This window comes from Meles meles, chromosome 9 (genome assembly GCF_922984935.1).
Source record: "Meles meles chromosome 9, mMelMel3.1 paternal haplotype, whole genome shotgun sequence".
In the NCBI taxonomy this organism is placed as follows: domain Eukaryota; kingdom Metazoa; phylum Chordata; class Mammalia; order Carnivora; family Mustelidae; genus Meles; species Meles meles.
Genome location: NC_060074.1, coordinates 81,905,638 through 82,027,533, shown reverse-complemented (window position 1 = coordinate 82,027,533; position 121,896 = coordinate 81,905,638). Strand labels below are relative to the sequence as shown.

General features: G+C 36.7%; 1 protein-coding gene and 1 pseudogene across 1 annotated transcript; both read right to left on the bottom strand.

Moving 5' to 3' along the window:
* Positions 1-8,402: 8,402 nt before the first annotated feature.
* ZC3H15 (zinc finger CCCH-type containing 15) lies at positions 8,403-29,739 on the bottom strand. The gene is made up of 10 exons (XM_046019546.1): positions 29,524-29,739; positions 21,965-22,066; positions 17,182-17,293; positions 15,995-16,147; positions 15,477-15,568; positions 14,158-14,340; positions 12,716-12,862; positions 12,449-12,550; positions 11,573-11,696; positions 8,403-9,213 (listed from the first exon to the last, which is right to left on the bottom strand). Exons 1-10 carry the CDS (start codon positions 29,596-29,598, stop codon positions 9,023-9,025), a joined length of 1,281 nt encoding a protein of 426 aa, XP_045875502.1. The 5' UTR covers positions 29,599-29,739; the 3' UTR covers positions 8,403-9,022.
* Positions 29,740-29,920: 181 nt separating this feature from the next.
* On the bottom strand, positions 29,921-69,501 carry LOC123950438 (annotated as a pseudogene).
* Between the last annotated feature and the right edge of the window lie 52,395 nt (positions 69,502-121,896).

Genomic DNA, 121,896 nt, shown 5'->3' with positions numbered 1-121,896 from the left:
CAAAGAATAGTTCAAGGGCGCCTGGGTGGCTCAGTGGGTTAAAGCTTCTGCCTTAGGCTCAGGTCATGATCCCAGGGTCCTGGGATCGAGCCTTGCATCAGGGTCTCTGCTCATCGGGGAGCCTGCTCCCCCCGACCCGCCTGCCTCTCTGCCTACTTGTGATCTCTGTCAAATAAAGAAATAAATAAATCTTAAAAAAAAAAATTCAAAATATTTAATCATCCAATTGAAAATTATCAGGTGAAAGAAGCACAAAAATATAACCCATAATGAGAAGAAAACTAACCAATCAAAATTAACACAGATTAGAGCTAATAAGTGAAAAGAAATAAAATGAAATCATACAGTCAATCTAAAAATAAGGTAGTTAAAGGAAAAAGAACAAACAGAAATAAGAGCAAGATGGTAGACTTCAACCCAATCAGATGTGTAATCATATTACATGTAAATGGTCTAAGGACCCCAATTAAAAGGCACAGGTTATTAGATTAGATTAAAAAAACCCAAGACCTAACTACATATTGTCTAAAAGAAACCCACTTAAATATAAAGACATAAATAGGATAAATGTAAAAGGATGGAAAAGATAAGCCATGCTAGCACTTATCAGTAATGATACAAAAGGACTAAAAAACACTACTGACCAACTTGACCTAATAAACATTTATAGAACATAACAACCAACAACAGCAGAAATACACATGGGACATTCACCAAGATTAACCATACACTGGATCATAAGATAAATTTCAATGATTTTAAAAGGATCCAAATTAAAAAAATATGTTCTCCATTCAAAATAGAATTAGGAATCAGTAACAGATGATTCTTGGAAAATTTCCAAATATTTGTGAAATAACACATTTCTAAATATCTCACTGGTCAAGTGAAATTAGGAAGCATTTTGATCTGAATTAAAATGCAAATTTATGGGATATAACATATCAAAACTTACGAGATGCAGCCAAAGCAGTAGAGGATATAAGTAAATGTATGCTAATACATTGAAAACATACGAAATAGCCAAATTCCTTGAGAGACACAAACTAACAAAGCCTAAACAAGAAGACATAATCTAATCACCCCTTTATCTATTAAAAGATATTGAATTTATATTTGAAAACCTTTCTACAAAGGTGGTTTCACTGGTAAATTCTACCATATATTTAGGGAAGATCTAATACATAGCACCTTCCAGAAAATCAAGGAGATGAAATATTTCCCAATTCATTCTATAAGAATAGTACTACCCTGATCCCAAAATGAAAGACATTTCAAGAAAACTACAAACTAACTCATCAATTATACACATAACCATAAATACTCTAAATATAATTTTATCAAATCAAATTTAACAATGTATTAAAAAATACATTACGATCAAGTAGAATTTATCTCAGAAATTCAAAGTTGGCTTCACCATATTAACATGTTACAAATTAAAAAAATCATATGATCACTTCAGATGATTCAAAAGCCAACACCTATTCTTGACTAAAACAAAACCAAACCCCTCCAACTCTCAGTAAGTTTGGAAAAGAAGGGAACTTGCTCAATCTTATATAAGGAATCTATAAAAAATCTATAGCTAACATTATTTACTGGTGAAAAGACTGAATGCTTTTCACCTAAGATCACGAACAAAGTAAAAATGTTTCGTTTTACCACTTCTATTCAATACCTTACTAAAGGTTCTAGCCTTTCAAAAAAATATTTAAAAAAATTTTTTTTAATAAAGGTTCAAGTAGTAAATAAGTCAGGCTTTGTGGGGCCATTTCATCTTTGTAGTCACCACTAAACTATCATTGTAGCATGAAAGAAGGGAAGATAATATACATAAACAAATGTATTTGAATAAAACTTCATTTACAAAAACAGGCTTGCTGACTCATGTACAATAATGCAATTATGCAAGAAAAAGAAACAAAACATATCCAGATTGGAAAGAAAGAAAACTCTCTTTATTCACATGTGACTCTCAGATGATCATCTATGTGGAAGACTGTGAAATCTACCAAAGGAGCTAGTAGAATTAAGTGAGTTTAGCAACGTTGCAGAATACAATCAAAGTGCAAAATCGTGTTTCTGTATATTAACCACCAATAACTGTAAACTGAAATTTTAGAAAATACCATTTACAATAACATCAAAAAATATGAAATACTTAAGGATAAATATGACAAAAGATGTGTAAGAACAGCATACTGAAAACTACAAAACACTGAAATTCAAAGACCTAAATAAAATGGAGACATGTATCATGTTCATGGATCAGAAGTTTCAATACTGAAATGTCAATTCCTTGTAAACCTGATCTACAAATTTAATGCAAGTCTGATCAAAATTCTAGCAGTATTTTTTTTTTTTTTGTTTTGTTTTTGGTAAAAATTGGCAAGCTCATTATTCTAAAATGCACATGGAAATGCATAGAATCTAGAATGGCCAAAGCAACTTTGTAAAAGATTAACAAAGTTGGAGGAATTATTCTGATTTCAAGACTTATTAGTATAAAGCTACAGTCATGAAGAAAGCATGATATCGATATGCTAGCCAAAGAGATAAATGAATCAAAATAGTTAAAAAACAACAACAACAGTTGAATTGTCAATTGATGGTCAGTTGATTTTCAACAAAGATACAAAGGCAATTCAGTGTAGAACAGTCTTCCAATAAATGGTGCTGGAATTATCAGGTTGTTCACTATGCACAAATATATTAACTTATATCCATACTTTGGACCAGATTAAAAATTAACCCTAAATGGTTAACAGACCTAAATTAAAACTAATTACATCAAGTGTTAGTGAGTATGTAGAGCAAATAGAACTCTTATAAACTGCTGGTGGAAACACAGAATAGTACAACCACTTTGAAAACATTGTAGAAATTTTTTAAAAGCTAAAAATATGAACTAGATGGGACACCTGGGTGAGTTGGTCGGTTAAGTGGCTGCCTTCAGCTTGGGTCTTGATCCCAGAGTGCAGGGATTGAGTCGCACATCAGAATCCCTGCTCAGCGGGAAGCCTGCTTCTCCCTCTCCCATTCCCCCTACTTGTGGTTCCCTCTCTGTCTCTGTCAAATAAATCTTTTAAAAAAATAAATATGAACTAGACATTCCATTTTTATGTTATTTATCCAAATGAAATGAAACTGTATGTTCATACAAAGACTTGTATATGAATATTCACGGTAATTTTACAGTAACCCCAAACTGGAAATAACCCTAAAATGTACCAACAGATAAACAAGTTATTTTATCCATACAAGAAAATACTACTTAGCAACAAAAGAGAATGCACTATTGATATCTCCAACATCATGAATATATCTCCAATAATTATGCCGAGTTAAAAAAAATACATGATTCTATTTACATAAAGTTAAAGAAAACACAAATGAAACTATGGTGATAAGTGCTTGCTTGAAGACGGAAGGACTACCAAAGGCATGAGGAATAATCTGGTGTGGTTGAATATGTACAACGTATCATAACTGTGATTATGATTTTACAGGTATATACATTTGTCAAACAAAATTGTTTACTTCAAATATGCATAGCTTGTGTCAATATACCTCAATAAATCTGTTTAATGAAAAGCTATTTGGTTTTTTAAAAAAGATATTTGAGAGAGAGAGAGAGAATGAGTGGAGGGAGAGGCAGAGGGAGAAGCAGACTCCCCAAGGAACAGGGATCCTGATGTGTAACCCGATCCCAGGATCCTGGGATCCTGACCTGAGCTGAAGACAGATGTTTAACCAACTGAGCCTCCCAGGTACTCTGAAAAGCCATTTGGTTTTATCAGAGGAATTAATTCAGACATTTCTATCAATTTACCTCTGATTTTACACCTTCAAATGTTAGTAACTCACTATATAAGGTCACATTTTGAAAAATAAATTTCATTTAAAACTGTGGCAAAAAACTCCATGTGAAGGCCATTGCACAGCAAATTCCAATGTGTTATATACTTCTCACAGAAAAGCTTATTCTCAGTTCTACAGACAAGTATGATGATTCTTACTTATGTATGAAATTAGATCAGATACAAAAACATAAGTACAAGAATAAACCTGTTAGCAGCTTAAGGTTGTTGTCAAAGCCTCTGAAATATTATTGGCTCACTTTTAATTTTTTCCTATGCTTTTATTGTTTGCCTCTGGACAAGTTCTGACAGTCAGTTTTGCACTTGGTCTTCTGATCTTCAACTATCAAAGAGAAGAGAAAATGAAAAAGATGGACAGGCTTTTGAAAACTGTTAGCACCATTCAACTCTGTTTAGGAAGAATGCAGTGAGTGATATGCATGATCATTTTAGAAACTTACTGCAACTTAAAAAAGAATCTGTACTTCTTTTTTTTTTTTTTTAAAGATTTTATTTATTTACTTGACAGAAAGAGATCACAAGTAGGCAGAGAGGCAGGCAGAGAGAGAGAGAGGGAAGCAGGCCCCCTGTTGAGCAGAGAGCCCGATGCGGGACTCAATCCCAGGACCCTGAGATCATGACCTGAGCCGAAGGCAGCGGCTTAACCCACTGAGCCACCCAGGCGCCCCTGTACTTATTTTCATTTGACTTCAAATAAACTGGCAGAGTTCTAGGCAGCATATAAAGCTTGTATTAAATTATAAGGACACCTGGGTAGCTCAGTAGGTTAAGCTTCTGGCTCTTGATTTAGGTTCAGGTCATGATCTCAGGGTCCTGAGATCCTGTCCTGTGGTCAGGCTCCGTGCTGAGTAGGGAGTCTGTTTGGGGTTCTGTCTCCCTCTGCAACACTCCCCCCCGCCCGCCAAATAAAGAATTTAAGAAATTAAGAAATTTTTTTTCCTTTCTTCCTTTTATATATACATGACACATGTAAAGGATGAAGAGATTTATGTTCCTGCCCAGATGAAACTTTTTGATTTTATGCAAATGAATTATCAGGAAAATTGATCCTAAACCATTTCACTTGTTCTTGCAGTCCTATATTTTTAAGGAGTATTACATGTTTGTACAGTAGCATGCTGTGTATGGACACAGGGTTCTATGATTAGCATGGAACTACCATCCCAGTGAATGCCTTCCCAGCCTTCTGAACACTGTTTTCTTACAGACAACTCACCTGTGTTGATAATTTTGTCACTTCTAATAGTGGTTCTTACTGTTTTAAATAAAGAGTATATATAATTTTTTTTATCTCGAATATTGGATGATCAAGTTCTTTGCTGTCAAAAATCTTGGGAGAGGGGAGATGTGGCATGGGTGTCAAGGATGAATGGGGTCTCCTATATATAAGCCATTTCACACATCTAAGTGTCCTTGAAGGCTGCATATTAGCAAGCTGAGTCTTTACCCCTCCCATTAAAAGATACAGGGGGGAAAAGTTAAGACCAAACAAATAATTAAAAAATGGCAATGATTAGCTCAAACTAGATGGTATCGTAATTCTTTTTAGTCCTGCCTGAAGATAAATAGGCTAAAACTATTAGCAATTAATCCCCACCCCCCTACAGGAGTGGAAGATAGTTCTGGAGTATAAAAGATATTAATTATTTACTTTTCCTCCGTGGTGGGTAATCAGTGCAAGCGGTATTGGACTACCTAATAATTCTTAGCATATCAGAAGGAAATAATCCATGGAGTGAACTACCAATGTAGTTAGTTAATTAGCTTGACTATAACTGAATGGATAACAGCTGGTATAGTTATGCATTATCTCCACAAATTAACTGGCTTCCAATCACATGTTAATTCACAAAATCATCAAAAGGATTTAGTTACTAAATTCAAGGATGAACATTACTATTACTGCAGTGGATTCTACTACCCTACGTTGAACTTTTCTAAGTGCAATACATACACTATATACAATAATGCACAATTATGAACTGATCCACACAATTAGTGTATTATTCACTGTACTTTTAAACTGAGGGGTTTCTATTAACTCAAGTACTTTCAATTATACATTCTTACTTTATATGCCATAAACAGGATTACTCAAAATAAATATTAAATATGGAAACACCATCACAAAAATTCTTAAAATATGTAGTGTAGTCAAAGTGGTTCTGATGACCTTTGTCCCTGAAATACACAGAACCTTAAGACTTAGATAAAAATAGTTTCAAGGATTCACAGGTAGAAACAGCTGTACATGTAGAATAAAACTGATGTATGTTCCTTTGAGAACACTGGTACAACCTGGAGATTAACTACCCAAAAAAGTGGTTAATAGGCTAAAAAGAACATGGGCTGATGAAATCTCCTGGATATTGAGGAGAAAACTAAAAGTTCTTACATTTGGAAAATAATTTCATTTTACAGACTATAAGGAAATAAGTGCAAAACTATGGAAGGCTTACACTGTAAGTTTCTGTATGTCTAAATCACAGGCCTTTTAAAATGAAGCTAAGTCACATAACTGAAATTAGATTACAGAGATATACTATGTTAACAATGGGAATGAGAGAAAAGAACAATTTGTAAGAAAAAACTATGTGGTTATGTGTAAATGGGTTTGAAAAGAGGAGCTAACTTCAGATTTACTGTACTAATATACGGTAACTGTACTGTGAACAATACAAAACTATCGATTGGCCTCTGAAATATACTGTTATGGGCGCCTGGGTGACTCAGTGGGTTAAGCCGCTGCCTTCGGCTCAGGTCATGATCTCAGGGTCCTGGGATCGAGTCCCGCATCGGGCTCTCTGCTCAGCAGGGAGCCTGCTTCCCTCTCTCTCTCTCTCTCTGCCTGCCTCTCCATCTACTTGTGATCTCTCTCTGTCAAATAAATAAATAAAATCTTAAAAAAAACAAAACAAAACTGCTTTTGAAATATACTGTTATTTTAGAAGATTTAATTTTACATTTTGATTTTCTCATATTAAAATATTTTGCATTCTCTGAGCATATATTGATTGTATTTATGATGGAAGAAACCTAAGGGCAAGATAGGTGAAAGGCCACCTTAAAGAATTGTAGGTATCGGGACGCATGGATGGCTCAGTCAGTTAAGCCGCTGCCTTAGGCTCAGGTCATGATCCCAGGGTCTTGGGATCAAGTCCTGCATTGGGCTCCTTGCTTGGCAGGGAGCCTGCTTCTCTCTCTGCCTCTGCCTGCCACTCTGCCTGCTTGTGCTCTCGAACTCTCTCTCTCTGACAAATAAATAAAATCTTAAAAAAAAAAAAGAATCGTTGGTATCAAAAGTTACCTCCATGACAGCATTTCCCTTCGACTGACTTACTAAAGAAAATTTGGGTTTTCAAAATCACGTATTTGCTGTAAGGTAGTAATACTTTAAATTCAAGAACTGAAAGTCTTCAGCATACTTTTGTTTAAAAAGGCCTTTCACATATATTTAAAAATACACACACACACACAATTTAGGGCCTAAAGTAAAAGGACTAAAGGTAAGGTCTAAAGTAATACAATCATTTGGAAAAGTTTTAGATGGTTTCAAAAGTGAAAAAGAAAAGAATTGCTTGGGCTATAGCTTTAGAAAGATTTAAACTCTACATTATTTTGAAAATATTTCATTATTAAATATTATAATTGGTAACATTTAAAACTTTTCATAAAGAAATAAACAATCTTTCATAGATCAAAATTTTAAAACTCAAGCAGTCTTTTTATATACAAAGTATACTTTCATTGCATATGGGAAATAAACTTGGTTCAAGTTCTACATTTTAAAAGTGTCAATTACAGTACAAGTCATTATCAACTTTGATATTATCATTTGACAAGATTTACAATCATGTTTTCTTAGGTTTTATAACTGAGAAGCACTGCTTTACGCAGATGAAGAAACTAAATTTCAGATTTAAAAATCAAAAAATTTATGAGGCAGAAATGAAACTGCGCCATCACCAGACATGCTCATACTATTATCTTAGTCTAATGCTTTACAATCCATTTTTATTTGCAGATAAAAGAAACAGCACAAATATTTGAAAATGACAAAAAGCTGCTGGCACAAATTTGCCATTTGTAAATTATGTCCATTTAACTGTATCATCCTAATTTTTAGGGAACTCAATGACAAAGACCCTCAGCTGTTTTCTGGTGAATTTGTTTACACTCTTTCATAGTAATCAAATTTCAGCATGTAATATTGTTAATACCATGGATCTCCACAAAAATGGCTAAGTAGTAATTAGTTCTGTAGGTGATCTTTAATTAGGCTGGTATCTATCAATTAGGGAATTACTCTTTCCTATAGCATTATGTATAGTCTCTTTTTAAAGCCAAATTCATAGTTTACTGAATTCATAGTAGTACTGTCAGTATTCTACACAGTCCCATAACCAGTTAAGAGAATCCATTAACTGTCTATACCTCCTGTGCTAACTATAAGAGATCCTCAAACTATAAATTCTAAGAAAATATTCATATAAAAACTTAAAGAAAAAAAGGACTATATTTGGATTTTAATGTATGATGGTCTTTATTTACAACTTTATTGGCAAAAAAGAAGAGGGAAACATTTAAAACAGTTTAACACAGGGCATTGCAGCTGATTCTGTCAGGTTAAAGTAGTTTCTTTTTAAATGTCCATCTAATTGTCCAAAGATATACAATACTGAATCTGCATATGCAGTTTCCTTTATGAAATACAGTGCTCATATTTTAGGCAGTCTTTGAAACACATAAATACAAAGAAAAACACTCATTAAAAACTGTGTTAAATGAAGGGTATTTTAAATTTAAATTTATGTTGTTCTTATAATACATGCCCAATGAAAACCAAAAGCTGGAAAAGCAGTCACACTTCCTACTTGAATGGACAGTTACAACAATCATTTTCTGCAATGACCATTATATTTTCAATTTATCATGAACTACTCTGAACTTACTATGAGATGTAGCCAAAGTCAGAAGACAAGACGTAGGGAGAATATTCCTTTTTTGGAGGAGAGTAAGCCCTCCAGAATCAGCATGGGAAATAAACATCCTGTTGAAGAATTCTAGGTGGAAAAAAATTACTGTAGTCAATTTCAACTCATGCTGAGCTGGCTTAATTTTTTCAGACTTGTCTGGTGTCATTCTTCTAAATCAAGTGTGTTTAATTCTTCTTCTAGTTCATCCAAATCTTCCCCAGTAAAAAGATTTTCATCAACAGGAACAGCATCGATGGCTCCATTTTCCTGTCCCTCCCCTTCGTTGTCCTCTTCCAAATCGCTTCTTTCACCATTTTCAGCCCTACCTCCAGAAGCTTCACTTAATTTGTTTTCTAAAAGTAAACATTGAAATCAGTAAGGCCAAGAAACAAACACTATTCCATTAGCAACTGAGAGTCACAGACTGATACTACATTTTTTTTTCCTTTTTCAATGAAAGCCTTTCCTAAGATTGATTACTCCAACAAGAAATGATCTTTTTCTAAGCCTAATAAAGCTTAAGCTATATACCTAGTGCAAGTATGTTATGCACTATAGACATCTGATTGCTTAATGGTACACATTTGAAAGCAAGATTTATCTCATGTAATTTAGTGTTTCCTATATGACCTAGCAATTAGGTTTTTAAAAAGTCAGCTTCCGGGGCGCCTGGGTGGCTCAGTGGATTAAGCCGCTGCCTTCGGCTCAGGTCATGATCTCAGGGTTCTGGGATCGAGCCCCGCATCCGGCTCTCTGCTCTGCAGGGAGCCTGCTTCCTCCTCTCTCTCTGCCTGCCTCTCTGCCTACTTGTGATCTCTCTCTCTGTCAAATAAATAAATAAAATCTTTAAAAAAAAAAAAATAAAAAAAAAATAAAAAGTCAGCTTCCACATAGTATTTTGAATAAATGACTATGGAATCAAAAAATGTTTATTAGCAGCTACTTAGCTTTTGATTTGGGGTACAGCAGTTAAATCACACTAGTTGTAATGCTGCAAAGAGATGTGAATCCCAAAACATTTCAACTTATCAAATTGTGAAAAAAGAACCTAGGGTTATGCAGCTACTAATATAGGCTAGGAAAGACTGAGAAAACAAAAATGCTGTCTTTTCATGTTCAAAGACACCAATATTTACACAAAGACAATTTTTAATAGCCTTACTTAGATTTTAGCTGTTTTAAACATCTTTGATGTCAAGTCTTGGGGGATTACAGACTCTGAAGTACTTGCAATTTTGCCTACTGTTACCAGCCCTACTTCTAAAAGGAGCAAATTCAGTCTTCAGATTGGCATTAAGACAATAGCCTGACAGCACTCAGATCTCAGGAGGGCAAGCCAGTTTTTCAAGTTACAACTTGCATTCCTTTATTGTAAAAATAAAGGATACACAACCTTTGTCTTGATTAGTATTCTACGTTTTCCTCTCATATTAACCATGCCAGATGTTCACTTTTCTTTCAACTCCTCAGACAAGGCACCATTAGACATAAATTTTATCAACAAGCCTTACTACCCAGCGTTTCCCCCATTCTCACTCTTTTTTTTTTTTTTTTTTTAAAGATTCTATTTATTTATTTGACAGAGAGAGAGAGATCACAAGTAGGCAGAGAGAGGCAGGTAGAGAGACAGGAGGAAGTAGGCTCCCCGCTGAGCAGAGAGCCCCATGCAGGGCTCGATCCCAGGACCCTGAGATCATGACCCGAGCTGAAGGCAGAGGCTTAACCCACTGAGCCACCCAGGCGTGCCCCCAATTCTCACTCTTAACTGAACTTATTACTTATATTTCCAGATCTTGTTTCTGTAACTAATATCCTTTCATCTTCCATTTTTCTTCTCCCAATCTTTTCCCCCTGGTATATAAGCCCTTCCCATGACCATGTCTCCCCCTCAAACAAAATTTGTAAGAGTGATCTGCACTTATTTTTCTCTTCATTCCTCTTATCATTGTAGTCCTGATGAAAACTGGCACCCTAATTCCTACAACTCCTTTCTTACTGCCACTAAAGATTTCCAGTTTAAATCCTACTTAATTTTTCTGAAACTCTTCTTTCTTTTCCTTTGTACTTCTCAAGCTTTCCCTCTTTTGAGTACTCTAACTGATGTTTGCAGTATATTCTACAATGTTCTCCTGTTAAGTATTGTGCCTGGGTGAGTTCACTCACTCTGAGCTACCAACAAAAATTATTTTCAAAGTTTTCCTCCTGTTGACAGTGCCACTTTTGATAATTAAAATATCTCGAAGTCATGAGGTTCCAAACTGATTAGTTACATCTCCAAATTCATTTTTGTCCCCTTCTACTTCCAGTTAATGGCTTCAGTATCCACCTAGCCACCAATTCTACAGCTTCCACGACTCACTATTTCTGTATATAGCCAAACCACACATATTTATGTTACCAGTCTGGTACCTGAGACATCAAAGTTTGCCAGTCTGGTCTAACTGTCCACCCCTGCTATGTTTAATTTTATCTTTTTTTTTTTAAATTTATTTATTTTTTTCAGCGTAACAGTATTCATTGTTTTTGCACAATACCCAGTGCTCCATGCAACACATGCCCTCCCTATTACCCACCACCTGGTTCCCCCAACCTCCCACCCCCGTCCCTTCAAAACCCTCAGGTTGTTTTTCAGAGTCCATAGTCTCACCCCTGCTATGTTTAGACAGCGTTCTAGTTCTTGGAATCTTGGAATACAAAAGTTAGCATACTTACCATCCTTTTCTGAAGTATATGTGCTGAATCTTTCAAGACTGGCTACAGTAATACCTGTCTCATCTACATCTCTTGGGATATACAGGCTTAAATCTATGTCATTTACACTCACAGAATCATCAACCTTTAAAAACATAAAAAAATAAAGTTGTTACTTATGAGAACAGCTTTCATAAATTACTTACCTTTTACCTCTGACATTTATCTTAGTGAAACAAAATTATTACTAATGCCAAGTGAAAACAATAACTGACAACTGCCAAAATTCACTCCTTTTCCTAAACTTCTTGGGGAAAAAAAAGAGCAATGTAATATTTCAACTTTCTTCCTCTCACATACAGAATATGACACTTATTTTCAACTCAAAGACAGAAGTTAAAATTTTATACTATACAAAAAATGAATAATCAGCTATGTTTGCCTGTAACTGAGTGATTTTGTTGTTTCCTGCTCCCTACTCAATTTTCCCCCACTCTGTACTTTTTAGTCTCTGTCCCGTTTTTTTTCCAGTACAAAATATTAAACAAACAAAAAAAAAAAATCATTTTCCTTTTAGGAGAATAAAACACATACTTTTTAGCTAATACATACAAGCATTTAACTCTACCGCAGTCACTGTTCTACTTTCTGTATAAAGAACTGTAATATAATTTTATTAACTCATTTAACTCCCACAAGTAGCCTGCATGCAGGGATTATCATTATCTCTTTATTACAGATCAAGGTAGAGACCTACAGTGTAAATGATTTCCCAGGTTAGGGTCAGGATTTGAACTGAGGCCCGAGTTGATTCTCTTAACCATGCTATTCTATTGTTATTCTCCACTGTTTCTCTCCATCAACATGAGGAGATGAGGTGCCAAAGCTTCTTCTTACCTCATCACCACCTGTTCCTTGGGTGTAACGGGTATCATCTGCCTCCTCATCATCATCATCAACCAGTTCAGGACGAAATTCAAACACCTCACGACCACTAATCTATTCAGATACACAAATATATCAACTCATGGTAAAATTTGAACATTTCTTGGTCATGGATTTCAGACATAAACATGATTAAATTATAATAAATTCTTGCATGACACAGAAATTATAAAATGAAAGAAAAAATAAACAATCTCTTCAGGTGAGTTTGGGACGTACCACTAACGCCTTCCCTGCCTTGAAGTCTGCTTTCCTTCTTTCCATATCTTGCTCAAGTTTATCAATCTTTTCTTGTCTTTTTCTTTTCTTCCATGCAAGAAAAGATTCTAGAGTGATTTTGGTAACATTTGGACCTAGGGCAGAACGCTGCAAAGACAAAAGAGTTGTTTATTTTCCCCCAAATCACCTATAACAATATTTAATAATTTTCTCTTAATGCAATTAAGTTCTTGCCCATGACTGTTAAGACATCAAATTTAGAATAAACAGATTTATTTTCATTTTATATGGCAATGAGTAAAATGAGTGTCCAGAGATACAAACATTTATAAACACAGTAAAATATATTATTCTGAGGTGCATTTCTTTTCGGTACTGAAAGTGAGTAAAACCTGTCATATGAGAAAAGGTTTTAAAATAAGTCAACTGCTGAAAACAAAAAATATCAAAAGTACCATGAAAATATCCAAGTTTCATTTGTCTTCCTCAGGAAAAGAGGGAAAAAACTAGGCAAAAACACCATCTGCTCCTCAGAGCCAATATTCAAGTAATAAATGTATTGAAAAATAATACTTCCTGAACATCTGCCAGCTATTCAGTATTAAATGTTTTCTACACATGCTAACACGCTGATCTCCACAAATAAGCAAACAGAAAGATATGGGAAATTTACCGAGGTTAACAGCTAGTACCTGGTAGAAGTAGGATGCAAACAATCCCAAATATACCAGATTCCAAAGTCTGTATTTTCTATTATAGCATAGTGCCTCATATGAGACACTAAACAATATGTCCATTTAAGAACAAATGTACATAACTTGAAATATACAATCCTAAATCTAGAATTTCCAATAATCTCAACATTTTCTTGTCACTCCCAGGAGCCATATCTACTAACTCAATGGCCCCATCTGCAATCTCATGGAGTAAACCTCTTTTGTGCTGAACCAGAAATGAGGAGCAGAAGATTTTCTTCAATGAGACATATTCCCCTCTACCAACACAGTGAGAGTTTTGACCCAAGGGATGATAAAATATACAACTGGAAAACTGTAGGAACTGTTTTCTTCAATACATATTACTGATTAGTAAAATGGCTAAAAATAAGACATCAGGGGAAACATCTAAAACTTCAAGTTCAATCAGTCTGAATATCATTTTAATGAATATACTAGTACAACAATCTTATAGAATTTATCTGATAAACCAGTGGCATAAAAAATTGTTTCATAATCCTAAAATTAATGTCATGATGGACTAGTGATTATGGTTAGGTTTATATTCTAGACATAAAATAACTAAAGAAAAAAATTAGGCAACTTTGGGAAAAGGTCGTATTTTTTCCCCTTTCATAATAACATGCTATTGCCCCCAAGTGGTAAATATTATAATTTCACGATAAATACTACTTTAGTTTTATAGGAGGAAAAAATTCTAGTTACCTCTCTTTCAATTAGATCTTCTAATGAAATTTCATCTTCTTTCTCTTCTTTTTTTTTATCTTTTTTCAATACAAATCCAGGAGGAAGTGCATGACGATACATGCAAATATCACCACCTCCAGGGCATACCCAAAACCAGCCATATTTATTGTTTTCAATAGCTTCAAGGAAATGCTTGCACACCTATGAGACAATATTATTCACAGTAGCAGCTCAGTGTCGTCCATTTGCAAGGTAAATGCTTAAATATATGGAACAAGTACATTCTTATTCACACCCGTAGGCTATTCACTTTTCAGAACACCCTTGGTACAGAAACGTACACGTAAATCAATCTTAAAATACTTAATACGATGGTAAATTCCCTTTAGAGAAGATCTATATAAAATTTCTATTTTCAACACTGCTCCAAATTCTGAATTACACAAAAGGACATGCCTCAGTTTTAGACTTTGTAAATGTAATCCAACCCTGATTTTTACATAAATGAAAAAAAAAAAAAAAGAATTTGGTTATAAAAAACTAAACCCAATGATTTTGTTTTGATCTTTCCTAAAAACTCATTACATGCAATAGTGATACAAATACTATTTGTATTACCTGAAATTATAGGTAATTTCTCACATCTAAGAAGGGAGAAAGCAAGCAAGGTACAAAAGGAACACAAAGGACAGTGACCTTTGGTGCAGAATACAATTGTATTGAAGCCTCAGGTAATAAACTTTAAAAGAAAGAAGTGAAAATTAACAATATTCTTTTCCTGAAAAAAATACAGCAGATATAAATAAAACTGGTGCTTAGAAATTTTCTAGCATATCAAGGTTTTTCACTTATAACTGCACTATAGGTAAATATGTGGACACAAATGCTGGGTCCGAGAAAAAAGGTACAAATTTTTAAAAGTGCATTTCCTGGAATACTAGAGCCATTACCTATCCAAAACTCATTTTCACCTTCTTGATTTAAGAATCTCATCATTAGAGTAGGTGTTTATCAATTGTCCCTCCATTCACTTTGCACAAGGAAAGAATTCTTGTCTGAATATGTGATCGTGTTCATCCATATCTGAGAGAAAGTAAAATCACCTCAGAAAATGACACTTGAGGACTTTAGTCACATGCTTTCCAAAGGCTACTTTTGAAAAAGAATCTAATTTTGTATGACTTAACACTTGCAAATTCCAACAAAGCTTGATGCACTTTATAAAAAGCTCCAATAATTTAAAAAATAATCCAGTAAAAAATAGCAGCATATACCTTGCCACATAATTCTCCCTAATGATAAATATCACAGCAACTCAATTCAAGAAAAGGACATACTATTTGAGTTTTTGGTTTTTTCTTTTCCGCCTCACCGTGCTTCTTGTTCACTACTTCTTCCAGTTTTTTCTCATCCCAATTATCCATAGTATCTAAATAAAAAGAGATACGAAAACTAAATACTGTAATTTTATCTACTGTTCCCAAAACATACTGCATATCTCCTTAGACAGGAAAGCTGGATGTAAGACTTATAACCTAACACATTTTCTTTAAATGACACCAAAGATAGGAATAAACAGTGCTATGAAATTATTCACCAAAATCCCAAGCAGTTTAGACAAATGAGAAGGTAGTACTGGAAGAAAGGGTGGGACTAATTCAAAAGAAGCAACTGCTTTTTATACATCCTCATTTATTTAACCAAAGGACATAATGCTGTCAACTCAGATTTTGTGAAAAAGAATTTTTTTTTTTTTTTACAAACACAGCCTTCCTAAGAGCAAAATAATCTTCAAGTTCTAAATATCTTAGTAACAACCAAAAGATATTTTTAAGAAAATGTCTTTAAAAAATACCTTTTTCAAGTTCTTCATCTCTTGCATCAATGTAAACACTTCGCTTTTCACACTTTCTCTCCAGAGTCAAGTCATGAGAGAACTTACACTTATCTCCTTTAGTACACTGTCCTTGCTTAAAGAATGCACACACCACGGATTTGGGATCTGCACCTATGTCAAATGGCACAAGGTATTTGTATTACAATCTGCCAGATCACAAATTATAGCTTCTATCTGAGATATAATTACCACTGGTGAACTTGTTATTTTCCATTCACTGATGTGAGAGGAAAATACCACTTATAAGTGATTACTAAGACATTTCTTTAAAGCTCACTCTACACCATTTTTTACCCATTTTTGTTTCTTTTATTCTTACCATTATTCCTTCCATTCTTACTCTTATTTCCAGGGGTGGGAAACCAAACAAACTCATAGGTTATTCCATAGTCACTTGTCTAGTTTCAGTCAATGAGGCAGAGGCAAAGGAGAAATATAAACATACATGGAGATATACTACCAAGAGTTTGGAACTTATAATTTATAGAACCACAGGTTGTCTACCAAAGAACAGATATTATAAATCAACTAGCAGACTGTCTAAATCCTTAATTTTACCTTAAGTGGGGGGCTAGTGGCTGGATTTATAGTTACACAATCACATAGCTGAGCACATATATAGATGAACTATAAGAAAGTCATTGATATAGTTTAATTTTGACAAAGGGAATATCATTTCCATAGCTGACACACTGGCTTATATGAAGAAAATATACATCAAAACAAATGAAAGGTTTTTTAAATTGTAGTTGACTCACAATGTTACATTAGTTTCAGGAGTACAACATAGAGATTTGACCACATAGAGATTTGAAAACATAGAGATATGCCACCCTCACTACAAATGTAGCTGCCATCTGTCACCATGCAATGCTATTATAATTCCACTGACTATACTCCCTCTGCTATACCTTTAATACTCATGACTTCTTCACTCTGTAACTGGAAGCCTATACATCCCACTCCCCTTCATCCTTTTGCCCATCCCAGGCCCCCAACCTCCTCACCTCTGGCAAAGCATCAGTTTATTCTCTGTATTTATGGGTTTGTGCTTTTTGTGTGTGTGTATTCATAAAACAAATCAAGAGGCTTTTAAATATGAATTATATTTGATAAAAATAATACTTCTGACATTTAAAGTTTACCTTTACTTATTTTTTGAGCAGCAACTACGGGTTTGAACAGCTCATTTAGTTCCTGCAATTCTTTCTTCTTGTCATCTTTCTTCAATTTCTTTTCGGCCTCACTTTGTGCTACCTAAAATATTCCCAGGAATAATATGAAAATTTGGTTTCATATAATAAAACTGTTCTCATTATACAATAGTACATAGAGCATCACTAACAAACATTTGCACCTTTATGTATATATAGTCCATACCTCTTAGTATCAGTGTTACAACGGCCTTTAAGTATATATTAAATCGTGTGGTTAAACTATTAAATGAAACTGCGAAATCTTGTATCAGTTGACTTAAAAAAATTTATAAATGGTACCATGCCAAGTAAAAAGCATATTCAAAAGCTTACAGCAATAAGCATTTATTAAGCATTTGCTACATGCCCAGCACTTTTAGTAAATGGTTCTCACCTGGGATTTTCTTCTTATGACAACCACCCACTTCCCAGAAACATGAGGGTGCCTTTTGAAGATCAGAAATGCAAACATCCGGAAATGCGCAGTCCCAGACAATAAAGAACTGTACCACCCAAAATACCTATTCCCCTTGTGGAAAATCACTGAGCTAGGTCAATGTGGGAGATAAAACAAAACAAATATGACATATGACATAGTTCCAGGCACACGATTTACATACCTAATATGATTAGAGGATTCATCCAAACATTTATATGTCAGGTCCTATGTTAGATGACAGGGAATACAAAGATGAAAAGATAAAGATGCTTATTTAAAGAAGCTCAGACTCTAGTGGGAAGACAGACATGTCAACAACTGTAATATAATACATGGTTCTCTGAGAACAAGGAACGCCTATATGCCTATGAAAATTAGACTGAGCTAATACTTTACGGATGAATTTTTCTGATGGGTAAGAAAAGGAATGCAGAGAGCCAGCCAATGCAAAGATAGAGGCACAAGAAGGAACACAGTATGAGAAACATCAATGAAAAGTTTGGACTGCATCAGTAGGTGACAGGTAAAACTCCATGGCTTAAAGGAAGTCAATGACACAATCAGACTGTATTTTATAAAGACCACAATGGCAACTGTGTGAAAAGTGGACTAGAAGGAGCCCAAGAACAGCAAGGAAAATGAAGAGGCTAATGCAACTGCTGTAGGCAAGAAAACACAAGAGCTTAAAGTAGGCATTAGTAGCAAGGTTGGAGAAAAGAGGTGAGAACTCTTAAGGAGGTAGAACTGACAGTACGAAGTGACTGACTAGAAATGAAGTAGAAAAGAGAGGGTGGGGTCTAGGACTATCACATGTATGGTTAGTGCTGTTAAACAAGACAGGGTATACAGGAGTAACAGGTTTCAGGGCAGAAGGTGGAGATGAACTCAGTTTTAGACATACTGAGTATGAGATGCTTACAGAGCAACTGAATAGAGCTACTGAGAAGGCAAGTGGACAAGGATCTTGATACCTGGGGAGAGAGCCTGATTTGAAATAAAGATTTTAGAAACAGCTTATAGATAATAATTGATTAAAACTTTGAGTATGTATGAGATTACTCAAGAATAGCATAAAGAAGTGATTAAAAAAAAAAGTGACAAGAGCAGAGGACAGTTCCCTGAAGAATACCAATATTAAATGAGCCAACACAACTTTAAAAAGCCCATAAAAGGGTCCAAGAAACATCAAAGATACAGGTGGAAATCCAGCACAAAAAAAGTACTTAAGGAAGGAGAAATTTTAGGAAGGCAATGGTCAAATGCTATAAGGTTAAAGACATCCCAAATCCTAACTTTGATCATATGGTAGATGTGTTCAAATGGAAAAATTGGAAAACATTTAAAAAAAAATTTTAAGTCATTTTATCTATAATAAAACTATCGTTTGCTCATGAGGTTCATCTCAAACATTTATGGACCCAGAGCAAGGATACATTGGAAGCCCATAAACCATTTCTGTGAATATTTATAAGTTAGAAATCAAACTAATGCTAAATAAAATGGTTTGTACCCCTACTTGACAAATATACCTTACAACCTGGAAGGACGGGTTCAAATTTAAAATGTCCAGGTTCCATGGAGTTCTACACTGGAGCACGGCAGTAAAACAAGAGTCAACTTCTGGCTCTTCGTCTTCCCACACAGAGTTTCATCCCACCATGTGTGTGCATGAAGGTGGAAGGTGTGGGGAAGGACATGGTATGGATTCAGATCTGTCCATACTCCCAGCACATACCCTTCTTTTTTTGTGTATGCGCTGCTGGAGTGAACACACAACTTTCCTTCTGAGTACTTCAGGCATATTGGCAGTATAGTATGCTCTAAGTATAGGCAACATGACCTTTGTAGGCCCTCAAGTATTGTGGAGAGGGATGGTATAAACTCCCTTAACCTCACTGACTCCTTGCCTGTGGGAGAGCTATGTCTAGAGGAGACATAGAGTAGGGTCATCCTCTACACTACAGGGCCTACAGTGGGGTACCTACTGCCTGGCTCTAACAGCAAGACTGCTGCTTATTTTGCAGATAAAAGTCCAAGTACCTAAGAAATTATCAAAAATTATAATACTGAAAGTACCATCAATCCTAACCATCACCAGCACCACTGAAAATTTCAGGCTTTCTCAGGTCTATAAAATATAAAATTACCTGTCAATATACTTCCTACTAGAAGAAAAAATAGGGAGAGGAGAACAGGACTGAAAAAAGGAATAAGGGAAGAAAAGTAAATTCTTTCCACACACCTATATTCACCAGAAGATTCATATTATCTTCTCATTTAACCACCGCAAGTACCTTACAAGGGTAACTATCCTTCCACTGTACGGATAAGTGTCACTAAAATTTAAGTTAATGAAACAAATAAGATGACTCCAAGATCTAAGCATACACTTTTCTTAAATTAGCAGCATGAAAGATCAATAGTTTTTGGCTCTAGAATCAAGCTGGGTATAAGAAAAGAAAAATGCTCAATGCACTAATCTGCAGACAATATATGTGAGAGAAATTTGTTTCAGACTGCAGTCACAAACATATATTCTGATATTCTCAGATGAAAAAAAGTATTTCCAAAAGTTAAGGATAGAGCGGCAAAAAGAGTACTTTTTAAAATAAAGATCATGTCTGTAAAATTTTAAACTCAAGAAAGTGAAAGATTTAAAGAACATGAAGAAAAGGAGCTAACTTTTTTGAACATGTTGTCAATAGATAAAATGATTTCAAAATTCATATGGAAGAATAAATGCCTAAGAATAGCCAAGAAAAATACAAAAGAAGTAACATTTGGGGGAAATCAGCTCCTTTAAGAGCTAACAGAACAGGGGCACCTGGGTGGCTCAGTGGGTAAAGCCTCTGCCTTCAGCTCAGGTCATGATCTCAGGGTCCTGGGATCAAGCCCTGCATTGGGTTCTCTGCTTGGCACGGAGCCTGCTTCCCCCTCTCTCTCTGCCTGTCTCTCTGCCTACTTGTGATCTCTGTCTGTCAAATAAATAAATAAAATCTTAAAAAAAAAAAGGTAACAGAACATGTTACTAAGCCACTATAATAAAAATCAATGGGATACTGGTTTAGGGACAGACAATAAACAGAAGAGAAAAGAGAATCCAGGAATAGATACTAATAAACTTGAGACTTTACTATATGTCAACAATAGTATTTCAATTTGGTGGCATAAATGACGCTTGTGTAAGTGGCTATTTATTTGAAAGAAAATTAACTTACTGACATATAAAATAAATTTATCACAAATTATAGACTGTAAAAATAAAATAGAAATCTAGGAAAAACACACATAATCCAGTGGTACAAGAGACTTTTAACTGTATTTTTAAAAAGCTAGACATACCTGACAATACAAAAAATAAAAATTATTGTACAGCAAATGAAACAGAAACATCATAAATTATCTGTAATGCAGACAAAGGTGTCTCTCATAAATTTGACAAGGAAAAGACAACCAGAAAAGCAAAGGATATGAATACACAAGTCAGAGAAGTATAAACCCAGACAGTCAACAACCATTTGAAAAGGTACTCAAAACAGAACAACAATAAAATAAACCAAATGATACTCAAACTCACTAGTAGTGAGGGAAACAAAGCAAAGAATGAGGTCTCAATTTATACTTACCAGATTGGAAAACATTAAAAAGAACGTTAGTACCTACAACTCATGCACTGCAAATGAAAATGTGAAGGATTACATTCGCCACAGAAACTAATCTCATCTATTAAAATTAGATATCTGGGGCACCTGGGTGGCTCAGTTGGTTAACCATCAGATTCTTGATTTCCACTCATATAATGATCTCAGAGTCATGAGATCGAGGCCTGCATTAGTTCTGAGCTAATTGGGATTCTCCCCTCCCCACCCAGCTGGCACTCTCACACTCTCTTCAAAAAACAAACAAACAAAAAAAGAAGTCCATTTCCCTTGATCTAGAAATGTGTCACAAAAAAGCACAAATGCCTGTAAGAACACACGTACACAGACATTTCTCATAGAATTATTCTAATGTCAAAAAGCTAGAAACAAAGTGATCACTTATAGTGAAATGGATGTATACAGTACACCCATATTGTAGAACAGTATGAAGCCATCAGAAGAAATTAGAGCTATATCAAAATGGCTTAGAGAAATATCTAAGACATACTGCTGAGTAACAAAAGGCAAGATGCAGAAAAGTTTTAGAGTAGGATTCCATTTTAAAATAAATTACCATTCCAAATACGTCTATCTGTAACAGATGCCTTATTACATCCATATGAAGAAAATGCAGAAATTTTAAGTTATTTACCTGACGTGGATTTTGTTGACCAAACTTAACCTGATGAGTGACAGCCTTAATAAACTTCTGTTGCTTTGCTCCTTTCTTATTCTTTAGACCAAAAGTTTTGTCCTGAATGAAAAAGAGTACAGAAATATCTTAGCAATTTATATTAATTTCTCATCTATTTTTTTTTCCAGTCAGATCTAAAAATCACTCTTTCATTTATGCACTGGTAAGAAAACTTTACTTTAGTATGCTATATAAACATGCAAAACACTAAAACATCAAGTCGACCCAGGATTCTTCACAATTCAATATATACTTAAAACTATCGTTATTAAACCTGTTACTCTAGGATGCTTTTTCCAAAGTGTGTTTCAGCATATAAATTCTACAGGATGTGCAGTGTTGGAATATAGGACAAGATGACCTACAGTCAAGAAAGTTTAGGAAAATGCTTGCCTAACAATGTTTTTAATTCTTAAACGTAAGCTATCTTAGAGCCTTTACCAGAAGGGATGTAGTATGTAGCGATTCTGAATCTTTTTTTAACTTCAGAATGCAGTCTTTTCAGAGTACCCTAAGGGATTATGTACAACCGAACACATTTTAGGAATACTGCATAAGTATTATGTACTCCACTTTTTTTTTGTTTGCTTTTTTGTAAGAGAATTATCTTCTCAAAACAATTTAAAAATTTAAGATTTATTTATAAGGGTGCCTGAGTGGCTTATTCGGTTGAGCTCTGTTCTTCTACTGAGCCAGTTACCAACGTTATCCATACACTATCAATCTTTGTAGACTGAGGTTTAAACAGATATTTAACTTCATCCTTTTTAAAAATTTATTTACTTTTTAAAGTAAGCTTCATGCCCAATATGCAGGTTGAACTCATGACCTCATGATCAAGAGTTCCATGCTCAGGGAACCTGGGAGGCTCAGCTGGTTAAGCATTGGCCTTTGGCTCTGGTCATGATACTAGGGTTCTGGGATCAAGTCCCATTTGGGGGGGGGGGGGGTCCTTGCTCAGTGGGGAGCCTACTGCTTCCCCTGCTTGTCTGCTTGTTCTCTCTGACAAATAAAATCTGGAAAAAAAAAAAAGTTGCATGCTCTACCAACTGAATTGACTAGCTGACCCTAGATGTTTAATTTTAAAATGGGAGTTTGCATCTTTTTCATTCTCTTGTTTGTGGGTAGGTCTGAGAAAGGATGAGCAGGTAAAAAGGTCTATACTATTGAAAGGAACGTGAGACCCTCTGAAAATAATCAGTCTGAAATAAACTGACAATTTTAAAGCCTTCATTTTGGTATTATTCTGAGGGAAGGGACAAAGTAATAGGAAGTATTACAGCTGCAGAATACCTATGTGGACATGTTGGAAATGAAAAACAGTACTGATATGATTAGTATTGGAAAATATTCAGCACGACGTAACTTTACAGAATCTCAAAATCAGTAAAACAGATCTTTCAGTTTTCTTAACATTTGCCAAGCTGAAGATAGTTCAGCTCTAGAAGGTGCTCATTAAGAAGTATCTTTTTATTCATTCACATCTACATCCATCCATATACCAAAATTTCACTTTCCCCTACTTAAATTTCTCTCGTTTTAATATCCCATCGTATTTCAAAATTCTACATCAATTTTCTATAATTTACGCATGTAAAAAAAGTAGGACATACAAACATGCTGAACTTTTTTTTAGGGCTGGTATCCCCCCCTTTTAAAAAAATATATATTTATTATTTGACAGAGAGAGGGATCACAATTAGGCACAGGGGCAGGCAGAGAGAGGGGGAAAGCAGGCTCCCCGCTGGGCAGGGAGCCCAATGTGGGGCTCGATCCCAGGACTCTGAGATCATGACCTGAGCTGAAGGCAGAGGCTTAACCCACTGAGCCACCCAGGTGCCCTTGGTGTCCCTTGTTTTTATAGGTAAGAGAGTTCAACATTCAATTCAGTAAGAAGAAAAGATAGTCAAGTATAACGTGATATATGAAAAGAAATGAGCACATGCAGCAACCGGGTATGAAATGACAATTTCCTTTTACAAAAAGTGAGTTCTCTTGGGAGGTAGGGGAGATGGAAAATCCTAGATAAAAATATCAAGATCAAAGTGCAACTGCATCTACATAAGGCCTGCCAGAGAAGAGCGTAACTAGGGTTCAAACCATGCCCCATATGTTAACCACAAAACTACTGAATAAACAAGGCCAAACAGCAAGACAGATACTAACATATGAAGATTTAGGAAAGAAAAAAGTGCTCTAAGCGGACTTGCCTAGTTAGAAAAAAATATTCATGACAACAGTTTCTGATAGAAGTATACAAGCTCCAGATCCCAGAAGAAAAACAATTTTTCAGGTTTAATTACACCGCTTTAGCACATAATTAACCAGCCTAAAAGAGATAATGAATGAGTTGTGTTTTTAAAGTCTTTAATTAGGTTAGAGCTCAGAAATCATTTTTTCACAGAGACAGGGGACACATCTAATCAGCATTCATGAAACCTAAAGTCAACATATATTTTATTGAATCCTGTTAACAATCTTATGTTATATTGAAGCTGAGAACTGTTCAACAATTCTTCTGAAGTCAGACTGTATAGTGTAACGATTTAAGAGTATAAGCTCGAACCAGGCTGCAAAAGTTCTAAGCTCAAACAAAACTGAGCAAATTACCTTCTTTGCCACAGTTTTCTTATTTATAAAGTGGGTCTCACTCTAACCTTTTAGGGCTGTTGTGGAAGTTAAAAGATTTACTACAGGGGCGCCTGGGTAGCTCAGTGGGTTGAGGCCTCTGCCTTTGGCCCAGGTCATGATCCCAGGTCCTGAGATCGAGCCCTGCATCGGGCTCTCTGCTTGGCAGGGAGCCTGCTTCCTCCTCCTCCTCCTCCTCTCTCTCTCTCTCTGCCTACTTGCGATCTCTCTCTGTCAAATAAATAAATAAAATTAAAAAAAAAAAAAAGATTTACTACAAAGTAGTGGAGCACACTGGTTAACAGTAGGGGGTCTGCAGCCACACTTTCTGGGTTTGAATCATAGTTCTGCCAATGGCCAATTTAGTAACCTTGGGCAAGTTATTTAATCCCTGTACCTGTTTCCTCAATTATAAAAAGGGTGATAAAACTTATCTCACTGAGAGAATTAAAAAAGCTGTATAAATTTATCACTTGTACGTGGCTTGTCTTCTCTCCTTTCCCCAACACACTGATAATTGTGTCTGGCTCACTAAGTGTTAACTATTAAGTGACACAGATGACATTTGAACCAAGGCATATTTGACTCCAAGCAAAGTCTTTGTTCTTTCCACCATGAAAAACTATTTTCCAGAGAAACCTAGTTAGGTTACTGTGCAGGTTGGTACACAAAATGCTTTCTGAATACCACATTGTTGATGTGGGATACTACCACCACCTATTGAAAACAGGATGATTTATAATCTGGAATACTTCAAAAGGGCTTTCTCCCTTTTTCTTGAATTTAGGACACTTATGTGAAGATTAAACTGGACTTTTTGCAGGTGGGGAGTATGAGACAGGAAGACTGGAAGTTACAATTGAACCCAAATCGTGCTTAAAATAAAACTGGGAGGGGTGTCTGGGTGCCTCAGTTGGTTAAGCAACTGCCTTGTGCTCAGGTCAGGATCCTGGAGTCTGGCATTGGGCTCCCCACTGAGTAGGGGGCCTGCTTTTCCCTTTGACCCTCCACTTCCCATGCTTTCTCTCTCTAATCTTAAAAAAAAAAAAATCTCTTATTTAAAAGAAATAAAAAATAAAAAATAAACTTGGAAATAGTAGTCCTCATTGGATCAATATGGTCCCAAAGTTTAGGTTATAAGGAAGGAACAGTGTATGTGTATGTTTTGGATGTGCAAAACTGAATACAAAGCAGTTTAGAAAACACGTTTTTTTGGGGTTTTTTTTTTTTAGGATGGCTCCCTGAAGCTCCAGGAGCCTTAACATTCAATGAACTCCAGAATTCACTTAAAACTGACCCTTTCTTCCCCCTGCCATTCCATTAAGTAATCATGCTTTTTTTACAGCCAGCCTCCACTCCTTAAATAAGATGTGTGAAAACAAGGGGGAAGGGTTGGTAAAGCAGGACAACACTGAATAGTACTCCAAGACAACTAGAGACAACCTTTTGGGACACTAGGGTAAGCAGAAGCAAGCACTGTTTTATTTCGATAGTCATTGTCTGCCTCCCCCACCCGCCACATGCACGGTCTAATGTATTTTTGTTCTCCATTCATGAAATGGATATTCTACAGATGGTTAATCTAACTTCAAATAATCAACAACTGACCTCGACTAAAGTTTTTCCATTGGCAACCAATCATTTCTTTCTCCATCCTTTACACATCTGGATATTATCTCTTTAGGTGTCTTACTACCACTTTCTTGCTGCTACAAGTCCTTAGCTGGACACTTTATTTGCATGCCCTACAACCCAAGGATCCTTTCTCTTTCCATTATCAAATCTACATCTCAAAGTTGACTTCAGTTTATTAAATGTTAGCTCTAAGAAAGCAAATAGTATATGCCATTTGCGATAACTGCATAAATGTCTAACAGAACCATAACATATTTTAATATACTCATTTCAGAAAGAAAATACCTATTAATGCAAATCAATTAATACATTCTGGAAGCTTCTTTTTTTTAATATTTTTATTTATTTGACAGAGAGAAATCACAACTAGGCAGAGAGGCAGGCAGAGAGAGAGGAGGAAGCAGGCTCCCCGCAGAGCAGAGAGCTAGATGCGGGGCTCGATCCCAGGACCCTGAGATCATGACCCGAGCCGAAGGCAGAGGCTTTAACCCACTGAGCCACCCAGGCGCCCCTACATTTTGGAAGGTTCTAAAGAGAAAAAGAAAAAAATGTAGGCAACAGAAGGAAATTATTTCAGGTGATAGAAAGTAAACCCTATACAGACGGCACAGGCCAGACTGATTATTTTCACCTACTAGTTCTTTTTTAAATAGTAAATAATAGCAGCTGCCATTTATTATCTATATGTCAAGTATTTTACAAATGTCATTTCATTTAAACCACAGCTCTATAATACAGGAATTAGTTCCATTTTGCTGATAAGTACAACAGTCTTTGCTCCCAGCTCCTCAATCAATTTTCATCCTTAACCCATACACTAGCCATCAGGATATGCTAGGGTTTGGGGGAAGTTAAAAAAAAAAAAAAAAAAAAAAAGGTCATCTATAATATTTAACAAAGAGGACTATACTGTTTCCTAACCAGGCTGAGTAACGGAATTTTCTACGTATATCTCATTTCACAACAAATGATAACCTTAACACTAAATTCACAATATTGTTGTACCTCTCCACTGGTAGCAAATATCCATGCAGTACACTTGAGTCTACAAAACCTTACTACCATTAAGGAAAAAAAAAAAAATGCCCACCATATATGATAAATGGGGGGGGAGGGGAGGGCCAACATCATCACTGTTAGGGTATTTTTGGTTAAAAAATGCAGCTGTCTTATTTTGTATTTTTCTTTGGCTAAGTTTTCATTAATGAAACTAAGGTTGCTTTCTCCTTACCTAAAGAATAACTGTGTAAAAGATGAATGTACCCATTATATACCTACACTTTTGGTTGATAAACAGTACATAACTTTCATGTAAAACTCCTTAAAACAAAACTACTACTCCTGCCAATTTAAAATAAAATCACTGCATACAGTTAAAAGTTCAATAATGCAGGAGGTATACTTAGTCAGGTAATATTCAATTTCATGTCTATAAGGAAAATTTGCTTTGTATCATGTTAATTCAATCTTAGTAAAGGAAACTGACAAGTATAATGTGATCCCTAAAATGTCAAAACAGGGGTACATGTCCCTGGTTTATATAGTACTGAGTGCTATGAGATCACCATTTCCAGAGATCTAAAGTGCCAGTGTCCAGATTGTTCAAAAAGGTGACAGGAGACATATGTGTGAAGAAGATAGTCATTGCTTTTAAAGTTCTGGCTGTCTGCTTCATCACAGTTCTAAACAGAACAAATTAGCAATAAGAATACAGGTTGGGAGGGTGCACCTGAGTGGCTCAGTCAATTCAGCTTCTCACTCTTGACCTCAGCTCAGGCCATGATTTCAGGGTCATGAATTCAAGCCCTAAGGTGGGCTCCATAAAAAAGAAAAAAAAATAGAGAAAAAAAGAATACAGGTTCTGCTTCAGAGCTGGAACTCAGCAAAGATTACTAGAATTCTTTTCTTTTTTTTTTTTAATTTTAAGATTACTAGAATTCTTTACAAGCATGTTAAACCAGCACAATTTAAAAATTATGTAAAAATTGACAAAGACAAGTTCCAATAAGGTTTATATTTTGAAGCCCTGAGGGTTTTCACTGCTGTTTTTCAAGGCTATAAGTAGCAAATATTAAAAACAGTAATCATTTAGGTATGCCTGGGTGGCTCAGTTGGTTAAGCGTCTGCCTTCTGCTCAGGTCATGATCCCAGAGTCCTGGGATTGAGTCCCGCATGGGCTACTTGCTCAGTGGGGAACCTGCTTCTCCCTCTGTCTGCCGCTCCTCCTGCTTGAGTGTTCTCTCTCTTGACAAATAAATAAAACCTTTGAAAAACAAATAAAACCAGTAATCATTTATAAATAAACTCATTTCAAAACAACCAACGTGCGTTTTGGTCTAGTTCTGATAAAAAGTAACAATTCCACAAAGGGTGTCCATTACTCAGGCATACCATAAGCAGGAAAATGGTCATGGGTTTTTCCAATTATATCCAAAGAACACGAAGAACTGTTTAAAAGTTCTCAGGAAACTCAGTGGTAGTCATTAGAAGGCAAATATAAAACATTCAAGAACGTCAATAATGTTCCTCGGCCATAAAGAGCTGTGACTCAGGGCACTAATTGAATAAATGCGTGTGTATACACACATATGTATGTGCATCTACATATCTGTGAATGCATAACAAATTCAGGTACGGCACTTAATACAGCTAGTGACACTAAACAATCTCTTTTAAAGCAGAGCCGATATAATTCACAATGTATATGTATAGAGCCATGTACAAAACGGTGAGCTGCGACCTTAATTAAAGAAACCACCACTCCATGAAACTTGTAATAGATCTAAAAAGCCACGAAGTGGTAATTTGTTAGCTCGAAACTACTACCACTCCTAAGTGATAGGTAAAATTGGAACACAAAGGCTCCTCACGAGCCGACCCCCTCAGAAAAAGTCTGATCCGAGCCCATTCAGTGTACTTTCCAAAACACCAGGCTAGAAACGTCTTCAATTTTAAGTACTAGCGAAGGTCAAAACCCTGAAACGGGTAGGGGAGAGGGGTGCCCTTTCGGACCTGGGTCGGTGAAGGCGGGCGCGTGGGCAGAGAAGCAAAGGCTGGGTGCGGGGGCGCCAACAGCGTCACTATAGCGATGAGAGGTAGGGAGCGTCATCATGGGGCTGGGGAAGGGGCAGTGGGCCACAGAGCCAGAGGGGTACACGTCGTCCCGGAAGACGCGAGAAGCTGTGGAGCGGGGAACCTGGAGGCTGCTTCCCTGAGGGCTCACAGCATGAGTGGGGGAGGGGGTAGGTACTCACTTCAATAATCTTCTCCTTCTTTTTCTGCTCCGCCTTTTTGCTGCCCCCGGCCTGAGCCTGTTTCTTGGGGGGCATTGCGGAGACAGGTGGCACCGGCCAGACTTAAGCGCAGCTGGACACCGTCAGGGGATCTGGCCCCGCGGCAGGAGGAAGAGGACACGGGCCTCCTTCGCCGCCGCACCGCACGGAAAGCAAGACGCTCACTCGCCGCCGAAATGCGGCCTTTGCGACAGGTCGGTGCCGCAGAGCATTGTGGGTCGCGAGGAGGGCGCCCGGAAACGGAGCTGCGCGTGCGCTGGTGCCGCGGCCGGCCAGGAGGGGGCAGGGAAGGGACGTGGGGAAATGACTTGGCATCACTTGTGATGTCGTTCATCCACCCGGTCATTTCTAGGTTGTGTCAGGCCTTAGGATCAATGCGGCGAGTTGGTTGGCTCCCGCTGCGCTTTGGTCCTCCCTTCAGGTTCGTCGTTGTTGAGGATGGGCGATTCTTTTGTCCTGCCTGCTCGGTTAATAATTGCCCTTACCGTTCCCATCCTGAATGATCACCGAGCGGCCGGCTCAACTCAGGGCTGCTTGGAGGGCCACCATACTCAGGTTACTTTCTTAGGCACAGATGGAACAGGGCCGGCGAATACAGCATGCTTCGGGTTCCTGCAAAGTCTTATTAAGACATGGAAAAATTTTCATTTGAAGGGAGCCAGGGGTGGCAGCCCAGAGAAGGGGGAACTTGAACTTATTCATTCATTCATTTATGTTTGTTTGTTTGACAGAGAAAAATCACAACTAGGCAGAGACGCAGGCAGAGAGAGAGGAGGAAGCAGATCCTCCACGGAGCAGAGAGCCCGATGTGGGGCTCGATCCCAGGATCCTGGGATCATGACCCGAGCTGAAAGCAGAGACTTTAACCCACTGAGCCACCCAGGCGCCCCTTGAACTCTTTTTTATTTTATTTTATTTTATTTATTTGACAGAGAGAGATCACAAGTAGATAGAGAGGCAGGCAGAGAGAGAGAGAGAGGGAAGCAGGCTCCCTGCTGAGCAGAGAGCCTGATGTGGGACTCGATCCCAGGATCCCGAGATCATGACCTGAGCCGAAGGCAGCGGCTTAACCCACTGAGCCACCCAGGCGCCCCTTGAACTCTTTTGATGTACTGTACTTATCAAGTCATTTTCAGATTTCAGTAAAGTGTCTAGATGGTTCCTTAAAAACCTATTTGTAATGTGAAAACCAAACCTAGTTTGGGGGTGGAGCACACATCTCAACAACTTTCATTAAGTTCTTGAAAGGCTGGAAACTACTTGGCACATTACACACATTATTTCATTTAGTTATCACAAGGACTTTGAGGTAGGAATTGTTACTATTTGCTTTTTATAGATGAAGCACAGAAAGAAAGAAACATGCCCAAGGTTATGTTAAAGGCTGAGCCACGGATTACAACTTTGACAGTTTCATTCCTATCTAAATTCCTATCACTAATATTACAAAAGTCTAGATTTCTATCACTAATATTACAAAAATGGTCCTGTTTGAAAAAGTACGTGAATGAATGGTTGGTGCCTGTTAATATTTCTACAAACCAAAATACTGGTTTCTTTTTTTTTTTTTAATGTAATGCTTGGCTGTTATTTTTGTTCCATAATTATCATTTAATCTGTTTCTGTTAGAAAAGTACTATAGGGCCTAGAATCATCTTTATAGATAAAGGTTTTAAATATTTTTCATTAATTTCCATAAGGAGAGAACTAAGAGTTCCTTTAATTAGTGCAATTGATTATTTGAGTAGTAGCTTTCTACATAAGCTAGATAATGCCAAATAATCCCAAGTATAGGTGTGTGTGCTTGTGTATATGTGTTTGTGTATATACAGATCTTTCTGGACTTACGATGGGGTTATGTCCTGATAAAACCATGGTGAGTTGAAAATATTAAGTCAAAGTGCAATTGATATATTTAATCCACTGACCATCATAGCTTAGCCTAGCCTACCTTAAACATGCTCAGAACACTCACATTAGCTTACAGTTAGGCAAAATCATCTAAGGCAAAGCCTATTTTATAATGAAGTATTTAATAGCTCATGCAATTTATTGAATGTTGTACTGAAAGCAAAAAAAAAAAAAAAAAAAAAAAAAAAGAATGGCAGGGGTGCCTGGGTGGCTCAGTCATTAAGTGTCTCCCTTCAGCTCAGGTCATGATCCCAGGATCCTGGGATCAAGTCCTCAATAAGCCCCGCATCAGGCTCCCTGCTCAACAGGAGGCCTGCTTCTTCCTCTCTCACTCTCCCTGGTTTATTCCCTCTCTCACTATCTCTCTGTCAAAGTAAATAAATACAGAAACAAAGTCTTAAAACAAAATGAAAGAAAACAAAACAAAAAAACAATGGCACTATGGGTAAAGAATGGTTATGGGTCTGTTGGTTGTTTACCCTTGTGATCACGTGGCTGACTAGGAGCTGTCGCTGCTGCTTCTGCCCAGCATTGGGAGAGTATCTTATGACATATGAGTAGCCTGGGAAAAGATAAAAATTCAAAATTTGAAATATGGTTTCTACTGAATGCATATCATGTTTGTATCACTAAAAGTAAAAAAAAATTAAGTCACCTTCATAAGTTGGGTACTGGCTGTATATACAATCATGAAATTTACTTCCTCTGGGCTCCTGTCCCAGGTTGATGGACTACTCTATCTTTTACTTCTTTATTTACTCCCTTATTTATTTCCTTGTTTATCTTTTGTTATTTTTGTGGTTGTTCTTGTTAGAGCACAGAGGGACCCAGCCTTCTTTCCTCTTTACTCAGTTTTGTAATTGATTTGATTCTTTGGGGATTCTTTCCTTTAAGAGGGGTGGAATGTAGTTGTCTTAATTGTTACTTTTTAGTGCTTTCAAAAATACACTTTGGGCCCTTTGTTTTTTGAAGAATTTTACTGCCAAGTGTTCTCATGAATCTAATCAATAATAAGTAGCAAATATGGGGGAAATACAAAGAATCTAGAATCTCATAAATTATAATAGGAGTGTCAGGTCCATAATTTTTAACTACCTTCTGCCTTTCACATTTGATTTTGTTTCTGCCCTGAAGTTGTGATTTATATAGAGGAAAAAGATCCTTCCTGGTCTCAACTGAAAAATAAACATTTCTAAATATGGTGTCTTCTCTGATAGCTCTCTCTCACAGTCATTTCTTCATCAGTCAGAAATCTGGCTAATTGAACTCACTGTTTTCTGAAATAAGGTAATTGCTGGTTTGCAATCTCTGATAGAAAACTGCCACAAGAGGAGGAATTCTATCCTGCTACTCTACTTCTTCATAATTCAAGCTAAACTCCCACAAAACAGAGTTTGAAGTTGTAGTCAGTGGTTACCAAATTCAAATGCCCAAATGGCAGGGATATACATTTGGGTGTCAAGATGAGTGAAATACATTAGGGAATGGAGGGACCACGGCCAACCCTGAGGTAAATGCACACCATTACAGAGAGAGAGAGAGAGAGAAAAAAAAAGAGCCATACCTGCTTGGCTGATTTGATGGACAGGCTGTGAATTTACTGCCTTGGATACCATTTCTAAAGCTTTACATCTTTAGAAGACATCAGAATATATTTTTTGAACCTGAGTCACTAGGGTGTAGATTTGATATGAAAGTAGATTTTTATTATTGTTGTTACCCCACATCCAAAGGTCCTTCCTGACCATGGTTAATAATACTGTATTGTATTCTTGAAAATTGCTAAGAGAATAGATTTTAAAAGTTCTTTCACACATAACGAAAGTAACTATGTGACACGATGGATGTGTTAACTAACTTTATCACAGTATCATTTTGTAATATATATATATATATCAAATCATGTTGTATACCTTAAACTTAACACAGTGTTATATGTTACTGATATATGTTATATCATATATACTGATATATGTTATATCAGTAAAAATGGAGGGAAGAAAGAGAACGGGGTAGATATCCAAGATGTAAGACAAAGCAAACAAAGGTCCTCCCTGTGTGTGTGAAAGAGAATTACCCATTATTATTCCCACTTTACAAGCTAAATGGGGGCAAGTTTCTTCTTTTCCCTTACCCCACACAACCAGATCCTCAATTCATAATCTAGGGCAGGAAGATTCTTCTTTCTCTCCCACCTACACCGAAGGCTTTGTCATCAAAGGAATGAGACAAGACTCAGGAAGAGTTCTGGAGGTCTTAAGAGCATTTTAGGGATTACAGATCCAGTGGTGGTAGGCCAGTGGCAACATCTGCACTAGACTTTAATTATATTCTTTGGTATTCTCTCTTGCTGCTTTGTTTTCCTAGCCTGATTTTCTAGGCTCCCTAAGATTCTGATTTACTAAGATTTCCAGGATTCCTTAAATTCTGTGAGAAATATTTCCAATAAATTTGCTTTTACTTAAGTTAGTCTTGATTTTAGTTGTTTGCAACCAAGGATTCTGTAGTGGAGTAAATTGTGTTCCCCCTTTATTCATATGTTAAAGCACCAATCTTAGTACCTCCAAATGTGAAATTGTGACTGTGTTTGGAGATAGGGCTTTTCTGGAGTTGATTAAGTTGAAATGAGGTGATTAGGGTTGGCTCTATAGGAACCTAACCGGTCTTCTAATAAGATGAGGAAATTTGGACATACAAAGAGACATTAGAAATGGTTGCACTGAGAGGAAATACCACATGAGGACAGAGCAGGAAAGCCACCATCTGTAAGTCAAGGAGAGAGGCCTCAGAAGAAACTATGACCTTGATCTTGGATTGCTAGCCTCCAGTATCATACGGATATAAATTTCTGTTGGGTAAGCCACCCATCTGTGGTATTTTGTCATGGCTGCTCTAGCAAAATACTATGGCCCTGACTGGTAAGGACCAGTCTCTTCTGTAGATGTTGCTATTACAGTGAGCAGAGGCAAGACTGCTAGCTTATCTAAATCAATTCTTGTCATAGAAATAAGACCAATCTGGTCCTATAAGTCACTGATGCATTTTATGAGGTAAGGCAGTACATAGTAGAAAGTATTTTGATTTATATATAATATTGGGTTCTTCAAATGCTTCTGACATGTAGGCAGTCTCCTTTAAGACATTTTTTTCTCTCCAAAATAACAAACTATTACAAAAGATTTGCCAATGTTTCAATAGAGCATGTAAAATCTCTTTTCACTTGTCAGTATGAGTTTAAATTCTGTAAACCTTCACTTCAACCTACACTGACATAAAATTTTCTTAAGTGGGTGACTTATGTGGGTGACTTATCTGTTGCTATTTGAAATATTTCTTGGTGCTATTCAGATAATAGTTATTATGGCATTTGTCAAGATATCAAGATGTACAATTTCCAAATATTTTTTGTTTCATTGAAGTTAAAACCAGTTCCCATCAATCATGTCATTGCCCTAGTAATAGTTTTCTGATGGCTTACCATGCCCCTTCGAATTCAATACTAAGGATTCTATACTTTCCTCAGCCCAATAATGATTACTTTTTATCTGATTATTTCAATTTATACTCTCCATTTTAGGAAACTTTCCTATTCCCTCTGTACCCCACATACTAGACTCCACACTCTTCAGTTTTTCATAAATAGCCCCATGTATGTAACAGAAACTACCTACCTTTTATCTAGGTACCATAAATAGAAACTGATGAGTCATCTTTGATTCCTCCTTCAGCTTCCAAATCCAGTCAAGTTCTAGTTATTCTTTATTTTATTTTTTAAAGAGAATTATTTATTTTAGAGAGAGAGAAAGAGAGCAAGAGAGTGAGCGGGGAAGGGGACAGGAGGGGCAGAGGAAGAGGGAGAGGAAGGCTGAAGCAGACTCCACAATGAGTGGAGGAGCCTGATGTGGGGCTTGATCCCATGACCCTCAGATCATGACCCGAGCCAAAACCAAGAGTGGGATGCTCTACCTACTGTGCTACCAGGTGCCCCCTAATGACTCTACCTTTTAAATATTTTTCAGATTATGCCCTTCCTACCTCACTACTTTATTCCCAGGACACATCTCTTGCTTGAACTATTGCAAAAAACTCATATTCTCATTTTCAATATTTCTCCTTCACATATGTTCTTTAAAAGTTAGTAGATTGCTAGCATTTTTAGTTAGCATATCATCAAACAAATGAACAAAGAAGAAACAAGCAGTCATGGGTAAAATACTTCATGTGGCTTCATGTTTTATATACATTTCAAATAATCTGAGGATATTACATAAAATGAGTCTTATTTTCTGTTTGAAACATAACTAGGTTTTTGTGAAATTAAGTATATATATATATATATATATATATATATATATATATATATAGTTATTGCCCAAATAACACCACAACTTCCAGATGTCTGCTATCTGAATACATTTTAGAATAACTGATTTAATTAATCAAACACCATGTCACCTATGTATCTGGATTTAGCAGTTATCCCAGAATGCTAAAATCTTGGAAGTGGTTTTTAAGTTTGTTCCTGGAAAGAACTATCAAGTTAAATGCTTCATTTTTCTGTTAAGAAAACTAACTTCTACTTCTTTTCTATGATACAATGTTTAGAAGATCAAATTTTAGAGTCAGAACTATATGGGGTAAATCTCATCCTTTCCACTTCTGTAAGTGATTTTAGGCAAATTCCTGAACACCTCTAAGCTTTGGTTTCCTCATATATAAAAGAGAAATAATTATACTCTTCATACCTTACAAAGCTATTGGAAGGATGAAATGACATAATGCATCAGAGTGCATGACACATGGTAAGCACAAAATTGGTTTATATTACTATATAATCCAGGTCATAGTATAAAGAAGTAAATAGTTTAGTGCTGACTCATTAATTTCTAAAGGAACTTACTCGAAGAAATATTAGGAATGTATAAACAGGAGATTGGGTGACTAGGTGTGGGAGCTGAGGCAGAAGAAGCCAGAAAGTAAGGAGAGGATTTCCATGTGTCAAGCATGGCCAAATGGTCAGTGATGATGTTAGGTAGGTTATACCAGTAATGTACAGAGTGTAGGGGGTAGGGGGTAATGCATCCAGTTTTGGCTCAGTTGCATATAGGGTGGTGCTAGCAGGACATCACGTTGAGAAATGACATATGGATATTTGACATATGGCATATTGAAAACTCAGGACAGACTTTGGAACATATGAACATCAATGGGAATGGATGATGTTGAGGGAGATTATACAGAGCAAAAACAATAGGAATATAGGGGAACAGCATTTAAAAGGCAAACATAGGAAATGCAGCTCAGGGAGGAAAATGAGAAGAGGCAACTGTGACAGGGATGCTTACTGAGATGAACCTTTCGGATAGGAGATTTTCAACAGGGTAATTTTGACTCTGGAGTTGGTTTAAAAATGTGGGAACTCATTTAGAATTAGGATGAATTGTACTGAGCATCCAATGTAAGACATAAAGTTCCGATGTTTGTAGATATTTCAAACTGTCTTGGCCTCTATTTCTTCCCATGTGTATGTAGATACTGTCATTTGCTGGTAACCTGCATTTTGTGATTAGTGTACTGTATTTAGGGTATGGTTGCTCTTAGTCCCTCTTTGGGGTATATTCTTCTGCCAGATCTCCACATAACTGGCTCATTTTCATCTCAGCAGTCTCAGCTCAAATGCCAGTCCTCCAAATGCCTACCTATTACCATTATATCTAAAGGACTTCCATCCCCCAACTCCCAGGTGATCTCCATCTCATCATTTCTTTAATAGCATTTACCACAGTTTGTAATTACTTTGTGCTTTTGTTTATTTCTTTTTTTAAAAGGATTTTATTTATTTATTTGACAGACAGAGATCAAAAGTAGGCAGAGAGGCAGGCAAAGAGAGGAAGGGAAGCAGGCTCCCCGCCGAGCAGAGAGCCCAATGCTGGGCTGGATCCCAGTACCTGAACTGAAGGCAGAGGCTTTAACCTGCTGAGCCACCCAGGCGCCCCTGTTTCTTTATTTCTTAATCAGATGTTATTTGCCCCAGAGTGTAGACTTTATGGGAGCAGGGATCCTAAGTGTCTTATTTACCACTACATTGACAGCATCTAACACAACCTGTTTCTTAGAATGATCTCAATGAATATTTGTGTGTGTGTGTGTGTGTGTGTGTGTTAAGTAAGTGGTGGTTTAGAACTGAGGTGATAGCTGAGAGTTCCTTCCCATTTGCTCTGCAAAAGTATATTTAGTTTGGTATTTATCTTATCTATGGAAAATGAATTTGATAAAAAGCCTCTGGGCCAAGATGTTTTGAGCATCAACTTCCATTTGGGGAATTTTCCAGTAATTATGGGGATATGCTATATGTCACCAAATGCCAAGATTCCACAAGAAAAGGACAACATTAATAGGTGAGGTTTCTGAGGATAAATATCTTTAATTAGGTGTAGAGACGCATTTGTAGGCTTCCTTTCTTCCAGTTCTCTTGATGACACAGCTGCTTATTATGAAATGTGATTTTTAATGGTGTGTTGGGGTAGGGGGGGTGGGGAATGGGCAATGTGGAGAAGGGTGTAAACGTTATTAAAATATTTACTTGTGCTCTGGTCTTGAAATGACTCTTTGTCTTCTTTAATGATGAGTGTTTGCAACATAAAATTTAACTATGTTCCAAAATTTCTGCAAGAGAAAGTGTCTTCCTGCAATAGTTACTCTGCAGTTCCTGGAGGGGACAAGTAGTGTCACTAACAATCACATTTTCCGAATTAAGAAGTGGGAAACATAGTCTGACAAATTTATTCATGTTCTCTTGAGGAAATAAAGACAGAACATCTGAAATTGAAGCAGTCCTAAAAAACATTCCTGACATATGGGTGACAAAGATATGCCAACAGGATATGTGATGGTGTGATAAAAATGACTTCTCACCTAGGGAAATCAGAGAGAGGAGCTTAGAGGAGGTGCTGTTTGAACTCTGAATATAGGAGTTTACCAAGCAGAGTGGAGAGTGGTGGGTATTTCAGACAGAAGATAGCATGTGCAAATATATGACTGTGTGAAAGTACATGACATTTTTGGGGAATGCTAGTGATTTGGTGAAGATGTGTTAGGACAGTGACAAGAGATGAAGTTAAAAACATTTTAGGATTAGATTTTAAAGGGCCTTATATATCATTTTAAAGGACTTGGTCTTTAAACTGAAGTTATTAGTGAGCCATTCAGGGTTTTTATAGAGATATATGATCTCAGATATATATTTTAGCCAACATAAATCTGACAAAAGATAAATTAGAGGAGAGACTAGACATAGAGATCAATTATTAGGCTACTGTAGTTGTCTTAGAGAGAAATGATGACAGTTTTACAGAGATAGTGATGATGAAGAGAGGAAATAAACTGTTATTTAGGAGGTATAAACAATGAGGGTGAATCTATATCAAAGACCTGAGAGGTGAGGAGAAATAGGAATTGAGGATAATTTCATGTTTTCTACCTTGGAAACTGGGTTGACGATATAGAAGAACTGGGAGCAAAGAGAAAGGAAAACAAGAATTTGGTTCTGGTTAAGCTGAGTTGACTTTCTGGTGACATATGACAGGCAGTTGACAATACAAATATGAATTTGGAAGACAGGTCAGAACTAGAATAATGAATCTCTCAAATAATGATTTGAGACTAAACATAGGAGAATATATTAAGCAATATAGCTGACATTTGGAACTTTTGGAGTAGTTGAGATCACTGAGGAAGAGAATAAAGTGAGAAGGTAAGAGGACTGTGATAAGACTCTTCAGGAACAGTAAAGTTCAAAGAATGCAACGTAGAAGTCGATGGTAATATAAAAAATGTGTCCAGATATTAACTGATACTTTTCAAGAGGTAGAATCTAATTGCTCTCTTCTTGAGTGTTGGACTGGGTTTAGTGGCTTACTTCCAACAAACAGAATTCAAGTAAAAGTGGCAGTGTACAACTTTAAATACTAGAGCACGAAAGGCATTGCAGCTTTCTGTCTGTCTGTCTTTATGTCTATCTACCTCGTTGATTGATTTGGGGGAAGTCATATGCCACGTCATGAAGACAATCAGGCAGCCTATATGTAGAAGGATCCATGGAGTGAGGAACTGAGGTTTCTAGCAATTGAGGTAGAAGTGGGGAACTGTGGAGAACTGAAATACCTGTAATAAGCTGGAGAGGAACTGAGGACTTCTGCCAATAGCCACATGGAGGAAGCTCATGAAAGATGACCCTCCAGTCCCATTCCAACCTTTAGGTGACTATCGCCCCAGGCAATGTCATAACTGCACCTCATCAGAGACCTGAGCCAGAATGAATTCCTGACCAACAGACGCTTGGAGTGAATTAACATTTGTTGCTTTGAGCCTCTTGTTACACAGGAATAGATAACTAATACAAGGACACTGAAGGAAAAAAAAAGGGAGTTGTCAGAGATGTGGGAGAAAAACAAAGAACAGTGTTGAAAAAACCAAAAGAGGAATGTTTTTAGGAGGAGGAGTTATGTCAAATGCAATAGGTGAAAGTACTACACTTGGAAAAGACCTTTGGTTCTGATTAGGAGGGCTGTGGTGATCTAAGTGAGATCCATTTTATTAGAGTTTATGGTAATAAAAGCCATATAGAAAAATCAATTAGAAAATAAATGACATCTTATAACAAATAATATAAATGACATCTTAAGGATACTGGAAATAAGAGGGAAAAAATTTGATTGAGGGAATGACAAAAATAAGGAAATATCTGTCCAAGGTAGTGGGGAAGCTTGAATGTGTTTATAGGTTGTGAGGTCAAAGACAGCCTAGATGTAGCAATTATTTTATTTTTTAACGACTTTATTTGAGAGAGAGTACAAGCAGGGGGAAAGACTGAGGGGGAGGCACTAACAAACTCTCCACTGAACAGGGAGCCTGACAAGGGACTTGATCCTACTGCCCTGATGAGATCATGACGCGAGCCGAAGATGCTGAACTCACTGAGCCACCCAGGCACCACTAGCTGTAGCCATTATGAGTGAATTAGTTAAAATCAAGGAGGCTGAATATGATTGCATGGAAAACATATGAAGAAACGTTTTCTCTGGATAGGTTAGGAAAATACCAGTCTCTATGAAATAAGAGGAAATGGAGTATGAGGTATAAATAAAGGTGTTTGGAGATAAAGGTAAAAACAAATGAAGTGTTTTTTTCTGATAGTCCACTTAAAAGAAAAACCACTGACTAAAGGTAAGGAGAACAAGATGGATAGGCAGGTAACTTTGGACCTCACTGGGAAACGTTCTGCACCTGTTCCAGATCAGTATCTCCTTCCTTGATCTCTCTCCACAATGGACCTTTTCCCTCCAGTTCATCTACTCTTGAAACTGTTGGAGGAAATCATGCTAATTGGTATTTCTAATGTGTTTAAAATATATTCTCTCCTGTATGTTCTTGTGAGGTAAGCGTTTTTCTTTAAATGGAGTATGTTATGTAACTTCCAATAGGGGAAGAAAATGGCAGCTACTTTGTTGAGGCCTACAGAATAGGATATAGGAAGTGACAAGCTGATTCACTATCAGTTGTCTTATTGAAGGCTATAGCCCAGTTGTCTGTGCAGCTTTCTGACTTCTACTTGTTACTGAGGATTAATGGCTTATCACAGTTTATCGTCTGACTTACCTGCAGTTTTTTTTTTTAACCAACTACAATAAACTCTCAAGTAAATTGGAGGGAGAATTGGGACATATTAATTCAAATATCAAGTGCAAACAAAACTCAAAGATACACAGAGCAAACAGTCTTCTTTAGTAAATGCTCTCCTTTCCGTATTGTGAGGCAAAGGTTGGTAGCACACACAGATCTGAAAAAGCCATTATGTGAAAGAAGGCACAATATATGCAGCAAATTTTATTTCATGGCTTTGATCAAGTTATTAATTTATTATGAAAATGCAATGGATTCTCCAAATGGAATAACTATCATATAAAAAAATACGGAAATTTTCTGACATTTATGTGTGAATCCAATGTGTAATTCATGTTTCATTGCCATATGTCAAGGCTAAAAATCAAAATACACTTTTTTACCAGTTAAATAGAAAATAGGTTTTTAAGTTGCTGTAGTTTAAGTTTTAGTGCTTATGGTCTGATAGCTCTGATTGAATAGCTGTAAGAATTGTATAATGGCCTAAACATTTGCAGAATGCTTTCACTTACATCACCTAATATGAGCTAATAAAAAAATCTATTTCTAAAGATAGAGTTATAATAACTTCCAGTTTTCAAGTAAGAAAAATTTAGGCTTATGTAAAACCCGTTAGTTTTCTAGAGTCACTTATTTAAGTTGAAGAGACAGGAACCCCCTTCGTCAAAGTCAAGGCTTTTAAGTAATTAGGCAGCACGGATTTTACCGGTGTTCGGTTTTCAGTTCAACCAGTGTTTATTGAGAACCATATACTTTTGGTACTGTGCTTTATTTTCCTGTACTTGATGAAATTGGTTTTTAAAAATAATTAAATTATAGGTCAAATTTTCATTTTCTGATTTCATATTAACTTAGAAAACTATATATTTCTCTTCATAAAGTTTAGTTTCTTACAAAATACTTGTTCTGTGTACTGCATTAGCTTTGTAGTCAATTTTTGTGATTTCAGATAGTAAATCCCCTAATATTGGAAGAAATAATCAACAAGAAAAATCTCAAATCCACAACCTAACATTCCACCTAAACTAGCTAGTAAGAGAACAACAAATGAAACCTAAACCCAGAAGAAGAAGGGAAATAATAAAGATTAGAGCAGAAATAAATGATATGGAAACAAACAAACAAAAAAAGATCAATGAAATCAGGAGCTGGTTCTTCAAAAGAACTAAAAAACTGATAAATGCTTTGCCAGACTTATTAAAAAGAAAAGAGAATGGACCTAGATAAATAAAATCACAAATGAGAGAGGAGAAGTCACAATCAACACTACAGAAATACAAACAATTATAAGAAAATATTATGAAAAATTATATGCCAACAAATTGGGCAAGCTGGAAAAAATGGATAAATACCTAGAAACATAAATTACCAAAACTGAAATAGGAAGAAATAGAAAACTTGAACAGATCCATAATCAGCAAAGAGAATCAGTAATCAAAAATCTTCCGAAAAAGAAATGTCCAGGGCTAAAGGACTTCATAGGGGAATTCTCCCAAACTTTTTTTTTTTTTATGTATTTATTTGACAGAGAGAGATCATAAGTAGGCAGAGAGGCAGGCAGAGAGAGTGAGAGGGAAGCAGGCTCCCTGCCGAGCAGAGAGCCCAATGTGGGACTCGATCCCAGGACCCTGAGATCATGACCTGAGCCGAAGGCAGCGGCTTAAACCACTGAGCCACCCAGGCGCCCCCCAAACTTTTAAGGAGGGTTTGTACCTATTCTTTTCAAACTGCTCCAAAAAATAGGAAAGGAAGGAAAACTTCCAAAGTCATTCTAAAGGCAAACCTTTCCTTGATTCCAAAATTGGACAAGACCCTACTAAAAAGGAGAACCACAGGCCAATATCCCTGATGAACATGGATGCAAAAATTCTCAACAAAATACCAGCAAATCAAATCCAACAGTACATTAAAATAATCATTCACATGATCACATGGGATTTATTCCTGGGTTTCAAGGGTGGTTCAATATTTGCAAATCAATCAACACGATACACTGCAATTATAAAAAAAAGGATAAGAACCATATGATCCTCTCAAAAGATGCAGAAAGAGCATTTGACAAAATACACAATACATTCTTGATAAAAACCCTCAACAAAGTAGGGTTAGAGGGAATATACCTCAACTTCATAGGCCGTGTAGAAAAGACCCACAGCTAATACCACCCTCAATGGGAAAAACCTGAGAGCTTTTCCTATAAGGTCAGGAACAAGACAGGGATGTCCATTCTCACCATTGTTATTTAACATGGTACCTGAAATCCAGGCCTCGGCAATCAGACAACAAAAAGAAAAAAAAAGGCATCCAAATCAGCAAAGAAGTCAAACTTTCACTATTTGCAGAAGACATGATAGATAGTCTATGTAGAAAGCCTGGAAGACTGCACCAAAAATTTCTAGAAGTGATACATGAATTTAGTCAAGTCAGAGGATACAAAAATCAATGTACAGAAATCAGATTTCTATACACCAATAATGAAGCAGCAGAAAGAGAAATCAAAGAATGGATCCCATTTACAATTGCACTAAGACCCATATGATACCTAGGAACAAACCTAACAAAGAGGTAAAAGATCTACACTCTGAAAACTATAAAACACTGGTGAAAAAAAACTGAAGATGACACAAAGAATTGGAAAAACATACCATGCTCTTGGATTGGAAGAATGGATATTATTAAAATGTCTATTCTACCCAAAGAAATCTACACATTTAATGCAATCACTATCAAAATACCACCAGCATGTTTCACAGAGCTAAAACAAGTGATCCTAAACTTGTATGGAACCACAAAAGACCCTGAATAGCCAAAACAATCTTGAAAAAGCAAAGCAAAGTTGGAGTGATCATCAATTTCAGATGTCAAGTTATATTACAAAGCTGTAGTCATCAAGACAGTATTGTACTGGCACAAAACCGACACATAGATCAATAGAACAGAATAGAAAACCCAGAAATGATCCACAACTATATGGTTAACTTATCTTTGACAAAACAGGAAAGAATATCCTATGGAAAAAAGACAGTCTCGTCAATAAATGGTGTTGGGAAACCTGGACAACAACATGCAAAAGAATGAAACTGGATCACTTTCTTATACCACACACAAAAAATAAATTCAAAATTGGTGAAAAACCTAAATGTGAGATAGGAAACCATCAAAATCCTACAGGAGAACGTAGGCAGTAACCTCTTTGATATGGCTGTAGCAACTTCATTCTAGATATGTTTCCTGAGGCAGGGGAAACAAAAAGCAAAAATAAATTATTGGGACTTCACCAAGATAAAAACTTCTATATGGTGAAGGAAACAATAAAACTTGAAGGCAAACTTTGGAATGGGAGAAGATATTTGCAAATGACATATCTTATGAAGGGTCAGTATCCCAAATCTGTAAAGAACGTGTCAAACTCAACACCCCAAAACCAAATAACCCAGTCAAAAAATGGGCAAAAGTCATGAATAGCTGTTTTTTTCTAAAGACATCGAGATGGATAACAGACACATGAAAAGATGCTCAACATCACTCAACATCAGGGAAATACCAATCAAAACTACAAAGAGGTACCAACTTACCCCTGTCAGAATGACTGAAATTAACCAGTCAGGAAACAACAGGTATTGGCGAAGATGCAGAGAAAGGGGAATCCTCTTACACTGTTGGTGGGAATGCAAACTGGTGCAGCCACTCTGGAAAACAGTATGGAGGTTCCTCAAAAAGTTAAAAACAGAACTACCCTCTGACACAGCAATTGCACTAGTAGGTATTTATCCAAAGGATACAAAAATACTGATTAAAAGAGATACATGTACCCCAATGTTTATTGCAGCATTATCAATAGCCAAATTATGGAAAGAACCCAAATATCCATAGACTAATGAATGGATAAAGAAGAGGTGGTATCTGTATACAATGGTATAATATACTCAGCCATAAAAAGAATGAAATCTTGCCATGTGCATGACACGGATGGAACTAGAATGTCATGCTAAGCAAGATAAGTCAGTCAGGCAAAGACAAATACCATATAATTTCACCTTATGCAGAATTTAAGAAACAAAACAGATGAACATAGAGGAAAGGAAAGGAAAATAATATAAGGTAAAAACAGAAGGGAAGCAAACCAAAAGCTACTCTTACTATAGAGAACCAATGGAAGGTTGCTGTAGGGGAGATGAGTGGGGGTATGGACTAAATAATGTGATGGGCATTAAGGAGGGCACCTGTGATAAACACTGGGTATTGTATGTAAGTGATGAATTACTAAATTCTACACCTGAAACTAATATTACACTGTATGTTAACTAACTGGAATTTAAATACAACATGAAAAATAATTAACATTCAGAAAATCTACATAACTAGTTTAACTGATTATATTTCAAAAAACCACTGCATGAATTAACAAAATTATATGTGGGTAAAATAAACATTGAAAGTAGAAGTTGTGTCAGTTTAATATAACAGAGTAGAAAAATTGATTGACATAATTTCAGACTCCACGTTGCAACCAACCTTTTTAAAAAAAACTACCATTTTTTTGAGGCATGGTATATTATTAAATAATGTTATTCACAATTATTTTAAAAAATAATAAAGTTCCTTCTCTTTTCTAACAGTCTATCTGTGTGATACTGGATTTTCATCTTCTGTTTTAATCAGGAAGCAAGTATGAATATCCAGTCACCTTCTATTGATAGATATTAAAGGAGTTTACAAAAATACTGCTCTTTCCATTAAATTTTTTATTCTGGACAATATTGTTATTTTTCATAAAAATAGTTAACATGTAAGAGGTTTATTGTTACTTTATTTTGTTTATTTAAAAAGATTATTTATTTATTTGACAGAGAGAGAAGGCACATGAGTGGGGGAGAGGCAGGGGGAGAGAGAATCCACAAGCAGATTTCCCGCTGAGTGTGGTACCTGACAGGGTGTGGCCAGGAGCTCAATCCCAGGACCCTGAGATTATGACCTGTGCTGAAACCAAGAGTCAGCCACTTAAACCACTGAGCCACCTAGGCATCCCTACTGTTACTTTAAAATGAATGAATATGGGATGTGTGGGTGGCTCAGTATGTTGATTGACCTGCTCTTGATTTCAGCTCAGGTCTAGATCTCAAGGTTGTGAGACTGAGCCCTGTGTCAGGCTCTGTACTCAGCATAGCGTTGACTTGAAATTGTCTCTCTCCTTTTCTCTTGGTCTCTCCCTCCTCTCACTCTCTCTCTCAAATAAATAAATAAAAATCTTTAAAATGAATGACTATGTATTACGCAAACTTCTCAGTATTAATTTCTAGTATGGTAAATATTCAGTGATTTGTCCTTATAAACAAAAGCTCTTTGGTTTCTCAATCATTTTTTTTTATTATTATTATTATTTTTTTTCATTTAATTATGCGACAGAGAGAGATAGAGAGAGAAGCAGGCTCCCTGCTCAGCAGAGAGCCCGATGCGGGACTCAATCCCAGGACCCTGAGATCATGACCTGAGCGAAGGCAGTGGCTTAACGCACTGAGCCACCCAGGCTCCCCTAGTTTCTCAATCATTTTTAAGAACACAAAGCGGTCTTGAGATCAACAAACTTGAGAGTTGTTGTTGTCCGTGCAGTAAGACAGATGATGGAACACTTGGAGTTCTAAGTTGAACAGATAAGGTTTCTCTTTATACTGCGGAGAGTAAAGGAACTTTTCTCTGTTGTCCTTACTTGCAGAGACTAAGTCAATTTTCATCACAGTGTTTCCAGTGTCAGGCTTGGGGTCTTTACTGTGCAGTAGGATCAGTGGTGGGCTGCAGCCAGCTCTTGGACCTTTGACATTTCTTATAGCTGGTATTAGTATATCATAAAAGTAGATTGGTAAGTTTTTAGGAATTATGCATGACAGTTGTTAAAAAGCCATTTTTAAGAAATTAAATTATACAAACTTACAAGTAAATCATTTGTATTACAAATAAATAATAGATATTTTAGGCCATAAGAAAGTAATAAATATTCAGCATTCTCCACACTCTTGAGATGATATCTATTATATCTGTAATGGCAACCTTACATGATTACATGCTAGTGTGCATCTCTTTCTCATTATATTCAGTCATATCATGTGATTAGCTAGAAATCAACCACTGTGGAATATTTACAACATGGAATTAGGCAATTCCTACAAAGCAGGGTTCCCCTCCCCCTTCTCCCCCTATCTCCCTCTCCCCACAGAGAACCATTTGGTAAGCATTTACCAACATATCAATGAATATGATGATCTTTTATTATATTAATTTGAGTTTTCTCCTCTTATATTTGTATCTCTGCTCTATTAGGAGCAAATAGTTTGGTCTTTATTCTTCTTCATCTCGAGAAGAATTTGTATTACATGAATGAATGGAGATATTACTTGCAAAGAACTGTTTTCTTCCTTTGTTTTATGGAGAGAGTTGAGCTTCCAAAGACTAGTCAGTGCAGAGAAGAAAGTTGAATCCCATTGTGGAAAGTGAATAAAGGAAGAGCAATTCCCCAAGACTAGGAATGGAGGTTCATGCCCCTCAAGAATAGTGATAATCCACAGTGTAGTACCTAGTAACACCCTCAGGAACTGGCAAGAGATCTGAATAGATACACCATGTGTTGTTCCTAGAGAGACCTGGTCCACAGCAAGGAGACTCCCAGCTTTGACAAAGATTCTAGGGCTCAGGTGTGACACTAATGAGTAGAGTTGTTTGCCTTCAGGAATCAAGTGGCTTTGGAAGACATCACAGGGGAATATACTAAGGAAAGACGAGAGGATGCTTTTGAACTCTTAAGGACCTCAGAAGAATTTCCTCCTTGTTAATGGAATGGAAGTCAGAGACGGAATTAATTTGATTTATAAGGAAAAAATGGAAATTGGCATTTCTTGCAAATTTGTTTATAGTTGGAAATACAGTATATGTCAGTGAGTGTTCTACAAAGAATGTGTGTATATTTGTTTATTATAAGGAATTGGCTCATGTGATTTTGGGAGCTAGCCTGCCTGAAATTTGTAGGACAGGTGAGCAGACTGTAAACTCACCATCTTGAGCCAAAATTCCTTCTCTTCTGGGAAACTTTAGTTTTGCTCCCTAAAGCTTTTTTATCCTTAAAATTACCTATGTATTTGCTTTTGTCATCATAGACAAAATAAAAAGTTTATTGAAATGTCCTTAAGGAAAAAACAGAGAAAATAAAAATATCAGGTACTTTTCTAGAGCCAATTATAAGCTTAGTGTAAATTAGAAGTCCTTAAAAACAGATTAATTCTTAGAAACATGCACCAACAAACACATTTTTTCTTCCCCAATTTAAAAGAGACTTCTGTGACTGTTCCATGTGCGGTAAATCTGATTTAGTCCCATTCTTCTCATTTCCACAATATTTTTAGAAAATACTAATAATAGTTGGCATTTGAAAAGGCTCTCATAAACCAGGAAAAAATAATTCTTAATATATAAGAAGACACCTTAGTATATTGGAATTAAGATAGAAGTAAAAATTATATGAACTAACTGGTATTTCAAAGGGTCATAAATAGATTGTTTATGGTGCTTTTCTTCCTGCAGTCCTCCCAAGGTCCTTTTGTTCTTTATAATAAGGCAAAAAAGTTTAATCAATAGGAATGAGCTTGGTTCCAAGATAAGAGTTAACCTTGGATTTGAATGATTCTATTGATTCGGCTTTATGAACCGTGAGGCAGGATTGCATCTAAGGATTGGGGTGTACTTTAGTTTAAAATGAGTGCTCCTTAAGTTGTTGGCAAATAGACTTCAATTGCCAATAAACTTGGTTGAGACAGGCTCAAACAATAGCTAAGCTCATACAGAGATAATAACTCAGATAAATATAGGAGTCGAAAAATGTTCACTTTTAAAAACCTTTCTACACTGTAATTATCAAAGTAAATATCACCAGTAATGAGAAGTGAAGCTAACCCAAACACCTCAAGGTTACTCATGACCTTCAGTGTGGAAGGGGGTGTATTTTTAGTCTTTTTTTCTTTCTCCTCATGAACTATATTCTTTTTACCTCCTCTTACTTTCTTCTTTTTCTGCAAATCTACAAGGTCAACTTCACCTAAAGGAAAGTCACATTTTTTTTTGCAATTAAAAAAAAAAAACTCATTGAAGAAGTTCTGGCTCTGAAATCTTAATGACAATGGTTAAGTCACTATGGGTGTTGGAGGGGGAGTAACACAACTCCTCATGCTCAGTCCTTTCCTTCCACCATCCCCATTGGGTCAGCCATCTGAAACATCAGCTTACTGCAGAGGGATAAGAAGTTTACTATTAGTAATAACACATTTGTCTTAAATGCTTTAATTAAGTTAAGTTACATAGTGTATTTTATTTTGTTTTGTTGCTTTTTAGAGATAAAGGCTGTTGAAGGGGAGATAAAGAGCTTTCCCTCAATATGCTGGGTTTGATTACTCTTTAACTCAAAATAGTCTTCGTGCCAAAGTGGCCCATCTTGAGTCAGCCTGCCACTGGTCCCCACAATATAGACATGAGGAAGATACTATACTATATGGTAATTCTGTAGTAGAAGTCTACAAAGTGTTCTGAAACTATAGTGCCAACAATTAACTCTATCTTAGGGTTACAAGAAATGTAATATGATATAAAAGTAGAAGTTACTATATTTGGAAATGTGCTGACATAGTAAAAAGTAATTTAAGAAAGAAAACTTCTTATAAAAATTGGAAGCCAAAATACAAGGCTACTGAGAAAACAGACCCTTGCCCAGATAGTGGCAGACATGAGGGAGATAAAACAACAAAGGGACAGATAACGTCCTGTCCTGCATTTTAATAAGATGCAAATGAGAGAAACCAAGGATCCAGTGGATCCAGTGCAATCTCAAGGCAGGTGATGAAAGAAGGAAACAAACAGAGAAGGAGTTTTTATTTTTTTGTATGTGTATCTAAACCCATGTACTTGAGAACTTTTTTGCAAACTTGTGTCTTTACTCACTGACTCTGATGCAATCAGTGTAGCTAATAAATCACAAAATTGCCACCCAATGTTGCCATACTTGTTCTGCTATTTGGCCTCCTGGAATAAAAGAAACTAAATGGAAAAAACTAGAAGCTATTCAGGAAGTCAACTCAAGGTTATGGGAAATCTTCACAGGGGAGATGACATGTTCCAGGCATAGAAGCAATGGTGAATTCATTCCAGGAAAAGCAAATTGTGTGCACAAAGTCTTGAGAACATAGGAAACTTGTGGTGAGTTTGATGAATAGTAATCTGACTGGAGAAGCTGGAGTGACAGAATCACCGCAAGGCTACAGGGCAGAGGTTTTGGTTGTGCCACTATTCTTTGAGCTAATCTACAACTTGAGGAAATGTGGGTCAAGACTATGTTATGAATTTGGGGAATTCAAGGCAGCAGAGTGAAAGGTCTCTGATACTAGATAAACTTCCATATCGTTAAAACTTCTGTTTAGAGGTCCTAGCTTAGATATGAGCTCCTTAGGACTAGTTTTACCTTTTCACGTACCCTGGATTTCTCTTTACCAGCACATATTTGTCTCCTTAACTTTAGAAGTCTAGTGACCTTGAGTGCCAAAACAGCACTAAATGATGAAGAAAAAAGAATGTGTCACTGCTTTAAATTTAAAATAGCTCTGGGTTGGGGCTACTATAATTTGCATCATAGCACAGCTCTGTTGAGAGGTTTATATTAGACTTTATGTAATTTTCTTGTATTTATTTCTATTTCCACTTATATGCTCTGATAAAATGCATGCAACAATAAAGTTACAATTTAGTGTGTGCTATGGTAAAGTTACAGTTTTCATTGTAGGTTTTGACTTCTTATGATGAGCATGTCTTTGGGGGGGGAAAAGCTGTTATTACTAATATTGCTATTATTCATATGATCATAACACAGAAAGTAAAGGCTGTATGTATGGCTTGAGGTATAATATATTAGTTGTCTAATGTTGTATAATAAATTATCACAAACTTTGTAGTTAAAACAACAATATTTATGATCTTGCAGTTTCTGTGTGTTGGGAGTCCAGGAACAGCTTAGCTGAAGTCCTCTCTCTCAGAGTCTCAGAAGACTGTGAGGATGCAGTCAGATGGAGCTGCAGCTCATCTGAGGTTTTCGTCCTCTTCCAAGCTCACTGATTGTTGGCAGAACTCTTTTTTACAACTGAGGATCTGAGTCCGCCAGTCCCTAGAGACTCCTGCCATTCCCTGCCACATGGCTCTCTCCATAACATGCCAGTTTGCTTCTAGGCCAATAGAGTAGGGTCTACTGCTACCTTGAGTCTCTTTTAAGGGTTCTTCTGATTAAGTCAGGCTTACCCAGAATAATCTCCCTTTTGATTAACTCAAGGTCAACTAATTAAGGATCTTAATTACATATGTAAAATCCCTTCATTTTTGCCATCTACTGTTCTTAATCAAAAGAATGATATCTCATCATTTTTACAGTCCCTACACTAAAGAGGGAGGGGATTATATAAGGATGTGGATCATTGGCAGTGAACGTTGGGTGTTATATGCAACTAATGAATCATTGAACACTACATCAAAAACTAATGATATACTTGTTATATGTTGGCAAATTGAATTTAAATAAAAAATAATAAAAATAAAAAATTCTGCCTACCATATCTATCAATCCTATATTACAAATATTTTTTCTATTTTCACAAATGAGCTAAGAAATTTTATAATACCTTTATAGTAATATTTAAGGCTTAGATGCTATCATAGTACTGTCTAACAATTATAATCCAAGCCATAAATGTGGACCACATATATAACTTTTAAACTTTTCATAGCCACATGAAGAAAAAGTAAATAGAAACAAGAGAAATTAATTTTAATAATAATTTTAACCAATATAATCAGAATATTATCCACATGTAATCAATTTAGAACATTATTAATGAGATATTATACATTTTTTTCATATTAAGTCTTTGAACATCACATCTCAATTTGGGCTACCCACATTTCAAGTGCTTAACAGCCACAAGTGGCTGGTGGCTGCTCTCTCGGAAGCACGAGGATATTCCTTGCCTTTTCAACAACAACCACCAGGTGTCATAAGGAGTTTACAACTCAGCCAGAGGCACCAACAAATTTCTTCTCTCTTGGTGACAATTGTTGAAATTCTATTTGTATTAACATATTTTATGCTTCCTGCATATTTGTAATTTCCCTTGAGGTTTTTGTCTAGAGAATTAAGAAATCAAACAATATGGATTTTACTACCTGAGCAATGAGTCCAAATTCAAATTATTTGTGTATGAGACCCACAATTCCTAACTTTTTCTATAATCTCATCCTAGATGATTTGACTCGTGAAAGAGTTAATAATTATGAATTACATGTACATGCAATCCTTAACAAGATAATAATAATTACTTCAAAGTTAGATCATTTCAAATGCCCAAGCAATTTTCACAACCTCAGGAGCAATTAAATGGTGTTCTTTTTACTTTCTCAAATTGTCTAATAGAACACATTAAAAATAGAAAACCGAGGTTTTAAAGAGTCACAAAATGTTCTTTTATTTTCATACCATTACTGCTATTTACTAATTGCCAACAAAGATTTCTACTTTTCACACATATAGTGAGCCCAAAAGGATTTTGTTGTCTGAGTTTATTAACACTTATTACTTTGAAAAGCAGAATCACTTAAGAATTTAAATTTTGTTATTTGTAGGTTGTTATGATTCCTTTTTAAATGAGAGATAAATGGCTTTGTTTTTATGTTCCATTATTTTAATTTTTAGAGTCTTGTTCTTTCAACATTTTCTAGGTAAAACTATGTATTTAGAGATTGAAACATCTCAAATACTTTCTCCTTAACTTTCAGAAAATAATTAATATTAATACCATTAATATTAAAAAATTAAAAAACATAAATAGATGCAATCATGAATGTATGATCATGAAGATGATCAGAAGCAATCATGAGGATTAAAAAGATAAAACTGTGAGTTTTATCATAAACTTCTTTAAAATAAATTTATTTACCTGCACTGTAGTTTTATTCTAATAATTAAGCTTTCTCTTTGTCCTATTAGTCTTAGATACATGATGCCCATAATATAAAAATAAACCTGATACTAATTATATATATAGAGAGAAGCAATAATTATTCATCTCTTGATTCACGTTGTCAACTAGTTTCAAAAGAACTGAATCAACCTTGGCATCTTACTAACCAAACTATTAAGGATAAAAGTGGCCAATGGTGTTGCCATAACTATATAACAAGACAGAAGAGTCACTACGTGGACTTGTTCAAGTTATTCATTTATTTATTTATTTGAGAGAGAGAGAAAACATGAGCAGGAGGAGCAGAGGGAAGAGAGAGAATATCAAGCGGACTCCACACTGAGCACGGAGCCCAGTGCAAGGCTTTATCTCAATACACTGAGATCAGGACCTGCGCCGAAACCAAGAGTCCGACACTTAACCAACTGCTCCCCCAGGTGTCCCTCAAGTAATAATTTAACTAAAAGCATAAAGTTTAAGGTTTTATATATATACTTTTTTCCCTTCTGTTTGGATAAACCTCTTTAAACACATCCAGGAAAATTTAACCTCATACATAAATGTTTCAAAATCCAGGTTTTTAGTAAAATAATTATGTACATAAAAATCATATTATAACTTGTCTTATTTCTTTCTAGAAGAAATTTTAGCAATATGAAGGCTGAAGGCCTAATTCGTTTGTTCTTTTTGAAAGCACAATGCTCAGATAGTCCAAAAGATGGCAGCCAACATCTTTTGTAAATTATGTTGCTACTTTGTCATGGTAATTTTAATGTTTTTTCTTTATTTTAGTAACATCAACACTGAAACAATCATTAAAAGAACAAAAACTGCTGAAATTCTAAATGTGGATATCTCATTGTTTAAGTGGGTTTAAAAGAGATGCCTCAGAATATTTTACAAGGCAAACTGAATAGATTTCTCTTTCCCTTTTTAACTTCTGCCTAGAGAGCAGTGGTTTCTGTCAGAATATTAATCTAAAATTACCTGTAAAGAAGTAGGATTAAAGAATAAATTGTAGGGGCACCTGGATGGCTCAGTCTGTTAGGTGTCTGCCTTCAGCTCAGGTCATGATCCCAGGGTCCGGAGATCAAGCCTCACATCGGGATCCCCACTCATTTAGGAGTCTGCTTCTCCCTCTGACCCTCCACACTCTTCTGCTCTCTCTCTCAAATAAATAAAATAAATTGTAATATTAGTGATTATTTCAGCAGTATTAAAAATTAAGTACATGAAATATTAATATGTCATTTAGAAAGTATGTCAGAACTGATTGTTGAGTTCTTTTGAATAATATATACCTTTTTTGTTAAATTCATAAATAAAATTAACCCATTTTTATGGTAGGTAAGAAAGATTCTTTATAAAGCAAGACAAGGATCAATACAGTGAAGATTTTGTTTTTAAAAACAAACAGTATTTGTTTTAAGAGGCAATTTTACCCTATAAACACATTATTTTTTATAATATTAAGCTGTTTTGTTATGGGATTTTACAGAGTCAAGAAAGGCATTGTCTTGTTTTGGGTCTTTGATCAATTACGACGATGGACCTAGGAAACTTTGCTTTTCAGAATTGTAAAATTCAAATAAGGAACTCTTTACATCAGTGTATTAGTTTTTTAGTGCTGTGCAACAAATGTCCTTAAACTAAATAGCTTAAAAAACACCCACTGATTAGCTCACAGTTCTGTAAGTCAGAAGACTGGGCATAACTCAAGTTATGTATAACTATGTATAACTATGTATAACTCAAGTTATAACCCAGTTCAAGATGTTGGCTCAGCTGTGTTATCATCTGGAGCTCATGTGGACGTGGCAAGATTCAGTTTCTTGTGCTTGTAAGACTGAGATCCCCATTTTTTTGTTGATAGTCACTCAGGGGCTTCTCTCAACTCTCACAGGTCACCCAAATTCCTTGCTATGTGGCTCTCTATACTCAAAGCTAGTGAAAGAGAACCTCTCTCACACAAATCCTTCTGATGCTCTGCATCTCTTGCCAGGAGGAAACCGATGCCTTTTAAAAGCTTACCTGATTTGTGGTGCCAGGGTGGCTCAGTCCATTGAGAGTCTGCCTTCAGCTCAGATCCTGGAGTCCTGGGATCGAGCCCTGCATTGGGCCCCCTGCTCAGTGGAGAGCCTGCTTCTCCCTCTGCCTTCTACTCCCCCTGCTTGTGCTCTCACTCTCACTGTCACTGTATCTCAAATAAATAAATAAAATCTTTTTTAAAAAAAAGCTTATCTGTGTAGGCCAAACTCAGTGAGGGTAATTTCCTAATTTTTAGGTCAACTGACTTGGGGTCTAATTATATCTATAAAATGCCATCACATCTAGATTAGTGTTTCATTAAATAATTGAGAGAAGGTATGTGTGTACATGAGGGTCTGTGAATCTTGATGCCATTTTATTTTTTATTTTTAATTTATTTTTATTTTTTACTTTTAAAATTTCCACAGGTGAGTTCTACTGAACTTTTAAAAACAGTTTTTATTTAAATTCCAATCAGTTAACATACAATTCGATGGCCATTTTAGAATTTTGCCTACAAGAACAGATTGTTTTTATTGGGCTTAGAATACCACCTAAGTGGTCATTGATAGACGAATGGATAAAGAATATCAAAATAATATTCAATCTTAAAAAGAAAGAAATCCTGCCATTTGCAACAACATAACATTTTTTTTTTAAAGATTTTATTTATTTATTTGCCAGACAGAGATTACAAGTAGGTAGAGAGGCAGGCAGAGAGAGAGGAGGAAGCAGGGTCTCCACGGAGCAGAGAGCCTGATGCGGGGTTCGATGCCAGGACCCTGGGATCATGACCAGAGCTGAAGGCAGAGGCTTTAACCCACTGAGCCACCCAGGCGCCCCAACAACATAACATTTTATAGTGTATATTATCCATATTATGTTGTCTGCCATATGCTAATTAAATTCATATTATTTCATTTGATCTTCATAACAACTGTAGAAAGTATTTATAACTAAATTTTACAGATGAGAAAACAGGTTCAGAGATAAATAACTTTCTTAAAGTCACACAAATAACAAGTAGTAGAGCATTACCTAAAAGCTTCTGAAACTAATTGAGAGTTATTATGAATGTATCACTGTCACCCCCATCTCTGTGTCTTGAAGAAATCGAATTCTGTAACAGCTGATCTTCTGATAAATTCTTGCCACATTTTTCTCATAATCTCATCTCTGGAAAGGTCAAAAGAGACTAAGGGGAATTGCTTGTGATTAATTCTAAATAAGAAAGATTTGATTGATGATGGGGAAATAGATGTGCACCTTGAGAGAAATGCAAAGCATAGTCCCGTATAAAGAGTGGATTTTAGAAAAGAAAATTTCAAAAATTTCAGAAAAAAATTTTGCATGAAACCGTGGTTGGAGACTTAACTGAAAATGTGGCTTGAGATGGTTGGGAAGTTTGAAAGGAAAGGCAGAAAGTATCTACAATGTGTTCCACGGATAATGAATAATGAGTAAAGTATCTACAATGTGTTCCACGCAGTTCATTCATTAAATCATGTTAACTGATTTCTGCAATGGAAGAAACCAATGTGAATGGCATGCCACAAGGAGACTTAAAGGCTTTGTATAGAAGATGGGAAGAAAGTGAATACCAAGAGTGGTAGGGGGTTATAAAGTGATAATTAGGAAGACTAAGTTCATAATAAATTCACTTTTTGAAATATCCTACAAATAAGTGAAATATGGAATTAAAGCATATTTTGAAGCAGGAAGGAGAGGGAACATGAAGTAAAGGCAAGCTTGCCATTTGGAGTCGTTGGTGTAGTGTTTACAGAGGTTAGGAAAAAGTGCAAGTACTCAATCTGTATTTTGCTCCTGTTTTACCTATTAAAAGGGAAAGGCCTCCAAATTATGAAGCAAACATAACTAAGAGGAAATTGAAAATTGGTAATAAATTAAAAGCATAGTCACTTCGATGAATTCATATTTTTGGGCTGATTGACTTGTATTTTAAAAAATGCATGAATTTTTCTTTTCTTGTTATCAAAGAACTGTCCAAAACTTTTGAGGAATGCTGAAGAACGTGAGAAGTTACGAAAGCCTAGAGAAGCAAATTTGATTTTTTTAAAAAAAGATTTTATTTATTTATTTCATAGAGATCACAAGCAGGGAGAGCAGCATACAGAGAGGGTGGGGGGGAGGCAGGTTCCCCGCTGAGCAGAGAGCCTGATGTGAGGCTCCGTCCCAGGATCCTGGGATCATGACCTGAGCCGAAGGCAGAGGCTTTAACCCACTGAGCCACCCAGGCGCCCTGACTTTGATTTTTTAAAAAATGATTTTGTTTATCAATTTGAGAGAGAGACCAGCAGAGGGAGAGGGAGAGGCAGGCTCTCCGCAGAGCAGGGAGCCTGATGTGGAGCTCCATCTCGGGACCCTGGGATCATGACCTGAGTCAGAGGCAGATGCCTAATCTACTGAGCCACCTGGGCACCCAGAACTTTGATTTTTTTTAAAAATAAGCAACTAGAGACAAACAATTTTGGTTTCCAGGGCTGGAAAACGTGAATCTTATAAATTATAGTCTAGTATATGGATTTCGAGCAAAATACTGAAGGAACTGTTAACCAAGTCAGGAAGAGAAATCATATTTTTGCCAAGATCAATGCATGCCAAATTAGTCTTTTTTTCTGTTCCCCTCACTTGCTTTTCCATATTGAAAAAAGATATCCCATGATGCAAAATGCACAGTGATATAAAAGGATCCTGACAAAGTTGAAATCGGTTCCTCTGATATTGAAAAAAACCAGAAATAACATAATAACTGTAAGGTTTTGTATATATGTAAAAGCATGTGACAATGATAATCATGTTCAAGTTTAATTTGGATGTAGCCTAATGATCACATATTATTATCATGGACTCTTTGGAGGAAAGGCAGTATTTAAAATAACAATCAAAATGGTATTTGTGCTTTTGTCTTATGTTGATTTATTTACTCAACAATCTTTATTACCAAATCCGTTTCCTAGGTTTTAGACCGTGCTACAAGTTCAGGATACAGTGATAAATAAAGTCCCAAACCTTGAAGTTTCACGATCTAGGTGGAGATAAAAACATAAAAAATTATGAAGTATTGTATCATAATATAATAATTCATATATTAATAAAACATTTATATGATAAATAGAATAAAACAAGAGTCAGTTGGAATACAGAAGAGGTAACAATTAACTTTGCCTCTACTAATAATTCCAGGATTTTAGAAAAGAAAATATCAAAAAGTTCAGAAAAAAAGCTAAGCATGAAACCATGTGGGAACATTTGTGTTGAGTCTTGAAACCTTGATGGTAAAAGGAAAGTTACAACTGCAGGAAAAAGGGCTTGGCTGTGAAAAATCATAGCTTCGGACAGAACTGTGTCCTCAGGATCAACAAGCGCTTAGTATTCCAAAGAAAATAATGTGCACATGAGGTGGAAAGTTGATGCAAGTTGCAGAGGTAAAGGAGGTAACAGCCAGTAACAGACATCTGACATTAAACATGCTGATGGGTTGGTGAGGGGTGAGAAATAATAATGGCCCAATAAGATTACTGTCTTTGAGGTCAAGCTAGTAGAAAACTCTTGGATTCTAAAGATCTTATTTTATAAGAAATAAGGAGCTATTGTAGAATTTTAAGGAGAGGAAAACATCATTTGATTTCTTTTACAGAAATATCTCTCTGACAGCAGAAAAGAGGTTGGATTTGAGGAGGCAAGATGGGAGGTATGAAGGCTACTGAACTTTTCGTAAGAGATGAATTAAAGAAGTGGAAGACGAAAGAAAAGGGAGGGGTAAATTAAGTTTGGAAAATCCACCAATTTCATTAACTAATGGAAATGATATTGGATGGCAAGGAAGGAATTTAAGGTAATTACTAGGTTCCTAACTCAAGTAACTAGTTAGAACTGGGTCAGGCACATAGAGAATATTATTATTATTATTATTATTACTATTATTATTATTTTAATGCAAACTCTACATGTGATGTGGGGCTCAAACTCACGGCTCCGATATCAAGAGAGCCAAGCTCCACCAAACAATCTTTCCAGGCACCACGAAGAGAATGTTATTTTTGAATAAAAATTTATTTGATAATGTTGAATTTGAGGTATTTGTGGGAATTTGGAAGGCAATGCTCAATACTGGAAGATGCAGGTCTGGAACCGAGGGTAGACTTGTGAATCGTTACTGTGTAAGTGGTTACTGAAACCCGAAACACTCTACTCCTTAGAGACTGTTTTAAATATGTATGTTGCATTCTTGACCTGTACTTTCTTTTCTTTAATATGAAGCTAAAAATCAATTCGAAATGTATCCAAATGTGAATAATATCATGTTTGTTTTAATACATATTTTATAACTATAACTTCAAAAGTAAGCTCCAAAAATTCGTGGATAAAAGTTATATAACTTTTTTTCTTAAGTCCATTTAAAGACATGTTATCGTAGCTTAATACCTAAGCAGTATCATACAGCATTTTATAAGGCATGACAGTATTTCTAAAAGTAGTACTTCAAATTGTTTTTATGTAACACATTTAGAACTTTATTTAACAAAAAACCTTGTGTTGTTGAATAATATAATTGGTAGACATATGCATTTATTTTTTTCTTAAAAATACCTATTACCTTATAGGCTAGGTTAAATAAATGCCTTTTCTCCAGCTTCCATACAACCCTGAATATCATTTTACCATAGCACTTATATTATTACATTGAGACGCTCTCTTTACATTTTATCATCAAACAGCTCCCTCTCCCCTCAGCCACCACCCTGGATTATGAAATAGTCTATAACAGTAGCTTTCAAATCTTTTTGCCTTCAGGTATCGTAAGAAATACCTTTTATGTGAGTTACCTATAAAACTGAGATTAAATTTCTTGAAGCAATATTTATATTTGCTGAGGGAAATATACTCTGATATCTTCCATTCCACTCCATTTCTTTGGAAACATTGGTGCAACCCAATATATTGATTTAATGAAAACTCTAATTGATCTCAAGCTGTGGTTTGAAAAACTTACTCCAAGACGTGTCTTCTTGATGCTCATGTCTCTGATGTTTAGCATAGGCTCTTGTGCTGTTGGTTGAATGCAGACCTATGGAATTATTTTAGATAGTACTGCAGATGTAAATTCTAATATAGGAAAAAAGAAGATGCTTCCGCTATGCTCAGAATAGGATTTTCTAAATTCACATTTTAAGAGGTAGCGTATCCATGAGCCATGAATTGTGTTAAAAAATAAAAGACTGTGAAGCCTTATTGCTTTGCATTTTTGTAATTCTCCTAATACCAGTGTGACTTATCCACATGCATCCAAGGGTAACATAGTGACAAATTCTCAATTAGTACAAGCATTTCTGAGCTTTCAGTAGGCAGCTCTCATATATTAAAAGCTTTGTCACTTTTAGCATGGAAAAAACATAGAAGCCAAATGTTTAGAGTATATAAAGGAGCTCAATTTTTTATTTAATATTATTAAGTATGAGGAAAAATTGTACATTTAAAATGAGTACTCAGATAAACTAATAAATCAAGAGAACATTATCCCATTTCACTATGCATAATAAAGTCCTAAAAACCTGATGAAATGTTGCATATAAAAATCTTAGTATTTGTATTTATATTTATATAACATTTTTGTGTTTTTATATAATATATAAACACATCTATATATGTGTTTTATATAGTATTTTTGTGAACTTGAATATACATAAGTAAATGAATGATATAAGAATCTGTTATAGAATTTATAATACATTTACATTTATATATTTTTTCCTAGCAGTCTCTCTTACTCTCTGCTCACTTTCACAGTTGATTTCTAAATTTCAACCTGCTTCAGTCAAATTTTGTCCCAGTCATACCACTGAAAATGCCTTTGCTTCAATTACCAATGACCCCATCAATGCCCATTTCAAAGACACTTTAGGACCTTATCTTTCTTGCCAATTTTGTTCAGTTTGATACTGTGGTTAGTTTTCGAATTTCCCTTTTTCTTGGCTTCTTTGACACCATTCTTTTCCAGTTTTTTTTTTTCTTACTTTTTATTTGTTACTCTTCAATTTTCTCCCTGAAATCTGTTCTACATAGTCTCTTAGAGGGTCTCCAACAGGACTGAGCCCTAGTTGAGTACAGTGTAATCCACATGTCAGTGTCCTTTTAGTGGCTTTATTCCCTTCCCTGGTTGATTTTCCCACTCCTACTTCTGCAGTCAAATGCTCTACCACTGAGCTATACCCCCCCACTCCTACTTCTGGATCAACTCCAACACAAGCTATTTGCACTCATGGTCTGAGAAACATATGTTACACGCATTGCTTCTGGAGGAGAATAATGCTTCTCCTTCTCTTCAATCTTCCACATTTTGAGTACCTCTCTTAGACAGAATTTAAAACAGAAAATTGTTTGCCAAGACGTCTGGGAAATGTCGTTTTTAGGTTCTTACTCCTTGTGGTACTGTGATTCCTAACTTGCAGCTATTCTCGATTTTAGCTTAAAAGAAGTCACTATTTTTGATGTCATTTTATCAATGATTTATCAGTTTTGAGCTGCTTATATAATCAAACAGCATGCAGCAATACATTTAGAGACTATGAAGTACAGATGGATTTTAATTTAAAATAATTCATTTATAGCTCTCTTACTAAAGAAAGTTAGTGCGTAATGTTCTCCAAATTTGTTTGTAAATCAAGAGTCAGGAAGATTGGAGAGTCAGGAAGATTGGCTGTGGGTCATGTCCCAGTAAAATTGGCTTCATTCAGAATATTTGAGGGCTATTTCAATAGCTAAGGTATTTGAGGGCTTAAGTTGTGTCTCATTCATCTTTGTGTTCCAAAACCTAGCACAAGTCTGGGCATTTACTATGTCGGATTTCTCTCCACCCAGGATGGGGCTTGAACTCATGACCCCCAAATCAAGAGTCACATGCTCTACCAACTGAGCCAGTTTAGTTTTATTTTAATGCTCTATGTTTGTTGTTACGATATACAAGAAAATTGAGCAAGATAACTTGTCGTTTATTTTAGATCAAAGTTTAAGATGTCATATCTAAAACCTTTCTAAAAATTTGAACCTCTACCTCGTAAAGAAAACATAGAGAATATATTTGCAAACTTGGAGTCAAATATATCTTAGGTAAGACAGAGAAAGCACAAATCATAAAAGGATAAGATAATAAATTAGACTTCATAAAAATTGAAAACTTCTAGTTATCAAAGATACCATTAAGAAAGTGATATAAAAGTGAATAGACATTCATGGGTTTTAGAAAATATGTGCAGTACTTATATTTTAAAAAAGGGTTTTTATTAGAATCTCTGAAGAATTTCTAGGACCCTATAATAGCTTTTGTGTTTAGATCTATCATCTTTCCTGAAATAATTTTCAAGAACTGTGAGAGACACATTTGAAGTTAGGTTTTTTCCATATGAATATCCAGTTGTTCCAATGCCTTTTGTTGAAAGAACTTCTCTTTCTCCATTGAATTACTTTGAGGTGTGCAAAAATCAATTGACCATATAAATGCGTGTCTATTTCTAGATTCTCTTATTTTATTCCATTGGTCTATTTGTCTACCCTTGAGCAAATGCCACAGTGTCTTGATTACTGTAAATTTGTTGTAAATTTTGAAATCAGATAATATGAATTTTCCAATTTTGTTCTTGTTTTTCAAGATCATTTTAGGTATTATGTACCCTTTTCATTTTTACACAATTCTTATAGTTTCATTAATTTCTACATAAAGGAGATTGTTGTGCTATGCCTGAGCTCTGCATCTTTGTGCAGTAGTTTGAAAAGTGTCTCCACACCAAAATCTGGGGAATGAGGGACTCATCTCAGTCTCATAGATTACTGTTCTGTGTTACCTGTCACCAAAACTGTCATCTGATGCTTCATCTATTTTGTTCAGCTTTATAGTTTTTTAAACCAGAATAGTTAATCTAGTACTGGTTACTCAGTCATGGTTGGAAAAAGAATCTTAGATAGACTTTTAATTAGAATTCCACACAAAAATAGTAGTATATTATACAGGAAGTGTGAATATTCTCTCTAATTACTGCAGTGCAGAACTGTAGATTAGAATGTACAATATAATACTGTATAAACAGATAAACACTTATACACAGATGCTTAAAAAATCAAATGAACTTTTTGGTTGAGCAAACTGATATGGTTCTGCATAATTAATATTTTATATTTTTTGTTTGCTGACCATTTGAATAAGTTAAATAATTTCTCATTAATTTGGTAATTAACAAAGGTAAACAATTTTCTCCTTTTCAGAACTTTGGAAACGAGTGCGGGTATTTTGGCCAAAAGTCTATTTTGAGTCTGCTTTACATAACTGCTGGTTTTTTTTTTCTTGTGTTGTGTTTAATACCAATGACAACAGGCATATATTTAATGAATCCACTAATTTGAGCATGTAGCTGATAGGCCAGCTGGATTATAGTTTGTATTTTGTAAATGTGGCAGAAAATCTATTTGGGACAGAAATTTAAAGTCATGAAATCAGATACTTCCTATACATCGTTTAAAATTCTGTAATTTCGGGATGCTGTTTAAGTGATGTTGGTTAAGCGACTGCCTTCAGCTCAGGTCATGATCCCAGGGTCCTGGGATTGAGTCCCACATGGGGCTCCTTGCTCAGCAGGGCACCTGCTTCTCTCTCTCCCTCTGTCTGACACTCCCCCTACTTGTACCCGCTCTTTCTGTCAAATAAATAAAATCTCAAAAAATAAAATTCTGTGAGATTAAGAGAATTTTATTTTTTGAGATTTTATTTATTGGGAGAGGGGGAGCGGGCTATGGACATTGGGGAGGGGAGGCGAACCATAAGAGACTATGTACTCTGAAAAACAACCTGAAGGTTTTGAAGGGTCAGGGGTGGGGGTTGGGGCAACCTGAGGGTTTTGAAGGGTCAGGGGTGGGAGGTTGGGGGAACAGGTGGTGGGTAATGGGGAGGGCACGTTTGCATGGAGCACTGGGTGTTGTGCAAAAAGAATGAATACTGTTACACTGAAAAAATAAATAAAATGAAAAAAAAAATAAAATTCTGTAATTTTGAAAATAAGTGCGTAGAGTTCTCTGAGATTTGTCTCTACCTAAGTTTTTATGATATATTTTTATCATCACAAGAATGTACTTAATAGTATTAAGCACATATAAACATTTACAAAGACACACCATGAAGAGTTATGACGAGCTAGCAAACATTAAGAAGTTGGTTAAAGTAGCACTGATTTTGCTTGAAGTATGGTCAAAAGGTATTATTTGATGGTTCCTAAAGAGACGGTAGTGAAGCCAACTAAGGGAAATGATGAAATTAAATATATTAGAATAACTCAACATGAAGTATAATTGCATGTCCAATAATTAGATAATCCCGAACTTCCTATGGGCCACAAAAAATATTATCTTCAGATTCCAATGATCATTTTATTGTTCACTTATTTTTGATAGTTAAATGTGGAATCTAACTGAAGTGACAGTGTTAAGACGTTAACACTTCTCTTCCTTTCCTTAATTCCCATACAATATTAAAAAAAATCAAAAGCCTCTTTTTACATCATTTGATTAAACAATGTTATGTCCCTTTGCATCTAGGTGTTCCACCAAAGCAATGAAAATGGAGGAAAGAAGGAAGAATGGGTTGAGGAGACAATCTGAAAGTAAAATAAATAGGAGCTTATGACCAATTCATTGTTAAGGGTAAAAAAATGAAAGAGAGGAGAGATAGTACATTCAAACTTTCATTAATTTGTTAGTTCATTTATTTAATAAATCTAGATTCAATTCTTGATTTAGCATGCTGGGAATAAAAGATGGCTAGGACCAGACTCCTTTCCCTAGGAAGTAAAAACACATCCAATGTAAAAAAAACACACACAATGTAATATGTTTTATTTTAATACTCCACTACTGTATATTTAATGTACTGAGGAAAGTCAGATGAGCGAACGAATAATTACTAGAGAAAACATGTCAAGACTCCAGAGAAGAGACAGTGTTTATCTTTAATATTAAAAAAAAGATCTTTCCAGAGAGACATATGTGGCATGGAAGGTTTGGGGCTGAGAAAAAAGTAAACAAAGGCAAAGGGTGTGGGATACAAGTGTGTTTGGAAAAGAGGAAATAGTTTGGCACGAATGGTTTTCAGACATGTTGGGGGTTATTGGGGAATGGGCCTGAAAAGCTTAGCTGTGAGTAAGTAGCAATGAATTTTGTAAGCGAAGATTTTTGAGTTATATCTTACAGGTTATTGACAATCATTATAGATTTTTTTTTAAAGATTTTATTTATTTATTTGACAGAGAGAGAGAGAGATATCACAAGTAGGCAGAGAGGCAGGGGGAAGCAGGCTCCCCGTCAAGCAGAGAGCCCGATGTGGGGCTCGATCCCAGGACCCTGAGATCATGACCTGAGCCGAAGGCGGTAGCTTAACCCACTGAGCCACCCAGGTGCCCCAAACATTATAGAGTTTTTAAAAAAAGATTTGTTTATTTATTTATTTATTTAAGAGAGAGCGAGAAAGAAAGAAAGCAGGGGGAGGGGTAGAGAGAGAAGGAGAGAACCTCAGGCAGACTTCTCACTGGGCATGGAGCTTGAGCCAGGGCTGGATCTCAAGAGTCTGAGATCTTGACCTGAGTTGAAATCAAGAGTCAGATATTTACAAATCCAATATGTAGTAGGAAAATATGGAAAAAACAAAACAAAAAAACCCCACCAAAACCAAATACATAAGGAATTATACCCCATTAAAAAATATAAATACACCTTGGGGTGACTGGGTGGCTCAGCCAGTTAAACAGTCTGACTCTATCTCAGCTCAAGTCTTGATCACTGGGTTTTGGGTTCAGACCCCTCACTGGGCTCCATGCTGGGCATGGATCTTACTCTAAATAACTAAACAAATAAATAAAAATATATAATGTACCTTCTATTGATTTAATGATTATTGAAAACTATTCTGATTTAAAAGTAGCTTCTAGGGACACCTGGGTGGCTCAGAGGGTTAAGCCTCTGCCTTTGGCTCAGGTCATGATCTCAGGGTCCTGGGATGGAGTACCTCATTGGGCTTTCTGCTCATCAGGGAGCTTGCTTCTCCCTCTCTCTCTGCCTGCCTCTCTGCCTACTTGTGATCTCTCTCTCTGTCAAATAAATAAATAAGTAAAATCTGAAAAAAAATAAAATGAAAGTAGCTTCTATAAAATGTCAAAGTAATATGTATTTTTTGCTTTCCTAGCTGTCCTAATATAATGAATAAATAAGTATTTCTATTGCAGTTGAATAGCACTACTAGTATTTCTTAGCAAAAATGTAGTATTACACATAGAAAAGTAAGCATTGTCCTGTATTCAAATTTTCATGTTTGATTTCCATTAAAGTGTTTTCTATAATTTATAAGGACAACAAACACAAAAGTAAAAAGATGAGGTAAATATCTTACAATTTTAAGATGTTACTTGAAACTTAATACTCAGATATTCTTGATGCCTAGGCTCTAGAATGATGCTTAAGAAAATCTTCCATAAAAAACAAAACAAAAACAAACAGAAAGTCCTCCATAATGACTATGATATGACACATATATGAACCCCACAATGAATAGCGGGTTTCTTGGTCTTGGTCTTTAACAAGTAGGCAAATGTTGTTCTTCCCTCGTCTTACAGAACAATCGTGACTAAGTTTTGCCAAAATTTTTGCTTTGGTGTGGGGACCATGCTATAGTTAAGAGCAGCTAGAATATCACTCAAAATTGCCATGGTATTTAACCCATGTGGAAAGAATGTCTGGTCAGTTTCCTGAATCCGACAGGTGAAAGAGAGGTAGAAGGAAACATTCCTGGCCCAAAAGAGTCAAAATAAATCACTTTTCAAGAAAATCTACAGCAAGAGAATCCTGCTGATAGGGATATTTTAAGTAGAGTCCAGAATCCCAATATGTATGTCATCTTTATTCTTCAAATTCTCAGCATGTTAACTCTTTTATGATCAGGTAGGCGATGATGAGAAGAAGGATGGCGAATAGCACAGGGAATTGAGAGGAACTGGACTGGCTACCTACGTCTTGGCCACCCGCATCCATCAAGAAAAGGCCATTGTACTGATCGGGCAGACCTGGAGACCCGTCCCAGTCCTGCTGAAGTAATGAGCCCTTCCTAGGCTCTGATGACACCCTGGCTGAGAACTCTGCCCATAGGTCGGGGGCCACTTGGTTGCATCTGTCCTTGTCATCCACTTCACCCTCACTCCAACTGTCCCCCTGAGTGAAGGGAGAAAATGCCAGCCAGCAGGGGAAATGGGACAGGACAAGGGTGCTGAGGCATCTTCACAGAGCATCCAGGCACCTCCTGCTCTCCATGAACACATGGGGGGAGGAGGGACAAAAGTTGCCTTAAAGTGAGAGTCCAGGTTGAAGTCATCAGAGCCCACGAGAGTCAAAGTATCATTAATTCTTTGGCTTAGTTGGTCCAGTATGTGAGTGCTCAAAGGTATTTAGAGATGCCAAAGTTAACTCAAGAATGTTAGTCCAATCTCTACTTTTGAACCAGAAGTGGGAGTTTTACCACTGATTTATTGTCACTGATTTGATTAGGCTATCTCCTGACCTGACAGTGTCTCTTTGTTCTTATATTTTTGTTGTTTTTGTTTTTGTGTGTTTCCTTAAAATCATTACCTACCAAAGTCAATTCTGCAATTTCTACATATACCAGGAGTTCTGCAAGAAATGGGCTTTGGGAAAGTAGCATTGATTAAGATGTCTGGGAGCCTAAAATAACTTTTTTCAAGAAAGATGTATCTCACCTTTCTTTTCCTGGGGAACGCTAATCCTTTCTGCTTACAGAAGGGGATATGAAGAGAGGCGGTTAGACTTGGGAGTTAGAAGATTTTGGTGCTTTTTAAGCATAGTATCTATACCATGATTGGTACAAATCATGCCACAGTAGATTGAGGAGTGATTAAAAGGAGGATGGCAAGGGGCACCTGGGTGGCTCAGTGGGTTAAGCCTCTGCCTTTGGCTCAGGTCATGGTCTCAGGGTCCTTGGATTGAGCCCCGCATCGGGCTCTCTGCTCAGCAGGGAGCCTGCTTCCCCCTGCCTCTCTGCCTACTTGTGATCTCTCTCTGTCAAATAAATAAATAAAATCTTAAAAAAAAATAAAAGGAGGATGGCAGGAGAGAAATCAGACCATAGCTCAAGGTACATTTAGGCAAGAAGCAAGAAAAAGAAAACTATTTTAGCTTTTGTAAAAATATGCTGTGGGAATTCTAAATTACATTTTTTTAAAGATTTATTTATTTATTTTAGAGATAGAGCAAGAGCATGAGGGGCAGAGGAAGAGGGAGAGAGAATTTTAAGCAGACGCCAAGCTCGGCAGGAAGCCCAATGCAGATCTGGATCCCAGGACCCTGAGATGACGACCTGAGCCAAAACCAAGAATCCCACACTTAACCAACTTTGCCACCCAGGTGCCCCTCTTTTCTTTCTTTCTTTCTTTGTTTCCTCCTTCCTTCCTTCCCCCCCCCCTTTTTTTTGAGATTTATTAATTCATTTGGGGGGGCTGGGAACAGAGGGAGAGAGAGAATCCTTATGTGACCTCTGCTGGGCAGGGAGTCTAACCCTGGACTGGATCCCAGGACTCTGAGACCATGATCTGAGCAGAAATCAAGAGCCAGCTGCTTAAGTGACTCAGCCACCTGGTGTCCCTCTAAGCTACATTCTTAATTATTTTATTGAAAAAAATAAGCTAGTGAAATAAGGGTTTACATAGATGTATTCAAAGCAGGGCCTCCTGGATGCTCAAAAGTGAGCCACCCGTGGTAGTGTGACTGACCAAGCATTGCTGACCAATGTGCAGCAAAGCCTGAACACTGTCACCATTTTTTGTGGCAGAGGAACAGGGTTTTAATGTAGGGTGCCAAGCAAGGAGACGGGAAAGAATTTCTCAAATCTGCTTCTCCAAGGAAAGGGGAAGCTGAGAATTTATAGGATTTTAGGGGGTGGGGAAGGTGTTTTGAGGGTGGATGTAGGGGATTGGTGGTTAGAAAAAGGTGAGGTGAGGGGAAGGGAAGGTATTACTGCTTCTCCCAGGTGCCACCTAGCGACACGCTTGTATATACCTCCTATGTATAAAAAAATGAATGGCCTGCCAACTTGAGGAATGGACAGGAGGATCTCAGGGTGTGTCCTCACAGAGGACTACTTTCCTTCACTCTTATCCCTTCTGTACAACTGCAAGAATTCTTCCTGGTTTACTCCATTTTTAGCTAGTCTCATGGTGGTCAGTACCATGTCTGCAAAAATAGGCTCATAAAGCAAGTTAGCCAGAGTTTCTTTTCTTTTCTTTTCTTTTTTTTTTAAAGATTTTTAAAGATTTTATTTCTTTTTTTTTTTGACAGAGAGAAAGAGATCACAAGTAAGTAGGGAGGCAGGCAGAGGGAGGGGGGAAGCAGGCTCCCTGCTGAGCAGCAAGCCTGATGCAGGGCTCAATCCCAGGACCCTGAGGTCATGACCTGAGCTAAAGGTAGAGGCTTAATCCACTGAGCCACTGAGCCACCCAGGTACCTTTAGCCAGAGTTTCTTAAAGGTAGCATGATCAAGCACTTGCCACCTTAACCTATCAGTTTCAGTAGTACTGAAAATATTTAAGTTACTTTTCAACATTAGGGCTATCTATGCAAAGTCATGTATTTATCTGAGGCAAACTTGATAACTAAAATGTCAAACATTATTTTAAAAGCCTTCAAACTAGCATAGGTAAGGCTTATCTGTAGGAAAAAGACGATTTATAAGTGCAGAATATTTGGGAAGTCAAATCTTTAAAAACTGAAAATTTTCTTCTCCTGCATACTAGTCCATCCCCAATCCATTTGGAATAGATTTTGGGCATAGGTGTACAAAAAGTTGTCGTGGAGCAAGAATTTCTGTCCCCTTCAAGGGTCTTTCTAGTTGGACTGCGAATCAAATTGACGTGAGACAGATTATCAGGAGAAAATCAAATCTGATAGCATATTTATGGGGTATCAATGCAGACATGGAAATTCCAAAGATAGTTAGGCAAAATGAAGTATATATGTCATCCTGAACTGAGGAAAAGGGGGTAGGCAGTGTGAGGTTTCAGAAGAAAGAATGCAATTCACAGGACAAGAAGCGGAAAAGCTGATGTTTGGTAATTAGATGCTTGTCCTGCCATATGGATGGGTCACTCAAATAGAATTTATTTAGGCTAATAACTCTTATTCTGGGAAAGACCCCCAATTTTATGTTCTTCTATGTACTTAAGGAAGGGGCAAAATTTCTCTTGTAGTGGTAGAGTCTCCACTGCCTTCAGCTCTGAATAATCATCCCAATAATCTTCATCCCAAAGAGTTTGCAAAAATGCAAACTACTTGTCCCTAATCACAAAGGTGACCACCTTTCTCAGAGTAAGGGATCGAAAAGAAAGAAGACTTCGTGACCAGGAAGTCCCACTCTGTGGTTGACTACAGTATTCTGTTGCTATCACGGTCCAGTCCTATCCATTGTGACAGGGGTGTGAATTCCAGGGATGAGGTTCACTGGGGGCCATCCTGGAGCCTGGATCCCACATATTCATCATGAAGATGCCAATGTGTTAACTTTGTGTGAGTCGGTTTTACAGTTCTTGCATAAAGGCAGGGATTGCTGCTCACATTAACAATGACTCTTCTTTGAACTGACCTATTCGCACATGCCTGAAAATTGCCTCTGTAACTTCTAGCGAGTGAGAAAGGTGCAGGGTTAGCCATTGTCTGGACTTTAGACAGCAGGAGAACTGGCTGCTGTCATTGCCACAAAGCAGGTTAACCCTAGAGAACAGAGGATATGGGAAAGAGGTTCATTTTAAGTATTATACCAATAACAGGAGTGTCTCTGGGGGAAAATACATGCCGCTCTGGAATTTTGATGCTGCTCTTTCCATTATATCTCTGTGCTAAAGATTTGATTGGTACAAAGGCCAGCTTCCTTCAGCAAAGGGCAGGGTGAAGGTGTCATTCTAAGCTTTAAAAATGTGTATGTTTGCCTTTATGCATGTATTTTAAATATTTAAATATTTCTCCCTGATTACAATAGTGGTGAAAACCTAAGAAACAAGTGCTTAAAGTGTTCACTCTTTTCTCTTATTTTCCTAACCTGCACGTATCATCTATTTGAGGATATTTGGAGATCATTTTCCACACCTGCATTTAACAATTATATAAACATATATGTATTCTCTCTCTAGATGCTTATGAACTCCCATTTTGAAATACCTCTTGGACGGAATCAATCAAAGAGAGAAATGATGAAACATATTTTAAAAACATTCATTTTCAAGTGTGAAATAGATTCCATATTCTAGAGGCACCTCTCAGTAGTTACACACGAATCTAACTGAATGATTGAGGTCATGCAATCCTACAATGAAAGTATTAACAGGCTTTTAGCCACATTGAAATTTGTGTCATCCAGATACTTTCAGTCATAATTGTGGTGATGTAGAGATCTTATTCTGAATTGGCAACGTATTGCATTATTTTTTTAAGTCAGCAGCATTTAACTGATTTGAGAATTATTTCTATGTTTGATATTTGGAGGAGAATGACAAATACCTCTTGTCCAGAATAACATTTTAATGCAAATTTCACATGACGGAGTGTTCTGTGATGCCAAATGTTGCTCTTAGCTATTTTCTACAAGAGAGCATAATTATGATATTTCCATCAGTAAAATTATTTTAGATTTTTTTTGTAGAAGTTGGTTTGCTTTATGTCAATGCAGTTGAAAGATAGACTCTACCGATACATTGTAAAAAAATACCACTGTTTAGTGTTTCCACAGAGGAATTACCAAATAAAGCAATCTCAGTGAAGACTATTTTGGACAATGAAGTTCAAAATACACCTATATACCTTTTTCAATAAACATTGATGTCATCATGATAATGGTTTATTAAGGATAAAGTTCTATTTTATTTTATTTTTTAAAAGATTTTATTTATTCATGTACAGAGCTCACAAGTAGGCAGAGAGGCAGGCAGAGAGAGGGGAAGGAAGCAGGCTCCCTGCTGAGCAGAGAGCCCAATGCGGGGCTCGATCCCAGAACCCTGAGATCATGACCTGAGCCGAAGGCAGAGGCTGTAACCCACTGAGCCACCCAGGTGCCCCTTTATTTTGTTTTTTAAAGATATTGTGGAAAGAGACTGGATTAAGACAGAAAAACATGAGTTTCAGTCCTAACTCTGTTGTTTATTAGTGTGATCTTGAATAAATCAATTAATATCTTTGTTTTCAGTTCCATCAGGTGTGCCTGGGTATAAAACCTTCTTGATAATCTGTTGTGAGGATAAAATAAGTGAATATATGACATAATCCTGATATAGATTCTAGAAATATTAAGTACTAAGTTAATATTCATTTTTATATTTACATTTTCTTTATTCTTGCCTCCTAGTTGCAAACTCTATTAGGTAATGGGTAAATCTAAGAAAATATGTTGCAAGAAGAAAAGACTTTTGTGTAATTTTGCTCCAAGTTATTTCAGCCTTGTAATTTTGCTAATGGGTATAATTGGTTTAGGGCTAAGGAGTATTTCTGAACAAAAGTGTGTGATTTCTTTACAAATTTTATCATTAAAATTCCTTATTTTAGAGAAAACCATTATGTAAAATAATGATTTTAAAGTAGGGGCAAAGGGTGGATGGCATGATGATGATGACGATAATCTGAATGCCATTACATGGAACATGGCATTTGCAATTTTCTTTAGCTCCCAGCATTTCCTGTTGTCTTAACGGCCAAATTCCCTCCTTTATACTACCCGAATAGTTCTTGTAAATATTTGTTTGTTGTCTATGGTTTCAAGCATTCATCCTAGGATTTATTATTAGGCAAGACAATTTCCCTTTTCTGAGTTGTGAGTGGAATGTGGAAGTTGCCTACCAGAGCATCAGCTGCAGTAATACAAACTCAGATACTTGTGCTCATGTGCTACTTTCAAAGGCCAAAGAAATAGCAGCACTAACAAAAACAATAGCTGATTATATCAAAACAGAAAAGGGCAAAACAAATCAACTTCCACCCAAATAGATAAAAATGATCTACTTTGTTTTTCAGTTTCAGAATGGTAGCATACTTCCCTCTGTAAATAGCATTATTTTCAGCATAGCCTATTTCTAACATGTCTGTACCTAAGTCAGGAATCATAGAAATCTTAGGATTGAACAGTTTCAGTTCCAGGTCCTCTGAAAACTGATAGAACTCTGCTGAATTCTTACTGTCAGCTTTGGAGCTTGTATCTTCAATGACAGGGACAACTTTTCTTAGAGAGAGGGAGTTGAGGGAAACTGGAAGGGGAGATGAACCATGAGAGACTATGGACTCTGAAAAACAACCAGAGGGTTTTGAAGGGGCGGGGGTGGGAGGTTGAGGAACCAGGTGGTGGGTAATAGGGAGGGCACGTACTGCATGGAGCACTGGGTGTGATGCCAAAACAATGAACACTGTTATGCTCTAAATAAACAAAACAACAACAACAACAACAACAAAAATGTTTTCTTTCCCTTTAATTTGAAAATAATGTGTTCTGAATACTCTGATTTTTATTGCAATTATCATTACAAATGAAAGAAAAAGTAAATGTTATCATAGCATATACCTAAGCATGAACCTAAAATACAGGTTTTGTTCCCTTGTTTTGCAAAATTGGCTTATATTACTAACAATCTGATCACTGAATTTATAGTTAATATTTACCCAAGATTAAGCATATCACAATTGGGGCATGTTCCAATAAAATTATGTCTGACATTACATCCAGTCTCCTAGTGCTTCCCAGGATTTATTTTCATGCTTATTTTACTGTACTTTTCTCCCCCTTTTTATCTTCTTACGCTTGCTTACCTTCAAATAAGAAGATAGAGTATGGATAACAAAGCGAGGAGAATCCAGATGCCTCAGTAACATAAAAGGCATTAGATTCTGCCAACTTAAAAACAACTCTATGATTTGGGATCAAATAGGTAGGTCAGTTTAAAAGTACTGACATATCAGAGTGCCTGCCTGGCTCAGTGGGTAGAGCATACGACTCTTGATTTCGGGTTGTGAGTTAAAGGCCCATGTTGGGCTCAGAGCTTACTTAAAATAATAAAATAAAAAAAAAAGTGCTGACATGTTATCTAATCACCAGAATTATGAAACAACAGGTACCAGAGCAGTTCTAGAAATTCATTTCTGTTGACACTTTTAGGACACTGGGGGGAAAGTATGATTGTCCATTATTTCATTTTGTTACTTTGGTAAAAGACCTGCTGATTTTTTCTCCTTTTTTTTCAGTGTAGCTCAGGAATCCTTCTAAGTTTTTTCTAGCTTCCAAGATGGCTCTCACATCATGCAACCTCTTCCAGCTATATTCTTTCCTTTATTTTCCACTTATGTGATTTTTTTCCTCCCAAGATACTTCAGGTTTTCTTACCTCATTAAAAAGTACTCACATCCATATGTAAACATGAAATAATGTTATTCCTTCATTTGATCGAAACCTGTGTATTGAACATTCTGTTTTGGAGGGGCAAGGCACTGGGGATGCAAAGTCTAATAAAGTATGGTCTGCAGACAACGAAAGGTACAGGGGAGAAGTTCTGATAATGATGTATAAAGTGATATGGAGTTGCAGCAGGAAGGCATCCATGCCATTTGCGGTGGGAGTTCTCAACTTCAGCTGCGTATTAGAATCGCCTGGGGAGGTGTTAAAGATCCCAATGTCCAGGTACCGTTCCTAACCAATTCAGTCAGAATCTCTAAGAGTAGGTCCCAGACCCCCGTTTCATTTTTAGAGCTTTCAAGTGATTCTAATGTACAGCCATGTTTGAGAACCCAGGACTGGATATCTGGAGGTGGGGTCCTAGAAGAGTTGAGACTTGAGTTTTATTTAGATGTGAGTAAGGACAGGGTTAAGGCATAGGCAGGGAGAGATAAGGGGCTCCTGGCTGGGCTCTGAAACTATTCCTGGCAGGTGCTAAGCCAGAGCAAATCAGAGATAAGGAAGCAGACCACCTGGGTTCAGATGGTCAGGAGTATTTTTTTTTTTTTTTTGGTGGCTACAGTATAATCATAGAAAATGGCCAAACCTCAAAGAATTAAGTCATTAAAGATATGATCAATCATCCATGGTCAAGCCAAGCTGGCACAAGAATCTCAAAACCACAAGCTTTCCAGTCAGGTTCTCAATAAAAGACTGCCAACAAAGGCACTCAGTGGCAACCCATTCAGGCCCCCTCTCACTCTAGAGAGCTTCTAGAAACTTCTTCTTTTCTTTTCTTTTTTTTTTTAAAGATTTTATTTATTTGTGAGAGAGAGAGAGAGAGAACAAGCAGGGGGAGCAGCAGGCAGAAGAAGAAGTCAGACTCCCTGCTGAGCAAGGAGCCTGATGTAGGGTTGATTATGACCCTGGGATCATGACCTGAGCAGAAGGCAGATGCTTAACTGACTGAGCCCCCCAGGTGTCCTGGGGAAGAAACTTCTAACATAGTGGTGATTAAACAAGACTTTCTCTGATTTGGGGAGTGGATGTGGTTGAGCCTACAAAATACATGCTATCATTACCCAAACATGGAGGTATGTGGAGATTGATATTGATAGATTCTCACAAACCCATTTACTTTTCTTATAGGATTCTATCATGAGAGCTCTGGTTTGCCTTTGCAGAAGGGCATCTCTCTTACATGGGATGTAGTTCACAGCCACAGAATAGAAATAATCAATTGGCTATGGAGGGTTAAACAGAGCTCATATCCTCAGGTTGATTTTCATGGAACTAAATAGGCAGACTTAACTGATTAGTTACAGATGAGTATTAATTAATACAGATGAGTATTAATAAGTACACTAGCACTTAGAAATAAGTATAGCATTTAGAAAATAAGTATAAAGTTATGCCAGCAAATTTAGGATCCTCCTGTATGTGTAACACATACCCTGCCCACTACTTGTTATAGTGAGTCCACTCTCTCTGCTTTTATTTGTGACAGTACTCCACGAGTATACTGGATCCCACCCTGTTAAAAGATTTTGGCTCTACAAATATCCCCTTTGCTTCTTTATTAACCATTGCCTTTTCCCTGCTGGACATTTACCAACAATTATCAACATATTTGCCATCTTTAAAATAACCCTCCCTGACCTCACATCCCCCTCCAGGTATCAGTCTTAGTTGTCTTATTTTCTTTATCTTAACCCATTTATTATCTCCATTTTTCTTAGTCCTTTCAAGAAGGGCTGTCACTATTCCTTCTTTCTACTTCTTCACCTCAACTTTCTCCTGAACACCCTCCAATAGGACTTTCATTTTCTCTCTTCCTTACACTCACTCTTGTAAAGGTCATTAATAACTTCTGAATTGCCCAAGTTGATGGCCAAATCTTAATTCTCATCTTACCTGACTTTATTAGCATCATTTGGCAACAAGTAGTCCCTGAATCTTGAACCTTCTCCTCTTTTGACTAAGGGTCCTGTTCTCAGCTGGTTTTACCCACACCTCCCTGACCATACCTTCTCACTTCCCTTGCTTTTACTTCCTTTTCTTAACTTCTCTATTACCCCTCGTTCCTTCTCAAGCTACACCCATTCCCCAGTTCATTTTTTCCAGTCCCATGACTTTGATTTCCATCAGTGCGCTAACTCCTTTTTATATCTCTAGTCTTTCCTATAAGTTCTAGACTCATTTATCAAACTGTCTTTTTCAAAATCTCCATGTGAATCTTAAATAGGTATCTTATACTTCAACAGAAATCTTTCATCTGCACTGGTTCTTCCCCAGTGTTCCCTTACTTCAATAGTTGGGTTTTCATTCTTGTAATTGATAGAACTCACATTATTTTCTCTTGGCTACCTCTTTGGCCTGTACTGTTTGCTACTCTTTCTCTTGACTTATTCATTATACTAGCCTTATTGATCTCCTTCCTGTTTTTTTTAATTTATTTTTTTTCATTTATTTGACAGAGAGAAATCACAACTAGACAGAGAGGCAGGCAGAGAGAGAGGAGGAAGCAGGCTCCCCGCGGAGCAGAGAGCCCGATGTGGGGCTCGATCCCAGGACCCTGGGATCATGACCTGAGCCGAAGGGAGAGCCTTTAGCCCACTGAGCCACCCAGGTGCCCCGATCTCCTTCCTGTTTTTGAAAACCCCCCCGCACACTCTCTCCTCAGGGCCTTTGCACTTTCTGTGCCCTCTCCCTGGAATGTATTTCCCCGAGATATTCCTGAGGCTTACTTCCTTACTCCATTCAGATCTCTGCTCAAATATCTTTTTAGAAAGTTTTTCTTGTTAATCTTAAAGCTAAAAGCTTTTAAACATATTTCTCCATTCTATTTCTGTTTTATTTTTCTTTGAAAAACTTATCACTACCTGACTATGTTATTTACCTATTTACTTTTTGCCTTTCTTTTTTTCCTAAGTTTTTATTTAAATTCCAGTCAGGGTAATATTAGTTTCAGGCCTCTCTTTCATACTAAAAGAAAGCTCTTAGAGGGCAGGAATTTTGTTTATATTGTTCCCAGCTTCATTATTCACATCTTGTATAGTGTGTAGCTCACAGTAAAGAGCTCATTAAATATTTGTTGATTGCTGATCAAATGGGTGAAAGAGCTGTTTATGAAATAAAATTCTACTGAGATAAGAATGATGAAGGTTGCTGGAGGGGAGGGAGGTGAAGGGTGGGGTAATGGTGACGGACATCAAGGAGGGCACATGATGTAATGAGCACTGGGTATTATATACGACTGGTGAGTCACTGACCTCTAACCTCTGAAAGCAACAATACATTATATGTTAATTGAATTTACATAAAATATCATAAAAAGGATGAATCATTTTGTGTTAGAATGATCTGATATAGTTTCTTGAATATTAGAAAACTTTGTAACTATGATATGAGAAAACCATTATTTTTAGGCTTGCACCTAGAGTATTTGATATGCCCTCACTAACAAATTTCCAAGCAAGTGGCAAATTGTTCTTTATCTTATTCTAATAATTAATCTAGTGTTTGAACTCAAATAGGAAACATTAATTTCACTTTGTTTTCTTAGAGTTTGACTTTGTTATATACCCAACAGTTCTCCATCCCCTTCGTTTTTCTATCACTCCTTTATCTTAATAATGATACATAAAATACAAAGGAGAAGGTGGGAGCAATCAGTTAGATTCTAGTGACACATTCTATGTTCTACATCAATGGATAGGTTTTAAATGGAACAGAGGATGAGCTGTATTTTTCCCCAACTGCCTAATTCATAGAGCTAATCTAAGAAAAATGATGCGGCACACCATTGTAAAGGTTAGCTGACAAAACAGATGGCTGAAATGGTTTTTCTATCTCCCACATTAAGACGTCATTGTAAAAATTAATGCTGTATATAATCAAATTCTGAGTTTGGAGGTTTGTCTTTTTCATGAAAACCTAAAACCCGAACCATTTATTTCAGCAGTTGTAAACATAAATCCCCCTGGCACATAGTATGTTAGTAATCAGAAACAGCTCTTTGAGTAAGTGTTTATGCATCAATAGCCTTTGAGAAATGTGTCAATTCTGTGTTTTCTTTGATAAAGAGAAAAGGTGACAAGGAGAACTAAAAACATGAACGTGAGCAAAACTTAGAAAACAGTAAAAATGTTTACAACAGTAAAACCACTTGTTATGCTGTGTTTACATTTCTAGAGTTTATATTTTCAGATTTATAAGGGTACAATTTTATTTCCAAATTAAAACAACAGACAGTGAGCAATGTAATATAAAACTGATTTCATTCATCAGCTTAACTGGGAAGTATTAGAGATGCAACATTGATATATAGCATCTAATCAAAGGAAAAGCACCCAATTGTGATTTCAGTGGCTCATATGATAATAAATCCTCAATCCATGCTAGAATTCTGTAATGTTCCTAAGCAACAGTAGTCCTCCAGTGACTTCATTATGATCATGTAATGTGGGTTTTTTTCTCAAGGGTAGTTTGAGAAGCAAACTATAACTATTATGAGTACTGGAATTATAGGGAAAATCCCAAATACCATATTATTTTGATATTATAAATAGCTCCATGCATAACAACAAAGTATATGAGGTTTACAATGATACTTAGGGCTTGGGGGCTCTTTTGCTCTAGTAATTCATGAGCTTTCTAACCTCAGGCTGGGGACATATTTGTAATTTGCTTCATTTCTTATAATTCATTTCAGGCTGGAAAGACTCTCAGGTTACACTTTCAAGGTTTCACAGGTGTAATAGCTTGTGATGTGTTTGTGATTCTGGTGATGACTTTAAATATTAAAACTGCAACTCTCATGATATTTACACGGGATCTGCCACAGCCAGCTTAAGAGGGAATGGTAGCTGCCGGCTTATAAAAACACTTTCTATAATTCAGTAGTTGATATCCGCTTAAAAATTCAACCTTAAAACAGCCTAATGCCTGTTCAAAGCTCCTTGTTTTATAATGATGAAACCCACAAACAGTTAAATATAATTTAGTTTAAATACTGGCAAATAATGAGAGACTTTAGAAACATCAGAACTTCTATATCCAAGCAAGCATTATCTTCTTCATGGGGGTTACTAACCTTAGTAGTTTGTATACTTATTTCAGTGACTCTGCCATTCAAATATATTGACCTCGTCAAAGGAAAACCTTCTCCACGCTTTTTCTTGTGATAAAAACCACATAATACGAGATCTACCCTTTTACCAATTTTTTTTTTATTTTTTTTAAAGATTTTATTTATTTATTTGACAGAGAGAGATCACAAGTAGGCAGAGAGGCAGGCAGAGAGAGTGAGAAGGAAGCAGGCTCCCTGCCAAGCAGAGAGCCCGATGCAGGACGCGATCCCAGGATCCCGAGACCATGACCTGAGCCGAAGGCAGCGGCTTAAACCACTGAGCCACCCAGGCGCCCAACCCTTTTACCAATTTTTTTAGTGTGCAGCACACTACTGTTCCGGTGAGTGTGGTGTTGTATAACAGATCTCAAGAACGTTCTCGTCTTTCATATCTGGAACTATTTATGTATTGAACACTGTATTGGTTAGGATTCTTCAGAGAAACGGATGAGATGTATACATATTTATTAATTGTATATATCGTAAAGAGATTTATTATAAGGGATTGCCTCAGGTGAGTATGGAGGCTGAAAGTCTTAAGGTCTGCAGTCAGGAAACTGGAGACCCAGCGGGGGCAGATGTAGTTCCAGTCTGTGTCTGAAGACTTGAACACCCAAATTATTAATATTTTCTTCTTATGGATTTTGGGTAAGACAAGGCAGGAAATAAATGATTACAGTAAGATTAAGTAATACTTGTCATCAATTCTTGAAGAATGTTTTCCAGTCTTTATGTTTGCTGTCATTGGATTTTAAAATAAGTATATAACACCAGTTATGTATTTGTTTCCACTTAGTGTGGCTAATTTCTAGATGACCATAATGAGAAGTTATTTTTTAAAATACAAAAATAGATGGCTAGGGAGAATAGAGAATCAAGTTTGTTAGAATATATTTCTCTAGGTTCACCTGGGTGGCTCAGTCAGTTAAGTGTCTGCCTTCAGTTCAGGTCATGATCCCAGGGTCCCTGGATCGAGACATTTCCTGGGTTCCTCAGTGGGAAGCCTGCTTCTTCCTCTGGCTGCCGCTCCCCCTGCTTGTGCCTGTGCGTGCTCTCTCTCTCTGACAAATAAATAAATAAAATCTTCTTTTTAAAAAAGAATGTATTTCTCTAATCTTCTGATTCTATTTCTTCCTTTCCTCCCCTACCCATCATAAATTATAGTTTTTAGTGATCTTTGCCAACCCTTGGCTTAAATAGTTTATATAACCTAACGTTGCTCCGGGAAGAAATATATGTACAGTGCCTATCCATAAGAAGACAGAGTATTCTACTGTACATTAGACTTGTCCTGTGAGCTGTCCTAGAGCTTCAAGACCTCAAAGAATCTATGTCTTTTCTTTACCATTTTAACCATTATGGATATTCATTAAGCAGCAGGAGAATCTACTTTTTACATTTAAATGACAAATTAATTAAGTGACATAAGAAGAAGGAAAAAGAAAAAAGAAAAAGGTCCCAGAATTAGGAAGTGGTACTAGTAGTTTTCTTCATGACTCTGGAAGTCTTAATCTGTAGTATGGCAGTCAATACACTTTTATTTGTTAATTGGTTGAAGATAATTTTATAGTTCAAACTGAAGGAAAATAAGGAAAGAGCTCAGAGATGTGGACAGAAATCTGGAAAAAAAAAAAAAAAAGGACTGGAGTGAAAGTCCTAGAGAATAATCAGTAATTGAAATACCTAAGGAACTCTTCCCTACACTAATTTGCATATATGTGTATGTATGTCTCTATATATTTGGGTGTATGTAACTTCCTACGCTTGTAAGAATGTACTCTTACTTTTCTCTGTTATGTTCATAGTAGTTGGTAAATAATAGAAGGGCATTTTATTTTAATTATTAATCAGTTTGTTTATTGATGCAATAACAATTAGGATCCAATCATCTAAGTGCAATTTGTGGATTGGGAGTGGCCATCATCTGGAAATTTGAAAGAAATATAAAATCTCAAACAAGATTTACTGGATAGAGCCTTCATCTTAACTTCTTGTTAGCAAGACCTACACATGATTTGTATGCATGTTCAAGTTTTGTAAGTAACTTTTCAGGACACTTATTTATTTATTATAAGTTTTTATTTATTTACTTGAGAGAGAGCATGAAAGCAAGAGAGAGCATAGAGGGAAAGGAAGAAGCAGACTCTGCACTGAGCAGAGAACCTGACATGGGGCTCAATCGCAGACCCTGAGATGATGACCTGAACCACAGGCAGACACTTAGCTGACTGAACCACCCACATGCCCAGTTTTCAGAACATTTAATCTGGCAATGGTGAGGAAGACAGTGCCATGCACTGTGGCAGCCTGGAAGAGTGGGAGAAAGCCTCAGCCAATGGCGGCAGGAGTCAGTGAGTCACTAGCTTCAACCTTCCCATATATCAGTGAGATAACTGTGAAGCATGTTTTACCTGGTTCTCAGAGGGTCCACAGTGGGATTTAGTCCCAGCACCCAAGTGGTAACCTGCTTTTAATACCTTCCATTTCTCCTTTTCCTCCAGCCTGGTAACCATTATTCTAATCTCTGCCCCATTAATTTGACCATTTTAGATTTCTCATAAATTTGGGAACATGCAGTATTTTTTCTGTCACTGGCTTATTTCACTTAGCATAATGTCCTCCAGCTTTATGCATCGCGTTATAAACGGCAGGATTTCCTTGTTTTTTTTTTTTTTTTTTTTTTAAAGATTGTATTTATTTATTTGACAGAGATAAGTAGGCAGAGAGGCAGGCAGAGAGAGAGAGGAAGAGAAGCAGGCTCCCCGCTGACCAGAGACCCCGATGTGGGTGGGGCTCTATCCCAGGACCCTAGGGTCATGACCTGAGCCGAAGGCAGAGGCTTCCTGAGCCACCCAGGTGCCCCTGTTTTTTTTTTTTTTTTATAAGGCTGACTAATATCCCATACATTTTCTTTATCTATTCATCTATTGGTGGACACTTAGGCTATTTCCATGTCTTGGTTGTTGTAAATAATGCTGCAATGAACATATGGGCACAGATATCACTATAAGACATTGATTTTATCTCAAAATTTTATTCTGTCAGTGATTTTATCCAGAAGTAGGATTAGTGGATCCTATGGTAGTTCTATTTTTAGTTTTTTTTTTTTTAAGATTTTACTTTTTTATTTTTAATATTTTATTTATTTACTTGACAGAGAGAGGTCACAAGTAGGCAGAGAGGCAGGCAGAGAGAGAGGGAGAAACAGGCTCCCCACTGAGCAGAGAGCCCGATGCGGGACTCGATCCCAGGACCCCGAGATCATGACCTGAGCCGAAGGCAGAGGCCCAAACCGCTGAGCCACCCAGGCGCCCCAAAGATTTTATTTTTTTTAAAGTAATCTCTACCTCCAACATGGGGTTCCAATCCTGAGACAAGGGTCGCATGTTCTAGAGACTGAGCCAGCCAGGCACGCCTCTATTTTTAATTTTTTAGGAACTTCCTAGATCTCTGTTTCTTTAGGGTCAGTTTTTGGCGCTTTGTTTCCTTCGGTGGTATCATCTTTACTTAATTCTTATCGACCTTTGTATCTTTGTGTTGGTATCAGTATACTTGAGTAAGCACTCTCCTCCAGACTTTACACGGAAAGACCTTCACCATTTAGCTCAGTTTGGGGTACTGGACAAGTCAGTTGGTAGAATCTGGGGACAGGTGGGGCTGCTTATAGGGGTTTCTCCTTGGGGGAGGTAGCGGCCTGTGCTGAGCCTGGGTGGGTCTGCTGGCTGGGCTCTGCATTCAAGTGAGACTACTGGGTTGGTTCCCTGGTCAGGCAGGGCAGCTGGCCACACCTACGTTGAGCCTGGGGCCACTAGTTTCGCTTCTGAATCCCCTCTGGACTGATGAGGCTGCAGGCCCTGTCCCCAAGCAAGGCAGTGGCACTAATGCATTCGGCGATTGCACGGGGCTTGCAAGCTGTGCACCGGCGTCACTCCTGGTTGGATGAGCCTCAGACTGTACTCTGGATGGTTCCACCCACGAGATTCTGGGTTCAGGCGGCCTCGGATCTGGTTTCGCAGTTGGACCGGCGTCTCAGGCTGTTCTGTGTGATGTGGCCGCGATGCAAACTGCGGCCCCAAGTTGTGCGTCAGGCTTCGAGAGCAGGTACGGCTTCCGTTGTGCTCTGCTGCGGGGTGAAGTTGCTGGCCCAGCTCCGTAGTGTAGAGGGGCCTTCAGCTGTGTCCTGCAGTTGGGGGCGGGGCTGTGCTCCGTGGCCTGCCCGGTGGTGTCCTGGCTTCCTTGTCCGGTGGGACTGCAGACCGTCCTCTGCGTGGGGGAGGCCGCAGTCTACGTTCTGCAGTGGGGCAGGGTCTGGTGCCGGGCAACGCCGCAGGGTGCAGTTGTGGGCTGGGTGCTGCTCCTGTTCAGGGTCCCTGGTTGTGTGGCCCTGGAAGCTATGTTCGACATAGCTTCCTGGCTCCCTGCCAGGAAGGCAGGACGTGTTCCACAGCAGCTGGCTGCCTTGGCCAGACTTCCGGAGGGATAGACTGGAGGCTGTGTTGAACATTTGGGCAGGACTGTCCGTGACTATGCAGTGCGGTAAAAGTGTAGCTGCTCCTCTTACCCTTCCCTTTCAGTGTCTGTGGTCCAGGGGGTGGCTTCAGCTTTATCCACGGGGTTCTGGAATTTTCACAAGGGTGCCTTGTCTATGGGTAGTTGTTAGTTCGTCTTGTGCGGGAGGGGGGCTGAAGTCAGAATGAGCTAAGTGGCCCTATGGATGACATCCAGGGACAGTGTTGTGGATTCAACTACTACCCCCATGGCTTAGTAACCATGTGATCTGGGTCAGTTACTTAACATCTCTGAGGCTCAATTTAAAATGGGGATATTTAAAATGAGAATGATAAGACTACCTTGGAGATTGTGATGAGATAAAAGTGTCTGTTGGACACGGCTCCCAATAAATCATAGCTTCCAAAGATAGTTGCATTTTAATTTGAGTGACTATCAATGTGAAGAGAAAAAGTTGTTTAGCTATTTAAAGTTTTCGTTTTGCAGATAAAATTTTCCTACTCAGAGCCACTTGCTCAGGTTTCTTTCTCACAGTACTTGTAACTGTGATGCAGATGTGAGAAGCTGAAAGCTGTATGTTTCTGAACACAGATCTCTATGGGGAGGCAGGCAAGGAAGGAAAAACTCACATTTAATAATGAGGGAGAAATGTTTGGTTGCATGGTCATTTCTTTTAAGATGACACCATCAACCACTGTGTGGCAGTGACTGTGGTTCTTGACCTTTCTTTTGTTCATGGAGCCCTTTGGGCCAGGCTTGAAAATGCTTAGATGAAGGGAACAAGAGGAAAAGAAGGTAGTATCATGTTAGGCTAGGTATGGGCCCGGAAAGAGGTCATCTAGGATGCTGTAGGTCAATCTCATCTTTGGGCCATTGAAAAAAAACTTTTTAAAAAAGATTTTAAAAAAATTTTATTTATTTATTTGACAGAGAGAGAGAGAGAGCGGGGTGGGGAGTGCACAAGCATGGGGGAATAGCAGGCAGAGGGAGAGGGAGAAGCAGGCTTCCCACCAAGTAGGGAGCCAGATGCAGAACTCCATCCCAGGGCTCTGGGATCATAACCTGAGCCGAAGGGAGACACTCAACCAGCTGAGCCACCCAGGTGCCCCTGAAAATTTTTGAACATGAATGAAAGTGTTTGTAATTCAACCAACACTATGTGTCTATGATAAAGATGTGATTCTAGAAGTGGGGAAATCATGCTGGCATCTCTTGGCCCAGAGTCCAGACTGGTCACTCCCAGGAGCTCTCTCTCTGTCTCCTGCGTGTGTTCTGGAAGATTCCTTCTCTAACCTTTGCACTAAAAGATAAACATCTATCTTCCTTCCTTCCTTCCTTCCTTCCTTCCTTCCTTCCTTCCTTCCATTCTTTCTTCCTCCCTTTCTTCCCTCTCCCTCCCCTCCCCTCCTCTCCCCTCCCTTCTTCTTCCTTCCTTCCTTTGTTCCTTCCTTCCTTCCTTAACTCTGAAAGTGGAAGGGCAAAGAGAGAATCTTAAGCAGGCTCCATGCCCAGCACGGAGACCGATTCGGGGCTTGATGTCACAACCCTGAGATCATGTCCTGAGTCCAAATCAAGAGTCGGCCACTCAGTGGACTGAGCCACCCAGGACCCCACCCAACACATTTCATTTTCGGGCTTTTATAAGCCTGAGGAAATACTACCAGATGTGCTGTTATAGCTGAAAAGGCTGGTGAAGTTTTGTTAAATTTCTTAGGGCCAGCAATCCTGGAACAGCTCAGCAGGGTATTTCATGCTTAGGGTCTGTCATGAGGCTACATTCAAGATAGCAGTAGGGGTTGCAGTCTCTGAAGGCGTGGCTGGGGTTGGTGGATCTGCTTCCAGGAAGACTCCCTCATATGGCTTGTTGTCAGGAGGCCTTAATTCCTCGCCAAATGGGCCTTTCCACGGAATTTCCACAGAATTAAAACATAGTAGTAGGACCTCCCACAGAGCAAGCACATGAGCAGGTGAAAGGTTTTAAAAGACATTTTCTCTTTCGTTCTGCCTTTATGAAGAGTGGTTTGCATATGCTTCTCACTAGCTCCTTGATCCCAAAGAAAGAACCAGATTTATATTACAGATTGGAACTTCTTTTTTGTCATATAGAAGATACTGCAGATTTCTCATCCAGCCTGTGGGTGGCTCTTCCTCCACTTCCACACTGTTACATAAGCCATAGGTTCAGTCAGTGCTAGGAAGCAGATTTTTTCAGCTTCATTTTAGAAATAAGAGAGTCTTATTTAAGTCTCTGTCTTCCAGAGAATTTTGGCTTTGCTATCCCACTTAGTGTTAAGTTCCGATGCACCCATGTGCTCTTTAGGCTTATGAATTAGCAATTCTCTTTGCTTGGAAAGCTCTTTTCCAGAACTTCATATGACTTTTTGCTTTACCTCTTTGGAGAAGTCATTCATGACTGACCCATTTAAGGAAAAATTCTGTTACTGTATTTCCCACGGAATTATAAATTCTGTGAGACAGGGACTTCCTTGGTTTTGGGTTTATATACAGTTCTCTTGCCTGGTGCAATGCAGGGAAATTGGCATGTAGTATGTGCTCAGTAAATATTTTAAATATAAATAGTGAATAAAATTATGGCATTATTTGTGGTAAAATTGTATGTGCTTGAAAAGAGAGAAAGGAAGAAGAAAGGAGATTAACATCGATTGACAAACTATTGTGTGCCCATTCCCTGTGCTAGATACCTTGAATACATTATCATACTTAATCTTCACACCTATGAGGCCAAGATCAAAATCCTAGCACTGATTAGTGACAAAGATAGATTTTAAGGTCTCCGTATACTGAATTTGTATGTCAAATAATTTTAAGTACATGAGAATTACTGACTATATAAAGTAAGGAAGCAATACATTCTGTTGTATTGTAAATAATATTTTATGGACTATAATTACAAGCTGTAAACATGATTTTGTGGTTTTCAGTATTCCACTACCAACAGATAGGATCCTGGAAACGTAATGATAAGTGAAGACCGTACTGGGATGCCTTCAGTCTGTGCTTTTTTGTTTTTTTTGGGGGGGACACAGGACCAATTATGAGAACCCCAAACAGCCCTTGGGGCTGAAAACGTCTTTTGATCAAGTGAATTACTGTTGTCTTGAATTTACTTTCTTTGCAGTAAGTGAAGGGATGGATTAGATATCCCATCTTCTAAATAGCCATCAAAAATCCTGGTAGGATTACCATTTTTCTCCAAGCATTAAGTCTTTAAAATTGCAAATGCTTAAGTGTTTAGGGTTTTTAGTAATATACTTTCTTGGAAAATATATCAAAATGAAGTTGTCAGAGATCCCTAAAAGCATTGCTGAGCAAATAATCCTCCAAGGCTGTCAGGGTCTAAAGGGATTTTTATTCAGCCTAGGGGTTATTTTGTTGACAAGGAGCTTACTAAACACTGAATAGAAGAAAACCCATTTATAAGAAATGGGCCAGTTGGTGCATCAAATCAGTGGTTAATCTAAACCTGGCAGAGAAACACATGCATTGTGTCAGCTTAGTAGAATGCACAAGGGTCATACATTTTCTTTTTCATTTGTTTCAATCACAAACCAATTTAACTTGGTGGGTTGTGTGCTGAAAAGTCTACCCATAGATGCATGAAGAGAAATTGAGAAAAAGCGTGCAGAAAATTTAGATTACATTATCTATTTAGGGAAATACTTAAATATAGCGAATTGTAATCAAGTCTTCTACACTGCCTTAGCAGTGTGAATATAGATTAGTTTTTATGAAAAATTATGAAAAGTTCAAACATATGAGTATTGTTTTCAGCAATCCAAAAGAATAATTATCAAATTTGAAATTTAAAACATTTTGTAAGAAATTGGAAATATGATAACTAAATCTGAAATAATAATTGGATCTTTTGGAAAGGCAACACATATCTCATTCAAGCATTATACCTATTGATGAACAGCTCTATATGGAGAAATCTTGGCCTAGAATAGGGCAAACATGAGGACAGGATTGAGGAATTCTTTTTTTTTTTTTTTTTTTTTTTTTTTTAGATTTTATTCATTTATTTGACAGACAGATCACAAGTAGGCAGAGAGACAGGAGGAAGCAGGCTCCCCGAGGAGCAGAGAGCCCGATGTGGGGCTCGATCGCAGGACCCTGAGATCATGACCTGAGCCGAAGGCAGAGGCTTTAACCTACTGAGCCACCTAGGCGCCCCAGGATTGAGGAATTCAATCAGAGTTCTAGCCCTGGTTTTTTGAAACTCTCGTGATTTGACCTGGGTTAAATCACTTCATTTTCCAGGATTTAATCTCTTTCTTTGTGATTGAAGATTTACACCAGATCTATAGTTCTAGTTTTTAGGTTTCAGAACTTTAAAATATTTATTAAAACCATGATCCCAGGGTCCTGGGATCGAGCCCCGCATTGGGCTCTCTGCTTGGCTGGGAGCCTGCTTACTCCTCTCTCTCTCTCTGCCTGCCTCTCTGCCTACTTGTAATCTCTATCTGTCAAAAAAATAAATCTTTAAAAAAAAAAAGGGGGGGCGTCTGGGTGGCTCAGCGGGTTAAAATATTTATTAAACCATTATGTCTAAGCCTGAAATAAAACCACCACCACCACTACAAACAACAACAACAAAATAGGGCTGCTTTGGTTGGGGCTGTGGTAACTGAGCACTTGTTTTTCTGGTTCTAACTCTTGCTCCCATTGCCGATGAGAATTTCCAGAGAAGACAATGAAACTATTTTATTTTTGGTAGATAGTCCTTATGTTCTTTCCAGTTCTAATGCTTTGAGATTCTGTGGTTTTACATAATGGTACACTCCCTTTGGATCGAAATTCCATATTGAATTATGTAAATGATTCCTTTAATCAACAAATATTTATTGAGCTACTACTATATACCAGGCAATTTAGGTTTTGGAATATTTAGGTTTTGGAATAAGTGAATGAACAGACAAGCAAGTAAAGAAATATTCTGTCACTCATGGAGCCTGTATTTAGTGAGGAATGACGTAACAAAAAAATAAGTATGTTGAATGCCAGATGATTAGTACTATAAAGAAAGATAAGTGTGTGAGGGAGCTGGAGCTTCTGGAATGGGGAGTCTGTATTGCTATTTTGTGTAGGATCGTCAAGAAAGTCCTCATTGAAGAGAGAACACAAAACACAGAGATTCTGAGGTAGGGGCATGCTTGGCATGTCCATAAACCAGCAAAGGGACCCATGTGGCTTGATTAAACTGAGCAAAAGGAAGAGTGGTAGAAGATGATATTACAGGGGTTTGTGGGGTAGGGAGAGTGGAGAGATGGGGAAAAATCATGTCAGATTTCTAGGCCACTGTATGGGCTTTAGATTTCAGTACGAATGAGGTAGGAAGTCATGGGGGCGGTTTTGAGCAGAGAAGTAATATTACATAACTTATGTTGTAAAATGGCTTGCCCTGGCAATTGTGTGGATAATAACTTTATTTTTTTATTTGAAAATTTTTTCTTTTTAATTTTTTATTTAAATTGAATTAGCCAACTTATAGTACATTATTAGTTTCAGATGTAGTGCTCAATAATTTATCAGTTGTGTATAACACCCAGGGCTCATCACATCACATACCCTCCTTAATGCCCATCACCCAATTACTCCATCCCACCATCTACCTCCCCTCTAGCATCCCTCAGTCCCTCCCTGATGACTTCCCACTCAGTTTTCCCTCCCTCTTTACCTATTATCCTCTGAAATGTTTCTTATATTCCACATATGAGTGAAACAGTATAATTGTCTTTCTCTGTTTGACTTATTTTGCCCAGCATACTACCCTTCAGTTCCATCCATGTCATGTAAATAGTAAGTATTCATTTTTTTTGATGGGTGGGTAATATTCCATTACACACACACACACACACACACACACACACACACCCCATATCTTCTGTATCTGTCGATGGACATCTCAAGCTTTTTCTACAGTCTGGCTCTTGTGAACATTGCTGCTATGCACATTGGGTTGCAGGTACCCGTTTGGATCACTACATTTATCTTTGGGGTACCTAGTAGTGGAATTGCTGGGTCATAGGGTAACTCTATTTTTAACTTCTTGAGGAACCTCCATACAGTTTTACAGAGTGGCTGTACCAGTTTGCATCCCCACCAATAGTGTTAAGAGGGCTCCCCTTTCTCTGCATCCTTTTGAAAATTTGTTGTTTCCTGTCTTGTTAATTTTAGCCATTCTGACTGGTATATAGTGGTATGTCGTGGTTTTGAGTTGTATTTCCCTGAGGCCAAGTGATATTGAGCATTTTTTCATGTGTCTATTGGCCATTTGTATGTCTTCTTTGGAGAAGTGTCTGTTCATGTCCTCCACTCATTAATTGACTGGATTATCTGGTCTTTGGGTATTGAGTTCGATAAGTTCGTTGTAGATCTTGGATACTAGCTCTTAATCTGATACATAATTTTTAAATAACATAATTTTAAAATATCTCTTCCCATTCGATAGGTTGCCTTTTACTTTTGCTGGATGTTTTCTTTGCTGTGCAGAAGCTTTTTACCTTGATGACATCCCAGCAGTTCATTTTTGCTATTGTTTCCCTTCCTCAATTTCTTACATAAGTATTTTGTAGTTTTTAGAGTACAGATCCTTTATCTCTTTGGTTAGGTTTATTCCTAGGTATTTTACGGTTTTTGATGCAGTTGTAAATAGGATCCATTCCTTAATTTGCATGGAAACCAGTTGAAGGAAGGGTTTTGACACGGAGTCTAAGTGATTAACAGGTTCAAATGGTATAGATATGCTAAGTAAGGTGAAGTCTGAGAAGGAGGACGAGGTGATCACTGGTGACTTCACAAGAATGCATGAAGTAGAGGCCTTAACTGGATTACATTTAATAGGAAAAAATCAGCAAAAAAAATTTTTTTTGATGAGTTTTGCTGTGAAGGCGGGAAGGATAGTTGGTAACAAGGAGTTACTTATAAAATGACATATATTACTGCGTGTTTGTGTGCTAATGCAGTACAGGTGGGGTAATGTGATGCTACCTTAAAGAGAGGAGAATTCCTAGAACAATACTCTTGAGTAGGTAGAGGATATTGGGATCTAGGGCACACATGGAGAAGTCATACTAAGATGGAAGGAAGGAAGGTGGTCATAATCTGGGGGTGGAGGCATTAATGATTTGAGGAAAGTGAAAAAGCTGTGAAATACAAGGAAAATCAAAGTTACGGTAGGAAAATATAATATGATGGCTTGGGCAGGATGAAAGGCCTACTTGAAGTTAGTGCTCTTGACTTCAAAGTGAGACCAGTCAGCATGGTTCTGTGTTTCTCCAGCTACTTGCAAGTGCTGTATAAAGAAGGAGGTCAGAATATAATGGGGATTTCTTAATTAACTTGATTATGGTAATTTTTATTTTGATTTTTTATTTTGATTGTGGTATTTTTTTTTCTTTTCTTTTCTTTTTGGTAAAGTGAAGCATAGCCATGAAATATAAACATTTATTTTTAGAATTAGATATTATCATTTGGACTATGATGTATATCTATTAACTATGGATTTACTATGTTTAATTTTTCAAACAGACTTACTATTGCCATTGTGATAACAGTAGAGATATTAAAACTTTGATCCAGTCTTCCTATTTTTGAGCTACATTTTAGGGAAAAAGAAAGGTCATTTCAGATTTTGGCATGCAGAAAAAATTCAAAGACACCACTGAGGAAAAGCCATTGTTCCAAGAAGTTAACTGCTGTGTAACTTGAACAAATTACCATTCAGCATCTGTCTTTGGCAATAAAGACTATAAGCTAAATTGGCCCCTGATATATATTAGATGGAACCCCATCTTGTGGTCCTATTTCTCCTGAAATTAGTGTCATTGTCTCACTTTTAATTTGTTCCACTTACTGTCATTATTTCATCTTTAAGTTAGAGAAGAATCTTCTAGGCTCTAGTACTTTTATTTCAAAGCATTTTCTACCTGGTTCTGGAACTTAACTCAAATAATCTCATTTTACCAGTTAAAAAACTGAGGACCAGGAAAGCACAATGGTTTGTTCGAATTCACAGTATTAGTGGAAGTTTGCAGTCAGAAGCTAGATCTCCTGTATACATCTACTGTACCTTACTGCCATTAAAATATTAGTTGTAAATAAATTTGACAAGGTTACAGTTTGACACTTGAAAATGTTAATGATTTTGTACCTTTAAAGAACTTATTCAATTAAGACAAATATTCGGCTCTGTTACCACAGCACCACAGAAGCATAATTGGAGTCTGGGGTACTCTCAACATTAACATTTATAACAGTGATGTTTCTAAATAAAATCTGATTATAAGCTTCTAAGTATGTTAATAATACTATATAGCATTGCCACTAGAAATATACGAGAAAGGTTCTTTTTCTAAAACATTTCAGTTTCTATTATAGATTTTAAAAGCAGGGGAAGATGCATAAGGGAGTTGAAGGAAATTGGAAGGGGAGATGAACCATGAGAGACTATGTACTCTGAAAAATAATCTGAGGGTTTTGAAGGGGAGGGGTGGGAGTTTGGAGGAGCCAGGTGGTGGGTATTAAGGAGGGCACGTATTGCATGGAGCACTGGGTGTGGTGCATAAACGACGAACTCTGTCACACTGAAAAGAAATTAAATTAAAAAAAAATTCCTATATAAGGCTTTTAGTAGTGGTGATAGTATATCCAAAGATGGAGAAATATAGTATTTCCTTTTAAAGACAAGGGAAGGACAACTCTATTGTGAATTTTTTGCTAAACTTTTATCCTATTTTCTGCATCATAACTTGATATTAAAACCTCCTAATTTCAAAGGAATATTTTGTTTAAAAATATTTTCAGTTTTATTGAAGTATAACTGACAAATAAAATTGTGTATATTTAAGGTGTACAACATGATGTTTTGCTTCATGTACACATTGTGAAATGATTACCATAATCAAGTTAATTAAGAAATCTGTCACCTGACATAGTTACTTTTATTTTTATGGTAAGAACATTTAAGATATACTGTCAGAGCAAATTTCAAGTGTATAATACAGTATTATAAGTAGTCACTGTGCTGGACATGAGATCTCCAGAACTTACTCATCCTGTATAATTTTAAGTTTGTGACCTTTAACCAATATCTCTTCATTTTTTCTATTGTCTTAGTTCCTGGGAATCACCATTATACTCTCTGCTTTTATGAGTTTAACTTTTTTAGCTTCTCTATGTAAGTGAGGTCATGAAGTATTTGTCTTTCTGCATCTGGCTTATTTCACTTAGCATAATGTCCTCTAGGTTCATCCATATTGTTGCAGATTAATATTCCATTGTGTATATAAACACACACACCACATTTTCTTTATTCATCTGTCAATGGACACTTTGCTTGTTTCTGTGTATATCTTGATTATGGTGAATAATGCTGCAATAAATACGGGAGTGCAGATATCTTTTCAAGGTACTGATTTTGTTTCTTTTAAATATATCCCAGAAGTGAGGTTGCTGGATCAAATGGTAGTTTTATAGTTAATTTTTTGAGGAATCTGTTATGTTGTTCTAAATGGTGGCTCTACCAGTTTACATTCCCACCAACAGTGTACAAGGGTTTCCTTTTCTCTACATCCATACCAATACTTCTTATCTTTTGTATTTTTGTTAATAACCATTCTAACGGGTGTGAGGTGATATCTCATTGTGGCTTTGATTTTCATTTCCCTGATGACTAGTGATTTGGGCATCTTTTTATGTATCTGTTGGGTTAAACTTCGTGAATGACACGATTTCTACAGCCTCCGATGGTATCCAGAACCTGATTGCCTTCACTGTCCTAAATGACTTAGTGATTTTGTCCACATGTAGAAAAAAGGTTATTTTTATTCATAGCATATATTGAGTGTGATTTGACAGCAACATCAGTGGTGGTTCAGGTAGGCATAGCTTTTTGGTTCTCTGTATTTACCACTCTACTTACTAAAAAGGATTCAACCATAAATATTCATTAATTATGTTGCTTCCCAGTGGCCTACTGTATCAGGGGTATAGTTCCCAAGTTGCTGCTACTTTATTTGTTCATTACCTTTATTAGCACATATGTATGTTTTTGATTTGACATGATCTGCTTATTGCCCCAACAGTTTTGTGTTTTTCCTTCAGTCTGTGGATATTAGTGGTAGGGATTAGTGAATATTAGGGTAGTGGTAGTGGTAGGGATATTAGTGGTAGTTCTTTTCCCAATATACTCCTTTACATAACTTGCTGATGTAGTAACCAACTAAAATAAAATATTACCCTGGCTGGCCTGGTTAATCTCATTGCACTGACTGCTCCTGGATATAAGTCTTTTGTGCCTTCACTAAAGTTTCTCTTAGCTCATGTTATTCTAACTACAAAAAAACCCATCCAATGAAAAAAACAAAAACAAACATAATAGGAAGCAAACACAACAGCCACAAAAAAACATTAATTGTAAGCATTGATCTATAAAGGATGACTAATAAGTCCCTTCAATTGCTACTGAGACACTGTCAACACAAGTCTTCAGAGTACCTCATCCAGTGGCTACAAGATCACTTGAATTATTTTCTGTCTATGTTCATTGGCAGAACTTCATTGGCAAGGTATTGGCAACATAGCATTAAAATTAAGTAAAATTATTCTATGGAAAGAGGAAGAGCCTGGGACACAGTAGGAAATCAATGAGTGTCTGAAGATAAATATTAGATTTTTCATTTCCTGGCTTCTGTGAGCAGATTATTTTTATGATTTATGTGTTCATAGCTATGAATAAAGCAATTATTTGGGAACACAACTACTACTAACAGTAATAGTACCACTTAGAGAGTTTTCATATGCTGGACAGTGTGCTAAACACTTTAATGTATTTTTTGAGCTTCAAGACTTGTTCACAATGCAGTTTTTGTTATTTTTTATATTGAAACCTAAGGGAAATTACACCCATAGAGCTCAAAGAAAGAGACTCATTGATGTCATAAAGAATAGTCTCAAAGCATTCCTGTTATGGGTCAGACTATGCTGGGGACTGACCTGCTATATTGTATCTGGCCTTGAGTAAAAAGAAGATTAGTTAAACTTTAATTATTTCTTCTATTCAATTCTGTCATTCTTAAGAGTTGAGGTGATTCTGGGATGATCCTCAGGGTTTTTTCTATCCTATTAAAAATTTTCTTTTCTTTTTTTTTAAGATTTTATTTATTTATTTGCATGGGAAAGATACAGCAAGAGCAGAAACATAAGCAGAGGGAGTGGGAGAGGGAGAAGCAGGCTTTCCACTGAGCAGGGAGCCCGATGTGGGCCTCGATCCCAGGACCCTGCAATCATGACCTGAGCTGAAGGCAGACCCTTAATGACTGAGCCACCCAGGCACCCACCTATGCTATTAACACTTTTCTTATTTCCTTCTAAATCCAGGAGAGCTTAGCCAGAAAGAATACTGAATACTGGAAGAGATAATTCCCTCTGTAGTAACTGTTGCCGTATTTGTGATGGAAGAGAAAATTCTAGAAAAGGTGTTTTTGCTATGCTTTTTCCCAGTGTAAGGTGTCAGATCATGCCCATAGACCTGTCTCTCTTGAGGTGCACCTGTACTTATAATCAGTGTGTACAATCTGACCAGGGAAAGGGCACTTTTTAAAAATAAGGATTTATTTATTTTATTTAGAGAGAAAGAGAGCACATGCATGATTGCATGAATGAGAGGGGAGTGGCAGAAGGAGAGGCAGAGAGAGAATCTCAAGCAGATTCCTTGCTGAGTGTGCAGCCAGACTCCGGGCTCTATCTCATGACCCTGAGATCATAACCTGAGCCAAAACCAAGAGTTGGATGCTAAACTGACTGAGCCACCCAAGTACCCCAGGAAAGGCCATTTTTGTAGCTCTGCTAATATCGGTTACAATTAACCACTCTTTTATTTATTGAGCACAGATATTCAGTTCAACCTATATGTATTATGGCAGTAACTATGGGAAAACCCTTTAGTAAATTAAATAATTTGGAGTATAAGAAGATGATGAAATAATTTTGCCTTCAAGAAACTTATTGTCATATATTGCGGATGACAAACACACAAATACCTTCAGGTAGCTGTTTTTGTGTTATATTCATACCTTATAGTTTTTTTTTTTTTTTTCCCTTCTGTATGAGTTGGTTTGGTGTGTCTTACTCTGTCATTACTGGCTGAAGTCCAGCTGAATTTATTTTGAACTTGTTAAGTTTCACATCTGTTAGAAGGCCAGTGTCTGTCTCATCATCCTTGTGTAATATCCAGGTCTCCATGGACATTTAAGATATTATATATATATATATATATATATATATATATATGAATTTTTTTCTTTATAAATAAGTTTCTAAGTATAAAAAAACTAAAGGTATATGCTTGAGTGAATGTTTGTTCTGAAGTTTTGTATCTGGCTATGTGTTTGTATGTACATGAAGGTGTATATTTAAGGATCACTGGGGATCTCACCCCAGCTGGATCAGGGTTGGAGTGAGGGAAAATTGCTTTGTTGAAGAAATGGGACTAAATCAATGATGCCAGCCAGAATGTTTGATTCTCTGAAATTTTCTTAAAGAGAGGATCCAGATTATACAGTAATATAACTTGTTTTCATGTGGCTATTATCTGTTTATCCTCCAAACAATATGTTCCGGAAGTTAGTATCTTGACCATTTATACTTGAATATAAGTTGATCTGAGCAGCTTTCTATGATGCAAAATACATAATCATCAGTTGAACAAGTTACTCTCAGTAGCTTTGTCTCCTGACATTATGTTCTGCTTGCATGTGTGTTTTAGATGAAAGTTGCTTTCTGTATGGTTTCAGGGAACTGGGGGGATCATTGTGTGTAACTGCAGAGGATGGAAAATTGGTCTGCTAGATCCTGCTATTTTATCGTCTTTTTCCTTCAGATTACATTTTAAACTTCCCCCTTACCTTTGGTAGCCTTTTTTTTTTTTTTTTTTTTTGGTGTCCTTTTTATTGAAAGGTAGGAAAATTATTGGTGTTTTCTAGGATTGCTGAATGTATTCATATGGATTTATTTCTGAGGAACCTTTAAGAAGCTGTATGGGGATTACGAATTAATATTTGTTAACAGCCTTTGCAGACTTTTTTCTCCATGTAATATTTTTGTCATTCTTCAGATTTAAAAGATTCTGGAGGGAAGATTTTGCTGAGATTTCCTAGAGAATATAGAGTTGGTGGACGTCTGTGAGTAAGTGTAATGTGAGTATGTGTGTATGTGTGTGCATGGAATGGGCAAATATTTAAAATTATTTTATAGAATAATGTATAGAACATCCTGAATTGCTATCCAAGATATATTGGTTTTCTTCTTTTAATCTTTGAGAAAAGATTACTTTTTCTGTATTTCATAGCTTGTACTGTATTGGACTTGTGGTCCTCTGCCATTTCCAAAAACCTGGGATGCCATCCAGCAATCCATATGCTGACCAGTAAGTCAATCTGTAGTGACTGCCAGGTGTTAATGTGTGAAGTTGGACACCTTGACAAACAAAAAACAATTAGGGAAGAAGAAACACAGGAAAGAAGACTGAGAAACCACAGTATATAATGTTGTAATGGTCTGCGATGTTAGAGTGCCTAGTGTCACAGCTGAAGTCAAGAGCTAAGTATTCAGGGTTCTTTTTTAAAAAAATATTTTATTTGTTTATTTGACACAGAGAGAGCACAAGTGGGGGGAGCTGTAGGTAGAGGGAGAGGGAGAAGCAGGCTCTCTGCCAAGCAAGGACCCCGATGTGGGGCTCCAATCTCAAGACCCTGGGATCATGACCTGAGCTGAAGGCAGATGCTTAACAGACGGAGCCAACCAGACATGCTTTATTTGGGACTCTTGAACTTAATGCTGAATTCTTTGCTGCTGAAAGTTCGATATACTTAATTTTAGTTGAGTTATAGCATTTTCATGTTAGAAGAAATAATCTAATAAAAATGACAATTTTCAAGATAAGGAAATTGAGATACAGAATAGCTATTTTTCTCAAGATGACTTGGCTATTTACTGACAAATTCTTGGTTAAAAAGTAGGTCTATAGGGGCACCTGGGTGGCTCAGTTGTTAAGCGTCTGCCTTCAGCTCAGGTCGTGATCCCAGAGCCCTGGGATCGAGCCCCGCATGCGGCTCCCTACTAAGCGGGAAGCCTGCTTCTCCCTCTCCCTCTGCCCCTGCTTCTGTTCCCTCTCTCGCTGTGTCTCTGTCAAATAAATAAATAAAATCTTAAAAAAAAAAAAAAAAAGCAGGTCTATAGACTCCCAGTACCAGGGCCTTCCCATGAATTTAGGCACTGAAAGTTGGATTTTTTTTCCTTTGATGATTACCTGACTGTAATTAATAGGCATATTAATCATGTGTATTTGAGATAAACTGATTTACCGTTTATCTAATTTATAGTTTCCCAGATGAAGTTTCTACTGGCTATTACTTCTTCCAGTGACTACTCCAATTCTTAGGTAATGCTCAATTTCGTTATGACGTCCATGTTCTATCCTTGTATAGTAGTCCCCCCACCCCTGGGGGCTATGTACCAAGTCCCACAGGGCATGTCTGAAATGATGGATACTACCGAACCATATATATATTCTGCTTTTTCCTATACATACCTATACATACCTATGATAAGGTTTATTTTATAAATTATGCACAGTGAGAGATTAAGAGCAACAATAATAAAATAGAACAATTATAATAACACACTGCTGTAAAAGTTATGTGAATGTGGTCTTTCTTTCTTTCTTTCTCAAAATACCTTATTGTACTATACTCACCTTTCTTCTTGTGATGATGTGAGATGATTAAATGCCTGCATGAGGAGATGAGGTGACTGACTAGGCATTGTGATCTAGTGTTTGGTTGCTGTTGACCTTCTGACAGTGTGTCAGAAGCAGGATTGTTTACTTCTGACTGCTGTTGACCTTGGTTAACTGAAACCTGAAAATCAAAACTGGATAAGGGGGACTACTGTACTCCACTCTACTTGACTGGCTCCCCTCCCCCCACCTTTTCTTAATCCAGGTAATCTCCTTGGCAGCTATAAGGAATATGAGAAACATTAGTTGGCTGTCAGGATTGTAAAACAGCCTATTCAACTCCCAAGTATTGTTTAGAGTTGACCTCCTCTGATTCGTAGTCCAAGAATTTGTGGAGGTGCCCACAGGCAGAGGAGTAGAGGAGGAGAAGCAACAGAAATCAGATATCACTAATTTATTTACACTGACTCACTGCTGAGTCAGTGGAAGCACTGACAGGTCTACATTTTCTAAATAAGCATATGGGAATTTATGTACTTTTACAAATAGCAGTCATACCTTTTCTTCATTGTTCCCTCCTTTGCCTTCACAAAGTTTCTCTGCAATTCTACTCTGGCAACAGTATGTGCCAATTCCTGGAGAGTCCTCAAAATGCTGCTTATTTTGTGCCACTATTAGACTCGGGCATCTAGTTTATTGTACTAGTGCTATCATATCAGTATAATATGGAAAGAGGTTTGGGGTCCTAGGCTCCCTTGTTTGGTACTTGGGCGGTTTTTTTCTCAATGGTAATTCTTACCCTGCTTGGTTTCTTTCCAAATGCTTAGAAACAGTTTCATGTTTCTGTAATCTTAATTGTGTAAAACAAACAAAAAACTGCATATTAATTATTTCATTTTACTTTTTAAAAAATATTTTATTTATTTTGAGAGGGGGAGAGAGAAAGAAAGAGTGAACATGCATGCACGAGTTGGGGGAGGGGCAGAGACAGAGAATCTCAAGAAGACTGGGCACTGAGCGCTGAGCCTGACGTGGAGCTCCATCTCACAACCCTGAGATCACGACCGGAGCTGAAATCAAGAGTTGAACGCTTAACTGACTGCACCACCCAGGCGTTATATTAGATTATATTAATTATTTTAAATTTATTTTACAGATATCAGTTAACCTTAAATTGAACTATTTTCCTCACTGTTTTTGTTCATTGGTTCTGTTTTTGATAAAAGGCTGTTCTCCCTTAGATGATTAAACCTAGCTATTTCTAAAATGTTATTTGAATTTGGATTTATCTACATGTTGTATTTTTATTCTTGTGATTTTAGTTCCAAGTTTTCTAAATGGTCTTTTCCTGATAACTTATGTTTCTGGGCTTTCCTAGAATTCAAGTTTATTTCAGCCATTTGTGTCCTTTTTGATATGTAAGATGTTAGTGAAATATTTGATGAAATTTTACTGGGTTGGGCTCCAAGTCATAGGAAATAATGAGGAATGTGAGATTTTACATTAAAAATCCTTATCATGTTCTCCAGGAGAGTGATACATATTTTTTCTGTTAAAGTTTAACTTCCTAGAGATTCTGGTTACTTCATACTTAATTACCTACCTGGCTGATCTGCATTGAGAATAGGCACACTTTGTGTATGTGGTCAGTTTGGAGCCCAGTGTAGATAATTTGTCTTTGAATTATGAACATTGAACTGCATTTGAGGTTGAAATCTAATTACTAGAGGTATAGTACAAATTTTCAGGTATGACAGAAGCATCTAGATGTCCTAAATCAGGGCATAGACCATACTGTGTGTCATGGAGGTTTAAGAATGGGAAAATAAATTGCAAAAGGCAAGTTGGAAGAAATATTAGTAAATAATACCTCAATATTTAAGCAAAAGTAGTAGAGGAGAGTGTAGAGTAGACTTATTTATCTATGTGGTTTGGGAAGATAGAAAGAGTGCAAGGATAATACTGAAATTATTAATAGTAAAGTTAAGTGGGGCCTAAGGTGAGAGAAAGTTCATGCTCCAATACCATGAAATAGTAACAAGCAGAATGTTTCGCTGTTCTATATGCTTCATTAGGCTCAAAAGTTAAAATGCCATTGCTTCCTTTGAACTTGCCTGTCATGTTTCATCTCATGATGAATTATACAATATTACCTTTATAAACAGCATACGAACTGTAGGGAGCCTCTTTTCTCTAGTTATTTGGAAAGATGAACAACTCTGCATACTCTAAAGTAAATGAAGTCTCTTCTGAGATTTTAATTGTTGCATTATGATCACAAGGTATAGATGATCTATTTGTTTAATTAAGAAAGTCTGATCTTCATGAGGGAGATAAGAAGACGTGTAGCAGTGGCGTATAAGAGTCAACACCAAGGGTTGAGATTTCACAACTGAGTTATCTTTGTGCATATAATTAAATACAATTCATCTATCATATCATATTTAAGGGAGATAGTTTAAAATGCTTTATATGTTTATGAATCTATAGTTTCCATAGTATTGATCTGAACACATAATAAACTTGGCTTTGAAGTAATTTTTGGCCGTATAATTTATTAGCAGCTTAATTTTTTTCATCTTTGAATCTATTTTCGTATTTGAATTTAAAATGAATTCAATTAAAGGGCAAATAAGCAATGATGAAAATAGAATGAGAGCGAGAGCAAATTGTTGCCATTTGGTAGAAAGCCAAGAGAACTGAAATGGGAGTCAGATCACGCAAATTCTGGTCATAGGCAGACTTTCACTCACTATGAGACCTTTATCTTCCTGGACCCCAAAAGCCTTTTATGTAAATTAAAACATAGATTAGAGGACTCCTGGCACATAAACTGCATAGTTGTTTAACAAATAAGATTCCCTTTTCCTGTTGGGCACACAGACTCTTTTGCATTTTAAAAATGCTCATTGGAGGGGCCCCTGGGTGGCTCAGTGAGTCAAGTATCTTGACTCTTGATTTTGGCTCAGGTCATGATCTCAGGGTGGTGAGATTGGGCTCCATGCTGGGGGTGGAGTCTGCTTAAGATTCTCTCTCTGCCCCTCTTCTGCCCCCCACCCACCCACTTGCATGCATGCTCCGACTCTCTCTGTCTCTAAATAAATAAACAACATAGGCATTATGATAGTGACCAGTCATGTCATTTCTTTCAAAATCTATTGATTTTCTCAGTGAGCATGTTATTCAGTTAGTGCAAAATGTAAAGTTGTATTGCTTCTTTGTCACGAACCGATACATGCACGTGTCATTTTACACAAATGGATACTTAGAAGAGGAAATTGGTTAATCAGGATGAAAGTACAGCAAAGAAACAAAAGATGATAGTGTTGGAAGTGAAATTCCAGTTGAATGTAAATGTAGTTAGTTAGAGAGGGAATAGCTGACTGTGGGAATGTTAACACTGCCTGCCATTGGAGAGACTAGATATGTGGCCTGAGGAATTTAGTAATGGCGAAACTGCTAACATACGTGAGGAAGATAGCTGTGATGAGAAGGAGAAAGATGTGCCAGAGAAAGTGACACTGGCATAGAATTTAACACTAAGGGAACATTTGGGGATATTTCATGACATAGAAAATACACAGAAAAGGGTGGAAGCTGATCCAAACAGGAATATGACAATTTTCAAGGCATAGAAGAGGTGCTTGCTCTGTGTTGTAGTATATGACAAGGAATCCCATTCACACTACTCTTTATAGTAGTGTACTCTTTCATATACACATTGCTTTTTTTTTTTTTAAAGACTTCATTTATTTATTTGACAGACAGAGATCACAAGTAGGCAGAGAGGCAGGCGTGGCGGGAAGCAAGCTTCTTGCTGAGCAGAGAGCCCGGTGTAGGACTCGATCCCAGGACCCTGAGATCATGACCTGAGCTGAAGGCAGAGGCTTAACCCACTGCCACCAGGTGCCCCAACACACTACTTTTTTTTTTCCCATTTTATTTATTTTTTTCAGCATAACAGTATTCATTGTTTTTACACCACACTACTTTTTAAAAGGAAGAATTAAACCACTCTAATTCTTAATGTTTCTGATATTTTAAATTACAGTATGTTGAATAAATATCAGCTTTACTGTTTTTTTTTCACTTCCCTATATATTTATAGCCAACAGTAAGAGAATTTTAAATGTTTGACAAAAAATTATAAAGGTCACAAAATAATTATAAACTTTCCAAATGATTACTAAGATCAGTTTGTACAATTTCAGCTTGCACAGTTATTGCATTTGAGTGGATATTTTCTGGAGTCTCTGTATGGTTCTGTTTATCTAAACACATAATGTAACAGCAATACTATGCTGTCCTGATTACTGTAGAGTTATAGTAAGGTTTTGAATCAGTGTAACAAATTTTGTTGTTTTTAAAAATTGTTTTGGCTATTCTGTGTTCTCTGAATTTCTGTAATTTAAAAAATCAACTTGTCAAAAAATATCCTTCTGGGATTTTAATCGGCATTATTGTTGAATATGCAGCTCTTTTTTGGAACAATTGATATCATATAGTTCAAGTCTCCTGAAGATGGTGTATCTCTTCATTATTTAGGTCTACTTTAATTTTTCTATAATTTTCATTCTATAAATCTTACCTATGTTGTGTTATTATTATCTTTGCTAGGTATTTCTTTTTTGAAATTATACTATATATATGAAATATAAAACATTCATATAATTTTTTTCAAAGATTTTAAATTTTTAAGTAATCACTATTCTCAGCTTGGAGCTAGTACTTATAACTCCACAGTAAATAGTCACATGCTCTACTGACTGTGCCAGCCAGGTGCCCCTGACAGTCACATAATTTCTTTGAGCGGAGATATTTTTGTATTTTATTATGTTTATATTTATTTTATTTATTTATATCTTCAGTTCTTTGGATAAATACCTAGGAGTGGATTTTTAGGCCATATGGTAAGTATATGCTTAGTTCCGTGAGAAAGTGCCAAACTCTCTTTCAAAGTATCTGTACATTAAATATTTTTTAGTTGTATCTTATAATTTGATATACTTTTCATTTTCATTAGGTTCAAAATATTTTCAAGATTTCCATTGTGATCTTCTCTTTGAACCAGGGGTCATTTACAAGTATGTTGTTTGATTTCTTAATATATAGGGATTGTTATATTAGTATTTTTTCTTGTTGATTTATAGTTTATTTACATAAAATGTTTTGATCAAGAATCATATTCTGTATGTTTTCAATATTTTTAAATTTATTGATACTATTTTATGACTTAGTATGTGGTTTCTTTTGGTTAATATTTCAGAGTGTTGTTTTACTCTCATGTATTTTTTTGTTGCTGTTGTTTGATTCTTTTGTCTGCCATGCCAATTGCCAAGAAAATAGCATTGAAATTTCAACTGTATTTATGGGTTTGCTTATTTTTCATTTTGGTTCTATCAGTTTTTGCTTCATAAGTATTTTCAAGCTGTTTTGGGGTGAATATATATTTAATATTTTTATGTCTTCTTGATAAAATGACCCCTTTATCTTTACATAATGACATTTAATCTATCTGTGTTTCTGTTTTTGTTTTTTAAAAAGATTTTATTTATTTATTTGACAGAGAGAGAGTTAACAAGTAGGCAGAGAAGCAGGCAGAGAGAGGGGGAGGCAGGCTCCCCGCCAAGCAGAGAGCCCGATGTGGGGCTCGATCCCAGGATCCTGAGATACTGACCTGAGCTGAAGGCAGAGGCTTAACCCACTGAGCCACTCAGGTGCTCTTAAATTTACACTCTTTATCTGTGTTGTCTATTTGTCCTATATATATATTTTTCACATTTCCTCCTTTACTGCATTTTTTTTGGATTGAGATTAGTTGGGCTTTAAAAAATAATTCCACATTTATCTCCACATTTGGCTTATTCATTATATCCCCTTTTCTTAAAATTTTAGTGGATGCTCTAAGTTTCCAATATAATCTTAATGCTTTTTAAAAAATATTTTATTTATTAATTTGAGAGAAAAAAAGAGAACAAATGGTGGGTGAGGGTCAGAGGGAGGGGGAGAAGCAGACTCTCTGCTGAGGAGGGAGCCTGACATGGGACTTGATCCCAGGACCCCAGGATCATGGCCTGAGCTGAAGGCAGATGCTTAACTGACTAAGCCACCAAGGCACCCCTGCACCTTTACTTTTTACAGATAATGTTACTCTGCTTTAAATGTTGTGAAAGATGTTTACAACACAGCATTTCTATTCCTCCAGACCTTTTTGTGCTATTGTTGTCATATTTTGCTTTACATATATTATAAATGACAAAATACACTGTTATTATTTTTGGTTTGAACAATTTATTATCTTTATAAGATTAAGATATAAAATTTTGTCTTTTATATTCATCCATAAATTTACCACTTCCATCTGGTATCATTTTATTTCTGCCTAAAGAACTTTCTTTTCGCCTGGGTGGCTCAGTGGGTTAAGCCTCTGCCTTCAGCTCAGGTCATGGTCTCAGGGGCCTGGGATTGAGTCCTGCACTGGGCTCTCTGCTCAGCAGGGAGCCTGCTTCCCCATCTTTCTCTGCCTGCCTCTCTCCGTACTTGTGATTTCTCTCTTTCTCTGTCAAAGAAATAAATAAATCTTAAAAAAAAAAAAAACCACCTTTCTTTTACATTTATTCTATTCCAGGTTGGTGGCATTCAGTAAAACTTTTCAGCTTTTGTTTGTTTCAAAGTATCTATTTGATCTTCATTTTTGAAAGATATTTTCACTGGTCTAGAATTCTAGGTTAAGCTGTTATTTCAACAATTTAATTCTTTTAACAACTTAAAGATGTCTTTCCATTGTCTGCTGGGATAATTTCTAATGAGATTTTTACTGTCATTGTTACCTTTGTTCCACTGTACGTAGTGTCTTTTCCTGTTGCTATTTTTTTTAATTTTATTTTTTCAATGTTCCAAGATTCATTGTTTATGCACCACACCCATTGCTTCATGCAGTATGTGCCCTCCTTAATACCCACCACCAGGTCCTCCCAACCCCCCACCCCTCTTCCCTCCAAAACCCTCAGTTTGTTTCTCAGAGTCCACAGTCTCTCATGGTTCGTCTGCCTGTCCGATTTCCCCCAACTCACTTCTCCTCTCCTTTACCCAGTGTCCTCTGTGTTATTCCTTATGCTCCACAAGGAAGTGAAACCATATGATAATTATCTGTTGCAATTTTTATGATTTTCACTTTATGCCTGGTTTTCAGCAATTTGGTTCTTAAATGCTGTGATGTGGTTTTGTTTATTATGCTTGGATTTTGTTGAGTTTCTTGGATTTGTACCATTTATAATTTCTAAGAACTTGGAAAATTTTGGCCATCACACTGTTGCATAATTTTTCTCCTCTTGCCCTTTCTGGAAACAGTAGTATACATTGCAGACTTTTGTTATTGTTCCACATGACACCAAGGCACTGCTTATTATTATTTTTTAAATTTGGGGGACCTGGGTGGTTCAGGCAGTTGTGTCTGACTCTTGATTTTGGCTTAGGTCATGATCTTAGGGTCATGAGATCAAACCCTGAGTTGGATCCATGTTGGGCTTGGAGCCTGTTTAAGATTTTCTCTCTGTCCCTCCCTCTGCCCCCATTCCTGGTTGAATATGCTTGCACACTGTCTCTCTAAAAAAAAAAAAAAAAAATTGTTTTCTTTCTTTCTTTCATTTTGGATAGTTTCTATAGCTATGTCTTCAAGTTCACTGATATTTTTTCCTCGGTATCTAATCGCTTGTTATTCCCATTAAGTATGTTTTAATTTCAGACATTGTATTTATATTTTTCCCTTGAATCCTTGAGTCTTTTTTATTTCTAATAGTTATTTTAAGGTTTTTTTTTTTTTACTGCTAATTATATAATCTCTGTCATATCTGGTCTTATTTCTACTGATTATTCTTTTTCCTGTTTAAGGTTCATATCTTCTAGTGTTTTGGTTGCTGGATGATTATTGATTTGGCACTTGATGTGAAATATGAATTGTTGAGTGGAAGAATTTTGTTGTATTTCTTTAAAGAGTGTTGGGCTTTGTTCCGATAAACAGTTGTTTATGGATCAATTTGATCCTTTCACACTTTCTTTGAAGCTTTAAGTGAATGAAGAATAGCCTTTACTTGATGATCCACTCTCAAGGTATTACCTTTCTGAAGAACTAAAAAAAATTCCCTGTGTATCACGATAGTTCTCCATTCGGGTTGGAATAGGAATTACTCCTTGTCCTGTGTGAGCTCTGGGAATTGTTTATCCTAGTATTTTCTGATAATTCTTTCCTTGTGTCGTGTGATTTTTTTCACATGGATATGTAGGTAGAAATATGGAGGATCTCTTTGCAGATCTTCAAGCCTTTTCTTATTGTGCCTCCCTCCTCTTGTGCATTCTGATCTGTAAATTCTAGACCTAGGACTCACAGAACTCAAAATTTTCTTACTCCATTTGGTGAGACTGCCTCGGGGAGTAAGCTAGGACAATCCCAGTATTTATCTCATTTGTTTCTATTTTTTAAGGTATCACTATCCTGTTCTGTTGTTTTAGATCTCAAAATAGTAATTTTACATATTTTGTCCAGTTTTCTACTTACTTATGTTAGGAGGAAAAGTCATGCTTGATGTTGGAAGTAGAAATCCATTCACAGCATTTTTGCATTTTTAAATTTAAATGTCAACTTTAGTGTGCTTAAAAATTATTTGGGTGCCTTGATAAATAAAGATTCTCTGGTCCCACTGAAGAGTCTATGGGAAATAGTGCAGAATCTATATTTTTATAAACAAACTCAATAATCCTCATACAAGTAATGCTTAGGTGACATTTTGGAACCATTATTCAGGGAGCTATCTAAATTCAATATTTCTTAAGTTATTCAGGATTTAGACAGGAAAAGATAACTGCTTTGGATACGAGGAAAATTATTATAAAACTAGAAAAAAATTTTGGTAGTAAGAATCACCATCCTCATTCTGGACTGTATTTTAAGAGAAGCAATGATAATTTTTCAACAACCTTTTTCTTTTTTCCTGTCATCTCTTGTGTGTATTGGATTCTTACAAAGAAGACCGTAAATACTCATGAACCATGAAAATTGGAGTTTAAATACATAAAATTTTGGATTTAGCACTTTGGAAAATATGCATAATGGGAATACTTTGAATGTTTCTCAGTTTGGCATGAAAAGAAACTGAACACAGTATCTCTCTCTATATTTTTTTAAGATTTTATTTATTTATTTGACAGACAGAGATCACAAGTACACAAAGAGGCAGTCTCAGAGAGATGGGGGGAAGCAGGCTCCCTGCCGAGCAGAAAGCCCAATGTGGGGCTCAATCCCAGGACCCTGGGATCATGACCTGAGCTGAAGGCAGAGGCTTTAACCCACTGAGTCACCCAGGGACCCCCTCTATATTTTTTGAATAAATGAATTAATAACCTTTGGGGAATCAGTATTTAACCTTTTATTATGAAAATTTTCACACATAAATAAAGTAGATTTGTGTATGCCTCTATACTCTCATATATCATGTAATTTATTTAACAGTCATCATTTTGCCTTTTTTTAAAAATCACATGCCAGTATCACATCTATCAGAATTAAGAATAATTCTCTAGTCTCATCCCAATCCATATATCTCATTCCTATGCTGTATTTGGTTACTATGGTTCTTGAGTCTTTTTTTATTCACTAAAATCTTCCTGTCCCTTTCTTGGTCTGTGATTAGTGGAAGTTTCAGGTCATATGTTATATAGAATAGTGCCTCTCAACTTTAATATTTGAGATATAACTTGTCCAAGGGTTTTGTCAAAATGAAGATTCTTCTTCAGTAGGTTTGGGAAGGGCCATAAGATCCTGTATTTCTTTTTTTTCTTAATTAAAACATTTTTTGCTTTTAAAATTCAAGTGTAATTAACATAGAACATTATATTATTTTCAGGTGTACAATAAATTTAGTGATTCAGCAGTTCTGTTCATTACTTAGTGCTCATCATGATAAATATACTCTTTATCCCTTTACCTATTTCACCCATTCCCCTACCCACTCCTCCTGACAACCACCACTTCTCTCTATTTTTAATTTTTTTAGAATTTAAACTGTTGATTTTATTTTTTTTTGTTTCAAGTTTTTACTTAAATTCCAGTTAGTTAACATACACTGTAATATTATTTTCAAGTGTAGGATTTAATGATTCATTACCTACACACACACCAAGTGCTCATCATCACAACAAGCACCCTCCCTAATATCTATCACCTATTTAACCCATCCCCCTGCCCATCTCCCCTCCAGCAACCCTCAGTTTGTTCTCTATAGTTAAGAGTCTGTTTTATGGTTTGTCTTCCTTCCTTTTCTTTTTTTCATATTTTCACCTGGTTTGTTTCTTAAATTCCATTTACATATGAGTGAAATCATATGGTATTTGTCTTTCTCTGACTGACTTATTTCACTTAGCATAATACTCTCTAGCCCCACCCATGTCATTGCAAATGACAAGATTTTCTTTTTTTAATGACCAGGTAATAGTCTGTTTTATATATACAAAACAGATAAAATTTATTTATATTTATATATATATTTATAAAAATTTATATAAATTATTTAATAAATTATATAAAATTATATCATGTAAATTATTAAATAAATTATATAAAAATTTATAAATTATATAAATTTATATAAATAAATAAATAAAATATATCTTCTATCTTCTTTGTCCATTCATCATCTTTATCCATTCATCAGTCAGTGGACATTTGGGCTTTTTCCATAATTTGGCAATTGTAGATAATATGCCATAAATAATGGGGTGCATGCATCCTTTAAATTAGTATTTTTGTATCTTTTGGTTAAATACCTAGTGGTAAAATTGCCACACTGTAGGGTACTTCTATTTGTAACTTTTTGAGGGACATCCATACTGTTTTCCAGAGAGGCTGCAGCAGTTTGTATTCCCAACAATAGTGCTTGAGGGTTCCTTTTTCTCCACATCCTCAACAAGACTTGTTTGTTGAGTTTTTAATTTTTTAAAATTTGACCATTCTGACAGGTATAAGGTGGTATCTCATTGTAGTTTTGATTTAAGATTTTTTTTTTTAAGATTTTATTTATTTATTTGACAGAGAGAGATCGCAAGTAGGCAGAGAGGCAGGTAGAGAGAGAGAGAGAGGGAAGCAGGCTCGCTGCTGAGCAGAGAGCCCGATGCAGGACTCGATCCCATGATCCTGAGATCATGACCTGAGCTGAAGGCAGCGGCTTAACCCACTGAGCCACCCAGGTGCCCCTGTAGTTTTGATTTATATTTCCCTTATGATGAGTGATGCTAAAAGATTTTGTATTTCTTTCTTTTCTTAAAAGATTTATTGATTTATTTTGGAGAGAGAGAGAGAGAGGAGACAGAGTGAGAGGGAGATTGTCAAGCAGACTCCCTGCTGAGTGTGGAGCCTGATGTGGGACACAATCCCAGGTCCCTGAGATCATGAACTGAGCTGAAATCAAGAGTCAGCTGCCCAACTGACTGAACCACCCCAGTGCTTTGAAAGATTTTGTGTTTCTAACCAACTCCCAGATGATGCCTATTTTGATGGACAGAGAACCATGCTTAGAACAGCAAAGTTTCATAGCCCTGTCTGCACTTAAGTAATCAGAATCAGCATTTTATTCGATCCCTAGTTCATATGCACACATTGAAATTGAGAAGCATGGCTCTCAAATGAGAAAGGTGAACTATATATAGTAAGGAAATGAGGGTTTTTTGTTTTGTTTTGTTGTTTTTTACCTTTTCTTAGTCCCTTAGAAGTAGGGTCTGATTTGCTTTTTTTTAATGGTCAGCTTCTGTTCTGATTGGTCAGTTTGCTTGTCTGATTGTCTGATACCCATGCCATACTGGTTGTTAACTTTTTTGAATATTATCCTTGATTTTTATGTATATATGCATCTTTTTATCTATACATTTTGTTTTATTAGACTGCCAGATAGACATTTATGAGATATTCAAGGATATAATAGGCAAAAATTTCTTCTTGTTTGTTGTTATTTTCTTTGCTTTTTTCTAAACACAAGGAAACTAATGTGTATTGCTGTTAAGACATCATCAGATAATTAATAAGCACCTCATGGTTTACACAATAACCTTTTAGTATTTACTTTAATCCCCTTTCATCAGCCAGTGCTTATAGTCCTTAATTTCTTCAAAACATTAGAAAAGAGTGTCAACTAATAATGAGGAATTAGATTGCATTTCTGTGTACTCAACACTCAGACAAGTACTTGGCTTTCATTTTCTTACTGTCAGTGTTCAGGATTTTTCAATATTAAGAAATGAAGAGAAGACATATTATGGAGCACAATAGGAATGTTTGTTGAAAAATTGAATTGTAGTTTCAAGCATTATAAAAAGAGCTAGGTATATCTTAAAAGATCTTAAAATTACCAGCAAAGAGATACTCAATTTTTGAGGATTAGTTAAAATACCAAAATAAAAATATAATTTTAAAGCAGGTTGTATTTAAAAAAATAACTAATCTCAAATATACTTTACTTGCCTAAATTATATTGTTTGATTTTCTTCATTATAGATATTCTTTTCTCTCCAGAGGAAAGTTACTTTTTAAAAATTTTTTTTTATTTTAATTTTTTAAAGATTTTATTTATTTATTTGACAGACAGAGATCACAAGTAGGCAGAGAGGCAGGCAGAGAGAGAGAGGAGGAAGCAGGCTCCCTGCTGAGCAGAGAGCCTGATGCAGGGCTAGATCCCAGGACCCTGGGACCATGACCTGAGCTGAAGGCAGAGGCTTTAACCCACTGAGTCACCCAGGCACTCCAGAAAGTTACTTTTTAAAGATAATTTTTATTTTCATTTTTTACATGGTGTAATAGTTGTTATATCCATAAGCAACGTATACTGGTGGTGGTGGTGGTGGTGGTGGTTTCCTCCTTCCCTCCCTATTTCTTTCATCTTTCTTGGTGTGCTTTTGAATTTTATTTAGATAGTATCATGCTTGTAGACATCATTATGAGCCATGTCTTTTCTTCATTTAATATTATGTTTCTGAGAAATATCTGTGTCGTTATATGTAACGCTACTTCATTTATTTTGTATCCATTATGAATATATCACAACATATATGTATTCCTGTTCCTGTTGATGAACATTTAAAATGTTTCCAAATTTTGCTATTGCAAAGGATGCTGCAGCAAGGTCAGGTATATTACTTCTTAGAATTTATTTAGGAATTTTCCTTTAGTAAATACCTAGAGTTGGAATTGTTGTGTTTTATCTGTGGGAATTTTCAATTTCATTAGATGATGCAAGATTGTTCTCTGTGGTGATTTTAACACCTGCGAACCCAGCAGTGGCATATGAGTTCTTGTTTTTCTTTATCCTTGCTTAAAACTGCCCCTTTTTGGGAACCCTCCTACACTGTTGGTGGGAATGCAAGCTGGTGCAACCACTCTGGAAAACAGCATGGAGGTTCCTCAAAATGTTGAAAATAGAACTACCCTATGGCCCAGTAATTACACTACTGGGTATTTACCCTAAAGAAACAAACGTAGTGATCTGAAGGGGCATGTGCACCTGAATGTTTATAGCAGCAATGTCTACAATAGCCAAACTATGGAAAGAACCTAGATGTCCATCAACAGATGAATGGATAAAGAAGATGTAGTATATATATACACACAATGGAATACTATGCAGCCATCAAAAGAAATGAAATCTTGCCATTTGTGGCGACGTGGATGGAACTAGTGCTTAGTGAAATAAGTCAATTGGAGAAAGACAACTCTCATATAATCTCCCTGATATGAGGACGTGGAGATGCAACATGGGGGGTTAGGGGGATAGGAGAAGAATAAATGAAACAAGATGGGATTGGGAGGGAGACAAACCATAAGTGACTCTAATCTCACAAAACAAACTGAGGGTTTCTGGGGGGATGGGGGCTTGGGAGAGGGGGAGTGGGGTTATGGACATTGGAGAGGGTATGTGCTATGGTGAGTGCTGTGAAGTGTGTAAACCTGGCAATTCACAGACCTGTACCCCTGGGGATAAAAATACATTATATGTTTATAAGAAATAAGAAATAAATAAAAAATTAAAAAAAAGAAATCTTTAGAAAGTAAAAACAAAACAAAACAAAACAAAAAAACACCTGCCCCTTTTTATTTTTATTTTTTTGGTAAGGTTAAGAAAACTGGTCTGAAAAACTGCAGTCTGTCTGCTCATGGTGTCTTGAGAGAAGACACTCTGATGCACGATTAATTTATTTAATGTCCATTGCTTAATTCTATCATTCTTGAGTCAACTTAGTTATCTCTTTATAGAAAATTACATTTCAAATGTCTTTTTTTAAAAAAGATTTAATTATTTATTTGAGAGAGAGAGAGAGAGCGCGCGCGCTCGTACAAACGCGCATGGGGAGAGGGGCAGAGGGACAGGGAGAGAGTGTCTCAAGACCACTCCATACTGAGCAGAGAGCCCCAGAAGGGGCTTCATCTCAGGACTCTGAGGACTCTGAGATCACAACCTAAACCAGGAGTTGGATGTTCAACCAACTGCACCACCCAGGTGCCCCACATTTCAATTTCAAATTTCTTGGCAATCTTTAATATACCTGTTTTGTTTAACTTTTCACTGTCAATATTGTTTCATTTCAGCTTCCCTTTTCTCTGTAAGCGTTATTGGAGATCTGTTTCTTTCATTAATTAAAAATCATTTTCATGGGTTTTTTCTTTGTCTTCTATAGAATGTCTTTTGTTGTCTCTTTTTTTTTCTTCCTACCCTCATTTTGTAGAATTATTTTGTGATTGTTATTCTAACATGTTGAATTGAACACAACTCAAGTTATTTTTTTATATCTTATTTTATAATACGTATATTTATGGCTATAAATTCAACTCTGATACAAGCTTTAGCTGCATCCCATGTGTAGTGCTTATATTGCTTAATTCTTAATATTTTGTTTTCCTTCCTCCCAAGCAAGGCTGTTCTTACTTGCTGATTTCTAATTAAATTTTGTTATCAGAGAATACTGTGTATGTGAAGCAATGCTTCAGCATTTTTTGACTCTTCCTTTGTTCCACTTTATGAAGTTGGTTTTGCACATTTCATATATATTTGAAAAGAAGAAGAAAGTCCAGTATTTATATCTCTTAGATCACATTTGCTTGTTTACTTATTTATTTATTTGTTTATTTAGAAGGCATGGGGTTTGAACTCCTCACCCTGAGATCAAGACCTGAGCTGAGGTCAAGAGTCAGATTCTTAACCTACTGAGCCACCCAGGCACCCTGCTAATTTTGTTTTATAACACTTGATGTACTCAGTAAATTTGTCTTGATCCATCAATATCTGACGTTTGGGGGTTAAAGTTCTCCCCAAATGACTGAGGGCTTTTCAGATTCCTCTTTTGTTTGAACCCATTTTTGCTGCATATATATCAAAATTGGATGTTTTAGTATATACCTAGCCATGATTGTTTTATCTTCATGAACTGTTTCTTTTATTATTATGTAAGACCTATCTTGGCTAATGTCTTCATTTTTTGCCTTAAGTTCTACTTACACTGACATTAATACTACCTCAGCCAGTTTCTTTTGGTTTCTAATGTTTGCCTATCTTTCTTCATTTCTTTTGAATTCTTGTCCTGAAAAGGTTTTTAGTCTAACAGATCCAGTGCCTTGACTCATTGTGCATGTTAGTACATTTTTAGTTACAGGGCTTGTGCTGTGACTTGCACTTACTTAAGGGGGCAACTGGCTAGAAGTAAGCACTTTGCCAGTCTGGACCCTGACTCAACTCTGAATCTTCCTCTTAGGACCTGTACTTCAGATAGGCAATCGTTGATATTAATATTCCTTTTTCCTTAAAAATTTTTTTTGCTGTAGTTTTGTTAGACTTTAGAATTCCTTCCTTCCTTCTTTTTTTCTTTCTCTTTCTTTTTTAGATTTTAGAATTTCGTTATGCTTTTTTTCTTCTTCCTTTTCTAGCTCCACTATTTTAGGATAGTGCATCATAAACTTGACTGTATTGAATATACCTGCGGAGACTTAAAAACTAGTGACATCTGGTCTGGGTCTCTCCCCCCACCCTCAAACTATGATTTGATTAGTTGGGGGGCAAGGTCTGGGCAATGGGGTTTTTAAAAGCTTCTTAGGCGATTCTTTTTTTTTTTTTTAAATATTTTATTTATTTGACAGAGAGAAATCACAACTAGGCAGAGAGGCAGGCAGAGAGGAGGAAGCAGGCTCCCTGCAGAGCAGAGAGCCCGATGTGAGGCTCGATCCCAGGACCCTGGGATCATGACCTGAGCCGAAGGCAGAGGCTTTAACCCGCTGAGCCACCCAGGCGCCCTTCTTAGGCGATTCTAATGTGTACTACTACCTAGCTCTGGGAGCTCTTCCTAGACAAACTTCTCTTTCTGCTACAGCTGTTACTGGTTCTGGCTCAGCAAGGGGAAGGAGGAGAATAAAGGGTCTTTTCATTTAGCTGTAGAGTTATGAAATCCTTTATTTACTTCAGGGTCCCTTAACTTCTCGTTTTATATCCTGTTTCTGAGATTTGGATATCTCTGAAATTGTTCTTTCTTTTGTATAGATTTGTCTTACATTCATTTTTGACTGTGGATTGTCTTTGTTTTGTGTGCTCTGTCAATTTACCTTCTTCAAATGCCCCCACACATTTGATCAGTTGATATCACTATTTATTGTTTTTAGTACTGTATTAATAATATAATATACTGTGATATATTTTCTTACATATATAATAGATTTAGTACATATGTATTCTGTTTTTTTAAGGGATTCTGAAAGGGATGGTAGATGAATTTGCTCAGATTCTTTACTTTTTTTTAGAGAGAGAGAGAAAGAACATGGAGGGGAGGCAGAGGGAGAGGGAAAGAGACTCTCACGCAGGCTCCATAGTCCCCACGGAGCCCGATGCAGGCCTCTATCTCATGACCCTGAGATCAAGAGTCAGACGCTTAACTGACAGAGCCATCCAGGCACCCCACTCAGATTCTTTCTTGAGCTAATCTTTGCCTCTTCATTAAACTGTATCTTAAGCCATTGTATGAACTAATTGAATCTTTTTTGTTGATGTTTTCTCATAAGCTATGCTATATTCCTCAGAAAGCTCTGCCCTGGAAACTTGCCTTCTTTCTGAGATGAGTCTACAGATCAGTTATAGTTTTCCTGGACTTTTTCCTCCCTGGGGCTTTGGACCAAAGTAGGTCCTGGAGAGATTTGGGAAAGAAAGAGAAAAGATCATTTTCATGGCTCCAGAGGTCACACTCTTGCCACATTGAATTCCACATTTAGAAAGATATCAGATGCATGCTTTACATTAAAGGAGGAAGATATAAAAAGGTTGAATATACCATTTGCAAGAACCAGTTTAATGTTTTAATTCAAAAGAAAAATCTGCAATCATGAAATTTTAGATACTAGTAAGATGTCAGAGAAGATGAAATCATCCAAGTAAACTTATTCTTTAGGTAGTCTTAGGGGTCTTCTTGATGTGACATTATTAAAATTGGGGTGGAAAGTATGCATATAAGGTAACAAATATGTTTTGCCTAAGAATGTGACTAAGGTTAATACATTTTATTATATTTTGTATTATGTTTTTCTTACCTGATCTTTTATTTTTTATTTTCTGTTGTGTTAAAACCTTAATTTACTATTTATTGTGCTTACAGAATATGTCAATTCCTAGGTCTCAGGGAATGTATTTTGATCAGTACAGGGAACCATACAGTGACAGCTTTATGCATTAATATTGGGAAATAATAAATATTTACTAGATGAAATACACAAAACAGTTGAATAGATTTTGCTCAATCTTCTTTACAATAGTCACCAAGGGACCAGTTGAAAAATATCAACACTGAAGTATTATTTTTTGAGAAAATTTATAACAATTGAAAGCAGAACTTTAAGATGAACTTGCCAGCACAGTCTTACAGCATCATCCCTAGGTACCTTCAGTAAGATTGAAATTTTTGATCCCTATCATTATTTTCTACCCAGTACATTCACAGACCAAGCACAAGTAAATAATGTTCTTCTGTGAATTCAGTTCATCGTGCCAGTATCTTGAAAAGCTCTTTACGTCAGTGCTTTCTATCATATATCAACAGGGGATTACTAGTCTCAGCTCTTCTGATTGTATTCTGAAAACTCTGGTATTTATCTTAATCCTCTCTCTTTTCCCTTCTGAAGACATCTTTTCATATCATTCAGGCAATTTTGCGAGGCATTTTCTTTGGGGATTACAATTTCTTTTATGTCTCCTGGGGTCTCTTCTAATTAGTAGTAGAAAGGAATTAGGGACTCCAACTTTGCTGATTTGTGTGTGCCAGTCCAATCTTAACAGCAGTTCTTTTATATTCCTAATAAGCACTTTAAGAGATTCGGCTTTCCCAGTTGTCTGGTTGCCTCTCAGATGATTGACTTCTATCAGTTAACATCTGGTGAATGACTTTACCATAAAAAAAAAAGTTATGCTTGTTTTTGTTTTGTTTTATTTTGGGTAGAAGGGAGCTATAAACACAGTGTTATTATCGGAAATTTTTCTAAATAAAACATTGGGGGAAAAATCCTACCAACTATTAAGAGGAATGAAGTAGAATTCTAATTTGACAGATAAGGACATATTTATCCTTTATAGCATGAGTGTGGTCGTAAATTTATTTATTTTCATGGTTCAAAGATGAAAAGTTTAATTATAAAATAGTTCTTTCTCAGTGAAATAACTTATTTTTAAGCCAGTAACTTTATTGTCACAATTTAGTAAGGGCATTTAAATTAATTTTATTTGTTTTAACATGGAAACCAAAGACCATTTTCCCTCATTTTATTTAGGCTACTCTTAGGCAAAAACTGTGGCTTAGTCCCTCTCACTATCTTGTTTTTCTCTGCTCTCCCCTTGTTCTCAGTTTGTGGTATTGATCCCTCTCAGGAACTTAAAAGTTCTTATGTCCTCTGCTCTTTTTGTCTTCTCTTTAAAACTCCATTTCAAGAAAGCATCATTTGATACACTCAAATTAATAGGCATTTTATTGAAATTTATGAGTTTGTGTCTTAACATAGGACAAAGTTCTAATTTTGCATGCGCACCTATAAATGAAATCAAATTCAGCATAAGTTGGAGTAGGGAAATTTGGGGGAAATTTAAGCTCACTTTTGTGCTTGAAAATCATCTAATAAATGATTGCTTATCTCATTTGTGCTGGATTGTCTCTTGCCAACTTAGCACCATTACCACTTCCTTCTGAGGCTGGGAACTACATTTTCAAGAATGCTCAGCTTTTTGAATGGTTCTAGATTAGAGTCTTCCAAATTCCAAAAGAACAACACAAGCAGTTCTTTGACTGTTGTCTGAGGAGATTAGCTGCCGTTTGGCTGAAGAACACATGATGAGCTCTCCTGAAGTAATCACCTTTCTGAGAAATGTCAATCATCTTCAAAATTCCACTTCTTATCATTTCTTCTAGACCTATAATTAGACAGAAAGCTCTATATGCCACAGGAAGATGGATACAAAATGTGACCTGGGAGGAGATACTAAACTTGCCAAAACGATCACTATCTGCATATTTCTAAGCAAAGACTCTGGATTCGGTGTTGTCTTGAGTACCTGGGAGAGGCTCTCTGAGTTTGCTCAGTTGGTTGACTAAAACCTGAGTGGCTTTTGTCAGAGTCTGGGATTGATTTTACTTTCTTTACAAGCTAATAAGTTAGCCTGTTACATTGGGGGCGCCTGGGTGGCTCAGTGGGTTAAAGCCTCTGCCTTCGGCTCAGGTCATGATCCCAGGGTCCTGGGATCGAGCTCCGCATCGGGCTCTCTGCTCCGTGGGGAGCCTGCTTCCTCCTCTTTCTCTGCCTGCCTCTCTGTTTAGTTGTGATTTCTCTCTGTCAAATAAATAAAATATTAAAAAAAAAAGTTAGCCTGTTACAGTTTCATGGGATACATAAGACTCTTGTAATACAGAACTTTATTACTGCATAACAAGCAGTATGGGCATAACTTTTGCATCATTATTTCCCCTGTTCTCGAAGTCTCAGAAGGATAATTCAGAGGGCACAAGTAGATGATGTGCATGCTGTGGGTTTGTGTTGTGGACGAGAAACAATGAGCTTGGGGAATCGACCTGTTCTGTGGCGAGTGTATGCTTTGGCTGATGGAGACATTACTTCACACCTGGAATGATTGCTGAAAACACAACCATGGGAAATGGCTTGGGTAAAGAGCAATCAGGGCCTTGTATTCATGGAACTGGCAAGAGCATGTGGTTTTGCTCAGAGTCCATGGTGGAATGCCTTTCCCGTAAGTCTACTCGGTCCTACATGTTCTCAGCAAAACTCAGATTTGCATATTTATATGCACTTCATTGGTCATTCTGATTAATCTGAAGGATTAAGGCTGAGACTAAATCCATTCAGTTTGTTTCAGAAAACATTTAATTAAGGATACTATCAACATGACTCCAAACATCAGAATGCAGTATTGCGGTCCTGCAGTATTGACCTCCTCTCTGTCCCCCAAGGTCCTGGGCTCACTCAAGGGTGAGTAAGTCCCAGGAAGATCAATATGTCTCATTTCAGACTGCAAGGATGTAATCTAAGTCCAGTCTATTACCCATTATGACCTTTTCAAAGGAATTTAGACTGACTTGCTGATCTTTGGTTTCATTGCTATTGGTACAGGGGCAATAGATGGCACAAAACCCATCCTCATTCCCAATGGAGAGATATTCTGTGGACCATTCTCTTCCACAGATAAACATAAAACTTGAAGAGCATGGTAACTTCAGTCAGTCTGAGATTTGTTGGTAAACCTGATTGGATGACCATTACCTTGCTTTGGATTAACCACATGGGTGGTGTAATCAAGTAGTTGCTGCCTTGATTGCTACACAGAGCATAGCCCAACATAGTTGTATCGGTCTTGTGTTTGTACGCATACAAGAAGAGATAGGTGTACTGAAGCTTATGTTGATAGCACTGGGAATAAAAGAATGGTTACAGATCAGTCCTATCCAAATGGATTTTTCTGCTTTTATCGCACATAGAGAGGGATGACAAACCTGGCAGCAAGTTAGATTCCCAGTTGCAGTTGCTGCTTGACTCAAAGCACAGTGATTGTTTAAAGTACACGTGCTCAGCAATTAGTGGGAATGCTCATATTGGTTCCCTGACTTATTTAGTCACGAGGAGGGTCAAGTGGAAGGCCCTGGAGCTGCTGCTTCTTGCCATCATAATAAAGTAGAGCTTTCCTACAGTGATTTCAGACATTTGTGGCACCATCACACACTTGAAAGTAGTAAGAATGGATATTCATGTTACATACCTATTAAACTTGTCTATCTTGTATAGAAGACAACATCACTTGGAGAAGGACTTAATCAGGTAGTGACTTCATTAGCAGGTAGTGTTCTGGAAATGATTTCTTTACTTAAGCAAATTAACTTTGTCCGTAGTTCATAGTATATAGCCACTGATCAGGCAGATGCCCTTTTTTCTTTATAACTTGTTAACAAAGACAAATCAGAAACAATTGAATAAGAAGAAAAAGTCCACAAGAGAAATTTCAGAGGAGGGTGCATTCCACGTAGAGACTAGTTAATACTATGGCTATAAACTGAGGCTGGCCTGGAACATACAGGCAAGGTGAGGAGTGGCACAGGATAAGGTTGAAAAAGTAAGTTAGAGCTTGATGGTATAGGGCTTTATAGGAAACAATTTAGGTAAAGCATTTTAGATTTTATTTTAAGAGTAATAAGCAGGGCATTAATATGTTTAGAATTTAGAAGATTCCTTCAGCTGTCATATGGATAATGGACTGAAGTGGGACAGGAGTGTCAGGCAGAAAGCAGCTGGAAGGCTATTTGAGAGTGCAAGTGAGAGATGATGTTGGTTTGGACTGAGGTGGTGGTGGAGAGGCATTGAAATACATGGATTAGGGAAATAGTTTCAAAAACAGAGTTAATAGAATTTGATGATGGATTGAAGGTAAGAAGTCGGGGATGACTCTAGGTTTTTGGCTTGAGCAAATGAATGGTTAATAGTGCAGTTTACTGAGCCAGAAAAGACATGAGGAGTGAGGCCTATTTTCTTAGCATAATGCCCTCTAGGTTCATCCATGTCGGAAATGGCAGGATTTCTTTCTTTTTAAAGACTAAGTAATAGGGGCATTTGGGTGGCTAATTCAGTTGAGTGTCGCTTTTGGTTCAGGTCATGATCCCGGGGTCCTGGGATAGAGCCCCACATTGGGGTCTTTGCTCAGCAGGCTCCTTTCTCAGTGGGGAGCCTGTTTCTTCCTCTCCTTGCTGCTCCCACTGCTTGTGCTCTCTCTCTGACAAATAAATAAGTAAAATCTTAAAAAAAAAACAAACTTGTCTTTAAGAAAGAAACTATGAAAAATACAAGTAGAGGTCCTGATCCAGCCCCATGTCAGGCTCCTGGCTCTGCGGGAAGTCAGTGTCTCCCTCTGCCTCTCCTCTGCTGCTGCTTCTCTCTCTCTCTGTGTCATTCAAATGAATAAATAAAATCTTAATTTTTTTTTTTACTTTTATTATAACCATCCTAACAGGTTCATGGTGGTATTTCATTGTAGTTTTGATTCTCATTTCCCTGATGATTAGTGATGTTGAACACATTTTCATGTGCCTGTTGGCCATTTGTATGCCTTCTTTGAGGGAATATCCATTCAGGTCCTTTGCCTATTTACTAATCAGGTTTTTCTTTCTTTTACTTTTGAGTTATAGGAATTCGTTTTACATTTTGGATATTAGCCCTACATCA

What these genes read in the sequence shown, in the direction of transcription:
- ZC3H15 (XM_046019546.1), bottom strand. Translation starts at nt 29,598, where the DNA reads ATGCCCCCCAAGAAACAGGCTCAGGCCGGGGGCAGCAAAAAGGCGGAG. An exon ending in TGCTCAAAAAATAAGTAAAG is followed by an intron (nt 16,148 to 17,181) that starts GTAAACTTTAAA and finishes CATTTGACATAG; the next exon opens with GTGCAGATCCCAAATCCGTG. An exon ending in AAGGAACAGGTGGTGATGAG is followed by an intron (nt 11,697 to 12,448) that starts GTAAGAAGAAGC and finishes ATGTTTTTAAAG; the next exon opens with GTTGATGATTCTGTGAGTGT.